The sequence below is a fragment of the Erithacus rubecula genome (assembly GCF_903797595.1).
Source record: "Erithacus rubecula genome assembly, chromosome: 8".
NCBI lineage: Eukaryota > Metazoa > Chordata > Aves > Passeriformes > Muscicapidae > Erithacus > Erithacus rubecula.
In genome coordinates, this window is record NC_136659.1 from 27,965,335 (window position 1) to 28,108,067 (window position 142,733).

At 46.4% G+C, this 142,733-nt stretch overlaps 3 protein-coding genes and 2 long non-coding RNA genes across 8 annotated transcripts in view; all 5 read right to left on the minus strand.

Moving 5' to 3' along the window:
* Positions 1 to 1,059: 1,059 nt before the first annotated feature.
* On the minus strand, positions 1,060 to 56,655 carry ITGB5 (integrin subunit beta 5). The gene is made up of 15 exons (XM_079310825.1): positions 56,394 to 56,655; positions 52,376 to 52,461; positions 46,608 to 46,812; positions 41,603 to 41,852; positions 38,112 to 38,280; positions 32,132 to 32,293; positions 30,647 to 30,742; positions 29,553 to 29,642; positions 27,438 to 27,572; positions 23,148 to 23,577; positions 7,751 to 7,973; positions 6,953 to 7,056; positions 3,442 to 3,561; positions 2,163 to 2,329; positions 1,060 to 1,640 (listed from the first exon to the last, which is right to left on the minus strand). The coding sequence occupies exons 1-15, from the start codon at positions 56,494 to 56,496 to the stop codon at positions 1,545 to 1,547; spliced, it is 2,436 nt and encodes an 811-aa protein (XP_079166951.1). The 5' UTR covers positions 56,497 to 56,655; the 3' UTR covers positions 1,060 to 1,544.
* A 10,661-nt stretch (positions 56,656 to 67,316) lies between these two features.
* On the minus strand, positions 67,317 to 77,842 carry MUC13 (mucin 13, cell surface associated). Its single transcript, XM_079310836.1, has 10 exons — positions 77,686 to 77,842; positions 76,674 to 76,780; positions 75,041 to 75,099; positions 74,190 to 74,341; positions 72,817 to 72,942; positions 71,614 to 71,731; positions 70,549 to 70,586; positions 69,708 to 69,795; positions 69,296 to 69,500; positions 67,317 to 68,407 (listed from the first exon to the last, which is right to left on the minus strand). Exons 2-10 carry the CDS (start codon positions 76,710 to 76,712, stop codon positions 68,357 to 68,359), a joined length of 876 nt encoding a protein of 291 aa, XP_079166962.1. The 5' UTR covers positions 76,713 to 76,780; positions 77,686 to 77,842; the 3' UTR covers positions 67,317 to 68,356.
* Positions 77,843 to 81,483: 3,641 nt separating this feature from the next.
* Positions 81,484 to 84,615, minus strand: LOC306804604. Its single transcript, XR_013774947.1, has 3 exons — positions 84,462 to 84,615; positions 82,202 to 82,240; positions 81,484 to 81,518 (listed from the first exon to the last, which is right to left on the minus strand). It is a non-coding gene; the product is annotated as an uncharacterized lncRNA (long non-coding RNA).
* Positions 84,616 to 85,895: 1,280 nt separating this feature from the next.
* Positions 85,896 to 92,733, minus strand: LOC306804376. Its single transcript, XR_013774872.1, has 3 exons — positions 89,502 to 92,733; positions 88,865 to 89,154; positions 85,896 to 85,985 (listed from the first exon to the last, which is right to left on the minus strand). It is a non-coding gene; the product is annotated as an uncharacterized lncRNA (long non-coding RNA).
* A 6,844-nt stretch (positions 92,734 to 99,577) lies between these two features.
* HEG1 (heart development protein with EGF like domains 1) overlaps positions 99,578 to 142,733 on the minus strand; it is a 44,966-nt gene continuing 1,810 nt past the window's right edge. The window contains exons 2-21 of one of the 4 annotated variants that reach the window (XM_079310822.1): positions 126,870 to 127,127; positions 125,689 to 125,907; positions 125,071 to 125,313; positions 123,643 to 123,951; positions 122,912 to 123,229; positions 122,115 to 122,387; positions 120,930 to 121,238; positions 119,703 to 120,245; positions 119,039 to 119,365; positions 116,715 to 118,061; positions 114,425 to 114,544; positions 112,761 to 112,855; positions 111,913 to 111,971; positions 111,308 to 111,468; positions 109,418 to 109,552; positions 104,797 to 104,839; positions 104,657 to 104,694; positions 104,075 to 104,162; positions 102,021 to 102,195; positions 99,578 to 100,525 (exon numbers count right to left, since the gene is read on the minus strand). In XM_079310822.1, the coding sequence (XP_079166948.1) occupies positions 100,376 to 100,525; positions 102,021 to 102,195; positions 104,075 to 104,162; positions 104,657 to 104,694; positions 104,797 to 104,839; positions 109,418 to 109,552; positions 111,308 to 111,468; positions 111,913 to 111,971; positions 112,761 to 112,855; positions 114,425 to 114,544; positions 116,715 to 118,061; positions 119,039 to 119,365; positions 119,703 to 120,245; positions 120,930 to 121,238; positions 122,115 to 122,387; positions 122,912 to 123,229; positions 123,643 to 123,951; positions 125,071 to 125,313; positions 125,689 to 125,907; positions 126,870 to 127,127 (5,210 nt within the window). In that variant the 3' untranslated portion in view covers positions 99,578 to 100,375. Of the gene's footprint in view, positions 100,526 to 102,020; positions 102,196 to 104,074; positions 104,163 to 104,656; positions 104,695 to 104,796; positions 104,840 to 109,417; positions 109,553 to 111,307; positions 111,469 to 111,912; positions 111,972 to 112,760; positions 112,856 to 114,424; positions 114,545 to 116,714; positions 118,062 to 119,038; positions 119,366 to 119,702; positions 120,249 to 120,929; positions 121,239 to 122,114; positions 122,388 to 122,911; positions 123,230 to 123,642; positions 123,952 to 125,070; positions 125,314 to 125,688; positions 125,908 to 126,869; positions 127,128 to 142,733 lie in introns of all 4 variants that reach the window. The other 3 variants (XM_079310821.1, XM_079310823.1, XM_079310824.1) reach the window with 3 other exon arrangements.

Genomic DNA, 142,733 nt, shown 5'->3' on the forward strand with positions numbered 1-142,733 from the left:
TAAAAATCCCAGTTCCAAGATATTTTTAGTATGGTCTGCTGCATTTCTTCAGTGCTGCTTGTAGGAGGAGGGGGGGGACATAAAGTTCTTGAAGGAGAGCTGTTTTTACTGAACAAATAAGAGCTTCTAGAGGAGAGCTTTATAGAGGCAAAAATATATAAAAAAAAAAAAAATCCGGAAGGATGGGCCCATGGCCCTTTTCCAATGAGAAGAGCAAGTCAAAACAATGAACACCATTTGTTTTTGCTTTTCCCTGGCAAGCTTCCTTCAGCTGACTATTGCATGATCTGTTCAGGCTGAAGAGACAAGAAAAAAAGAAATTAAAAAAAAAAAAAAAAGAAGGAAAAAAAGTTGAGGCGGTAGCAATTGCTCCAGCTTCTCTCTCCTGCGGCGGCTGCAGCCCCATGTGTGGGTTTAATGCTGCAGCTGTCAGCAGGGTAACCCAAACCCCAGCTCCAGAGGAAAACAGACAGGGCTGGGGGGAATTGTTTGGGGGGGAAAAATTTAAAAAGCAAAAAACCAAAGCAAAATATATGTTGTGAAGCAACAACACTGGTCTTTATCCAGCTCCCTTTCCAGCCAAAAGCTCAGGGCTCCCCTGCTTTTCCAGCTGGGCTCCACTGGACCCCACAGCAAGAGTTCTGTGGTAAAAAGTCAGAAGTCTGGATGAGCTGCTGTGTGCTCCCAGCTGCCCTCCTGGAGCCACCTGACCTGGACACCTACTTGCACACATAAGGAATGGGTGTTTATATTAATTTCCTCACACTAAACTCCATTTTCCTTGGGTTTCTACCAGTTTCCAATCTGTTTAACACCACTGGCTCAGAGCAGGAACTCCCTGAGGCACTCCCTGCCCCGGGTCAACACCAGTATATTAAATCATCACAACTTCTGTGGCAGTCCCTACAGCTCCAGCTCCATGTTTTATAGCCATGCTTTGACTGATAAGGCTCTACTAATAAATCCATCAGGCAGCACCACTGCTGCTGGCAGGAAGAGCAAGCCCCAGGTTTGGTGGGGGGCTCAGGAAAGAAACAATCAACTTTACTCACAGCATCATATATGCACAACTGTTTTATTTCGGGGTTTATATAAAAAAAATTCCTAAAGACTGCAGAGTTTTTTATCCTAATTTCTTACACATATGGTTCCAAGACCCTGCTTTCAAACTAATTCCCCCCTAACAACTTGTGATGGAGTGGGTTCCCCTGATTTTTGACCTAGTCACCTTTTCTAACAGGATATGTCTAAAGCTGCAATATGGCACTTGGTTCACTTAGTTGGCAGGTTTAATACATCTGGAAAGCTGGGGTATGGAGATGCACACGGCTCAGAGTCCACCAACACAGGCAGGGACCCTGCCCTCATGTCTGTGCCTCCAGAATGAACCAGACCTTTCTCCTTACTGTGCAAATAACAGGCTTTGGCCATCGACCAGTCCCGTCGTAAGGGATTCTCACCCCTGAAGAGAATCCCATCTTCAAGTGGGGAAGCAGCCCAGCCATTCAACAATTGTCCATGGCAGTGCAGGCACTGAGACCCCTTCAGTCAACTGTACCATTGTAAGACTTGTTGAGCTTGTTGAATGTGAACTCTACGTTATGCGTGGAAATAGGCTTTCGGTAGAGAGGGTTGGATGCCTTTGGAGAAAGGAGACAAAAAGAACAAAGATGAGGAACAAAGTCTGTATCATGGTAAAAACACACCGATTAGTTTGGTGACAGCACTGTGTTTGGCTTTGAGTGAACTGAACATTCAGATCCAAAGCAGTGTTGTTTATGCAGCTGGTCCATCAGACTCACCTTCCATCCTGCCTGTAGGCAGAGGCACTGCCCTCCAGTGCTGAGCACCCCTACCCAAAGCCTCCCAGAAGGGCTCTTTACAGTCCTGACCAACGTGGCTGCCACCACAGTCTCCCCTATCTCCTTTAGCCTCCAGCTCTGCTTGGAAATAGTTGATGAAACCAAAGGCTGGCTATCGTTTTTCAAAGCATTTATAACTTGCCTAGGAGAAGGCAGTGCAAAATGCTAAACCCTGAAGACACTCCAGGGCATGGACACCTGCATCCCTCATGCCTGCCACCCTTTTCCATCACTGCAGAGCTGCCTGCTGCCAGGGCACCCCAAAGCCCCCCACAGAGCAGCAGCCCACCCCAGGCTCACCATCTCGTATCTGGCGCGGGAACGTTCACTCTGGAATCGGTCGAACTCGCGCCTGTCGTGGATGGTGACGAGCAGCTTCCAGAGAGCCAGCAGGATGATGCCAATCAGCACCACGCTGCCAATCACTGCCAGCACGATGGTCACAGCACTGGGGGCTGAGCTGCAGGCTGGCAATGAGGGAGAAAACATAATTAGCTCTTGTGAGTGTATCCCGGATCAGGATACTGGGATGTAATAACCTTGGACTGCAGCCACTGAGCAAGTGACCCCAGGCAGTGCTAGCAGCAGTGGCTGAATTAAAAAAGCAACAGTCCCCTCTGAAATCAAATGGATTTTTTTAAATTAAATAAATTCCTGGCTAGAGGCAGGTCAAAGGGTCGCCTCTCATGGATTTCACCAGAGCTGGGATGTCACTTAGTAGGGGTGCAGTCCCCTGCCAGCAGTGACGCAGGGTTTTAATGCCAGGTGACACACATGGAACACAGAGCATTAAGGTGCCTCTGGCAAAAACCAGCTCAGCTTCTCCCACACAGAGACAGGTGATCACTAAGGACTTTAAATAAGGGCATTAACCGCCAGCTAATCAACTGGTCTTTCAATTAAGTGTAAGCTGCAGGACAAATGAAATAGAACATGAGGAATCTCAGTCTCTCCCATATTGGCCCGTGCCTCAGAGGACCAGAACAGATCACAAGAAGCTACTGCTGGATGCTCATCAGCTTGTCCTGCAACACCATGAGGAGTCATTTTTGAGCAACTGCATTGCATGTGGTTAAAATAATGCTGGAAGCACAGCTCTCTGCACAGCCTGGGGAGGGGAGGAGGGACATCCAGCCCTTACACTGCCTGGATCAGAGATCTTGGGCAATGTGGAAATCCTTAGGTGTTGCAGGGCTTTCCCAACATCCTCACTTAACCAGAAGCCACACCAGGTGTCCCCTTCTGATGTTTTTGCTCCCAGGGGCTTTCTCTCCAAATCAAGCATGCTTTTTGCTGCTTAAATAGGCTCCATTTAATTCAGCCTCCTAAAGCTCTTCAGCTCATTGCTGACAATGCTGATGGCTCAGGTGCAAGGTTTACTCTCACAGTTCTTTTTTAGTAGGTTGGGAGCATTTGGAGCTGGCTTTCATCACTGTAAAACACTTCAGTTTAAATCACCCTGCTTTATCTGCTCACACATGCAGCCAGCCTTTCTGCAACCCACCAGGCTCCCCAGCAGCCCATCACCTCTCCTGAGGCAGCCAGTGCTACCAAAAAAGAAACCCAAGGGAGGGCCAACCTGGCTCCTTGAGGACAGTGAGGTTGGATTTCCCACTGGGAAGCTCCAGGTAGGTGAACTTCATGACACAGTTGTTCACTGGGTAGGCGCAGAGGATCGCGTTGGGGTCATCGGTTTCATCTGGAACCAGATGCAAGAATCACAGGATTTTGTGTAAGATTTATACATTAAAAAAAATCCTAAACACTGCAGAACTTTTGTCCCCTACTTTTTCAAAGAAATGCTTCCAACACCCTCTATTTTTAACATAATTCCCCCCTAACAATTGGCAGTGGTATGGGCTCCCTGATTCTGAGCTAGTCACCCTGTCTAATAGGCTATGTCTAAAGCAGAAATACAGCACTTGGTTGACTTAGTTGGCAGCTTTAATACTAGGAATTAGCACAGCTCTCCCCTGCAAGATAAGCAGAGCTTTCCAGGGATGCCTGGGAACAGAGGAATGGGGAGTAAGCCTGGAAAGCAGCACAGTTTGATCACAACTCAGACAAATTGTAACTGAGCAGTGTCCAGATTTGCTGCTTGAGAAAATGTGGCACTTGGCAAACATCACACAGCAAACAGACTCAACCCCACACACACAGATTCTTCCTTCATGCAAGTCTGCTTTGGCAACAAATGCCATTTTCTTCTTAATTTGCAAAATTTCTTGAAGAGTGGAAGGTGAAGGGAAAACAAGGGGCACTGACTCAGACAGGGCTGGCAGCCCCAGCAGCCCATGGCCAGCTCATGCTCCAGCTCTGGAAACGGCTGAGAAGTTTGTTTTCAAAGAGTGAGATAGAAAAGGAAAATAGGAAGGGGAGGAGGGAGGGAGGGGGAAGGGAGGAGCTGGTTTCAAGGATGATGTGGGAGTTGCAAAAAATGAGAGGGCTTCATTCCCAGGGCCATCCAGACACTGTGTGTTTGTGTCTGACCCTCCAAAGCACCAGGTCACTGTAAGGTGCTGCCTGAAGAAGGCTGCTTCACAGAAGCAACTTAAGATTGAGCAAAGCCATCACCTGAGGTTTGTAGATCTAGCTTAAGGGGTGATTTCAGCAGAGCCACAGCTCATTGGATGCCCCCATTGCAGGGACAGTGACAGGAGGGAGATGGGGAAGCATCTCTGGGTGTGACAGGAGCACAGCTCTGCAAGCCTGCAAAGGCTCAGACTTTCATGGGAGAGGAATTTGGGGACCCAGTGCTTTTGGCTGGCAAAGACATGCATGACCTTGTCTGAGGCACCTGGAAAGAGCTTTCCACAGCTCTTGTATCCATGCCTGTCTGTCTTGCTGAAAAATGACTGCATTAATGACCTCAGCTATGCCAGTCCTTTAGCTCTCTCCTGTCTGTTTGTTTTTCCTTTCAATTCCTTTGACCTGCATCCAGTTAAAAGATTAATACCCTCCATTTCAACAGCTGAGCTGAGATGCAGCTGCCCCTCTGGTGAGTCCTGACACATTCCTGCTGTGGACAAACCTCAGCTGTTCCCACCCTGGGACTGGAAAACCTGCTCTATCTACACAGTGGCAGCAAAGCATGGGCCAGAAAAGTGCTGACTGTTTCAAGGCAAAGTACTAAATTAGATCAATATAGATAATACTTCCACATTTCTTGACTATTGCCCTTTTGAGTTGAGCAGCAAATCTTAGTTCCTGTAGGTCTAACTGCTTTCACTCCCATCCTTCCACCATTATTTTGGTAAAAGGTACAGTGATTAGTCTCAATAGTAAGGAGTTCTGTTGATCTTCACTGGGTTTCAGAGATCACAAATCAACAGAGAGAGGTGTGAGGGCTCCACTGAGTTGTCAGTGCTGCTCCAGGTTCAGCTTGGAGCAGGACCTGTCATGCTGCTCTCACACTGAAAGCTCCTCTCTGGAACTGTCAGGAATGTGAAGAGAATCCTGCAGAACTGAAGGAGATCCTACAGAGTCCAAATCAAATCATACAACCCTCCTGTGAGCATTCTGGCTCGTGAGTTCAATGACAGAGACCTCTGCTCTACAAAGCTTTGAAACCCTGACTGCTCTGCCTGCCAGAATCAAAAGGCAGCTGGGATATTCAAGGCTGTGTTCATTGCAATTTGGTATTTAGAAGGTCCCATCCTCCTCTGCCAGGACAATACAGACCTATGTATTCTGTGACAAATATCAGCATTCTGCCTTTCAGCAGGGACTTGTAATATGTGCTAAACTATACAAAAGCACTTGAAAACCAGGATTTGGCCACGTCTGCCTGTGAAGAAGTCCACAGTCCACAAGAACTTTCTTTAGGAATATTTTGCTTTACTTCTTTCTCTAGCAGCCCTGATCTCCAAGCCACAATGTGCCTTGAGCTCCCAAGATCTCAGCACTATGTGCAATCAACAGAAGCATAAGTGTAATTCCCAAAAATACCTTAAAGCAGAAATCTGGCTGTTTTTTCTCTGAAAGCCATGCAGGGGGCTGATAAACTACAGCCCAGTCTCACCTTCCAGGGAGCAGGCAGAACAAAAGCTGACTTTGGCATAGTACCCTAACCAAGCAGGAGGGATGAGCTTTGATTCCCAATATTTGCTGGTCAGACAGGCAGAAAGGAGCTTTGCATGTTTTAAACCTCCAAACCTCTTGCAGGATGCTGGTGCAGGTGCACTCCCTGCTAAACTGCATAGTGAATGGAGAGAATGAGAACAAGTGTCCCAAAAGGAAGGGTAGGAAACTCCACTGCTCATAATTTAAAAGCTAAATACTGGATGTGAGAGGAGTCAATGGGAAAAACATCCCCTGCAGACAGCTTAGGAGGAAGTGAGTGAAAGGCTGAGCAAGTTGCAGGACTCCCACCTCTGTAAACTATGGAAGAGGAGGAAATGCCAGATGCAGACAGTAACTTATCCCTGCTTGATCTACACCCCCCCTCCAAGAGATATTGCTAAGGCCATGGTCAGAATTATGATTAAATCTGTCACAAGTTTGGGTCCCCTCTACTCCCCTAAATAGTAACCAGGGACTCCCAGAAGACATCTTGAAAAGAGCAGGGAGAAAGTCATCTGCTGAGGGATGCACATGTGGGGTGACCTCTAGACACAAAGGGCAGGAGATTGCCTGGGGCACTTGTAGCAGTTCCACCAAAGCAGAACTCATTTTCAAAGCAGCTTTGTTTTCCCTTGCAAGCTCACTTCTTCCAGGATGAAACCTCAGAAGATTAGAAAATTACTTTTTTTGGGTGATACTTTGTCCTTTTGCACTCTCTCACGACTCATCTCATCTGTCTCATGTGACCTCATCCCACTCTTTGCTCCCTGCACTGGCAGTAGTGGTTAGATATGGTAAGATGTTATTTAAAATCAAAGATATTTTTTTACTTCAGTATGGATTATAGCCTGAAGAGGGCATCACACATACCACACATACACATATACATACTACCTACACATATACATTTCTAAATACCAGGTGTTCCCTGAAGCTTTCTTTACAGACATGTCTTAATCTGGTTAACAGGAGTTCAATGCCACAGTCACCAGCTCCCACCACCTGCAGTCCTGCTGCTGCCAACTTACCAAGAACATCCACAGTGGTGATAATCTCATCCTTGCAGTGCTTTTGGCAGGTTTGGTTATCAGCCAATCTTCCTGAGTTAAACAGCTTGCATTCAATACAATCCCTGCAGGAACACATGGAGAGGGGAAGATTAAGCACAGGTCAGAAACTGCATGAACATAGGAATTCAGCTCTGGGGACTCTCTGGGTGCTGGTCTGGAGGCTGCACATCTACACCACAAAGAAGGAGAAGCTCCAGGGTCAAGCATTTCCATTGCAAGAATGGATTTATTCTAGGATTCAATGAAGGTGCAAAGCAGCTGGCAGGTTTGGAGTCTGTTTGCCCTTTGGATGTCAGGAGCTGCACATCAGCTACTGCAAAATCCATCCTGCCTGAGATCAAGGCAGGCTGTCCTGCTGCTCTGTGCTAGTCTGAGGCTGATGCCTGAGACACCTTCATCACTGTGAGGCAGGGGCAGTAGTTCTGATTCCAGTCCTCCCCTCCTCTGCAGCTCACAGCTCTCTGCAGCTCAGAGTGCAGCAAAACTATGGGTGCAGCCTCTCCTGCAGAGTGAGACAGCACCAGAAATGAACAGGGACATGAATCTCCATGAGCACTAGGACAACAAGGCTTGTTGCTGCTCTACCTGGGATACTGTCAGGTTGCTTAGCAAGGGCTCCTAGCAGCAGTAGGCTTGCCTGGGAGTGACCACACATTTACCAAAACTGCAGTAATTCCTTAGCTAAAAAGTCTCCCAGGAACCAAAGAGCTGCCCTTCCCACCAGCAAGAAATCCCTCTTGAGCTGCCTGTGAGTACCTTTTAATGCTGCAGACACCCGGGCAGGTGGGGCACTTCTCACAGGTCTCTCCAAAGGCCCCCGGCTCGGTGCAGTGGCAGCTCCCGCAGACGCAGGCGCCGCGGCCGCTGCACAGCTGCCCGTCGCTGGACACGCAGCTCTCCGTCTCCGTGGAGCAGTTGCAGTTGTCCCCGATGTAGCCGGCGTGGCACTTGCACTCCCCGCAGTGGCACTCCCCGTGACCTGAAGGGGACAGCAGGGCAGAGGTGTCAGCAGAATTCGGGGCCACAGGTGGGTGTTGAGGTTGGGAGCAGCTCAGCGGGAAGAGCTGCCACAGAGACTTGGCTTGGCAGGGCAGCAAACACCTGATGGGAAACACTTAAATATCAAATTAGCACAAAATACTACTAATAGCTCTTCCAGCTTTACTCTATAGTTGCTCAAGACAAATGAGCACCTCCCCCTTCCCACTTTTGTATGAAATAATCTCTTCTTTCTCTGTCTACATCAAGAGATAATAAGATGAGAATGGAGTAGTGCTTCCTTGCTGGTTTTGAGCCCAGAGTTTAACAACAAAAAGCCTAGAAGGTCGCCCACCTCATAAAGTATTTCCTTCCCTTTCTCCTTAACAATTTTACTTAAGAAGTTCTCTTAAAACCTTGAAAAAAAGTATATCAACAAGCATTATTTCCTGTGTCCAAACAAAACCTGTGTCCCAGCCAGAGCCAGGAAGGTTGTTGAGACCAGCTGAGTCCCCCCAGGGAGTAGCTCAGAGCAGCTCACAGCAGAAATGGATGAAGAAACCTATCTAGTAAGGGCCCTCCTCCACTGAAGCTCCCTTGGAGCTACAGGGTTTAGTGAAGGGCTGAGAAAACCAGCAGGTTCCAAGGCTGCCAGTGACAGTAAGTGGAGTGGCTGGTTTCAGAGAGGCATCCATCTGCTGGAAACTGCTCAAATTTTTCCATGGCCAGTCCCTAGGAGAAGGGATGCCTTTGCAGGCATAGTTTATAGAGCTGAAGGGTTTGTATACAAGGCTCATCAGCAACCTAATTACAGCTCAGCTTTTCCACTGGAAAGAGCCTCGAGCACCCCAGACATGATGAATTATATACACGCTCCTTTCATCGACACAAACCCGCGGATCTCCCTGCCTCTCCCCCCGTGCCAACATTACCAGAGGCTGTGGATTGCCAAGCTACATCCCTTGCCAAAAGTCACAGGAGCACCTTCTGTTTTACTAGGCATCTCATATATCCCAGCACATCACAAGCTGTCCTTCTACAGCCTCCTCTGCACTCACACCGTTTGCTTTGGATCCAGTCTGCATATTCAAACATTACTTGACAAAGGAGATTATGTTTACAAGATCTCTAGAGGTGACCTCCTTCTGTGCCTACATCTGATGGAGATCAAAATCCCTTGCTCTGCTCACCTTCACAATGACAGACTTGGCCTCTCCCCAGACAGAAAGCTCTGGGTTCAAGCCCATGGGCTCAGCTACATCCACAGCTGCTGCTCTTTGGGGGGCAGCTGCAGAGTGGGCACTCACCACTCTGCAGGACCACCACTTCAGAAACAAACCAAATGGGGTATCTGGCTTTTTTTCACAATTAATTCAGGTGATTTGGCTCTCACAGCAGGTTTGGTGCCTCAATGGCAATGCATGTGTCCAAATTAGCTATAAACTATGGTTTTCTTAAATGGTACTGTTTCAAGGAATCCAAAGCAGCTGGCAATTAGTAAATGTGCTCAGGCTGTGAGGGCTTAGAGAACAAGTTGATGGTATTCATATCAGTTTTCCTAGGACACCACAGAATGCAGCTCAAGATGTGGCTCCAGAGGAAATCTGTCTCTGGACCATAAAATGGTTCCATTTTTAAAGGCATCAGAGCTAGGTCATAGGAAACTAGAAAGATTGCACATCCCTTCCAGCCTTTGGCAGGCTGGAGGTGGAGCCTGAAATTACTGTCCTGGGGAAGGGGAATGGCCATTTGCAAATCATGCATCCTATTAAACACTGTGATTGGAAAACTTAAGAAACAGCATCTTAAAGGATGTGGTTTTGTTTATTGACGGGAATGAAGAAAAAGCCATTCTGTCTGAGGGTGACTAATTGTGGGGTGTGAGCTTAAAATGTCAAAACACGTTGACATGTGTTTCCTGCCTTGGCCACACTGGCTTAGTGTGCAAGAAGTCACTGGCTGAAGCTCATCATGGTCAGTGTGCCAAGAGCAGGAATTTCCATCTTGACCTTCAATGGCAAAGATGTCAATCTTCACTGCTTCCATCAGCTTGAAAGAGTGGCCAGTCCTGCAAACACCATGAGCTACACTTCTGGTGCCATCCATCTCCCACACAGCCTGGAGACTGGAGAAACTCGGTGAATGAGAAATATTTGGTTTTCATACAGGCACAGTAAGAGTTGTATCACTTCTCAACATCCACCTCCATCCTCTCCCTGTGCTTGGGACACAAACTGAGAGGAGTCCCAAGGCAAAGTTGCAGTGAGGTTTCTGGTGACCCAGAGCTGTGGTTTGCAGTGTTAGCCAGCACTCACATTTTGCAGCACAGTGTGCTCCCGTTCCCAGCCCCAGCTCTCCCACGGTCACACACAGTGCTGATGTGGCTGAGCAGACTCTGTGCCATCGTGCCTGCAGGAAACCTTCCACCACTGTGCCCATGATGAACCCAGTTTCACTTCCCAGTTTCATTTCCATGGAAATGTGTCCTCAAGGAGGGTGTGTTTCAAGTCACCTCTGCACCAGCAGCAGTCTCGTGGTGCAGGATATCATCCTGAACTTTAACCCTCTTGAACCCTTTGAGTTTGTACATTCTCTGTTAAAGCTGGTTTATGAAGCCAAAATACATTAATTATGTTCTCCAAACATAATAAAAGATGTTTTCTTCTGTTCCCATCTTTGAAATGAGACAAGCTAAGAAGTTTAAAAGATCCAGATCTAACTAGGAAATGAAATGCTTTCTCTGAATTCGATAACATACTTTCCAGCCAGCCCCTGACCTTCAGGGGGGGCTAACACAAAACACATGTCAGGAGGCTGCAAAAACCTGCTGGGAGGGTGTGCAGAGAAAAGCAATGCTTTTGTGGGGGGAGAGCAGTGCCCAGACTGAGCTTGACTAGTCTGGGATCCATCAGGGCAGGAGCTATGGGGTGCACTGCTGCTTAGAGACACTTTCTTCCCAAGGAGGCCACCAGATGGGCAGAGACTCTCAGCCCTGCTGGTGCTTCCATCTCTCTCCTTATCCCAAAACACATCCCAATCCCACTGCTGTGCCCCAGCTGGGCTGCACATCTCACTGTCACTCAGACAGCTTTTGCCAGGACATCCAACCATCCTCATTTCAGCCCAGCTGTCCCCCAGGATGGCCACAGGCCAAATCCTGCCTGCCCTCAGCCTGGCACTGCACAAACCCAGCCTGGCACCCCCACACCACTGCTGTTCTCCTTGTTCCCAAGCAGGGTCATTCCCAAATGGGATAGCAGCTTCTGAGGGAAGCTTGCAGCCTCTGACCCTGATGTCATCCCTTCCTGAGAGCAGGCTGTGACCTGCTGGGCAGGACAGCCCTCTGCCCTCCGTGATAACTGTGTGTCTTTCAGGAGCTCCACAAGGGCTGAAACTCAGTGCACCAAAAACTCTCAATTGGGTCTGTCACTCTGTCACACTAGGTGATTTTCCTAAAGTCTCCTACTTCTGGGTACAAGAATATCGTGCAAAAAATACCAGTTTTCTGTTGAAATAAAAAGCATGGTCCTAGCTTTTATGGAGAGGTAGAAAAGGTTTGAAAACAAGCTTCCTCTAACACTCCTTTTTTCCCCATCTTCTAGAACATTAACCTGATATACAAGAAAATATGTGCCTAATATACAAGAAAAAGAAGTCATGATGTTAAAGCCAGTTTAGTGGTTTCTGAGCACTCAGGAGGAGAAAGATGATACTGTATTTTGTTCTCATTAAATCAAGCCACTTATTTTTGTGCCTCTGTGCTCACAGACTTTGGGTCAGGATCTCCAAAAGGCCATGCTTTTGTCATTTTTGGTTATTTGAACAACTAGTCTGAAATAGGAAAAAAAACCACACAGGAAAAACAACAAAGAGAAATAAGGGAGGAAGAAGGGCACCAGAAAAGGCTTGGAACTCATAGAAGCTTTTAGTTTGGGAAAGGGCTAGGGTAAGACACAGTGCCTGCTGAGGCAAACAAATCATCAGCTTCCCTAGTAATTTCTTTCCATGGCTCAAAGCAGCCAGTGCTGCACATCAAGAGGCCAGGCCAGGCAGGCTGCCCATGGCACCGCCCAGGCTCATGGCACTGCCAGATGGTCAGCACCCACAGCGACCTGGGGACAGCTCCAGGATTCTTAAACAGCAGGGATGGGTTTAGGATCCACCCCCTGGGTCATGCCAGTCCAGCAGGGAAAACAAGGGAGGCAGTTTGGCAGCAGCATCCCCAACCCCTGGAGCCCATGGAGCATAACAACCTCCTCGTGCTGAGGAGGTGGCTGCATAAACACAGACAAATGTCAAGGGGCCAAGGTTTCTGTGTAACCTGAAATTCATCCACCTGCCTCCACTCACACCAGGAGAGAGCTTGCCCACACTCATTTATCCACAATGCAATACTGAACCAGCAAAACAAACACTAAGAAGTTAGTAAGAAGTAAATAGTGCTTTTCTGAATGTTATTTACACCAAACACCATGGATCTGTGCATCCTCCCATTGCAGTGGATATTTATATCCTGAAGATTTCAGTCCCAGCACTGGGCTCATCAATCATCAAAAATAGCATTGGAAATGCAGACTAATGAAACCAAAGGTGAAGGAATAAATGCAGGCTTGAGCTGCTAATTCAGCCATGGGTACCACAAGTCCCATCACCAGCTGGACACTTCTGCCAGCATCCCCCACAGTGCAGCACTGCTATTACAAAAATCCCCCTCAGAGCTCCAGCTTCTCACTCACTTGGGAATTTCTGGGTTCAGTGAGAATTGGGCAAGGAAGACATGGTTTTGGAAACTGCTGTTTCATGAAGGCAGCTGAAAGCTATCCGGGGCAGGAGGATTTCCTGTGGCAGCCCTGGCCAGCCTTTCCTCATTTTCCCTCTCTCTGCTAAAGAAGTGGAGCTGTAATGCAACCATGAGATGCAGCTGATGATCCATCAAAAACCAAAATGGGCAGCGAGAAGTCATTGAAGTAATTTCCTGAAAGAGATCTAAAGCTGCATTTCTTAAAATAAAGCCTTCCTTTTTTTTTTTTTTTTTTTTTTTTTTTTTGTTGTTTTTTTTGTTTTTTTTTTTTTCCAAGTAAGCTCAGCACTCCACAAATACTTGACTTCTACTTACATTAGGTCCTCAGCCAAGCCTGCCACATGTGCTCTTTTGGATGGAGAACCAGAGCTGGGAATTGGAGCTCTCAGGTCCTGCTGCCAACTCTGTTTCTGATGCAGGGAGAGCTATGGGGCAAGGGCTGGTGGCAGATCCTCACAGAGGCACAGACCTTCATCCCAAGTGGGGGCAGGTAGGATGGATGTGCTGGTTTCCTGTGAGCCATGGGCCCAAATACCATCCCACCCTCTGGGCATGAGCTCATCCTTGGCTTTGTCACCCTTCCTCTGCAAAATGCAGTGCCCTAGGAGCCTTGTCCAGTGCTGTGTTTGGATGCAAACACATCATTTAGTGCAAGTTCACCAAAGGTCCATGGTTTTGAAACAGATTTCTCTCTTAACAAAATACCTGGAAAAAGGCAGAATATCACTCAAAATAAGACAAAGAAAAGAAAAAGAAGAAAGAATGAACACACAGCCTGTGCTGCATTTCCCTTTCAGGTCAATTACTTAAGCTAATTCTTTAAATGAAACTGAGCAAAATTCACAGGTTGTCAGTGCATGTCAAGAAATGCACAGACCTAGAATTCCACTCACCTGCTGTCTGAGGCTTTCATCTGCCCTTAAGCTCCAAACCCCATTTCCAAATGTGCATTTCTGTCAATAACTATCACTAAAGAGAACAAATTCAGACACCAGACTCACTGAGATGCTGGCCAGCAGATCATTTAAAGTAAGTTTGTTCTAAGACCATCTAAGCTTTGTTTTCTGAGTTAATCTTGGCAGAGGTGGTTTTTTTGAGTTTTCTATAGGGCTCTTGGCCCTGGGAGGGGGCAGCTGCACAGGACAGGGGTTTGGGTATGTGCATGAATCTTCAGATGACACCTCTGGTTGCAACCCACGTTGTGCCACTTTAAGAGCAGAGCCTCAAGGACAGAGTTCTGGCTCCCATAAAGATGTCAAAGACATCACTCCTGTATTCTTTAATTCTGCCCGGGTATTTAATGCCTCATTAGCATGCATTAACACTTGCTAAAGGTCTGCTCAGGGGCAAGGAGAAACTGCAGTGAAAAGAGGCAGGAACAGCAGCGCTCTGTGCGGGTCGGCCCTCAAGGAGCTGCTGCCAGATTTGGGGAGAGCTGCAGGGCTTGGACAGCAATAAGAGCCTGGACAGGGAGAAAGGAGGGGTAACAAAGAGCAGCTTTGCCCTTTCGTGCCAGGAATAGAGACGCTGGGAGAGCAGTACTTGATACACTGGGGAGAGAAATCTCCAACCTAGCTGCTGTTCCAGTGAAAAGCCAACACAAACCCCTGGTGTGAGCAAGGTGGGGCAGGCAGGGTATGCTTGCTGCCAGGAGCACCAAGAACAAAAGGAATACACACAGCACTGAGCACAAACCAAAATGGAATCATCATTTGTGTTCCTGTGAGAAATCCATGCAAAGATCATTAAGTATCTCAAGCTGGAAGGAACCCATAAGGACCAGAGAGTTCAACTCCACAATAATCAAAAATATTTAACAGGCAACAATGTAATGCTTATGCCTGGTGGTGTAGTAACAAATACAGCACTTAATTGCTGTGAAAGAAAGCTAGAGGAGCATATCCATGGAGCACAGAGCATTCTAGCTAAGAACCATCCAACCAACCTGCACTGACCTGCAGCCACCTCTGACCTGAAGCACAGCACAGGGGTTGTTAGCAGTGCAATTAGAGGGGGCACCAGGCATTTCTATATTGCAGCTACAAGCACTGGCCATGCTTTCACAGGTCACAGCCAGCAGACAAGGGTCACCCCATGCTGTTTGTCCCAGCCCAGAGGCCATTTGAACTCTGGCATCTTTGAACAGACATGGAGCAGGATGGGGAGGCACACGCTCTGGAGGACAGTGGCACATGACTCAGTATTGAACTGAAAAGAGAAGAGAAACCAGGTTAAAGAGGAAAAAATAAATTGGGAGAGGAAGAAGAAGAACAGAGAGATTGGGGAAGCATGGAAAGGATGCCCTGGGAGGAAGCGGTTTCAGGAGCCGCCCAAGGACTGGAGCTGTGAGTAAACACATGCACTGAGTCAGCCCCATGCTCCTCCAAAAGGCCACTGAGGATCTGATCTGTGTGCCAGACTTCATGGAGATAAAATCTGGAATGCAAACACCTCCCACATGGCTCTCAGCCCACCTCTGCATTGGTACTACAAGCCACAGCTCATGGAGATGAGCACACCAGAATATCATGGGACACTGCTGGATTTGGTTCTGGCCAATGCTCAGGAACCCTTTGCCTATAAGGAAAAATCACACACTTTTACAGAGAAATGCTACTGCCAGCCAGCCTCTCACACAACTCCAGGGTGGAACCTCTCTACAGCCTTTCAAATCATCTGGGAGCTCAGGGCTGGGTGTCCCTGCCCACAGAGGAGCCTTCCCTGCACGGCAGGTGCCACCCTGGCACAGCAAGCACAGAGCACCACAGGCTGCCCACAGCATTAGATAAAAGTGTCCCAGACATGTCCCTGTAGTTTCTGCTCCTCTTCACACTGTATGAAGAGCAGACTTTCTCAATGACACTCCACACTAAAGGCTGAGAGGTTTCAAGTGCTGCTCTCAGAGCTCACTGCAGTCTGGCAAAGCATGGCCAGACCCAAGGCACCACGGGAAGCAGCCCAGGATGACCCCAGGGCTCAGACACCAGCTCTAGTTGCCAGAACAAGGCATGAAAGCCAACATCCCACATGTGTCAGCAGCAGCAGGCGCCTCCACAGCTCCTTCCTCACCTGTAGAAATGTTTTCTAAATCACTGCTTGAGCAATCACTTTCTGCTGCTCCAAAATGTTGCAATAGCAGGGCAGCCCCACACTCTGCAGGAGGGCAAGCAGGAATGCAGGAATACCAACAGTTCAACAGGTGACCTCAGAAAATATCTAGTTTATAGAAACACACATTAACCAAAAAACAAAAAAGAAAAGAAAGGCGTTTTTCATGCAGACACTGGACACACAGCCAAACAGCATCTGCAGGGAGCTTGTAAGCAGAGCAAGAGTGGCATCAGTCCCAGCAGGATGAAGTTGGATTCAGCTGACTGCTCTTCCCCACCAGTCCTCATCCTGCTTGCTCCAGCTGACCTGGTCCTTACATTTTTTTAGGCTGACCCACTGGATGGGAATAAATGGAGTTGACCTAAACAAAATTTTCCATTTCTTTACAGCAATCCACGTGATGAGAGTCAGTAGAACAGCTTTGCAGTTCAACCCCAGAAAAGGAAGAGGACAGCAGAGGTGCCCCATTTGATTTGTTTCTTATTAAATGTTTGTAGTCTATCTTTACTGGAACCACACTATTTCACAGGTGGAGGAGGGATGTAAGCTGGAGAGGGGATGCCCCTCCATAGTGACACCAGGTACAGTGCTCTGGCCTCAGTTCCTCACAGCTATGGGACACAGCAAGTCAGAGGTTTATTTTTCCTTCTTTATCTATTTATTCTCTGGCACACAGAGAGTTCAGGACAGGACCTTTGGCTGAGCAGCTCCTGCAGATGATAAAAGCAAAGGCCAAATGGGAATACACCAAGGAGAAAGATCTTTAGGAAGCTCAAAGTTAAGCATGCAGTCTGACTTTTGGCCACACTGTAAAAGAGAGGTGCTACAGCAGTGCCATCTTGTTGCCTGTTGTGGGCATAAGGTCCCCTGGGCTCTGCAGGTTGCACTGTAGGCACAAGGCCTCAAGGTGCCTGAGACCAGGTTTGTGACTGCCAAGGAGCCATGGGCACCCTGTGCTCACACAGTGTGACAACATGCACACACTGCTGTCTTCTAGCCCAGACTCAGCTTGTCTTCAGCTCCCTGCCCCCTACCCTACTCTCTGGAAAAAGAGAAAATGCCCTTTTGGGGAAAGGGGCATTTGCAGTGCTACAACACCCTAATGACACGGGGGTTTGTTTCAGAGGACTTGGTTCTGCTCACCCAAACCACCCTCCCATGCCCTGCACACCAGCAGCACCCGCAGCCACTGACCCCTGAGCCCCCAGCCTGCTGCTGATGACTGGGACTACTCACAAAGCAAGGGGCACTGTGAGGCTACAGCACAGTGACCCCACTGACACTGCATCCTCTGTCACCAAAATAAGCCCCAAGCATGCTGGTAGATGTGTGCTCCCCATTCTCCTCCCACTTGGGAAGCAGAGAGGGATTGACCCCAGGGGCAGCTGCCCCAGAGACAGAGCTGCATCTCCCTGCAGCTGCCTGCTCACAGCTGCACTAGCACTTAGTAACAGCCAAAACATTATTTTTAACTTCCATATTTATATGGTCCTTCTGTCTCTCACCTTCAGGTTCTCTTTTACTAGGCAGTGCTCAGAAAAACCTACAGAAAACAACACTTGACGTGACTTAAAAGGAAACATTGCAGATGTGGTTTAGGCTCTGTTCCCTCTCTTCTTTCTGCCACAGGCCACCCTCTTCCTTCTGGCATGGGTACATTTGTTAATAATACAGCCAAAGCACAGTAGGCACAAAAGAAGCTCTCCTTCCTCCCCAAACCACACTCAAACATCACCTGCACCTCATCACCTGTACCCATTTCTTTCTTAACAGCAGCTTCTGGTAAAAAATTAGGCATTAGGATTTAAGAGAATTAAGACTAAAAATAAAAAGCTGTTGTGTTTCTGAAAGATGTGGATCATCTTCATTCTCACATCTGAGCTTTCACATGCACACCAGCATCCTCCATCCAAGGGGCAGTTGTTATTACCACTCAGGACAGCAGTTTTATTCACCACTGGGTAAGTGAATAGTAACTAATAAAGTACATGTGGTAAAAAGTCTATTTGCAGATGATGGGCACAGTGATTTTTATAGTAACAGATATATCCAAATCTCCAGGGTGGAGATACAGCAGGGGAATCAAATCCAAGTGCTGCTCTCAAAGCATGAAGCTGCAATGCAGGACCAGAAACTGGGGCACTGGCACTGATCCATCATCCCACTGGATGTTAAATGTACAGCAAAAACAAACTGCAAAAGCATGAGTGAGGTTGCTAATTTGAGGCTGTGTTAAAACAAAGCAAAAAAGCCTTATCTCCCTGGGCCTTAGTACAGGCCAAAACCTCCCTGAGCTTCCCCATTTACTAAAACCAAGAGAGGAAGCATTCAGAAGTAAATACTGTGGGCTTGAACAAACTCAGCAGTTTTTGAAGTGGTTTCTGCAGGGCAGCTGGAGTCACATCACACGTCACCTTGGCGATTCTCTGCAAAATAAACCCCGAATTTTCAATGAGTTGTCTCTTCCCAGATCCCATCTCAGAAGTGATGGCACTTGCATGTACTTGTAGATTTGGCACCTGATGCTTTATTGGTGACCTGAGGTTTCTATGTCACTGGAAGCCCTGTGTTGGTCAGGCAGGCCAGAGCAGCTCCTGTGCTCCATGGCATCACCATCATGCTGTGTTTCAGCCAGCCAGGACCTTCAGTCACCTTAACCAGTTCAGATCCTCACAGCTGCTTACAGGCTAGAGAAACATTGAAGAGCTTCATTTGCAGATGCAAAACTGTTTATAAATCTGATTTACTGCCCAATTCTAAAAAAAAAAAAAAAAAAAAAAAAAAAAAAAAAAAAAAAAAAAAAAAAAAAAAAAAAAGAACAAGAAAAACCACAAAGGACCTGATCTCCCAAAGCTGGACCACTATCAGTACTGCCCTGCTGCTCAGGCAGTATGGATTTTTGGGATGAGATCTTTTGTGTTTTAGGGGGAGGAATAGCTGCACTACGAGTGCTCTTCTGCAATTAGTGATGTACAACCAGAGTCCTGGACTGAAGAGCACACAAATGACACTCACACAGGGAGCTGGGGAACAGTGCTTGTGGGTAAGGGGAAATTTCTTTAGAGATCCATATGATGCCATATTACACTGTGTCCCCCCCATCCAAGAAAAAGTAGGTCTGGAGCAACTGAAGCTAATGAAGCTTGGCCTCCAACAAGCCAGTCTTTCTTCATTAGTGGCAAATGTGTGATGCCCTTACTGGGGCCTCTCCTCCCTCCTGCCACCTAGTTTTATGGGACCTTCAGGAATGCAATTAGGGCAGAGATGTTTCCTCCTTTGTCAAACTGCCTGGCAGGCAGCCAAGGAGTTCAAAAGCCTGTGGGTTGTGCAGCCAGCTGCCCCTTCCCCAGCCCAGCTGCAGGCAGAAGGGCTTTCAGCCCCTCTCCCACAGCCACCCACATTTCAGAGTAGAGGGGACAGAGTGATGCAAAAAGGCAACCTCTCCACCCAAAGAAAAACTGGGAGTAAAGCATTTGAGGGTTTGGAAAGCCTCTGCCTATTTTATCAGAGCACAGTGCTGCAAACAACCCAGCTGCGTTTCTTCTGGAAGAACAGAACACTCATGCAACCCATCCCCTATGGCCCCTCCAAAAGCTGGATCAATGGTTTGAAACAGCTACTCTGGAGCTGTTAACAGGATTTGGGGAGCAGCAGGACAAATGCCACTTATTAGTGACTAAGTGACATCGACTAGGAGTTGGATGCAACTTGAATTAACATTTACTCCACATTATAAATTACTCCCTTTTCCCACCTGCCTCACAGATGCAGGAGGCACTTTAAACCTCCCACTAATAGGAATTAAATTATTGCTGCTTCTTTAGATTCTCTCTCACCCAAAATATGTTTCACCATGGCATGATATGGACTACAAAAGGAATGGAGCCATGGGCAGCACTGTCTGCAGGCAGCTCTCCTCTCAAATGCTGACAAAATGAGGCTCCAATATTTATAAATGGACCCATGAATTAAAGTGGTTTTTTCTAGCCAAAGGACCAAATGCCAAGAGACAAGTTCATTTCAGAGTATTTCAACCTCACAGTGGCTTTTGCTGGGAATGCAGGATGCCTGAGCAGAACATGCCACCCATCCCTGTGCAATTGCAGTGACTCAGTGGGAACAGCTTTACTGCAGTTCATAAAAGGAAGAAATGCCCACACTGGTTGGCAGGGGTTTCATGGAGCTCTGAGCTGAGGCATGCCACAAACCAGAGGCACGTAGGTGAAAAGGAGTTTGCCTGAGTGGATTTTTACTTCTCAGCTCAGAAAACTGTGCTCTCCTCCTGGTGCTCCCCAAAACCTCAGCTCAGGTTGGACTGGCTGTTTTCTCACCAGCTCTATCTGGGATGGGCACTCCAAGGTTCAGGGTATCATCCTGTTCAGCAGCTGGGGCAGGTGTAAATGCATTTATGGGGGACACCACAGCCTGTATGCTAAACCTGAGGTTGGGTTTCATTGTCCAAAGCATAGTCAGCCATCAGAAATGCACTGAGAGGCAGTGACTGTCTCCTATGCAACCAGAGGACTCAAATAGAATAAATAACCCCCTTGACAGCAGTGATGAGTTTCCTTCATGGGTCCAAGCCAAGAAACTCCCAAGCAAGGACAGAGACAACAATCTGCAGCAAAATGACACCCCCCTGCATTGCATTTTTGGTTTGTGCATTAGCTAAAACCTGTTGGTCTCCCCCTGCACTCTCCCCAGAGAGTGATGGGCACAGGGATGACAGAGCCTTTCAGGGACAGACTCTGTGCCCAGGAAAAGACAGAGTGAGTGCAGGCTGTCATTTCACCCCCTAGCAGGAACAAAAACAGCAACCAGCCAGCACAGCAACTGCCCCGGGAATCAACCTGCTCCCAAGGCATCACCCACACTCTTCTGGCTGCCAAGTCTACTACATGTGCTGGTGGGCAGATATTCAGTGCTGAGCTAAAAACCTGGTGTTTTCCAAGAAGGCCCCATTTGTAGAGGGGAGAGAGGGTGGTCTGCTGGAAGCCCCCAACAATGTCTGTGAAGCAGAGGGCTGGTTTTTAGGGGCAGCTTTGGGCATAGCCCTACCATGCAAGCTTGGTGGGCTGGTCAATCCCAAGCCTCTTGGCCTGACAAAACCACCTCAAAATTTTATATCACTGGCACAGCACTTGCCACAGTTCAGATTTAGCATCATAACTGCTGGAATTTCTGGAAAAAAGAAAAAGCCAACAAACCACCCCACACAGCCATGCCAGACTCTATCCCATCCCTCAAGCAAAGAGCTTGCTTGGCCTCAGCCTACCCTTTGTTTTCTTTCATAGCTATAAAAAAGACTTTTAAATTACTTCAAAAAACTTCAGTAAATGCCAAACCAGCTATGGTGTGCTTCCCAGCACCAGACATCTCCCACAGGGATAGAAGCAAGCAGGTGCACAGAAGATACATAACTTGCTTTCCTGTGTAGCAGCAGAGCTCTGGCCCTCCTGCTGAAAAAGGAAATTTGAGCAGAGGTGTGTCCCTCTCTTGCAGCAATTGCTACACCAGTAACTTACAACCTCTCTTTATAGCATTGCTCCCCTGCTTGCTTTCAAATGTACTCCTTTTGGGTGGGATGATGCCATCAAAGAAATGTGGTCTTCTGGAGACCTCCCAGGCAGTAGTTCCCCTAATTACTTCTCAGTTGAGTTTAATTTTTTTCCTCCATCGACTTTCAAACACTTTTTTGATGCTCACCCATCTTTCCACTCATGCATGAGCAGGGAGAGCCCCACAGACCCCCAGTCTGGGCAGTCACTGTCAGGGTGGAACTGGCCTTTCCCACTGCTCTGCAGCAGGGATCTCCAGGGCAATTCCAAACCCAGAGTACTGCCTGCCTCATCTTTAGTGACAAAATCACTAATCAGGCTACAGGAAAATTAATACAAACATCTTCTATCCACCTAACAACACAATTGCATCAAACAGCCAGAAACTTGCAACCTAAGCTTACTGCCCAACTCTGAAATATGCAGGGCAAGATAAACAGCAGCAGAAAAAATGCTACCACTTCCCTGGAGAAAACATAAAAAGTAACTATTTTTTCTAAGCTTACACTTGTTTGAAATTTTTGTCCAAGGTTTTCAGCTACAGAAATATTTTTCTTACTTGAAAGCAGGCAAAATTTAAAGAACAACCCTTTGCCCTGATCCAACTGAAGGAATTATGTATGAGGGCTAATCCAAGCAATTATGTTCAAGGTAAATTATTTGACCTTGGACTGGCGAGGTTTTAAAACCATTTTAGCAAACACAGCTAAATAACTCTTCTACATTTGTTTAAGCAAGGCTGACTGGCTACAGCTTTCCCAGTGAATGACTTGTTTTCCCAGTGGGAGAAAACTCCATACATAAAACAGCTTTAGGAATCTCTAATACAACTTTTCTCTAATAAGTAACAGACTGAAACACAATCTTTCCTTTCACCTGTGATGCACCAGGGGATTACACCAAATACCTCATCTTTAAAAGAAGATTGCTTCTGCCTAGGCAGGGGAGGATGGCACACGTAGGAAAAATCCAACCTATGAAAACACCAAAAATGCCTCAGAGGATTTAAGCCACTGAATTCAAGCCAGGGTTTATTCTTTCCTAGTGAAATGCAGGAGATGTGCATAGTTACATCAAAATAACAACACCAAAGCCAAGATTCTGCTCATCTCTGTGGGACCCAGGCAGCAGACAAGCCTGCAGGGAAAGAGCCTTTGATTCCAATGCTGGAGTCAAACCAGCCCCTCTAGAAATCTCAGCCCTCATTCTAGAGAAGCTGCAGACTGTATAGAGGAAGCTTACCAGATTAAATACCAGGAAGGTGGTCTCTTTAACATTCAGTGGAAACTGGATATTATCCAAAAGTGATGTAACAGATTCAAAGGAGAAGAAGGAAAGAAAAGGCTGAAAAGCCTCATCTCCCCTGCTCCTCCTCTAACAAACTGGGTGCATAACCATAATCATGAACCATACAAACCTTGAACAGACTCCAACACCTTTATAAACTTTCTATAAACCATTGTCACCAAGCCTAGCACAATAGCTATCCTAATCCATGCCATTCTACTGTAAAAACTTGTGTTAGGGACAAAACTGGAGCTACTTCTGGATAGGAAAATAAACCAGTAACTGTGGATGTTCCTAAACCTCTCATTTCCTTTTTCCCACAGGGTCTCCTGCAGAAACGGAGCAGATTCCCGGCCCCGTTCTGGGGCAGCTTTCGCTCTGCCCGACCCGGAGGGCAGGAGGGAGGGGAGGCTCCTACCTGAGCAGAGGACGCCCTTGTACCTGGCGCAGGAGAAGTCGTCGCACTCGCAGAAGGGCCCGTAGATGTTGCCGAACTCGCTCTCGTAGCACAGGCACTGGTTGCAGCTGCACTCGCCGCGGCCGCTGCACAGCGGCTTGCCCTCGGCCTCGCGGCACAGCGCGTGGTGCGAGTCGGCGCTGGCGCCCTCCTGGCACTCGCAGCGGGCGCCCAGGGCGCCGGGCTGGCACTGGCACAGCCCGCAGCTGTAGGTGCCGTTGCCGCTGCACTTGGCGCTGGCCGGCGCGGCGCGGGCGGTGCAGCCGCAGCGGCAGCTGTAGGCCACGGCCACCTGCAGCGTGTCGCGGAAGCCGGCCGGCCTGATGGTGAACGTGTGCGGCCTGTCCTCGGCCGGGCAGCCGCGCGCCTCCACCGCCACCTCGAAGGACACCTGCGGGAGAGGCACGGTAACAGGCATGGTAACAGGCATGGAAACAGGCACGGTAACAGGCATGGCAACTGGCACGGTAACCGGCAAGGTAACTGGCACGGTAACAGGCATGGTAACAGGCACGGTAACCGGCAAGGTAACCGGCACGGTAACTGGCACGGTAACAGGTACGGTAACCAGCACGGTAACTGGCATGGTAACCGGCATGGTAACCAGCACAGTAACCGGCAAGGTAACTGGCATGGTAACAGGCACCGTAACTGGCACGGTAACCGGCACCGTAACTGGCACGGTAACTGGCACGGTAACCGGCACGGTAACTGGCACGGTAACCGGCTCTGCTTCCCCAGCAGGGAGTGCTGGAAGCTGTGTTGGGTTGATGTGGCCAGAAATGTGTTTTCTATCACCATCTGTTAAAACCGGGTGGGGTAGTGATTCCTTATCTCCATGGCACATACCATCTGCTAATGGGCCATCTTTAAGATGGGGCAATCATCTTTATGTTTTCCACAACCCATCCTCCCTCCAGGAAAATCTAATCTGCTGCTGGGTGATCTAGTCCCACTGTATGACTGATAAAATTACATCATCCCACTGGGAGATGGTCCAGCCAGGGGGAGGAGCCAAACCTTTCCAACCTAGATAAAAACAGAGCTTTTGGACAGCAAGTTATCTTCTTTCCACTGGATTCCAGAGGAGAAGCCAGAGCTTACTACATCATCCCTGGACTTTTGGAGGAAGGCTGCACCCTTCTACAGGAGCACTGCTTCAACTGAACCACACCTGCCACTGCCAGGGGATTCCAGCCACTATTTAATGGGACTCCTACCAACACCCCAACTGACAGGGTGTCAGGTTATATTCTGACTCTGTCAGGGTTGGGAATGGTTTTTTTTTGTAATACGGTATTTCGATTTTAATTTTCCCAGTAAAGAAGTGTTATTCCCAATTCTCATTTCTTTGCCTGAGAGCCTCTTAATTTCAAGTTTATAATAATTTGGAGGGAGGGAGTTTACATTCTCCATTTCAAAGAGAAGCTTCTGCTTTTATTGGCAGATACATGTCCTTAAAATCAGGACATGAGTAATTGGTTAAATTAAGCCTGGAATATGAATTGTTATAAGTTATGTTTAAATTGTTGATGTCTGTACTGGTATGTAATGTTGACAGTTTGTTGTTCATGTTTTGAGTCCTTGTAAAGTGGCAATATTCCTGGCTTCCTGTCCCTCCCCCTTTTTCCAGTATCTGATCCTACACCTATGCTCACTTCCATCATCCCCTTGAAATTAGCATATGGCAGCAGGATTTATGGGACTGCCATTAAGGGTAAACATCCTTTGAAATAATGAAGTAACATAATATCAAGGACTGAAGGTGGTACTCCAGGTGAGGAAAACAGAGGAATAAAGAAAATCATCATCCAGAGCCATCCTTACCTGGTCACCACAACCTGGACAGCCCCTGGCTTAAATGACATTCCTAGACTAAGAGCCAACAGTGTCTTACTGAGGATTCCCATGAGGATGGAAGACCCAGCTCTGCTGAAGGACAAAGCTTCTCTTCTCCTCTGCACTGTCTGAGAACAAGCAATGGTGTGTGTTGACTCCTCAGGTTCCCCACCTAAATCTGTCCTTAATAAAGGCCTTAAAAAGGGAGACTGGTCTCCTGGCCCGCTTATTTCAGGGAAGAGTAAATGTCCTGGGGAAAATCCATGGAGCAATTCCACGGAACAGGGCCCAGCTCAGCATGGCACAGATTTGTTCCCAGGTGTGCAAAAAAGCCCCAAACAATTGCACATCCAGCAAAGGCACCTGCGGCTCAATGCACCAACATCTGGCAGTCCCACTGGGGATGGGCATCCAAAGCATTTTAAAACTCTGTTGTCAGCCATTCATAGCAACTTTTCCCACTGGTTTCTGTGAGGTGGGAAGGAACCTGCCTATTCCCATGAAATCATGAAACAAGGCAAAACCCTAGCAAATAACCCAGTTTTTGTTAAAAACAGAAAATCCTCTCAAAACAAGTACTATCAAAGATCTAACCAACACAGCAAAGAACCCAAGGTGCCTAAGATCATGGATTTAGAAGGTTTTATGGGACTCCTGATTTGCATGTGGAAATGTGTATCAGCCCCACATTCTCAAGGTTTTGGCATGCTGCTCACAGGCCATTTTTAATGGATGCTTCTATCAAGCCTGGCTTCAGAATGGTTGTATACATCATTAGATGTTATACATCACATCCCTACTCATTTTATATTGCTACAATCCAGTGTTAGGGATTTTCTCCTTGAGAAAACAAAGAGCATGCTTTGGTTGCTTGCTTGGCCCCTGATTTAATCCTGCTCTTTGTTAGGGCTGGCCAGTGCTACCTGGAGCTGCCAGTTAGCAAGGAGGATTAACCTTATTCCAAGGAAATGAGACCCTTTCCTAGGCCTCAGGAAGGAATGCTTTCTCTCTGGGGACATTTGGGGGTCACCTCAGGCTCTCACTGACTTCACTGTCCCACAAGTCAAGGGGTGATGTGCAGATGAAGACACAGCAGGAAAGCTGCACCCCCAGGAAATCTCCCTTCACACCCTCCCATTCCCAAGGCCTGAAGCAATTAGGATAGAAGCTCAAATTACAGAGGAGGAGATCAGAAAGCAAGCTAAGGGGATCAGGGTAATCCTGCTCCCTTTCACCCACTGACACCCACAGCCCCAGGACTGAACCCTGGCAGATCAGGGTCCATTGCCAGCATTATCCTCTTTGGGGAAACTTTCTTAGCAGGAGTCAAATCTTGAGACCCGTGGAAGCAATGGGGCAGAAAGCAGCTGAAAAGAGGGGGTGAGGTACATGACCCACAATCCTGTGGCATCTCTGCCTGTGCAAGCACCTTCACACTCAGGATGCCCCTAAGATGGAGCAGTGCCAGTGCCAGCTCCCTGCTGCACCCACAGCCAGACCCTTTATGGCACAAGCTGCAGCAGCTGGAGCCATCCCCCTGCTCCTGCCAAAGCTGGGAGCCTGGGATCAACCACCAGATTGACTCTGCTTCCTTGGGGGTTCAAGTTTTCCTGTAGGAACAAGGAGCTACAGGGATTCCTTTTACCCACCTATCCAAGACCCAGTAAATTCAGTTTAAAAAGCAAGGCCACCTCCCTGTTTAACACCTCACATGATCCTTATTTGGAGGGGTAAAACTCCAGCTACTGTTGACTCTTTCAAACTATTTTTATATGCCACAGCACTGAGAGCTCTGGTATGTTTGCAGAATTACTCTTCTCAAATAAGGCAATCAGGCTGCTAACAAACCCACACCCATGGCCTCAGAGAGCATAAGTCTGAAGAAAGGGAGGAGGCTCCCCACTAACCTGAGCCCTCCTGCCCTAGGCCTGCAGCCTAGCAACTTATTTATCTGCATCAATACTCAATTCAAACAAGCCAAGCTTAGCTTCACTGCATTTTAAAAAGAACAGGATAAATTATGATATGTTAACATTTATATCAGTCTGTGCTGCCATCCAATAACCTAGGAACTGAACACAGGAGAGGAGGTTTGCTGCCTATGGAATTTCACAGGTGAGAGTGTGATGTGAATATCTGTGATTAAGGGAAAAAAAACCATTTTTGACTACAGCATTCTGCTGCCTGATCAGGACCTTTAGCTCAGTACTGTAGACAAGATGCCTGTATTCCCTCTTTCCTCACAGCTCACCTTGGACTGACCTGCACCACCCAGAACTACATCTAGCAGAGCATCATGAGCAAAGCAGAGGAAAATGAGCAGAACTGTGTTTTATTGCCCAGGACCACTCATCAGCTGAGGGAAGTGGGTGAAACAGCCTCTCCAGGGAGCAGACTGAAAGGCAGACTCACCGTGTCTCCAATTTTGAGATCCCCACACTTCCTGAGGCCAGGATAGGACAGCCCATCCTGGCACGTGGCAGTGAAAGTCAGGCCAATGTCCTCAGGGCTGTCCCAGACTGTGAGCTCCACCTTGGACCGAATACTCTGCAAACACAACGGGAAAGCAAACATCAAGCTCCCAAAGACAGAAGGGTTTCTCCTGCTTTAGTCTCTTCTCCTGCTGTTTCCAGAGGGTGGGTAGGACATCCACCCCTGCACACACATTGACATTTGAGTTTCACTCAACCAGCACAGAAGACTTCTGAAGACCACAACTAGATGTCACAGGGAGCTGCCTGCCACCCCTGCAGGTGGCTTATGCCCTCTAGGATAGGTGTAATGGACACTGCAGCCAATACTGGAAACATATGGGTGCACAAGAAAAAGAAGAAAACTTTCTCAACCACTAACAGAATTCTGACTTCAAGTTCAGAGCTTTCTGTGCACATCTGCACCTTCTCCTCCCCATAAACCAACTGAGTAAAGTGCACAGCCTGAGTCTCCACTGGCAGCTGTCCTGCAATGTCTGTTGTGCAGCACAGGGAAGACATGAAGCTGCACTAACTCTGTCCTGCTTTCTTCATTTACCCAAATGGTCAGAAAAATGTATTCTCCCTCTTAGAAGAAAAAGCTGAACAAAAAGCACCCTTTCATAAGTGTCAGCTGGAAACAACACCATGGGAAAAAAATATTGAAAAATATCTTGCTTTGAAAAAGCTTTTCAAAGTGAAGAGCATTTTCCATCTGTGAGGTTTTGGTGGGCTTCTACCCCTTTCTTCTGCTTCTCAACTCTCTGCCCTGCTGCATACACAGACTTTTTAAGTCACAACAAAATGTAGTTTATAAATATTAATTCAGAATGACATTGTTTTGTTTAATTCGTCCAATGGCTGGAACTGATTTTTATACCAGTGGTGTCCAAAAACGACAAAGTTTTTCAAAATGTAGCTTTTTGTACAAATACACTTATTATCCAAAGCCAGCTTCCAGCTCCATCCCTCTTCTCCCTGCCCTCACAAAAGAGGCCAGATTAAGGAAAAGTGCTAATTCAAACCTCTTGCCAGTACATGTGATGACAAAAGCAAGGTTCACACGCCAGCAAAGAGCCAATGCTTCTAGAAATGGACAGGAAATAGATGAGTTTTGGCTGGGTGAATCTAAACAGTCCTTGAGGAAAGAAAGGAATAATTTCCCATCTCTCTACTCTCTACAGTAACAGAGAAGCTGTTCATGGGGTAGGAACTGGGACCATCCATTGCCTGTGGGCTGAACGCTGTGTGTGCCAATTGCCATTAAATTATGGACACTGCTCCAGCCCAAATCATCCTGTAGAAATTAGCTGCTACTCTGATATACTCCCCTGTTTCTTTCCCAGAGCTGACCTGTTATGGGGTCAGATCTCCATACCCAACACCCAGAAATATCTTGCAGAATCATGACCCATAAGAATTCAGGGAGAAGTCAACACAAATGCTGACACTATGCTCTGAACATGCAATTTAGCTGCTTCTAATTGATCTGCTCCCCTGATCTCCATGAAGATGTAGAACATCAGGTCAGCAGAACAACTCCAGGTCTGTTGCTGTTCTCGTCCCTATGGCAGGGCAGGCTGCACAGGCAATGCCTCACAGGCAGGGCTCCTTTGGGAGCATGGTGGTACCCACAGGCTGTTGAAAACCAATGTGGGCTGCACAGAGAGCAGCTCAAGGATTGGACCTTATCTGCACCTGACCACATCCTTGAGAGGCCTCTGAACATCAGATGACAAAGAAATAATCTATTTTACCTACTGATAGGGTGCTCAGAGACATCTGTTTTAGATGGGGGCTGTGTTTTGTGGGTAATTCTGCACACAAGAGACATGAGGTGAAATTTCTGCTGTCCCACAGGCTCTCTTGGGTATCCATGCTGCTTCTCCTCCTCACACACCTTGTTTCCCTCTCCAGGGTGGACATCCCAGCCCCAGCAGCATGGAGAGGACAGGGAGGGAGGCAGCCCTGCTGGGTGGAGCTCACTGGGGGAGCTGAGCTGGCCAAGCTCTCAGCACTTCTCACTTCAGCAGCTGTGGTATTAAAATGCACTTACGTTGTAGGCTTTGACAATCAGCTCAATGATATTCTTGGAATCTTTGTGCAAAATTTCCACTGTTGTTCCAGGGATCAAAGTGGTAAAGTTCTTAAAAAAAAAAAGAAAAAAAAAATTAGAATGTTGAGGTACAGAGAAGAAAGCTGAGGATGAGGAAGGATTGACCCCATGCCAGGGACACAGGCCACACACACTGCCCCATCACTTAGTGGTATGGTTAGGCTCCCATTAATGTGGAGCATTAAAGTAAAGCATTGCTAAGGAACTTGTCAAATATTAAACAAAGCTCATGGCCATGGGACAGGGACAAACATACCTGGCTCTGCTGCTGGACAGGGCAAGACACAGCTGCTGTGCACTCAGGAAAGCTGGCACTGCAGGGAGGGAAGGGCTGGGTCCTGACTTCCCTCACAACCCCAAGAGCATCCCCAAGAGAGGGGGTGGAGAACAAGCTCGGCCCTCCCACTCCCCTTGGGCTAACAGCAGCATCCTGGCCATAGCAACACAGCTGCTGTTGCTCCTGCTTGAGCCTTGGAAGAGGTTTCCAAAAACAGCCCTGCCTGAAAGCACCCCTGCATCCTCAGGGCAGCAAAACCCACAGGGCAGCTCCAGGCACAGGCTGGTCTTTGTGCCTTGGGGCAATTTCCCTTTTGGAGGGGAGAGCAGGAATGGCAGGAGAGTTCAAATTGTGTGTGGCACGTCAGGGCCCTGGATTGTGGGATGGAAAAACACAGCTGGGCAGAGAGGCTGTGCATGATTAGGTAATGGGATTAAGTCACTGCAAAATGGGCCGAGCAGGTTTCTGCTCTCTGGCACGCTGCACGCTGGAGCCATCCCAACACCCAGATTAACATGGAGTCTATTTTAGCTCTTCACATGCTGGCTAACATATAGAGCTGTTTGCTCTAAGAAGCTTTAGTGCTTTCTGCTGAAAGGAGTAGCAGGGCTGAGCCTTGCCTGCCTGCACTGGGCAGCCTGTGGGCACATGCATGCACCCTCACCACTGCACACACATGCCTGCAGCTGCCTCACTCCCCAGAGCCTCAAGAGGCATTTCAATCTCCCCCCAGCCCAGGCAGCTCGGCAGCACTTACCTTGTACAGCATGTAATGACTTTTTGTAACAGCAAAAATCAGGTGGATGTTGTTTTCAGCAAGTTTCTCCCCAAGAAGTGCCAGGGAAGGATAATCCTAGGGGAAAAAAAATGGGCAGAAAGACTGGTGGGTAACACAGAAACAAATGCTAATTTCATTGCTCTTTTCTTCCCAACAGCAAAATTCATTCCAGACACATGGTGTGTTTTGTTGTGGGATGAAGTCCCTGATGTACCAGTGCAATCCCAACTGAAGTAGTAGAAATCTGTTAACTATTTCTGCTGCACTCCTCACTAGAGTACATGGCTGACAACACCACTAGCCACAGCAATACCCTAACCACTGGGTTTATTTCTTTCCCCTTTCTATTTTGCCATCAGCAGATGCACATGTGCTAAATGGCTGCTACCTCAAGGGATGCAAGGCAGCAAGATCTAGAACTGCAGGAAGTGGAAATGTATCCTTTTTTTTCCCCAGAACATCCATTGCCTGTTCCTTCTGCATACTGGGACCATGAAGAGATTACAGTAAACTTTAATTCTGCAGATTTCTCAGGCAGAGAGGATGGCAAGGAGACACTGCTCTAGCAACAAAATAATGAACCAGGGCTCAGTTTCAGGAGACCAGAGTTTGAAACTCCCACCTGCTTTTGAGGTGCTGTCCTTGGAAAAAACTATCTCATTTACCTGGAGACTGGAAGGCTAATTGAGATTCAAACATGGAAACACAAGGCAGCATCCCCATGCCAGCTCCCCAGAACTAACTGCACATAAAGGAGCTCAGGACTGTTCAGGGACTGTGCTCCCTTACACATACATCCACTTGGTAGGATTGCACAGGGGGTTCCACTGGAGAGTCCAGCTTCTGACCTTAACACAGCCACCCAGATTCCCCTCCCCTCACAGGCAAATCATAATTAATGTATGTGATCTGCTGAATAAAGCACCATTCTGCAGAAGGATGGGATAATGAAGTGGCAGTCAAGTGCTCACTCATCCCAGAAGTTTCCTCCACTGAGTTCAGTTTTTAAAAAGGGCTAGTTTGCCTGTTTATTACTAAGGCTTATGTTAGTGTTGTGCTCAGAGTCTGTGAATAAAAGGAGCATTCTGTTGTACTTGCTAGCATAGCACATCAAGGGAGATACACCCTCCTCAGGAAGAGTCCTCTGGGCAATCCTCAGACATATTTCAGAAAAGGAATGACATATTCTATGTTTCCTCTACATTTTACAGGCAAAATGTAATGCTCTTCAGGACACCAAGTTACTTTTCCATCCATTGCAATGATCTTTGAAGGAACTCAGTAAGTAATTTTTGACCATCACAGAAGCATTCACTATGGGGGAATGCCTTAGGGAAGAGCAAGTTTTATTTGCAAATTGCAGAAGCTGTGTTGAACCAGGCAGTGCATTTGCCAAAAGCTGCTGGAGGGGGTCTGGCTGGTGTGCAGAGGGTCCCTCTGAGGGCTGGCCCCCTCCCCACTCACCAGCTGGCTGGACGCGCTGTACTCGTTGGCATCGTTCAGGTGGCACTGGCCATCGTGGGGCTGCACCAGCCCCCCCAGCTTCCCATCCAGGGCTATGTGGGGCACATCATCCGTGGTGAAGACCAGCAGGTGGGATGCCTCCTTCCTCCAGCCGATCTTCTCCTGGGGAAAGCAAACCCTGTGAGAGCCCTGGCAGCCCCTGCCAAGCCCATGCTTCACCCTCGCCCTGCACATGGCCCCAGCCACGTGTCTGGCCAGCAGCAGACCCATTAGCATTAATTAAGAGAGTACCATGCTCCTGTCCACCTGTCCCTGGTACGAAAACAAAATGTCAGGAGCTCATTCAGCATTTCCCAGCATCTCCTCCCAACACACTTAATTTAAAAAGCATGAGGAGGTATGCGGACTGTCCACCAGACCTTCTCTACCAGATCCAGAAGTAAGAATTTCAGCTGCTTTTACAGCCAAAGGAAACCTGCCAACTTCCTCCACACACATTTAATCTGACCTTGTTTCCTCATCTCTGTGGAGCAGCCAATGCAACAGCAAGAGCTGCAATATCCCCAGTCAGCACTTTCATTACTGCTGCTCATAAAGGCTCTTTCTGAGCTGTGATGGACACAGTGAGGTCCCTGCCTGAGGGGACTGGCTTTGGTGCACCCACACTCATGCCCAGGCACTCTGCCCTGATCCCTTTCTGCACACATCTCCTGGAAGCCATGGTGCCTCTGCTGTAACTCTACACGTGCCCCAGGCAGCTCCATCCCCCTGCACCACAGCCCAGGAGGGCAGGGGCACACACAGCCAGAGCAGAGCATGGACCTTTGGCATTGGTGCTGCCACTAATCCCACACAACCAATCTGCACAGGGCTGCTCTAGGAAACTTCTGCCCATTTCAAAGCATGGTAATGTCAAGACATGCTGTAGCGGTCCCTACAAAAGCACTGAGGTGTCAAGCACAGCACATGAAGTGTCCTCTGACCCCTCCTTGGTCCCTCTCTGCAAGGACCAGACATTAGCACTGTCTTTGCATGAAGATAGACACATGGACAGATATTTTTCAAGTAAAGGGATAAGATCTAGATTACAAACATTCTCCCCCCCCCATGGAGCTTCCCAGGTTTCCAAGTTTCCATCAGCCTGAGAAGCAGATCTGTGCCTTTAACAGCACACTGAAGCACTTTGTTGAAATGGAAGTGGAAGGAAACAGAGGTGCCCAAAGCAAATTTTTGCAAACCACAGCACTGCAGCAAACCCTGTCTGCTCAGTGGCTGCTGCTGCTGCCAGGTCACTGCCAAGCTGGGTGGGGCAGGGGTCCTGCTGCTGACCACAGCAGGAGATCCTGCCATGGCCCAGACTGAACAGAAAGTCCCATTGAGTTTCCCTTGGGGCTGGCCACACTGACCATCTGCCAGCAAAGACACAGCCCCAGTCCCTCCCTGCCCACACACCTCCAGCATCCCCTCCCTGCAGACCCCAGCTCAGAGTACCAGCACACAAATCCTTTGGGAAGGCACAAGAGAAAAGCTAGTAGAAGCTCACTGATGGGAACGTGGTGCAGATGGAGATAGCCAACTCCTCCAGAGTTACTGCCCAGCATATTTAGCAAAACCCAAACCCTGCCCTGTTTACAGGAAGGTGCTGGCCCTTCCTTATGGGAAGCACTGGCGTGGGCAGGGCAGGAGGGCAGAGCAGGCAGAATGGTGCAGAATTGTGTGTGCCAGCACAATTTTCACCTCCAAATGTGAGTCATAGCCCAAAGTCTGCTGATCTCTCCAATAAATATAACTCTTGCTTCAGGGACACTATTCCAGAGTAGATTCCTTTTTCCTCCCAATTACAGAAGGTTTATTTTCTTTATTGGTGTTTTAAAGACCCCCATGATGTATATAAGGCCACAGGAAGAAATTTTTGGCAACACACATCCTTTACCATGCACCAGCACGTTCCAGTCTAGCTCAGGAAGCAATAAGGACTTTTTTGCTCTGGGAAGCAGGATTCATTCCACTGAAGTTACCCCACTGGACAAAAAGCTAAAACTTCACGCCAAAATGCAACTTCTTAAGAACTCAACCCAAAAGTGATTACAGCTCTAATAATGCAAGAGGCAGTTTTCAGTCTACTCAGCCACCAGACAGAAGCCCATCCAATTCACTTTTCTGTGAGTATGCAAAGCTGATTTATTTTTAAATGATTAAGGCCAAGAAACTCCCAAAGAGATTAGAAGGATTAATCTGAGTTTCATTTCCTTAGAAATGTGCTGCACACAAAGAAAAGGAGCTGCATTCAAGCAGCAGTTACAAAGTCACTTCAGGGGTGCTGGTGCTGGTCACCTGCCTGCTAAACCCACCTTTAAATCATGGGTTAAACATTCCTTTGCAGACAAACTCTCCATGACTCTGACACAATTTCCTACATAAACAATACCAAAACTGCTGTGGCAGCTCAGCTCAGGAACTCACTCCCAAAAAACAATGAGCACCCACAGTCTCAGTGCCAATATCCAGGCACTGAAAGTATGTGATGCCTCAGAGCACCAAATCAGGGTGCTTGGATGGGCTAGCTGAGCCAGTGCTGATCCCAAAACAAGCTGTAGATCTACAAAAAAAGCCCCCCAGGAGGCTGGCATGCCAAGGAGCATCTCACACTGGCTCTGCCAGCAGCTTCCAGGCACTGGAAAATACAGCTCTTGAGCATGGAGTTTCCACTGAGAAACCCAGAGCAGCACTCTGCTCTGCTTAAAGCAAATAACCAAGGAGAATTTCATTTATTTTTATTGGACTGGGATTGCTGAACAAAAAACCCTGCACTGATGCCTACCCCCTCATCTGGTTTTTGATCCTTATGGGATAAGGATTTTTGAAGCAGGGGTGGGACTGGACCCAAAGCAGAGTAACATGTTTCCACAGGGCTGGGGGGGCTACAGATCCCACCCCTACTCCTACCACCAGCTGCAGTTGCCTTCTGTATCCCAAAAAACCAGCTTCTCATTCCATACAGCCAACAGTGACTGGCAAAACTGCCACAGCTGCCTCAGCACAGCTCTCCAAGTACTATTGAAAAGGCTGCAAAGCCTGTATTTCCATGCCTGAATAAATAACTATATTTATACTTTGGGCATTGAATAAAAGCCATTTAATTGCCAAGACTGAGTTGCCAGGAGACCCCACTGGATCCATCAATTTGTCTAAAACCTCACCAGATTCTCAGGTGCAGACCTTCTTGGAAGCAAGAAACAGATCAGGTGCAAGGCAAGTGTGCCTTAGGGATCAAAAGCCAAAACCTCCTTCACTTGGTATTGCTCTGAAAGGCACCTCAGTGTCTCCCAGGTGTCTTGGCTATCTCCACATACCAGTGTCTAGCAAGCACCAATCAAAACCATTCCAAAAGATGCTTTATTTTCTAATCTAGCATTATCTCCTCACTGCATCTTAGCATGTAAGATCTGAAATTTACACATACCACCAAGCCATATGAGGCTTGCACTTAGAGAATGGCAAAAAACCAAAATACTGCAAATGGAAAATGTAATTATGGAAGGCTGATTAATATTCCTGGCATAGTATTTTAGCATCAGAATAAAGGCTTATTGTCTCTGGCTATTTCATTGCCTCGAGAATAACATTTACCATATCTTCATCTTTCAGAAAGCCAAACCCTGGGCCTGCTCCTTAGTCTCTATTAGCTGTACAAACTCACCCCATTCCTTGGGTTGAAAACCAGGCCAAAACAATGAGAGTGGTACAGAGCCTTTAGGCAGCTCATGCAGAAGAAATGCTTGCTATGCATTCCAGTGTAAAAACATCTAGTCAACACAGGAGGTATTGTTTCTGACACCTCAGAAGGGGAGGAGAAGATCTTGTTTAGACACCATGGCTTGAGACCAGCTCTCCCCTTGATGCTGAGCACAAAGTGCTTCATGGGCAACATGCTGCATGTCCCCAAGGCAGGGGACTTTCTAAGGTGATAACTACCCTGCAAATAGCTGGAGCATGCCAATGAGATGCCATAGCAGTGCTGAGGAAACCCACCTCAGAAGTCACCAAGGTATCCGTATGCTGCTCTCCTTGCATGGCGGGGGAATAGCTCCTGAGTTAACAGAAATTACTGTCTGTTTCTGGGGTTTTCATCTCCATGATACTCCCTTAGTCACTGCAGGATGAAAAACTCCATGCCAAGAACATCCTTGTCAGCAAGCTGCACTTCACTGCCCCCAGATGTCTGCAGCCCTCACCCCTCTCAGTGATGCTGAGCCTCACCACAACCCAGACCCACTGACCAGACTGGACAGCACTTAGGGACCACAAGGGAAATTAAGCAATAAGTTCCCATTTTGGCTATGGGACCAAACATCCTAATGTCAATCAATCATTTCTGCTGCCCTGAAATTTTGCTTTTTTGAACTCTGGACAGTTTTTTCTGCTCATGGCTGTGATGAGAGGCAGCTGCTCTATCCAGAGCAAGGTGCTGCCAGTGCAGCACGAGTCATGGCACAGCCTGTTCTCCTGCCTTGCACACCAGTCCCATGGACTTCCTTTCCCACACCCAAGCTCCTGTAATTAATTAACTGCTGTGGCTGCAGAAATTTGCTGTCATGACCTGCCACATCATGCCAACAGCCACACATGTGAACATGTTCACCTTTGCTCACCCTTCCTAGAGGGTGCTCATTCCTGAATTTAGATAGTACCAGCATCTAAATTCATCTTCTAAATTTAGAAGGGACCAACCTGGGCGTTCAGAGACAGTTAAAGATCTTGGTCCTTACCAAAGTGTGAGACTGGCACAAATATAGAGGAAATATCTTGCAGGTCTCCTGCCTTCCATCAACACTTCACCAATGAGCCCTTGTGATACACACTGAAGTACTGCTGCATCATAGGGAAATACTTGCCTGTTTTTGCAATAATTTTGTGGAAGGGAATGCAAAAACCCACATGGTGAATGGCACAACTGAGTCACCATCCTGAGCCACCCCCTGCTCTAACCATGGGAGCCACATCTCCAAAACTGAGAGGCACTTTATATCCAGACAATTACTGGGAGCAGCACTGCAGTTGTGCCAACAACAGTATCCGTGGGAAGATGCACCATGGGGCAGGTTCAGTCCTGCCAAGACTATGAAGCACAGTGAAGCCAACCCAGGGAAGGAAAGATCTGGTTTCCCACATGCCTGCAACCCATCACTCCCACAGACCATGCCTATCTCCCAGCTCCCAAAACTCAGACACAGAAGAAAACATGCCCAACCAAAAGGACTACAAAAAGGTGAAGCAAACACAAAGCAAACTGCAGCAACAGGGGAAATAGCAAACAGAGACATTCTGGTGAACAGGGAAGCTCAAACTTGTGTCAGAGTGGAGCAAACACTTTAATCCATGACAAAGGAATATGGAGCAACCTAACTACTTGTTCCAGAAAGATATTCAAGCAATCATCTCCAGAAACCCTAAGGACATGGCTAGCATGGCACTAAGCTAATGAACTCTGCTCCAGTTCTGCTGACAGATGAAGAGCAGGCTATCAGCACCCAGAGGTGAGATCATCCCCACACGCACAGAAAGTATCAGCAGCAGGAACCAGCTCAACCCTCAACATGGGTCAGCAGCTGCAAGATGTGCTTGACACACCCTTGAAAAACACATTGAGCTGATGTGCAGTGCTGCTGCACACGAGTGTATGCGAATCTTAAAGGATTCTGTCCCAGGTGTTCAGCACCAGAGGTCTGACTATGTAATGGAACACCCGCCCTAAATTCGCATTTGCAAAAGCTCCATTTTTATCCCTTTAAACTAGAAAAAGAACTAACATTGTTTCCTTTGCCTGTTTATCCACAAAAACAAAAGCCTCTACTTTTAAAAGCATTTTTCGCTTTTTCCAAGAAAAACTTAGCAGTTACTTCCTAGAAATAGCAAGCTGAAGCTTTGCGTTGGCTCAAGAGCAGAGCAGAGGAAACCTGCAGAATTCAGAGGAGCTCACCTTGCAGACAGCAGCCTGCAGAATGGCATCGAAGCCGCCCTCAGGAGCGTCTCGGTTGCGGGACACTTTCTGCTTCTGGACCTCTTGGTTGAAACGGTCGACTTTATCCGTCAGGGACAGGAGGTGGCGGAAGCCAAAGGATGGGACACAGCTGGGGAACAGCTTATAACTGTGGGAAGAACAGAGGAGTGGTCAGCTGGGAGGAACCACACCCGCAGCCAAGAACGGCTCCCAGCTCTACCAGGTTGGTCTCCAAAATTCTGTTCAGAGGGTTGGAATGTTTTCACAATGCGTCGTGGTTTGGGCACTTCAGTTTCTGGCTATTTATCTACAAAGCCCTACAGTAGAACCCATGTTGCTTGTTTCCCCACAGGGACTTTCAGAAGCTGAAGTTTCCAGAGATCCCACCAGGACTGAAGATCTCTCTCCATGCACGATGTGCATGCAGACACTGAGCACCAGCCCACCCTGGGCCACGCAGCTCTGCAGTTTCAGCACTCATAAAGTGGCTTTCACTGCAGCCACGGATGTGACCCAGTGACAGGCTGCATTTGGGCAGGTCCACCCTCCCCAGTAGCCCTGGAGGGCCATGAGAGCTGTGTCCCACACCTGCAGAACCAGTGGGATGGTGTCAGAGGGCAGGAGTATCACTGCTGAGCTACCTTTCCCCTCTTCTGCAGTACACATTTTCACTGTGTCATCCGGTTTTCTTGCCAGTACAAGTCACCCTACACCTACTGCACATTACCAGGCACCTGGCAATTGTCCAGTATGAGATGGAATAATAACCAACACCAGCTCAAGCCTCCTCCTACTCTCCCTGCAAGCTGGTGAGCAAAAACCATCTCTGTTTCCCAGGGCGCCACTGGAGCAGAAAGGTAGGAGAGGCACCCTAAGGCACAGAAATGTCTTGGCAGACTACCAGGAAACCTTTTTTTTTCCATACAAAGCCATGAGAAGGCAGTTTTGGTGCTCACCTGGAGACCTCAGCAGAGCAGCTCCTGTGGCATGGGAAATCAGTGAGTGTGTGCATGAGAGAGAGATGGGAAGGGTTAAGAAGAAATATGTTTTAAAAGGAGTTGGCCCAGCACTAATTCACTCTTATCTTTAAACACATAACCCAGAGTACAATTAAAAGCCTCTGCTGACACATGACCCACTAATGGGTAAATTACAAGGAGCTTATTACACACAGGAGTATTTAAAATTTACCATCACTGAGAATTTGAATCCCTCACAAGGGAGTCCAGAGCAGGGATTTCCATCCACACAGCCACACACACACCTAACCATGGGGAAGATCTCATTGCCCTGGACTTGGCTGGCAATTAGAGCCACCCCTTCTGATCCATGATCCATGTCCAGACTTGCATTGCACTCCCACCCAGGGCAAGGCAAGGAGTCTGCCATGTGTGAAAGCTCAGCACTGCAGGGTCTCAGCAGGCTGCTCTCAGCCCTCCAGGAGGCTGAGTCAGGAGCAGAGGAGATGAAGGACACAAGGCAAACAGGGCTGCACTCCACCCAGACCTCCAAGTCAGTCACCACCACAAGAAGAGGAGGGGAGAGCCTGGACCAGGAGCAAAAAGCATCCATTGCAGCTCATGTTTACTTGTAGCTTTTCTTAGATGCTGAGTGGTTTGTTTTGACACCAGAAATAGCTGCAAACAAAACCACACCTGACAAGCCTGTCACTGCAGCAGTGACACATGGCAGCAGCCAGAGCCCCCACACTGGGCAGGCTGGGGAAGGAGATTCCAGCAGGGAAGCAGCAGCCCTGGTTTGGATGGAGACACATGGCAACTGCAGGGGAGCACCCACCAGATGAGCTGCTGTGGGCAATTCTTCCTAAATGTTTTCCCAAGACCAGGCTGGCTTAAAGGAACCAGGAAAGAAAAGCAGCACCTGGGTAAAGCCAAAGAAACATGCAGGTAGCCAGATCATGGTGAGAAAAGCTGAGGTGACAGTTCTGGATGTTGTTGATTAAAGGTCATTGGAAGTTTCAGGTACACTTTGTTGCTGAGTCATCCAGTTTTATCCTCTCCTCCTTTTGCACCCATGTCCTCCTGCTTGTCTCACTCAGCAAAAGCCATGTCACTCCAATTAAATCACATAACAGCCAAGCAAAGTTCCCAAGATTTCTCCAGCTGGAGCCTGTCCCCAGCCTGAGAGCAGGTGTCAGAGACTGAGGATGACAGAGTGACTGAGAGGATCCTCAGAGGCTATGCCAAATTTCAGGGAGAAGCACCTGAAGAGTGTGGTGTGCAATGCCATTGTGGCTGAGACAACCTCCTGGCTCAGTGTGGTCACTTTCACCTCATGATTAAAGCAAGAGTTTTCAGTGTTAAAATCCATTTGACTTTCCACTCTGGACAGAACTGGTGAAAAGGGAATACAGATAATTTTTGTCTGGTCAAGCAATGTGCAGTGAGATGCCAGTGCTTGGTCAGTGCCAAGAGCTGGCCTAGAAACTCACAGCTGATGCAAGCTGTCTTTGCCTCTCAGAGCATGCACAGAGCTTGGCATCCATGCATGAGGTGATCTTACAGTGTAAGTATTCACAAATGGCTCGACTGGAAGGGTTATCCTCACTGCCCTTACATGACATGGGAGCACCCACTGATGGATGAGGTGATGATGGGGACTACAGAGGTGCCAGTGGTGACATTCTCCCAGGATGGCACTTGCTGCTGCATCCAACCCTCAATTCCAACACCCAAATCCATCTGAGCAGGGTTCCCTTCCTACATCCAATTTCACTCTGGCATAATCCTCAATTTAATTGACTTAATCTCTGGTGGTTAAAAGGCAAACAAAAGGACTCTTGCAAAGACACAATCAAACAAACAAACAAAAAAAAAAAAAAAAAAAGAAAAAAGAAGGAAATAAAGGGATGAAGGCTCTGCTATCACCACAAAGTAAACCACAGCATTTGTGTCTTTTGTAAGTGCCAGTTTGCTTTTCTTCCACAGCAATAAAGATGGAAAAAACCTGCCTGCCACCTCAAAAACACTCTACAAAAAACTCATTAATCAGCAGTATAGGCCATCACAAATCTCAGTTCCCCCAAACACTTTTGTTGAGAAGGATTTACATTGCCTTGGTCTCCTTATCTGTAAAATGCAGACAAAAGCTTAATTGATTTACTCAACTGCCAAACTATGACTCAGAGCTAGGATCAGGAATCAGGAATTTCTGGCTCTGGCTCCTTTTCCTTAAAGGCTGTAAAAAAGCCTGCTATGTCTGCATCCTTTTCAGGTACTTAAAAGTAGCTTCAGGCTCCCTGGTACAACAGTTTCCCAGATGCAGAGATCTCCCAACAGCAACAGCAAAATTAGAAGCTGTCCTATTTTGAATGGCTGAGGTATCACTGTGACACCCACAGCTAATCATCATTCCCAAAAGCCAGGGCTGAAGGTGGTTCATTATTTAAAGCAAAAAGGCCCATAAAGAGAGCAGCCAGGCTCTGTGCAAACACAGCCCTGCCCACTTACCCAATGCAGGGATTGTTTTGGTATCTCGGTGCTGTGTAGGAGAAAGGAGAAATGTTCTTGTCCACGAAGGAGCCAAAGCCCAGGCGGAAATTGCTGGTGAGCTTTCTCATCTCTTCAGCCAGCTTGGTGCCCAGGTTGCGGATGTTGTCCAGGTCGTCGTTCATGGACAGGGACAGGTCCATCAGGTAGTACAGGTCCACAGGGTAATCCTCCACCTGCCTCACCTGCACTCGGAACGAGGTCTGGTCACCTGCGCACGCACAGAGATTGGGCAGGTGAAAAGGAAACTCCCAGCACACGCAAAAATCCACATAGCACACTTCCACCCCCCTCCCTGCAGAGCAATTGCAAAACTTGCAATGGCAAGCTTGACTTTAATTGACTTTAATTCAGTGCTGCAAAAATGTGTTTAAATCTGGAAAAATGCTTGCCCATGCCCATGTTTTTCACTCCTACATATTTTCCCCACCAGAAAAGGGGATGTGCCCTCTGTATTTTGCAACATGTTCATTTCCAAAACACTGTTTTTCCTGCCAGAAAGGCTATTTGGGATGCTGTGATCAAACATGCTTCTCTTAATAGTTATAAATTTGTTAGTCCCTGAGAAGCACCAAAACCAACAGGATCCTGTGGCTGGTTCTTATTTCATTCCTAACTGCACAAACCAGCTACGTCAGAGAAAATATCACTAATGTATGTAGGTCACTTTTTAAAAGAAGAGGGTGAGGGCAATAAGCTTTTCCAAATATATCTCTTAGGAAATTAACAGGAAAACAGGTATTGACTTTGGGTCCTCTTAAGCTGTGTAGTGCACTGGTTGGCAAGAAAAGGACATGGAGTGCAGGTCTCTATTTCAGCTCTTTGGAGGCATCAGAAAGGGTCTTTCCATCTCAGAGAGAATATCTAAGGGAAGGACACATAAAAAACACTGTTGCCCTGTGTACACTCCAGGGATGTTTTTCTAGAAAACAGGAAAGAAAAGCAGAGTGAACCTTAAATGGATATTTCATGGACTACTGGAACAGTAGTACTGCCCACACTTACTCGAGTACATTCTCAAAGCAAACCAGGAGCAACCCAAGAAGTCCTGCACAAAAGAGAGAAGGAGGTGGAGCAGGAGAAGGAAGAGGATCAGGAGAAAATAGCCAGCATGAGGTGAATGCAAGATGTCCTCTGAGCTGTGCAGGGAAGTGAAGGTGAAGCAGACACAGAGGAAACACCTTTGAAAAGGAGCTACCCCCAAAGATGTGAGAAAAAGATGGAGAAATCAGGGCAAAAGGAAAGTGAATAAGAAAGCTAGGGTCACCTCAGGAAGCACTGAGGCAGAGGTGAAACTTCCTGAAGTGAAGAACACAAGGGAAGGAGCTGACAGGGCTGAGCCACAGGCTGTGCAGATGGGAAGAGAAGCAGAGGAAAGGCTGACCCTGACCTTCTCCTTTGCCACACTGGTGTCACCAGAGATGCTCTCTGGAGGGGGTGCCAGGGAAGGCAAACACCTACACTTCAGAACAGCTGAAATGGCTTCAAAGTGAACTCAACTTCACACCAGATGGACCTTGGTGGAGCCAGACAGCAGATGGCAAGAGTTTGCCTTTCACTTTGCTAATGGAGGGGTCTAAATAGAACTGTAAACCCCAGCCTCAGATGCCAGGCTGGTTTGGAGATCCCATGTTCCCAGCTTCCACCTCAGCCCCTTTTCCAGTTCACTGGGGTCTCAGCTCCAGTGCATTGGATCCTTTCAAAACAAATCTCCCAGTTCTGCCCTCTCCCAGCCCTTCATGGGCAAGGCTGAACTTGGGGCAATGGCAGATCCTGCAAAACACTTGTGGCTTCCCCTCTTCTACCCCAGAAATGGAACTCACATTTTTTAGTATTGTGAAAACATTTCCCTAACCACTTTATTGTTCTCCTCCTTGTGCACAGCAGCACAGCTGCTCCTACTTACTTCCAGCCCAACAGCAGCAGCAGCAGCATCCCAAAACTGCCCTGCTGGCAATGCACAGCACAAGGGGCTCTGCAGCCTGGCACCTGGGGACAGGCTGCACCAAGCTAGAGCTCCTCAAACAAAAAGCACCCTCTTCTCATCCAGCATTTCCCTGCAATCTGCTACAGCCCCCTGGGAAGGGCAGAGCTGCAGGAGGCACCATGTGCAAACCATAGTGCCCCAGCACTATAGGAAGCAAGAAGCTCATGCCATAAATATTCCTCCTTTACTCTCCCCAGCTTTCTCGTCCAGCAAGAGCAGCACATTCCCAACACAGGGCTGGGATGTGGAGCACAGCAGGTGCTCCAGGTGGGCCTCACATTGCATGCATTTTGTGGGGGAACAAAGAAGAACATAACTCATGTAGCACAAGACCTGTTAGCACTGATTGCAGGGTAAAAGACTGCAAGCTTGACTTTAATTCAGTGCTGCAAAAATGTGTTTAAATCTGGAAAAATCCTTACCCATCCCCATGTTTTTCCTACATATTTTCCCCACCAGAAAAGGGGATGTGTCCTCTGTATTTTGCAACATGTTCATTTCCAAAACACTGTTTTTCCTGCCAGAAAGGCTATTTGGGATGCTGTGATCAAAGATACTTCTCTTAATAGTTGTAAATTTATTAGTCCCTGAGAAGCACCAAAACCAACAGGATCCTGTGGCTGGTTCTTCTTTCATTCCTAACTGCACAAACCAAGTATGTTAGAGAAAATATTGCTAATGTATGTAGATGTAAGTGCAAAAGAATTTATTATTCTCTATGGACTGTATTACTCTCATACTTCTAGGGATAATCCAGCCTCCTCCTTCCTCATGTACTATCACCACCATCCACTCCTTAGGGTTTTTACTGAAAAGTTTTAAACTCAGAGCTTAATTCAGAAATTTTTCTTGGATACCATCACACAGAGGCAGTGCAGAAACTGGAAAATTTGATTTTGGTCAATTTAAGAATATAAACTTGACAATCATGCTTATCCAGCTTATTCCTGCTTGGTGAGGCTTATGGTTTGATGGGCAACACAGCTTGCATCTATTCGTTTTTTAAGTCCTTTTACACTATTTCTATTTCATTTAACTAGGACACACTACAGCTGGAATCAAGATTAAAATGCAATATGATAAAAACTAAATGCTCAATCCAAAAGCTACTCTGTAAGGACATCAATTACAGGCCTTTGGAGTTAGCTGAGGACACGGATTTGGGGATGTGACTTTTGCCACAGGATGATGAGATCAAACTGCCTGGGTGGGAACAGCAAACAATTGACAATCCACTCCCTTCTGCTTCTGCTTAGCAGTCTAAGAATAAAAGATCACCATTGCCACAGACTGCTGTGTGAATTCCTCTTTGAAAGAGAACACCCCTCATGCCCAAAATTAAATCAACATTGTCTCCTTTTTGTCTTGGGTTCCCAGGGTGAAACCTGTTTTCCCAAGCTGAAGGATTAATGGATAATTTAAACTGGGCCTGCTAATGCAAGGGTTTAGGAAGTCATCAGCCTGAAGCTGAAGTGCTGCCCAACATCAAAAGCAGAACAAAAATGGGAGACACTACTACAAACATCTAGGTTTGTCCCTCCTCCTGCAATGACTCCAATGCAAGAGGAGCACAGGGACAGGAGTTCACTGGCTCAGTGTGGGAGTTGCTGTGGGGTCCTCAGGGTGATTCAGCCCTGTCCTGGAGGGCTTCTCCATCACAAAGATCTGAGCAGTGGTCCCTGCAAGGGAAGGCAGCAGCAGAACACCAGCACAAGGTTTCCAAGAGCACAGAGCCCAGGAGGACACAGGGGGATGGATTCCCACACCCCAGACTGAGCAGTGGATATGGGATGGGCAAAGCTCTCAGCAACAGGGAAAGCAGAATTTGCTGAGCACCAGCACTGTGTGTGGAGGTGGATGTACAGGAGGTGAGATGTGGAAGCTGAGCCAGCCCTTTCTGTCAGGAATTGCCTCAAGGAACAGCAGTAATAACAACTCCCTTTTGCTCCCTTTTTTAACACAATATTCAGTGGCAGATGTATGTACAGCAGTGTATAGTGGTATCTGATTTTAAGGCTTTGAAGTAAATTTTTTTAGATTTGAGGGTCTGACCAATGACAGCTGAGGAAGTTAATTGAAAAACATAACTTCTAATTTGCACAGCTAAAACAAAAACTCCTGCAGTAGCTGGTTGGCTCTGGGAGAGCACTGATAGCATAAGCACCAGCTCAAACCCCAGTTTTTCTTGGGCAAAGCATCAATATTTCCCTTTTCTGTATGCACATGCTCATGCTCTGTAAGCCTTAGAAACCCACACCAATCGCTTATAATGAATCAAGCTTTTATATTTGCTTCTTATCTTTGCAATAAAGAGCTTTTTTCCCTCTTCAGAAATGTCAGCTGCCAAATTTTTGCAAGAATTCTAAACCCACATTAAAGCCTCCCCCCACCATGCAAAAACTTTTGATAGCAAGCATGCTTGCATAGCTCAGATGAGCCATTCCCTTCTAATTTTTAATTAAAAGGAAGAGATTGAAGAAAGTGATGGCTCAGGAGAATGAAAGAGGGACCTGGCTACAATCCAAGGCCTGAGTCACAAGTTCAAATCTCCATCTTCTGCCTTGATCCCATAGCTCTTTTGCATACTGACAGAAAACAGATATGTGGGTTTGTTTTCAATTTATAGCCGGGGCTGTCTCAGTTCAGAGTCATGCCCTGTCAGCTTAGTGGAGGAACCAGAGTTATTTTAACTCCTTCCACACAGTGATTCCTTTCTGAAGCTGAGCAGGTTCCTCTCAAGCACATGCAAGTGTTAAGAGCATTGCTGGCAGCAGTTATGGGTGGGCTTTCACTGACCTTGCCCAACAGAGGACACGTGCCCCAGCCCAAACCTGTTTGTGGCACACCAAGGTTCAAAGGCACGCAAGGGGCAGCAGTCACCTGCTTCAGTGACCTACAAGCCCACAAGCCACAGCTTGCTCCTGGCATGTCCTGACCCCTCCTCCCTCCCCACTGCCCACAGAACCCCTGGGGACTCACCAGGCCGGAGATTCAAGGCGACCTTCTGAGGTGTGATCTGTGTGACATCCTGGTGGCTCTGGCCAGAGCCCTTGCTGCTCAGAGGGATGTTCTGCAGCACAGTGCTGCTGCTGCTGGGGCTCTCGATGGCTCCGGCACAGCCGCTGGCCAGCAGGTTCTGCAGGAAGTCACACCGGGACGTGATGGACTTGGAGCTGCCAAAATCCTGGGGGGAAGAAGGGACAAAGAGAAATTGGAGGGGAATTCATCAATCCCACAGCAGGGGCTTTGTTTTGACATGCTGGTATCTAACAGCCAGGCGATGACAAGGAGAAGCTGGTGTCCTTTGTGATGACTGTTCTTGGAGCCTGCACTGAGCCTTGAGCCTTTCAAAAGGATCAACCAAAAAAGGAAATTCTGTGAGGATTTGGACACTGAATTTGCTCACAGAGCACTGAAACAGAAAGCTAAGCCTGTGTTTTCAGCCCAGCCACAGCAGCAGCACCTGTTCCCAGCCCTGGCCACAAGAGAGCAAAGCAAAGCACTTGGTTTGCTGCAGGGACAGCCATTGCCATCCCTGTTATTTTATGCACATGCATGTCTCAAAGAAGCTTGGCAAAAGACAGAAGAAAGGACAAGGAGGTGGCACTGAGGGAATCAGGACACACCCACCGACCCAGAGAGGGCCAAGTAAAGATGTGAAGCTGAGCATTGGCTGGGTGGCTCCCTGTTTCCTGGTGAGACACCACACACCCTCAAACAAGCACTGCACAGAGAATAAGGGATGTGGGAGAAACTCCACAGGAGCTGGTGAAAATGCAGCGTGTGCCCACACAGGCAGCAAGGTGCAGGCAGTGTCCCACTCCCAAAGGATGGATGGCCAGGAGTCTCCCAACACCCATCCAGAGCTCCAGCCCTTGCTGCAAGCCCTGTGCACAAAGCAGCCTTGTGCAGGCAGCACTCAGGAACAGCCAGGAACACAATGCACCCTTTTGCAAAGAGCCTGTTTGTTAGAATGCCCTTTTTTTCCCTCCCCAAAAGTGCCAAAGGGAACAAGTCACATGCCCAAAACTTACTGCATTTTCAACAGTCGATTCCTACTTATTTCTGCACTACAACAATAGAGACAACCCTCTTCAGCTCCAGGGCTGAGGGACTAAAATGACATTAAATAATGCAGAGAAGATGCTTGAAGCCATGCCAGCCCCTCCTCCAGCTGTTCACCCAAAACCAGTGTGGGGCTGAATAAACATCACTTATTGCTGAAACTCCAGCATGGCAGAGGACAGGAGAGACATCAAGGAGGGAGAGGCTCCTGAGAGACCCTCATGGGGTGATCTCCAGGGGTCCTGCAAGGACAAGCTTGGATTCAGGGCCCTGGGACACAGACAGAGGCTTCCAGCTGCATTTTTCTCACTACAAGGTCCCAGTGCTATTTGAAAAATGAGAGATTTGCATTCCAGCATCCAGCAGCAGGGACCAGCCAAGAAACCAAGGACGGCACATCAGATGGATACGAACACAAATTTCTTGGAACGCGCTGAGTAAACAGATGAACTTCCAAAAAAAGAGGACTGGGACTATTTAAATCATCTCCATCATGACAAAATAAAAATCAGAATCCCTTACGAAACTGAAAACAACACCCAGCCTTTCAGAGCTGCACATTTCAGGCAGCCTTGGAGAAAAGTTTCTCTCGGATGTGGTTTTACCTGGAATCAGCAAAAAGCTGGTGTGGTCCAGGTGTTCTCTATCCACCCAGCAGCAGGCACCCAGGGGAGATGCTCCCCTACCCTCCCAGCACCCAGACCACAGCTCTGCCAGCTCATTTCTGCTCCCACCTATTTAAAAAGACACCCAAAAAACTGTTGCCAAAAGCAATACAAGCAGCCCAGGAGCACAGCTGGAAACTTGCAGTTACTCTCGAGTAATTAATATTGGAGAGAAGCATCCAAATAGGACAATATTTAGGGCTGCTCACACAACTGCAGCTTCTATCAGGTGTTTCCAAGCCTTCCCAGGGTCTGCTGCAAAGACTCCAAAGGAAGTTCAGGTCAGGGGAAAGCTCCTACACAGCTCTAAGGTCAGCAGTACCTTTGCACTCCTCCAGACCCCAGGTTCCCCTTGCTTGATCCAGCTGTTTTCTCTAAACTTTCTTCTAAAATGAGTCCAGAGGACTTGTAAAAGGGTAGCAATTGCTAACCTGCAATTTTCTTGTTCTGTGAAAAGCCATATTTCCTGGTGTGGAAGAAAATACCCATCCTCAGAGGTGCAAATGCCCAAGGGCAGGGTAGTGCAGCTCAGCACCCAGGGGTGCAGGACTGACCCCTATGTCATCTTAATTTCTTATCTAAGCAGAGTCACAGTGAGCAGGGGGGTGACTTTGGGGAAGTCCCAGTAATCACCATTGCACCTTGCAAGCAAACACCCAAACTGCATCCACAGGTCCACAAAACCCAAAGCTAAAACTGGGGCTACCAGGTACCATACAAGTCTAGGGCAAGGCTTTCTGTGACAGAGAAAATCAAGGTTCATGGAGGTTTAGCAAAGAGAAAAAGGATGAGCAATAAAGGGCAATGCACAGGTCCAGACAGCTCGTGAGAAACCACACCAAAAAGCATCCCCACAGCAGCTCAGACACAGCACACTGGCTCAAACCCCAACTTTCCCCAAGCAGAGAACACCCTGGGGTAAGTTAAGCAATTCAGTGTGCCCACGTATCTGCCAATCCTCTGCCTGCAGACCTGCTTGGGCAAGACATGCAGCAATGCCCCTCACCAGGGGGAACCACCCCAAACCTTGCTTGGTGGCACAGGAGGAGCCCCCAGCCCCTGTCAGTGCCTCTGGCTGCTCCAGCCCCAGGCACATCACGGTCCAGCCTCGGTGCTAACAGGCTCACAAAGGCAAATGCACACAAGCAGACAGAATGAATGGAGACAACAGCGTGACAATTACATGCTCATCAGTTTGACAGTTTTAAGACAAATTGCTTGGTTCATGCTGTAAAATTGGAGAATAGCACTCACTGTATCTAATATCTAATTCCTGACTAGGCATGTCCCTACCATTCAGCCCATCCTGTTCTTTTTTGCTGAAGGTCTCAATCATTTTTTGCTTTAATCAGTTCAATTCTGCATTAAGTCTGAAACATGCCTACTTTCTCCATTAAAAAAAAAAAAAAATCAACCCAAAACCAAAACAAAACAAAAAACCAACCAAACAAAAACCACCCTTGACAGGTTCCCTTTAGGGATTTTCTTTCCTCATTCTATTTCTGAGAAGGGAGAGGATGGGGTAAAAGCACCTGCTGGAAAACAGAGGGTGCCACTGGTAAAATTCTATATATATTATATATATATATATTTAAATTTACTACATATATATATATATAAACCATGTAACAGACATCTCTAAACATACTGCATACATTATATATAGACTTACACTACATGTACTGATAGACTTCTACTATATATATTTCCTGTAAACATTATTAATTGTTGCTTACAAAGTCAATAAAAGCTGGCACAATTTGCTCCCAAACCTGCAAAGTAAGTGCAAAGGGAGCACAATATACACACAAATCAGCTGACTAAGATTCTGCCACAACACAACTTCTATCTGTGGAACACACTCTAGTATTTACTCCTAATATTTAAAGACCAGGAGAGCTATAAAATTTGACTGGCATATAAGCACTCAGGCAACATAGACAGCAAATGGCAGTGACTGGAAAAAGCTAAGGAAAACACATTAAGAGCTGTTTGATAAATTTAATAAACCTGACTTGGCTACAAAAGAGGGAGAGGGAATAAGGTAGTGAAAACACTATGAAAAGAAGGCAGAAATTATAGAATTTATAATATTACTTTAAAATTTTCTGAAGTTGAAAATCTCCAGGTATCTTTTTTAAATCCTATTACCTCACCTGATGATCTCAGCTAAATAGAAGTAATTAGTTTCAAACAGTACATCCTTTAAAAAAAATACAGAATTAGAACAAGAACTTGCTTAGTTTTAGCATGTTGCATGTAATGGGAACAGCAGCTTTTAAACACATAGCTCTTGGCACAAAACACCTTGAACTGGATCTTTTTAAATAGCTGCTGCAGGCTAAAGGTCAGGAAGTATTACAGGACTTCCCTGTAAACACCAGTCCTCCTTGGCCCCTCCATTCCAGTTAGGAATGTTCTTTTTTTTTTTTTTTTGGTAACTATCCTGTTTGCATGATAAGAGTCAGGCTGCCAGTCCCATTAGTACAATTAGTGGTCACAGTGGCCACCAGATAAACATTTCCACTAGCAGCATTCTGCAGAAAGTTGTCTTTAGATGCCAAGTAAGAAAAAAAAAAAAAAAAAAAAAAAAAAAAAAGAGAAGTTATTGGGTACCCATAGCTTAATAGCCAGTGTTCCTGGATCCAATCTTACCACCACAGATTAGCTGGCTGGAAGAGGAGCTCTCACAGCTGTTTACAAGATGTCTCAGAAGCAAGATCTATTGCTTTACCCTTTCCCTCCTGCACACCAATTGCCTTGCTGGACAAAACCAGCCCACAAAAGCCATTCTGCTGTCAGGCAGCTCGGTGCTTGGAGCATTTCAGGGCTTTCCCTGCAGAGCTGCAATTGGGCTTGCCAGGGAAAAACCCAGTGAAACAGATCTGGAGAGCCTGGGCAAAGACAGCCAGGCAAAGCAGAGGGACTGGAAGCCACCTTCACCCCACATCCAGCTCCATCCCCAGCCCATCCTCTGCCCTGGAGCTGGCAGAGCCCCAGGCAGGCCTGGCAGGAGGAGGGGTGGCACAGCAGAGGGGACAGAGCTGCATCCTCAGCTCAGCAACACCAGCTGCAGCTGGAAGGGAACTGAGTGCTCAAAGGGGGACAGGGATGGCCACACAGAGGAACAGGGGTCAGCAGGGAACAGAACAGCATCACCACTGCCCATTGAGGCTCAAGATCATCCACTGCTCTGGGGTTCTCACATCCCAACACTGGTTCCTGACACAGCAGCTGTGCCAGCCTGTTTTTCAGATGTTTTCATCCATCTGAAAGAATCCATACTTCTCTCCTGAACACCCAGGACAGGCACTAAACAGGAAATTGCTTTCTATACATCAAACATTATTAGGTCTTTCACACACCTTGTTCTCTAGAAATTGAAAGTCTACTTGATAAGACATATATTGGATTATATGTATAGATCCAAACTCATGAGCAGCCCCTAGGGAGCAGGGGGAGGTATTTGCAATTCCTCACAAACAAGGAGGCACAATTGAATTCTTCAGCATCAACACAAGAATGTATTTCCCTCTGAAGTGCTCAGTTACCCTGTGCAGCTCATGGCACTGATGCCAGAAGCATAGGTCACCCCCCCAAATGACACAACAGATTCAGAAAGGAGAATTATCTTTGTTACAGACAGAGAGCCTGTGCCAGGCCACACGACAAGGGACACGTAGCAGGACGCCAGGCAGGGGCTTGGGGCTTTTTGGGGAGGGAGCTTTGGAGCAAGGCTCCTGCAATACAGAGCCCATGCAGGACCCAGCATCCACAGAAAACAAGAAGGTAATTGAAGGGACTGAAGGACTGAAGGAACAGTGCCACTCTGTTGAGGGTGTGAGGGGCCAGTGGGGTCAAAGAGCTGAGGAGTCACATACACCCAAAATACAATCAGCAGGGAGCATCCTCTGCCCTCACCCACCCCTGTGGCACGAGTCAGGAGGAGGCAAGGTGAGAGAAGAGCTCTCTCCCAGCAGTACACAAAGCTTGAAAGACAAAGGAGTGCCCACCTACCTCCTTGGAGCACCAGGCACACTTGGGATGGATGAGGAGACACTCTTCACAGGACGTGGCACTTCCACTGGTGCACATATTGAGACCTTCAGCAAGAGAGAACAGGATGGGATGAATGGTTATTCCACTCCAAAACAGTGCTTAGGGGGGTTCTGAGACATTCTTAATGCTAAACACACTCTAAATTCAAACAAGAGCAAATAATCTCCCAGGAGCTTAAAAGGCAGGAGAAGCTGTAAATCTCTCTGCACCTGTAAGGAGGTCTTGTTTTCCTTCCCTAGTGAAAAGGATAGAAACTTGCTTTGGGGTGCTGAGAACCTCTAAAATATGACTGAATCTGGTGATTTTTCTTTATTCTTTTTCAATGGTGTCTGGTTAATCAGAGTCCAGCTACTCATCTGTCAAATCAAATACTCCCATTGCTGGGGACAGAAGGCAATAACTGTTTGACCAGTCTGAAATGTGGAGATGGCTGTCCAAAAGCCCCTGAGATGCCCCTGACTTTTAAAGTCACATCTTTAGGCATACCTTCTCATTTTTTCTAGCTGAAAAATGAAAAAATGAATATTTTTTTCAGCTCCCCATAATTTTCATATTAAAGCGCTCTTGAAACATATTCATCTCCCCTTCCCACACAAGTGATTCTCACAGTGGACTCATGTTGCAGCAAACTACTTTTATTTTATTACAAAGGACATTTCCACAGGATATCCAGGTTAAGTCTTGCAGTGTGTTTGCCCTGGGACACATCCAGCTCAGCAGGGGTGGAAGACACTGAAGGCTCTCCCTGCCCGTGATCCCAGCAGGGCCATCAGCCAGGCTGATGCCCTTTGCTCCTGGCTTGCTGGTCCCGAGCAGGTTTCCCTTAAAAAATCCACAATTTGCACTTTGGGCTTTAAAAATGAGGTGGAAGCACACAAGTAAAGCCAAGGCAGACATCAATGGTATGGGCTTTGAATGCAGCAGCTTGTTCAAGCATGCCTGTGGCTATGAATGTGCCCTTCCATACCACTGATGGCCCAGCTCCCCCGGGTGCAGCTATTAACTTCCACTGTCAATAAATGATTAAAGAAATCTTCAACCCAGCTTCCAGCACAGAGGCTGCACACTCCAAATGAAATGCCTCAGGCTTGAACTCCCAGTCTGCTATTTTTTCCAACCCAAATGTCAATAAAAGCATTGTCAGGCCTCTATTTCCAGCCAGTTGCATCTGCAGACACCAGCACACCACGCTGCTGCTGGGTGTAATCTGCAGACTCTGCAGAGTTGCCAATAGCTGCTGAAGAGTCCCATGAAGTTTTCTCCTGACCCAAGAACTTTCTGCCATGAGAGCTTTGGGAGAAGGATTTTTGCTGTTTCCCCTGTGAATGCTGCACCAAAAAATGGAAAGCAGTGGCTGCCTGGGTCGCTCCCCTAAGGGGCTGAGCTGTGAGCACAGGAAGCAATGAATCAAGCTGGACAGCTGGAGGGAAACCTAGCATGCCCTGGACTCAGAACAAAAAGAGGATAAGTAGGTCCTGTCAGTCATCCTCAGTCATGGCAGAGGCCTGGCTGTGCCAGAGCTCTGCTCTGATGGTCTCTGCTGCCCACAAGGTGGTTAACTCTAACCCCAGAGAGACAAGCCCTGCACTCTCTCCATGGCTCTCATTCAAACAGGCTCCTTGGGCTCATTCATACCAAACAAGAGCCTTCTTAAGAGTGTGGGGTTTTTTTCACTTCTGGCTGTTACCACATCCCCAGGCATTTCATTCCTTGTTCCCATTCAGAAGTTATATTCCAGCTCCTGGACACTACAAGAGCTTAAAACATAAATAAGTAGTATAAAGCAAAATGTAACTTGTTCAGCTGAGTTAAAATTTAGACAGCAATTAACACTTGCATTTGCAAACCCTACAACATGGCCCAAAGACTGTTCTTGAGAGCTGCTGCTCTGGCAGCTGTGCACAGATTAACATAGAAAAAATAATGGGCTTTATATAGCAAATACTTGTATTCAAACCCTGGCTACCCAGGCCTGGCTCTCCCACTGCTTCACTCGCCCATCCACATGGAAATATTTACCTCCATTGCCAGCTGCTGGATTTTTGAGAGTTTACTTAGTCACAGTAATAGCTGAATGAAAACCAAGGTCTCCTCCTTCCCCTGCGTGCCGTGACCAAGGCAGCCCACGCTCCTGTGGCCAGCCATGGGGTGACATTCCTCCCAGTGGCAGCTTTTGAAGTTTCCAAGTATGCTTTTCTTTCCACTCTGTACCAAGACTAAACCATTTCCAGCATTGTTGTGAAAACAGAGCCTTGTGAAGCCCTCCAATTTCAGACTGAAACCTGAGCTTTTTGGGTTGGAGTAGAAACACGCAGGATTTTCCAGATGCAAGTCTTTGCTGTGCTTGATTCAGTGCAGTCTTTCCTCAATTAGGCAGAGCAAGGACCTGATGATGCTCATGCCAGTCCAGATCCTTCCAGATGCTGGGGCAAGTGACCCACTGAGACTGAAAGGAACTCGGTCTGCTCTTTGAATTGTGATACATTTAATAAAACCACTCCTGAAAAATCAACTAGACTTCTTATAATGGGGGAAATTCCATCCAGGATTTAGCAGAGATTACTCTGGAGGTAAATAATCCACTCCTTAGATTGCTGATCTGCACAACCCACATACAGTCCTTCATACTGATGCTGCCCAGCCCTAAGCCCTGCACCCTATTTATTTTGCAGAGTAGTGTCCAGCAAGCACAAAGAACATCCCCAAATCACATCCTTTCCTTGGACTGAGCTGCAGGAGAGCTCCAAAAAGCAGAAGAAAACAGCGTATCCCACTAGACAGGAGAGATTTTAATACATCAAACTACAGATGCAGAGGAAGATAAGAAACTCTGATGAAAGGTACTCAGCAAATTTATTCATAAAGATGCTCCAGGCAATCAGACCTCATTTTAAACCTGTTCTGCAAGAAATCCTAGTTTGGGCAGCTCCTCAAACGGAGATGAATGTACTGGCTTGCTTAGGGAAGACAGAAAGGGAAAAAAAAAAAAAAAAAAAAAAAAAAAAAAAAAAAAAAAAAAAGTGATGCCCTTTATACAGCTAAGCTAAGCATTAAAAAGGAGCATTTCAACTGTTCTCACAATAAGCATTCTAGGAGACCCGAGATAGTCTGTGGCAATACTGAGCCATCGATTTCATGGATCAAGCACAGAAAAAAAAAAAAATTAAGAAAACCTTTTCTGAGCTTTTGCAGTCATATGCCACAGCACTCTTCAAGATGAGCCTCTTCTTAAGATTAGTCATTAAAATATCAAGCACTGAGTACATACTGGAATGTCGGACTTAAACATTTTGTGGGCTTCCTCCTTAAAAAACTTTCCCCAAGTGCTCAGAGAGGAGGGAAGCCCTATTTCCAGTTCTGCTGGAGCAGAGTTACAAACTGCACTGTGGTTCACGTGTGTGTGTGGAAACCGAGAGCATCCCCACGGGGGACAAGGACCTTTCTTTACAAGGACGCCTCTCCTCTGAGTGCCAGCAGACGGGGTGGGGACGGTACAAGGTGCAAGTCAGGAACGATACAAGATGCGAGCCTGGAGTCTGGTCGCGACAGCTTTCCGCTGCTACTCCTCATCCCATCGATTAACACACAGCGCTCCGGGGAAGCGCTTATCCATTAGGAATATATATAGAGCGAGGTGTATATATAGCAGTTCCGTGCTTTTTAAGGCGGAGGTGTAACACCCCGCGGGTGCGGTCCGTGTCCCGCAGCGCTGCCGGAGCGCGGGTCCCGGGATGGGGCCGGCGGGGATGCGCGGAGAGCTCCGGCAGTGTCCACTGCGGGCATGGGGACAGCGGGGACAGAAGGGACAGCGGGGACAGAAGGGACAGCGGGCCCCGGGGGCAGGCTCCGGAGAGCGGGACGGGAGCAGGAGAGAACGCAGCCCGTAACACAGAGCACCGAGGCGGGTCGGGGGGACAAGCCGCCTGGCGGAGCGGCGCTGGCAGGGCCCGGGGCGGCGGAGCGGAGCGGCCCTTACCTCTGCCGGGCTGCAGCGGCGCGGCCAGGAGGAGGAGGCGCAGGAGGAGGAGCGGGGGCGGCCGGCGGGCGGCGGGGGCCGGCAGCCCCCCTCGGCGGGGCATGGTGCGGCGGCCGGGCGGCCGGGCTGCCCTTCCCGGCCGGGCCCTCCCCGCCGCCTTTTGTGCGGCCGCGGCGGCGGCGGGAGGAGGAGGCGGGGGCGGCGCCGCGGAGCTGCCGGGGGCGGCGGGACGGGACGGGAGCGGACGGGGCGGCGAGCGGGTCCCGCTGCCCGTGCGCCTCTCTGGCCGTGTGTCCGGGCGTGTGTCTGTCCCGCTCCCCGGGCTGCGCCGCCTCCCCGCCCCGCGCAGGGAGGCGTAGCCCGGTCCGCGGAGCGGACCCACGGACCCACGGACACACGGACACACGGATAGAGCACACGGACACGGCACAGGGACACGCAGCAGCTGCCGCTGCAGATGCTCGCGTACCGCACGGACACGGACACGGACACGGACACGGACACGGACACGGACAGGAACACGGACTCAGAGGGACACGAGGAATGCGCGCCTCCTCTCCCGCTCGCAGCAGGGCTCGCACTCATTCCCCACGGGTCAATGCCTGCTCTTACGTGGCATTTTCCCTGCTTCAGGGATTTTCTCTGTGCAAACAGGCTGTGTGTATTTGCTGCCGGGCTCTCTGAGCCAGGGCAGCGCTGCGGTCACTGACGGATTTTTGGCACGGTCCACGCCCCCACCGCCGGGGACATCAACACCTCAGATCGAAAGGAAACATCGGATTATGATCTTGTTTGGGTTGCTGGAGAGCTTTCTGAATTTTTCTGCTTTTAAAATAAATCATAGAGCTATTATTGATTTTAAAAGCAGTTTATAGTAACAGGTAACTTACCCATGACCTACAGACCTTCATGACACCCTCATGTCTACTAGGTCTAACCAGCAGATTTTGCTTTACACGTTTACATGTTGTGTTGCTGTTCTCAGACAGAAATGATTAACTAATGCCACCTGCCAAGATTTCCCTTTTCTTGCATTGATTTCCAGCACTGCTTTCACAAACCTTGTTGATTTCTTCAATCTCTTCACACCCCCAGGAGATACCAGGTTTCAGTTTAAAGTGACTATTTGTTGTTTTGGGAAATACACCTACAGAAGTTGCAACATTTTAACTGTCCCAGTGCTACTAAATCAAAACAAGTACTGGCGTGGCTGTAGGAGCACCACAACCATACTGCTGGCAAACTGTGCAAAAATATCACTAAATGCCTCATCAAAACCTCTGCCATGGTAGGAATGTGGTAAGTGGGACAGGCAGTAACCTACAAGCTGCCCTCAAGCTGTTGACTGTGCATGGGGAAAGGGACAGCATCAGCTCTCTCTGTTATCCCAAAAACACAATTAGGTGCTTGCTGTCACCCTTTTTTAATAACAAAATTAATACTGGCTGTGATGGGACTGACCTGGACATGCAAGATGTTGTGTGGGGGGACTTGGAACCAGGTTGTTCCTCTGTGGAATATTTTTAATATTCCTGTGGAAAAAAGTAAATAAAAGAAGAAAATGAAATGCAGATCCTGCTCTTGCAAGACATAAAATATCCAATATGAGCATTACTGCCTAGAGAAGCCTTGTCTAGATCTAGAAATCCCTTCTTGGATCTTCTGGCCATGCCCAAGTACCCCAAGAGACAACTAAAACTACAAAAATCCATGGATAGACTCATGTTTGAGAGTTTTATTCCTGGTTGTAGGAGCAGGGAGACACTCATCCCTTGGGCCATGCTGCCCAGAAAGCAGTGGGTGAAAGAGCAGATGCCCAGGAAAAAGGAAAGCTGGGGAGGGGGGAAGGAAAAACAGCTATGTGGGCTATGGGGTAAAGAAACTACTTGGAGGGAAGGAAACCACCTTCTGAGACTCAGCTGTGGCATCTCAAGGAGCAGAGAAGAGGGCTTGAGGAGGCAGGCAGTGCTTTCAGAAGGAATGCATTGCAGCAGGACCAGGGCCAGGTGAGGTGTAGGAGCTCCCAGTCACTGGTTATATTTAGCTGAGGCTGAGCTCTCTCTTTCTGCAGGAGCCTGTGGCACTGGCACAAGCACCTGGGGCTCACCATGCCCAGGCTGCCCTCATCCCACAGCCCCCACGAGAATCCCCATGGGAAGGGGGAAGGTCAGGAGCTGCTACTGTGCACACTCTGAGCAGTAGGATGTTGTTGATGCTCAACATCTGCTTTCAGTCATTCTGGTTTTCAAGCCAAACTCTTTGAAGGTCCCACAGAGCCACATGCAGTTTATTCTGCCCCAGTATAGCAGCACTGACCAACAGACCACTGTGTGTGCACAGGGAAAGACCCCTGGAGCCACAGGGGAGGAAGTGCTGTGGCTTCCCTGGTGAGAAAAGTGTAAATACCCTTCTCTGAAGCTGGTACTGTTCTCTTGCCCCAGATGCAGCAGCAGAATGCAGCAGGATGTAATTGTACTGATGGCCAAGTGAGCAGCTGTAACACCAAGGGGGGGAATTTGTGGTGAACATGAGGTGGGCAGCTCAGTTCCAGGGAAAGCTGGCAGCCTTGTGTCCCTGAGGTTGGCCACAGATCAAGAAATGAGCAGGAATAATGTGTGCCCTGAACTGAGATGCACAGAGAAGGTGTTGGAATAATACCTTCCTGCTTGCAGGTGGCAATGTGCCCTGGTTGTTTTTCTGAAGTAAAGGATGGGGCAGTAGTTGCTCCAAAAAAAGATGTTTCATGTATGAAACCAAATAACCCCTTGATCTTCCTCCTGGATTTCCCTTTTTCTGAATAAGAGATTGAGAAAAAATGCCATTCTTGAGGATCATATAGTCCATGATTGAGACCCCTCAGGCTCCTTCAAGTATTTACAAGCCACAGAGGCCTTGGACTTGGGTTTTCAGTATCATTGCACAGTTTTGCTGTAAAAGAGAGAGGAAAATCCTCACTTGGAAAGATCTGATCTTTATGTTCACTTTCTTATCACTTTAACTTGTGGTTAAAGCAGGACATAAACCCAGGGTATCTGACCTGGGCACAGATTTGAAAGTGATGTAATTATAAGTTGATTCTTTGGCTCTTTTATCATCAATTAAAGCAAATAAAATCCTTTATCTGAGATACTCCAGGTGTTCTACAGATAGGTTTTCATTGTCATATCTTCCTTGGGACAGAAAGGGTGGATAAAAGCATCTGAGTCACATCTAGATGTCTGCCACGGCACTAAAGAGATTCTGGAACTTCAGTGGTGATTCCTTCCCCTCTCTGCACCAGTCTGAGCCACTCCCAGGCCCTTGCAGAAAGCCTCAGTCTGTTTCAGGGTGAAGCTTCACCTCTGCCTTAGTGTTTCACAAAATATAGCCACTCTCCAGCAGCAAAATCCTGGGATATCTCTGACTTTCTCCCATTTCTAGACTCTGTGGCATAAGTTTAGGTTTGCTACATCCTAGCAGCTCCAGCTGGAAGAACATCATCTGTCTGCATGTAACTCATTACAGCCACATTATTGGGTATAACTCATTCAACCACCATATTTGCAGTAAGTTCAGGATCCCAGGCAGCTCTCTAGTGTGCAAGAAAGACCAGCTAAGACATCTGAGATTGTCTATTTCCAGAAGTCAGGTGGCTGGATGGGGAATCCAGGTGCAGCCTGGTTTGGGGTTTGCTGGTGCACAGCAGGTCCTGAACATCCCTCACTCCTTTGGTCCAAGCAAGTCTCCACACAACAAAGGATGGCCAAACTGGAATTCAGATGGTGAAAAAACTGGACTGATTTATGGTTCTAATAAAAAGAAGTTTTAGGAGAGCTAGGATAAAACTGGGGTGTAGGATCAGGGATGTGAAAAAGACAAACTCATTTGAACCATGGAAACCTCCACCGTGTTACAAGCAGTTCTTGTATTAGGAGAATATTTCATTTTCCTTTCCAGGTCCTCACCATGCTGTTTGCTGGTTCTTCCTGGCTGTGCCATGATGAGAAATAGGGGAGAAGAGACAAAGTGTGGGCACTGTGCAGCTTTGCTATCCCCATGCTGCCTCCTCCCACAAGCGAGCCCACAGACCAGGCTGATGGGGTTCTCACTACCGTGGAAAAAGTTTGTGTCCTTCTTTTTCCAAGGAAGCTGTAAAAAATACAATTCACACAACTACCACATACCAAAAATTACAACCATAAATTTAATCCTATTTGTATTCTCTGGCAGCACATGTTGCTGCTGCCTGCTACAAAAATAGATATTTTTACCATCTAAGGACCAGCCTCTGTTATCAGATACTTAAGAGCAGCACTACCTCCAAACAACTCCTGACCTGCTGAATAGCAGCATTGCAACATTTCTGGGAAGCAGAGAGCAGCACCTAAAGTGGTTTTGCCAAGTTTTGACCCTCTAATAGATGAAAAAAAGGCAGAGTTCAGGAAAAATCTCTGAGCTAGTCCATGCCTGAAGCTGCTGGACTGGAAAGTGAGGGAGGTACAATGGGCAGACTTTCCTCATGCCTCTGTGGTAGGTAAAGTTGAGACAAGGGATGATGAAGCCAGATCAAACCTGGCCAAGTTTTGTTGTGCCTACAGCCCCTGGAGCAAGGGGCTGCCTGAGAGGCTGTTCACAGCAGGAGCTCACTGATCCATCACTGAAATATCTCCAGCCATGAAACATCCCAAAAAATACACCCCAATCCCCAGAGCTAGATCAATGCACCATCAGAGGGACGGGCACGGGATGTGCAAGGCTGGGACACAGGAGAGGGTTAAAAATTAGCAGCTCCATGGAAACATGTCTGTGTGTCTGTTAATGGTTAGCTCCAAGGAAAGGGAGCTCATTAAAAGGTTTTGCTTTATCCTGCAAAGGGCCAGCTCCATCTTGTGGAGGAGAGGAACAAGAGGGAGCAGGGTTTGACAGGGTTTGTCCTCACTGCCCTGCACGGTAAGTTGGAAATTGTTCTGTCTTCCTGCACATCTTGCCTCACATAAACTGGTCCCACTTTGGTTTGCACTCTAGGAGAGCTGCAAAAACCAGGAGTAAATGCTGGATGCATCTGGCAGGGAGTTTCTTATAAAAGGAGAGCCCAAAGAGATTCCCTGTGTATGCTGCATGTAGGAGAAGCATCTTTAAATATGGTTTTAGATGCCAGCAGGTAGAGCCAAGTAGGCTTGTCTACACTGAGATCTCTGGCAAAATTCCCACTGAATGGACCAAAAGCTCCAGTCCCAACACCTTGGTGAGCACAGTGCTCTGGAGGTACAGACAGGTTTCCAAGGAATTCACCTGGATCTGTATACTTTGGACCTCACAAGGGTCCTACAGCTTTTTCAAATCACAGCTGACACCTGGATATTTAATCACTGTCTGAAATAAATCACTGGACTCTGGTTTTTTGCTTATTTTTTCTGGCAAGTGGGTTTTGCCCAGCATGATCTTGCTGCAGAATTTGTTCACACCAGTCTTGGAAGGACAAAACAGTTGGGAAATGCTAAAGAGTCTACAAGGAAAGACCTTACTTTGAAAGAATAATAATGTACACATGTGCAACACAAGCCCTGTTTCATTTATAGGAATGATATACAGGTCCAGATCCACAATTCCTCCCCAGAGACCCCTATCCCCATTAATGTCAGTACAAGTTAGGCACTGAAATACCTGCCTGGACTTGACCCCTGTTTCTCACCAATTTAAACATTCCTCTGCTTGAGAGGGGATTAGGAACTTTAGCACTATAATGACCTCTTGAATTCATTGACTGTTCCAGATATGAAACATTTCTTCTTTTAACTTTTGGCTGATTTACCCCATAAAAGATCTCTATGTATAAAAAAAAATAAATATCTTGAGAGAAACCCTTTTCCCCCCCTCAAAGTCTCATTTATGCAGCAGACTTTCTTTATCCAGCTACATCCAGACATCTATGACAAAGGAGAGGCAGAGATCCCCTAATGCTTAACCAGGCTCATGTCTTTTAGAGGCAGCAGTGCCACAAGTGAGGGTCAAGGGGAGCTCTCCCAGGAGGGCTGGGGGCCTTCCTTGCCCTCCCACCCACCCAGATGTGATGGATGCTACTGTGGGAAGATGTTAACATCACCTTTGAAAATTGCCTGCCAAACAATGACCAAACAGGGAAACCAGCTGGGACAAATGGCCCTTAGTGTGCTACCAGTGGTGTTAAAGTTTCAGAACAGCCAAAAAGAAAACCCCCAAAAAAACAAGCAAACAAACAAAAACTTGGTTGCCATAAATACCCACCAAAAGCAATGTTGGATCCTGAGCAACATTTTTTATTCTTCTCAGTACCCTATTTTCCTTTTCTCACTTTATCTGACCCTGCAAGTCTCCCAGTTCCCGTGGGGAAATCCCTACCATGTTTGGACAGATGTTTTCTCTCTGCTCCCCTTGATGTCACCCACTGTAGTGGGTGCTCTGGGGGACACTGCCTGGGGCTTGGAGACAGTGTCCAGGGCATTGGGCATGGTGAGAAGCAGGAGAGGCACAGCTCCTTTTTACCATGTTTTGCTTCCACCAGGAGAGGGAGAGTGGGAGCTGTTGGTCTCATTTGCTTGTCCTGGAGAGGAACAGACTTTGCTCTCCAGAGGTTGCTGTTTGGAGCCAGTGTGTGAAAGGCAGCATCTTCCAAACTTAAAAGCAAAAATCATTTTGTATTTTTTCAGTTATCTACTTGTGAAATTTTCCATTTGTTTCTTTTATGAGGCTGTTTTTACACAAAAACAATTAAGCCTGGGCATAATTAGGGCATATAAGATCCACTATGTACATATGCCACAGGCATCACCTTTCAGCCCATGCTGCTCTTGAATAAAGCAGGTTCAATGCACTCAGAAGCTGAGAAATGTCCCTCTGGTCCAGGATGTCCATCCAGTCCCAGACTGCTCCAGCAAATACAACAGGACAGACAGTTTTGGGACCCCAGCTTGTTTTACAGTCCTTCCTCCAGCCCCCCCACTTTCTCATCCTTTGGTTAGGGGGGTACATCTCTCAAGTCATTTGTAGTCTTGAATTTCCCTAATCTCTTTTTGAACCTGCAGATACAGCATCCACACCATCCTGTGACACCAAGGTCACTAACTGTGCCTGTAGGGTTTTTTTCTGTCTGCTTTATGCTGACTTTCCCTAGCATTGTGTATTCCCAGATTCTGGTGGGTGTTTGGCTGCCCCTCTGAGTCAAAGGCTTTGGAAACCCATCAGTGATGGCTCAGTGCATTCAGTGAGTCTGCAGGGTGACTGTGCCTGGGAACACACCTGGGTGCCACAGCCCCCCACACCTGCAGCACCAGGCTGTGCTGCCCCTTTGGCTCCCCAGGATCAGTGTCTGGTCCCAGTTGCCTTAACAACTTCTATTTCTATCTATTTCTATTTCTATTTCTATTCTCATCCCTCCTCTTACCTCAATCAAAGTGACTTCACTTACTTTTCCTTTACTCCTGTTAGCTCTTTACTCTGTGTTGTCCTTCCAAGTGCTCCAGCTCCTCCAGCTCATCCACTGCAGACTGGCAGACATGGGGAGATCCCCAACAGCTCCAGCTGTAAAAGCAGCCACAAAGTTTTCACTGACTCTCTGCTACATCATCATCCCCATCTGCCACTTCTATACCCTTGTTGTCAGCATTCCCACTGATTTCCTAGCTGCCTTTGTGGCTTTGGTATATTTAAAGAGCCTTTTATCAGAGCTAGAGCATCCTTGGCAAGGCAATTTATAGATCTTATTTTTAGCCCTGTTTCTTTCCTGTTTATTTGTAACCTGGCATGTTTTATGGGTTTCTTTGTTCTTAGATCACTTTGGGCTTTTAGCATTGGGTTTGGGGATATTTTTTTTTTTTTTTTTTGACAAGTTGCTATAAAAATCAGTATTTTCATCTCACACCCCAAAACCTTGGAGAGGTCTATTTAACTCTGCTGGGAACCCTTAGTAAGCAAAGCTACTCTATCTCCCCACCAACACCAGACATACAGCATTGAAAAAGAGAGCATTACTGAGCTAAAACTAAAAGGCTGGAGGATGGGAAATTTGGATGAAATAGCAACTGATGATTTGGCAGTTGACAAATGACAGTCCTCCTCTCACAGGAGTGACAGATGAGGCAGTGCTAGGCTAGCCTTGCTGTAGATTGTGGGTTATTGAACCACAAATTACCAGCAGGATCCTCTCTCTGGGTTGTTCCAAGGTCTAGTCACCTTCCTGAGCCAGGGGTGAAGTTGAGGAGGTCTTCCTAAAACCAGCAGGGATCAGTGATGTTCACCAGGATACCTGCCTGAACCCCTTCAACCCTCACTTGAGTTTCCCCACTCTCCATACCAGGAGTTTCTGTTGGGAAGCTATTCCTGCTGAGGAGGTGAAAACCTCTTGCTAGAGGAGAGGCTCCTTTTCGCTTACCCCTGTCCCTCCTGCTGGAAGGAGTGCTGTCATTCACCTTGAAACAGCCCCTTGAAAATAGCCCAACTCAAGGTACACAAGAAGAGATAGGTCAAGCCCCTTGGTCTGCAGTGGTGTCTGACCTTCATTGTTCACTTTTACTTGTTTATGCCTCCAGCTTGGCACATCACATGCAGGACCTGCATAAAAAAAAAAAAAAAAAAAAAAAAAGGAAACAAGGGGTAGCTGCCTCCAACAGGCAGCCAGAAAAAAAATCAAAGTGCTGCCTTCTTTCAGGCCTGGAGGGTGCTGCTTTCAAGTAAGATGCAACAGATGCTGGGGTTAGCTCTCAGTTTTGGGAAGGTTTCAGGTGTAAGCAGTGCTAACAGCAGCAGGCCTGATCACCCCACCCATTCTTCCCCTGCCATCCTGCAATCCTGAGGTGCAGCTCCTCTAAGGCACTGTCCAGACCCAGGTTCTCACCCCACTGCCATCCACAGCACCTGCCATGTCCCTCCCCTCCACCCCACGTTATGCTTGGCTATATCTAAATAAATGTAGAATATCATAAGCCTGAAGCTATCCCAATATTCCCAAGCAAATAGGTGCTATAACCAGGCAAACCTCTGTCCCAGCTCCTTTATCACAGTTTAGCCCACCCTGTGCAGACATGCCAACCAATTACACTCTCCAGAGTGGCTTTTGGTCTAGGATGAAAGTTGGTGGCAGACTTGAGTGGCAGCCTCTTCCCATCTCCTCTGTGGGTTGTGTGCCAGCAGGACACTCTGCTTCCCAAGGACACACTGCACCTCAAGGGAGAAGATGGATGGGAGAACCCAGGGTGCAAAATGGTTTGTGGCAGGTCCCTGGAGCCTCTCAGCCTGCCTGCAGGCATGTGCACACTCACACTGGCAGTGAGGACACAACTCAGCTCCTTTCCTATGCCTACTTGGATTTTGAAGGATGGCAGCTGAAAGAAAGCATGAGTCAAGAGGCAACAGTCATAAAACTCAACAGAGAGCATTTTCCATGATCAAATTCCCCTGAATAGTCACACATCACTAATAGACAAACAGAAGTGAAATATCTGGGAGTTTGCCCTTTCGGTACAGAATTCCAGTCCAGATAAAAGAACTGCAGCAGCTTTTGATGTGCTAAAAAGGAGCAGGCTCACAGTGGTATCTGATAGCCCCTCCCCAGCAAGGGCTAAATGACAACTGGCCACAGTTGCAGAAATTAGCTTTGATTAAGAGCAATTAAAATTCCTCTGCAGTTAAATGATGCAAACACCTGATCATTTTTGCTGCTTTTATTACCAGTGATAACACATGCCGGGACATCACACCCTCAATAAAGTTTGACTGCAATAAAGTTTCTCGTTCAGCATTCAGCTGCATTTCCAACCACTCTTGCTTTGCAAAAGAATGGGAGATAACGCTTAAAAGCCTTTCCACGTAGTAGGTTACTGTTACATGCATTTTATGCATGGAGCCAGGCAATTTACCCCAGTGAAAGAGACCATGATGATTATTTCAGTGGGCTGTGGCTGTTGATATTGAAAAACCTTTTTATTCAGCTCCATGTAAGCCCAAATTTCAGTCTGGCCTATGAAGATTGGGAGGAGGAGGTATCCAAGCAAAAGCAGCCAGCTGAATGAAGCTGAGCTTCATTACTTTTGGCCAGTTTCTGCCTTGATCCCATCCATTTTCCTGTGCCTCACCACATGCAAACTTCCCCAGAGTGGAGTCTGCATGGGATTAACAAAAGGCAATAAAATAAGACCAAATCCCCCCCCACCCTTTGAAGAATGTCTCATGAGCAGTTCAGCCCAGCTCCCCTGGAGCCACGCTGAGTGTGCAGAGATGCACACAGATGGTGGGGCTGGCTGAGGCCACCAGAACCTGGTCCCCTACAGCCCCTGCCAATGGCAGATGCTGTGCAGTCAGGTGAGAGCAGCAAACAGGACAGGAGTGAGCTGGAGGAAAGAAACAGTGAGACCTCAGAAAAACCTGCTGCTTCTGAGAAAGCAGGGTCTACCTTCTACAGAAGCCACATGAGAAAGATTGGGACTATTTAGGACCCAGCTTTCAATCCCTTAACTGGCAAGTGGGAGCTGGCTTTGATCATGGAGAGACTGGAAACAAGCATCTGCATGGACATCCTGGAAATCTCTGCAGCCACATACAGTGTTCTCTACCACAGACCCCCAGATTTGTGATTTAAGCTGAAATACACTTCTTTTCATCTCTGCCATCAGACAGAGCAACTTGTCCAGCATTTTCAAGGGAGATCCACCTGCACTAACTACCCAGTTCCCACCAAAAGTAATCACTGAATATTGGTGCCAGTCTCACAACAACAAAAATTTTAACTTCATTAATACTTAACAATATTTCTGAACTTCCGAGTGAAAACTGGGTGTTGATTTAACTAGTTTGTGCACACTGGTATCTAAACATTGCACAAATTTTAACATAAAATAGTCTCTGGAGTTTAGGAAAAACACTTAAACCACGAGGAGGAACATAAGAAAGCCTTGATTCAGAGAAAAAAAATGTTTAATAGGAAAAGTTAATCTGCATATATAAAAATCAAAACACAAAATACAATAGAATTAAGTGATGCTTTAAATGATTGTAACCTATAAATATATGTACATATGGGTGCATATAAGTATTTTATGCAATTATAATATTAATGCCAGTTGACAGATAATGCACACTCAGTAAAATTCTTTAACATATAAATTATTTTACAGACAGATTTATTGATGGTATGAAGAAATTTTAAGAAAACCCAAACACCAAGCTTATTATCATTCAAACATAAAGACTTCAAAAGAAAAAATTATGCTAACACTTTCCACAGGAGCTAAAAATATGAAACCAATGCAGTTTTGCAAGATGAAAAGAATAGCGTTTGTTTGAAGATATTGTATCTTGCCATTGTATTGGGAAGGAAGTTGTGGACAAGGTCAGAAAAGTGCCATTGTCTCACAAAACCCATGTCAGCAGAGAACTGACCAGAATGCTTTCAGATGGGAAATACTGAATATGGGAAATACTGGGGGGTTGAGGATGGTGAAAAACTTGTATCTAATACAGTCAAGTGAAACAGGTCAGGTTCTCATGAAAAACATTTTCATCTGCCCAAAGCCATAGTTCAAATTAGGTGAGCACAAATCCAAGTAAAGCTATGGGTACTGATGTTTTTCAGCATCACACATATTGCCTGGACCATCCTCCAGAAAAACTGAAAACCAACAGGGTTAAAATCCTGGTATCTTGTATCTTGTGTACATTCACTCTCTTGCCAATGTACTGGCTTCATCAGAGAAGTCTAATGTTTATTGGAGCACATTAGCTCTTTTAAATTAAGTCTTCTTCTTCTGCCTACTCTCTAACATATTTCCCTTATTTCAAAGTTGTCCATGATCTCTTTCAAGCAGGAGTCTTCCTCTAGAAAATCTTGAGAGGATCTGGCATTAAGGATGTTGTTGTCTCTTCTGCTGAAGTAACTGCATTGGTGAGAGGCTGTAAAACTCTTTGCTCTGACCCAGAGTTGTGGTGGTCATCCATCCTTCTGCTGCTCTGGTCACTCAATATCTGCTCTGTGTCCTGAAGCCCCTGGGCTCCCGTGGTGTTTCATACTACAGGGGAATTTTAGACAAGAAAAGAAGAGAAATGAGGACTCACAAATATCATTAAGCCCAACACTTGCATGAATGGCTCACACAGGGTTTGGTCCCACAACCTTGATGTTATTAACTCAAACTGAGCTAATCTCAAGCCTCTGCTTCCTCTGTGGCTCCATTGCAGAATTCAAGGATAAAACAGGCTGTTGTTTGTTCGGGGGGTTTTTTTGTTGCTTTTTTTGTTTTTAGAACATGCCTTCCACATAATGACACATCTCTGCTTACCAAGCTCCCCTGTGCCACAGCAGTGCAAAAACTTCTATATTATTCTTCTATATTATTCATGGCATTTCACACCCTTCCCTCTTCAATGCTGCAGCAGCTGCAGATGCTCTTGCTGGGAAGGAGGCAGCAGCAAGCAGTGGGAGGACACAGTCACTTGGGCATCAGTCCCACCTTAAACTGGCTGTGAATCTTGCACGAGGCTGCAGCAACTGTTGACTCTACAGCAGGCTAAAAGCAGCTCAGGTGGGAGCAGACTGTGCTGCTTGCAGACACACCTGTGCTGAGGGGTGAGTTTGGCCAGGGCAGACAAATATCCTGCCACTGGGCAGCCAAGGTCTTGCTTTGACCCTTGCTTTTCACATATCCCTCCTGTGGCTCAAGGATGACTACTAGAGCTTTAGAAAGGTCTTTGTGAGTGCTGATCTCTTAATTGAGGAAAATTTCTGTATCAAGAATTTTTTTTTAGATGCAGCTATAGTTGTTTGGGTGTCTTTATATCACTTTGGCCTTCCAGACCAAGTTGATGTACAGAGGGCAGCTAAGGTTCCCATAATGTCTCTAGCCCACAGTGCTACTGTTCAGGAATTCCACTCCCACAGTACTATGTGAAACACTTACCATATCATCATAATCCCTCTCTGGAAAACGATCTCTATTTTTGGAACTCATCTCATAGGGGTTGTGTGGCTGATATCCTGGGTTTGCATGGCCAGAGGTGGTCTGGACCCTGGGGAACATGCTTGGTCTGTCATCAGAGGTATTCCTGTCAGAATGCCCTGACTTTATCAGGCTCCTCGTCTCTGGATTTCGTTTGTCTTTTGCTCTTCAGAGGAGATGAAAAGAACAAAGGAGATTTTAGAAGACTATTTAGTCTTATTTATTAAATCAAACTTACAGATTTGTCCCACCTTATTTTGGATGTTCAGTCATTCTGAAGCATGCAACAGATTTTTATAGCATGTCTACTGCAAAACCCTTATTATGAATACCCAGCAATGCAGCTTCTATTCACTGTAAGAAATATTCTTACCTGACTGAAATAATAGAGACTGCTATCACTAAACTCAGGATAATGGCTCCAAACACTGTGCCCACTATTATAAGGATGAGTTCAGTATCTGGGGGGAAAAACAGCAAACAAGAAGTGTGTAAATTAATAACTGTCAGTGAATATTGAAAAATAGGGAAGGGAAGGGAAGGGAAGGGAAGGGAAGGGAAGGGAAGGGAAGGGAAGGGAAGGGAAGGGAAGGGAAGGGAAGGGAAGGGAAGGGAAGGGAAGGGAAGGGAAGGGAAGGGAAGGGAAGGGAAGGGAAGGGAAGGGAAGGGAAGGGAAGGGAAGGGAAGGGAAGGGAAGGGAAGGGAAGGGAAGGGAAGGGAAGGGAAGGGAAGGGAAGGGAAGGGAAGGGAAGGGAAGGGAAGGGAAGGGAAGGGAAGGGAAGGATTTATTTCCAGGCTCCTGGTGTTTACAGCATTTTGTGGACACAGAAGGATGTAAATTAAGAAGATCTGCATTAAAGACCATCTCTTATGGATGGCTGTTTTGACCCCAGCTCTAGTTTCTACTGCCATGCACTGAATGGTTTTACACATTCAGTTATAGGTGAGGAACAGGAACAACTGGGAGGATGTAGAGGTTTTATAAGCTAGTATTGAAGCTAAATTGTGTAGTTAGGTGTCAAATAGGCTCTTCCCATGCCTTAGACACATAAGGCAACAGATAAATTTCACTTTTTTTTTCCCTTAACATTTTACTTCTATAAATGCAGAATGGTGGCATCTCTAAAGTCTACTACATTTTTTGTTATCCCAGACAGATTAAGCATTAGTTATTTTTCAAGGCCATAATTAAAAATCAGAATTCTTATACTTACTGTCAGAGCATTCCACCCCAGAGTAGCCCACTGCACAACTACAGGAGAGAAAAAAGAGAAAGGGAAAGGAAGAAAAGATGATCTTTAGGGTCTCTTTTAATCCAAACCATTCTATTATCACAAAACAATAGTATATTTCCCCCTTTTGTCAGAAATTTCTCCACAAGGTCTGTTCATTACAGGTTTCCTCTAACCCTATCTTAATGTTAAATTATTTACTTTCATTAGGCTGAAACAATCTGAGATTTTCAGAGTGATTGGTGACCTCAGCACTCAAAGTTTCAGGTTCTTAGTCTGCAAAATGTTAAAGGGACTTAATTTTTCTAAAGAACTAAGCTCTGCACCTCTGAGCCACTTGGAATTGCCATGCAATGTCTTTAACAAAAGCCTCAGTATAACATCTATGAGGACTGGCAACTCCATCTTCCTTCCATAGCAGTTTATTATACTTAAAATATATCAACTTTATGGTAAGAAATGTTCAATTTGCAGCAGTAATAACTAGAAAAAGAGCTGAATTAATGGACTTGGGGAGTGAGTCTCTCTGTTTATCCACCAGAGCAGACCACAGCCAGTCACTCACTCGGCCTCACCTGCAAACACCATTGTTCTGCTCTGATCCTGAGCTGACAGGAATAGTTCCAGAAAAAAAACCAAGCAGGAATAACACAGGTCTGAAAGTTATGATACCAGTGCAAACATTGCAGGGATTGGAGGCACATCTTGCTCTAATGCCTGTTTCTTACTAAACACTTCAGCACAGCAGCTCCCATGCTGCTGGGGTAGTTTGTGTTTATGTGATGATGCACTTTGTCCTCTCCCCTCACTCACAGCTGACCTTGGCTCTCCCTGCCTTTCCCCTGGGGTGCTATGAGTGCACAAAAAGAGCAATGCCAAGGAGAAAAAACACCACAACTTGTGACACCACGGGAGTTTGTCCATCTGCCACCCCCCTTGGGCACCTCTGTGATCCACTGCTCTGGGCTGCAGCTGCCCCTCTGACAGAGGTTCTCCTCCCCTGCCTTCACCTACAACACAGGAGTGCAGCAAGGAGAGAATACTCACGGCACACAGTCTCCAGACTCAGGCTCAGATTTATAGTTAGCCATACATTTGCATTTTGGAACCTCTTCTTCTTTTACACAGTACTTGTTCTTTGCTGCAGAACAGTTTTTACTGCAAGCTGTATATTCAGGGAGGAAAACATGAGTGAATTGCAGATAGAAGATTATTTTATTGCTCTAGAAACACACACCCACCCCTCTCCTAAGCTTTAGAGCATCAGAATGGCATTTTTAGGACTGCACCAATGTAAAAAAAAAATAAAAATAAAATCACAAAATTAGAATTTAAAATCATCCAGCTTCATCAAAAAGGAAATCTGGCTAGGCTGCATCTTCCATAGGCAAGCAGTGGCCTGAAGTTTGATCTCACAGCAGATGATTTGTATGGAAAACTGTGTCAGTTTTAGTCAGGCATGGTCCACAAAGGCCTACACTGGGTCACATCTCACTGGGATTATTGTAGCCAGCTTTCATAACTTTATAATGGATTTTTGAATTGTTTGTTGTTTTTCAAAAAAATCATACATCTTAGACTTTTTTATTTTTGCTTCTGTAGTGTGAAAATTTTAGTTTCTATGAGAAGAAAATGAGGTATTTTAAAGAAAATTAGGTACATCACAGGACTTTGGAGGGTAGCTAAATATAAACAGAGCACTTATTAACAGACTCAAAACAAGAAAGTAAATAAAACCCCAGCAACTAACAGGGTTTTAAAAATGACAAAAATTACAGAAATCATTGAAAAAACCTGTCTAAATCCAGGTAATGCAAACCTAGAATTATGAACAAGGGACAGAGCCTTAACATGTCATTGTAGTGCACCATGAGACTTCCAGTTCTGTTTGCTGCCTTCAAGCAATATGTAGAATTTATTCCCAAAATATGCCCTAGCAGAGAAAGCAGTGAGTACAGAATTCAATTTTGTTCCATCCTTTACCTGTTTAGGTTTCAGTTCTTACCAGGACCCTAACAATGCAGTAAAGGATTTGCCTACTCACTCTTTTCAGTCATGATTTTATCAAGTTTAATAATTTGTTCTACTGGAACAAAATTACATATTTGCTGAAAGTGAAATGTGAGTATGTGTTTCCATGGTTTTCTTCACAGGATGCACATTCCCTGATGTTTAGATGTCAGCACCCTTCTCAAAAAGGGACCAAGCAGGTCAGCCTTTCAGAGATAGATAAAGAAGTGAGATTCTTACCTGAACAAGAAAGATCATCCCATTCTGTCTTTTCTAAATCAGATTTGCATTTGCATTCTGGAGATGTGCTCTCTTCACACACTGTGGTTTTAGTATCACACCGATAAACATCACAATGTTTTACCTCTTTAAAAGAGAAACAGGGAGCAAACCTCAATTTCCTTTCAAAGAAAGCAGTACACTTGCCCAATAAATCACAAACCAATTTATTTAGTAATTCTAAATAGAAAAACATTTAAGTCCTTTTCTTGGGACATCAATCTTGCAGGCTTTTGGACCAGCCATTTTTTCCTCCTTGATCTTTACCAGTTAAGGTCCAGTTTCCATCACATCTTCTGACCTTCTGTTTTTCAGCCTTCTACAACTACCTCCAAACCTTCCTGGCTCCAGTCATAACTATAACTATTCTCCCAAATTAAAAAACCATAACTGTTCTCCTGAACTGAACTGTGAGACCCAGATCCCACACAGTTCTAGAGAGATATAAACATTTATGGGCATGCAGCTTATTTCATGAGCAGCATTTGTATCCTATTTGCCCAGTGTGTTGCTCTTTAGATCCATGTCCTTGTGGTGGGAATGGTTTAAAGACCTCAGTCCATGGCATGCTGTAGAGGGATGTGACTGCACTGGTGCCTTGGGGGCTCCCACTGATTTTCTATTTCTTTCTCACAGCTGAGGTGGATACAGTCACCTTCAGAGACTAAACTCAGGCTTTAAGCCATGAAATGGACTCTTAATTATTAGCTATGTCTTTTAAGAAAGTTGATTTCAAAACAGGAAGTTATATTTTAAAATAAATAAATAAATAAATAAATAAATAAATTATATATATATATATATATATATATATATATATAATATTTATTTTAATTAGAAACTCTTTCTCCCGCTATTACACCTTTAACAGTGCAATACTTCACTGGTTTAGATCAACAAATCCTTTAGCTCAGTGTCTAATCTGTGAGGCCTCATTTCAATTACCATTTCTTATTATGGGAGAAGTCTAAAGAGAATGTCATAGTAAAATACTAGTCTTAGAAGTACAATATATATATATATGTATATATTTTATCCTGATTTTCCCCACTTTTTTAACGTGTAGCAGGTTAAAATCACTACACCATTGCTTACCAGGGAATAAATATTTTCCTTTTCTTCTTTACACAGAAAGAAGGAAGCCTTAATAAAACAAAAGAGCCTAGCACTGAATAGTAGAATCTTCAAAATTACCTAAGATTGAACATTCAGCTCCTTAAAATCAACAAGACTTATGATTTGATGGGCTCCTATGCCCACAGAAAACTTCCAACCAGGTTTTAGGAACCTCTGTTTCTGCTGATTAATGACTTCCCTGGCAAGGAGTTACATACCGTGATAAGTCTTGACATAGAACTGGTTTTCCTTTTCTATTGCACTTTGTACTGCAGAATTAACTGTGCTGTTATTTGCAGGTGAGTCCCACGTGAACAGGCTTGTCACTTTCACACTCAGGGGAACAGAATTTCTGCTTTTGCTTGGACGTCTGAAAAGGACAGATAGTACCATTTTAAAGTCTCACATAATCCATATGGATAGCAAGCTAGATGCAGAAATGAGAGAAAATCTCTGCCAAATCTCCCTCTCTCCCTCAGTTTCTTTCTTCCTATAATGTAGGTAGTTGCCAAGAGCTCTGGGAACAGTAACCTGCAACAGATGGGGATGGGAAAAGAGAAACCTCTCTCATCTCTACCTAGACCATCAAGGCATTTATGCCCACAGCTACAGTCACCACAACCCATCAGCAGCATCTTTGCTCAACCTGCCACCAGGAGACAATAGCAAATGCACAATAAAATGTATTTTCTATGCCTCCTGTAATAAGGGTGTGTTTTAAATTAAACTGGGACTCCAAGCTGGGTAGCACTCCCTGTGGTCATAGGAACTTGGAGTTAACTGTGAGAATTTCAGACATGTCAGGTATGACAGGGACTGCTAGTTACAGCACAGTGCTGCATCCTACATGGTGCTAGAAGCACAGGACATCCAGTGTGGAGCTGCCTCAGCCAGCCCATTTCACTGATGTTTTGGGGTAAAAATGGGGCCAGCATCCCTCCTTTATGGGGAAGCATTCTGAGCTGAACTCACCCCATATCTTTTATTGAACTGAGAACTTCATGGGAAACAGATTAAAATGAAGTATGTGGGAAGTGTGTATATGGCAAAAGCAAACCAGCAAACTTACTGAATTTCCATGATGACAGTTTCTACATAGCCTTCTAGATTTCCAAGGGCCTCCTTGAACTGTAAAAGAGAAAGAAATTGGAGTTCAAGGCAAGCATCAGGAAAAGCATCACACAAACCACTGAGACTTCTGCAGTGAAGTTTTAATACAAAATATGCTACTATAGACACAAATAAAGTAAGGTGATGTGTTAAATCCACCAGGCAAGGTATTGCAAAAGAGGAACAGTGGGGTGGTGCTGTAGAATATGGAAGAACTGGGAATCTGGGAGGGCAGTGGAGGGATGGAGAATGAATGTCAGGCCAGGTTAACTGGCTGATAGTTACAGATACCCCTTTGAAAACCCATTGCTCAGGAGGGTGTCTCCACAGCACCAGTCTATGGACAAGTAGGAGGAAGGGGAGAAGTCAACCTCCTCACAGATGGCACTGAGAGGCAGTGAAGTGGGATCATCAGGGGCTGATCTAGTGGGAAGAAGCACTGATGAAAGCACTGGGAGCTAAACAGGATCAGAAGGAAAGTCAGTGCTCTCCCTCTTCCCATGTGAAGCAGGGACCAACCAGTGGAGGCAGCTGCCACACAAGCAGGAGCCACCATGAGAAGAGGAGAAGATATCTAATTCAACTGAAATTAAACTATCCATCTTTCTTTGTAATAAAATTCAAATTATTTTCTATGCTATTTTCAGTTTTGCATTCTATTATCTACCTATTTTAGATCTACATATGATGCTCTTCTGTAGCCATATCATGAAAAAATGCTGGACAAAATAATTGAGAAAATATTTTTTAACATTCTGGAGAAACAACTTTTGGTCATTTTCTGATACAACATTCATAGTAAGCAATATAATAATACATTGATAAACATTTTTGATCATTCCTGATTAAAATCTGGTGAATATATTTTAAACAGACATCTGGTAGACTTGCATATTTATTCTTCCTTACTGCTAGAAAGATAAATAAGCAAATTCACTTGTTTCAACATGGCAGCATAAATTAAACTGATCATCTTATTTCTCTGGGAAATTTATGACCAGATTTTATGTATAATCATAGAATTATAAAAAGTGTGCAGCACCCATTTCACTACTAACATGAAAATACTAATACTGGCAGACTTATGCAAGAGGCTTATTATTCAGTATTTAGACACAGCAGGACAGACATTCAGAAAAGTCTGTGCTGCATATAACCAATAATTTTCTTTAAAAAAAATTAAAGTTGTTCATTTTTACTCATACCACTGAGTATTATTGAGCCTTCAGAAACAGCAGAGATGAGAAACTCAATAGGCTGGAAAACTTCACTCAGCTGCATTGTTTCTGCAGAGGGAATGGTGAAAGATGCAGAGCAATTTATGTGAGAACTCCCCAGAACAGAAGTGGTACTAAAAATGCAAGTATTACTTCAGGGATTCCTTTCCCTTCAGCAAGAGCCATCTGAGAGCAAAGTTCAAGTCTTTTATAAATAGGTTTAAACTAATGTGAAGCCTTCTTTGAAAGAAGTAGATCTCTTGTAGAGTGTAACTTTTCTATGCCCCACATTAAAGAGTGTGTGTGTCCTCTCTGTCTGCATTATATCCATTATAGCATTAAATATATGAGGGTAAAAAATCTATTGCCACTCACAAATTCTGACACATTGTTGAATACATTTTCATACTCCATGGAATTTACATTTTGAAGACTATCAGTGTAATTTGCATTCACTGCAATGGTTGCTGGGAATACTTTCCCTGAAATGAGAACAGAGAATGTAAATTAGAAAACATTCAAGACAGTCCAGTTTCACCTTAGAGTTCTCCAGCCTTCAGGGATGGGGAAATACAATGCAGAAAGCAAATCAGTGCTGTTTTTTCATGTACAGGAGAGATCAGCAGAGGATAAATCATTTCAGTCACAATGGGGGATGCACTTTGGCTGTTGGGGAAGAAGGCAGGATCCTGGGCCCAACCAATCTGTCCTGATTATGAAACTGAGCAACATTAAACTGCCAGCATGGCCTGAAGCTAAAAGACTTTGTGAGTTGTTGCAGAATTTTGTGAGTAAACAATGTCTATTAAGGACTCCAAATTTGCAGCTATTAAGCAGCTAGTGTGCTTCACTGTGGTTTACAGAGAAAGTAGTTCAGAATCTACCTGCTTCTTAATCCTCACAAGCAAATGTGAGAATCCTGCTTCCTGATCCCTAAATAAGAAGCCCTATTTTCTCACATGCTTGGCCCCAAGAAGCATTTCAGAGATGCATTTCAACAGGACTCTGGTGAATGTTTAACAACGGGAAAAAAATCAATCTGGCTGTTCACAGGTCTTCATAAGTTTGATCTTTTTTAAATCATCACCATTAATATTGATGTCAGGTTTACACTTGCATTTTTTTTTTCCTGCTTTTCACTAATTTTAATCCCCTGCACTCCTGACAGAGAATTCCCCTTCTTTTTCTAGAACATTAACCTCTTTGGCTGTCACTGTTTTGTGAGATAGCAATCTAGGTCACTGTAGGAGTGGCTGCCTGCAAAGCAAGTAATCACTCAGCAGTCACTTTCCCAGACTGATTGTGTTTTCAATTATAACAAGCAATATGGGAAGTAAAAGTCACCTGGGCAGGTAACTGAAAGCACTTATGCCCTTCTGCAACTCACCACTGTAACAATTCTCATTGCTGTAGTAGAATCCATATCGGCACACACAGGTATAATTGCTGTTTAAAGAAATACATGTAGCCAAATTCTTTCCACAGGGATCTCCTTCGCAGAAGCCCACTAATACCAAGATGAAAGATAATCACATTAGTGTTTCTGTGAATTTCTGCAATAGCCAGTTCATACATAAAGTAATTAATGTGTAGAATAGTTCATATGTACTTCTGCTAAAGGAATCTACCAGGTATGTTTTAGTGATTTTTAGATGCAATTGCAGAGCATACAGCTGGATCTTGCTTGTTACATGTATAGTAACTCTTTTCCCTACACAATCCAGCAGGATATCACAGTGAGGAGTATGGGTGAAATTCATTATCTGTCATAGAGAGCATTCACAGTTCAATTCTACTGAATACAACTAAAACCAAATCAAAGAAAGAAAGTATATCAAGGTTTGCCAGAACCAGTGACTGTTAGAAAAAGACTACAATAGCCTGTGTGTCCTTAATACTGCACTGGTAAATATTTGCTTTATTATGACAATATAATGGCACAGGTCTTTACTGCAGACACATTGATAAAATGAGGACTCCAAAGTGAATGATAATAGCATATTTTCTCTGATAATTACATATATTCTGTAAGGCTATAGAGTATGCATTTTATTACTATATACAATTTAAGTGGTTAATAAGCAATTAAAAGTTATATTTCTATACATCGTATATATAGGATGGTAATTACAGTTCTCTTCCAAGACATCAAATTCTGTTTTTCACTCTGCCTGGTTTTTTACACTTCAGAAGTACATTCTCATAGATGAGACATTTTCTGGGAAATGGGGAAAAAATAGGAATTCTCATTCATATCCCAAGAAAAAAAAAAAGGTAAAACACTTAATGAATTTTCATTTCCTGAAAGATTAATCTCCAAATATTTTTTTTCCAGAGAAACTAGTGAAGCCTTTTTTTCACCCTGATGAAAAAGACGCAAGCAGAAAGCAACAACAATATGAACTCCTCCAAGCACATTCCACTCGCAGTAAGGGCAGGCAGGGAAGAGTGGCAGGGAGATACAGCATGAAATGGGGACACTTCACCTACACTGGAAAGCCATACTGGGATGGAACGCAGTGGGGTATGGAGAGGTTGTGGGATGAACACACAAACATCTCCACAGACAAGGTTCCTGGCCCCAGTCCCATGCAGAGATGCGCCCCAGCTCCCTCCCTGATGGAGCTCCAAGAGCCTCAGGTACAAACCCCTGTGGGCCAGGTCAAGGGCTGGACAGAGCAGCCACACCCTGTCGACCCCAACACATTCTCCTTGCAGCAAGAACCAGCAGGGAAAGTCTGAATGAAAGATATTCATGGCAAACATCTGGGCATCTTGGACTTTTCTGAAAGAGGAACTGTGGAAACCCAGGCAGGGCAACTCCTTCCTGTCTGAGGGGGCTTCAGAGCTCCTTAGGACCTTCTTTCTCCAAGCTGTCACCACAAAAAGCTGCCTGAGCAGTTTTCCTCCTTACCTGAAGGATCTGTGATTGGTGGCACTGATGGTTCAGGATCTGTTCCATTTGAAGTACTGTTATCTAATGAAGGGAAGAGAAGAGACATGTCATCACAGCCTAGCAGTGTCTGTTCAGAAAGCCTTGGGAAATTCTGTGTTTATAGGACTAGTCCAGAGCAGGTAAGTACATTGGATCATTGTGGGGCTGAGCAGTCAAAGCCCTGAGCACCCTTGCCCAGCCTCTTGGCTCTCAGGGCTCAGATGCCTGTGACATCTGATGTGTCCATGACTCCCTGGACCCCAATGGCAGCAAGTGAACACAAGGACCTCACACACACTGTGGTGTCCCCAGCTTATCTGTGCTGTATGGTCACAGCTGTGCTGGCCAAAGCTGTCACACCCTGCAACAACCAGCCTCAGGCACAGCTCCCTGCAGGATCTGGTCACAGGATTCCTCCCCTGGGCATCTCTACAGGGATCCCTTCTATCCAGGTCTGATGCAGGAGGTGAAGGCATAAAGCACAAAAAGAGCAACCTCCTCCAATCTACCCCAACACATTCTCATTGCAGCATAAACCAGCAGGAACAGTCTGAAGAGTGGAAGGTATTCATGGCCATCATCCAGCCAGCTGTGTCTTTTCTGAAAGAAAAGCTGAGGAAACCCAGGCAGGGCAACTCCTTCCTATCTGAGGAAGCTTCAGAGATCCTTAGGACCTTCTTTCTCCAAGCTGTCACCACAAAAAGCTGCCTGAGCAGTTTTGCTCCTTACCTGAAGGATCTGTGATTGGTGGCACTGATGGCTCAGGATCTGTTCCATTTGAAGTACTGTTATCTGATGAAGGGAAGAGAAGAGACATGTCAGCACAGCCTAGCAGTGTCTGTTCAGAAAGCCTTGGGGAATTCTGTGTTTATGGGACTAGTCCAGAGCAGGTAAGTGCATTGGATCCTTGTGGGGCTGAGCAGTCAAAGCCCTGAGCACCCTTGCCCAGCCTCTTGGCTCTCAGGGCTCAGATGCCTGTGACATCTGATGTGTCCATGACTCCCTGGACCCCAAATAGCACCAGCTGAACACAAGGACCTCACACACACTGTGGTGTCCCCAGCTTATCTGTGCTGTATGGTCACAGCTGTGCTGGCCAAAGCTGTCACACCCTGCAGCAACCAGCCTCAGGCACAGCTCCCTGCAGGATCTGGTCACAGGATTCCTCCCCTGGGCATCTCTACAGGGATCCTCCTCTATCCAGGCCTGATGCAGGAGGCAAAGGTGCCAAAAAGAAAATTGCCACCTCTCCTAATCTTCCCCAACACATTCTCATTGCAGCATAAACCAGCAGGAAAATATCAAAGTGTGGAAGGTATTCATGGCAAACATCTGGGCATCTTGGACTTTTCTGAAACAGGAGACGTGGAAACTCAGGCAGGGCAACTCTTTCCTGTCTGAGGGGGCTTCAGAGCTCCTTAGGACCTGCTTTCTCCAAGCTGTCACCACAAAAAGCTGCCTGAGCAGTTTTCCTCCTTACCTGAAGGATCTGTGATTGGTGGCACTGATGGCTCAGGATCTGTTCCATTTGAAGTACTGTTATCTAATAAAGGGAAGAGAAGAGACATGTCAGCACAGCCTAGCAGTGTCTGTTCAGAAAGCCTTGGGGAATTCTGTGTTTATAGGACTAGTCCAGAGCAGGTAAGTGCATTGGATCCTTGTGGGGCTGAGCAGTCAAAGCCCTGAGCACCCTTGCCCAGCCTCTTGGCTCTCAGGGGCTCAGATGCCTGTGACATCTGATGTGTCCATGACTCCCTGGACCCCAATGGCAGCAAGTGAACACAAGGACCTCACACACACTGTGGTGTCCCCAGCTTATCTGTGCTGTATGGTCACAGCTGTGCTGGCCAAAGGTGTCACACCCTGCAGCAACCAGCCTCAGGCACAGCTCCCTGAAGGATCTGGTCACAGGATTCCTCCCCTGGGCATCTCTATAGGGACCCCTTCTATCCAGGTCTGATGCAGGAGGTGAAGGCATCAAGCACAGAAAGAGCAACCTCCTCCAATCTACCCCAACACATTCTCATTGCAGCATAAACCAGCAGGAACAGTCTGAAGAGTGGAAGGTATTCATGGCCATCATCCAGCCAGCTGTGTCTTTTCTGAAAGAAAAGCTGAGGAAACCCAGGCAGGGCAACTCCTTCCTATCTGAGGAAGCTTCAGAGATCCTTAGGACCATCTTTCTCCAAGCTGTCACCACAAACAGCTGCATGAGCAGTTTTGCTCCTTACCTGAAGGATCTGTGATTGGTGGCTCAGGATCTGTTCCATTTGAAGTACTGTTATCTGATGAAGGGAAGAGAAGAGACATGTCAGCACAGCCTAGCAGTGTCTGTTCAGAAAGTCTTGGAGAGTTCTGTGTTTATGGGACTAGTCCAGAGCAGGTAAGTGCATTGGATCCTTGTGGGGCTGAGCAGCCAAAGCCCTGAGCACCCTTGCCCAGCCTCTTGGCTCTCAGGGCTCAGATGCCTGTGACATCTGATGTGTCTATGACTCCCTGGACCCCAAATAGCACCAGTGGAAAACAAGGACCTCACACACACTATGGTGTCCCCAGCTTATCTGTGCTTTATGGCCAAGGCAGTGCTGGCCAAAGCTGTCACACAGCAGCAACCAGCCTCAGGCACAGCTCCCTGCAGGATCAGGTCACAGGATTCTCCTGGGCATCTCTACAGGGATCGTCCTCTATCCAGGCCTGATGCAGGAGGCAAAGGTGCCAAAAAGAAAATTGCCACCTCATCCAATCTTCCCCAACACATTCTCATTGCAGCATAAACCAGCAGGAAAATATCAAAGTGTGGAAGGTATTCATGGCAAACATCTGGGCATCTTGGACTTTTCTGAAACAGGAGACGTGGAAACTCAGGCAGGGCAACTCTTTCCTGTCTGAGGGGGCTTCAGAGCTCCTTAGGACCTTCTTTCTCCAAGCTGTCACCACAAAAAGCTGCCTGAGCAGTTTTGCTCCTTACCTGAAGGACTTATACTTGGTGTCACTGATGGCTCAGGATCTGTTCCATTTGAAGTACTGTTATCTGATGAAGGGAAGAGAAGAGACATGTCAATCACAGCCTAGCAGTGTCTGTTCAGAAAGCCTTGGGGAATTCTGTGTTTATAGGACTAGTCCAGAGCAGGTAAGTGCATTGGATCCTTGTAGGGCTGAGGAGTCAAAGCCCTGAGCACCCTTGCCCAGCCTCTTGGCTCTCAGGGCTCAGATGCCTGTGACATCTGATGTGTCCTTGTCTCCCTGGACCCCAATGTCAGCAACTGAGCACAAGGACCTCACACACACTGTGGTGTCCCCAGCTTATCTGTGCTGTATGGTCACAGCTGTGCTGGCCAAAGGTGTCACACCCTGCAGCAACCAGCCTCAGGCACAGCTCCCTGAAGGATCTGGTCACAGGATTCCTCCCCTGGACATCTCTACAGGGATCCTCCTCTATCCAGGTCTGATGCAGGAGGTGAAGGCATCAAGCACAAAAAGAGCAACCTCCTTCAATCTACCCCAACACATTCTCAATAAATCAGCATAAATCAGCAGGAACAGTCTGAAGAGTGGAAGGTATTCATGGCCATCATCCAGCCAGCTGTGTCTTTTCTGAAAGAAAAGCTGAGGAAACCCAGGCAGGGCAACTCCTTCCTATCTGAGGAAGCTTCAGAGCTCCTTAGGACCTGCTTTCTCCAAGCTGTCACCACAAAAAGCTGCATGAGCAGTTTTGCTCCTTACCTGAAGGATCTGTGATTGGTGGCACTGATGGCTCAGGATCTGTTCCATTTGAAGTACTGTTATCTAATGAAGGGAAGAGAAGAGACATGTCATCACAGCCTAGAAGTGTCTGTTCAGAAAGCCTTGGGGAATTCTGTGTTTATAGGACTAGTCCAGAGCAGGTAAGTGCATTGGATCCTTGTGGGGCTGAGCAGCCAAAGCCCTGAGCACCCTTGCCCAGCCTCTTGGCTCTCAGGGCTCAGATGCCTGTAACATCTGATGTGTCCATGACTCCCTGGACCCCAAATAGCACCAGTTGAACACAAGGACCTCACACACACTGTGATGTCCCCAGCTTATCTGTGCTGTATGGTCACAGCTGTGCTGGCCAAAGCTGTCACACCCTGCAGCAACCAGCCTCAGGCACAGCTCCCTGCAGGATCAGGTCACAGGATTCCTCCCCTGGGCATCTCTACAGGGATCCCTTCTATCCAGGCTTGATGCAGGAGGCAAAGGCATCAAGCACAGAAAGAGCAACCTCCTCCAATATACCCCAACACATTCTCAATAAATCAGCATAAATCAGCAGGAACAGTCTGAAGAGTGGAAGGTATTCATGGCCATCATCCAGCCAGCTGTGTCTTTTCTGAAAGAAAAGCTGAGGAAACCCAGGCAGGGCAACTCCTTCCTATCTGAGGAAGCTTCAGAGATCCTTAGGACCTTCTTTCTCCAAGCTGTCACCACAAAAAGCTGCGTGAGCAGTTTTGCTCCTTACCTGAAGGATCTGTGATTGCTGGCACTGATGGCTCAGGATCTGTTCCATTTGAAGTACTGTTATCTAATGAAGGGAAGAGAAGAGACATGTCATCACAGCCTAGAAGAGTCTGTTCAGAAAGCCTTGGGGAATTCTGTGTTTATAGGACTAGTCCAGAGCAGGTAAGTGTATTGGATCCTTGTGGGGCTGAGCAGTCAAAGCCCTGAGCACCCTTGCCCAGCCTCTTGGCTCTCAGGGCTCAGATGCCTGTGACATCTGATGTGTCTATGACTCCCTGGACCCCAAATAGCACCAGTTGAACACAAGGACCTCACACACACTGTGGTGTCCCCAGCTTATCTGTGCTGTATGGTCACAGCTGTGCTGGCCAAAGGTGTCACACCCTGCAGCAACCAGCCTCAGGCACAGCTCCCTGCAGGATCAGATCACAGGATTCCTCCCCTGGGCATCTCTACAGGGATCGTCCTCTATCCAGGTCTGATGCAGGAGGTGAAGACGGCCTACAGAAAATTGCCACCTCTCCTAATCTTCCCCAACACATTCTCATTGCAGTAAAAACCAGCAGGAAAATATCAAAGTGTGGAAGGTATTCATGGCAAACATCTGGGCATCTTGGACTTTTCTGAAACAGGAGATGTGGAAACTCAGGCAGGGCAACTCTTTCCTGTCTGAGGGGGCCTCAGAGCTCCTTAGGACCTTCTTTCTCCAAGCTGTCAGCACAAAAAGCTGCCTGAGCAGTTTTGCTCCTTACCTGAAGGACTTGTACTTGGTGTCACTGATGGCTCAGGACCTGTTCCATTTGAAGTACTGTTATCTGATGAAGGGAAGAGAAGAGACATGTCATCACAGCCTAGCAGTGTCTGTTCAGAAAGCCTTGGGGAATTCTGTGTTTATAGGACTAGTCCAGAGCAGGTAAGTGCATTGGATCCTTGTGGGGCTGAGGAGTCAAAGCCCTGAGCACCCTTGCCCAGCCTCTTGGCTCTCAGGGCTCAGATGCCTGTGACATCTGATGTGTCCATGACTCCCTGGACCCCAAATAGCACCAGTTGGACACATGGACCTCACACACACTGTGATGTCCCCAGCTTATCTGTGCTGTATGGCCAAGGCAGTGCTGGCCAAAGCTGTCACACCCTGCAGCAACCAGCCTCAGGCACAGCTCCCTGCAGGATCAGGTCACAGGATTCCTCCCCTGGGCATCTCTAAAGGGACGCCTTCTATCCAGGCAAGATGTAGGAGGCAAAGGCATAAAGCACAAAAAGAGCAACCTCCTCCAATCTACCCCAACATATTCTCATTGCAGCATAAACCAGCAGGAAAATATCAAAGTGTGGAAGGTATTCATGGCCAACATCTGGGCATCTTGGACTTTTCTGAAAGAGGAGATGTGGAAACTCAGGCAGGGCAATTCCTTCCTATCTGAGGGGGCTTCAGAGTTGCCTGGGACCTCCTTATTCCAAGCTGTCACCACAAAAAGCTGCCTGAGCACTTTTGCTCCTCACCTGAAGGATCTGTGATTGGTGGCACTGGTGGGTCAGGATCTGTTCCATTTGAAGTACTGTTATCTGATGAAGGGAAGAGAAGAGACATGTCATCACAGCCTAGCAGTGTCTGTTCAGAAAGCCTTGGGGAATTCTGTGTTTATAGGACTAGTCCAGAGCAGGTAAGTGCATTGGATCCTTGTGGGGCTGAGCAGTCAAAGCCCTGAGCACCCTTGCCCAGCCTCTTGGCTCTCAGGGGCTCAGATGCCTGTGACATCTGATGTGTCCTTGTCTCCCTGGACCCCAATGGCAGCAAGTGAACACAAGGACCTCACACACACTGTGGTGTCCCCAGCTTATCTGTGCTTTATGGCCAAGGCACTGCTGGCCAAAGGTGTCACACCCTGCAGCAACCAGCCTCAGGCACAGCTTCCTGCAGGATCTGGTCACAGGATTCCTCCCCTGGGCATCTCTACAGGGATCCTCCTCTATCCAGGCCTGATGCAGGAGGCAAAGGTGCCAAACACAAAATTGCCACCTCTTCTAATCTTCCCCAATCCTTCCCCCTCACTGCAGAGACCAGCAGGGAAACAGGGATTTGCAGAGGATACTCACAACCTTGATCTCCACCCCTTTCTCTCCCCTGTCAGTGGAACTTGGGGTAGACTCTGTGAGGCTTCAGATCTCCCTGGGTCTCTTCCCAGAAGGGGCTGCCTGTGGGCTTTGCTCCTTACCTGTAGCTATTGAGGTTGGTGGCAATGTTCTTTTGCCAATGGTCTCTTGAGAAGCACTTTCTGGTAAAGGGAAAAGAAGACAGAGGGCAGCACTCTTTGCATTCCAGACAATTTATGAGCAGGTAAGCTGGTTGGGGGGGGGGCAATCGACACACACCTGTGTGTGGCTGAGCAGCCACACCTCTGGGTACCCTTACATTATCCTTTTTTCTGCCCCCACGACTTGTGTGCCATTGGTGTTATTATTCTCTCACACCCTGCACTTGGACTCTTCCTTACCAGTAGCAGGTTTGTACTCTGCCTGCCTTTCTCCTCCAGGCAACTAATGCTGAGTTGTAGGCTCAACATACATTTCTCCTTACAGCACTGGCTGTCAGAGCAGGATCTGAGGCATCCCATCCATGGGCACACAGCCTCTGCACCAGATGGGATGAGGGTCTCCTCCCATCCATGAGACCCTCTGAGCTCCAGGCTCAGCATTACTGGAGCATCCATTGAAGTTCCATCTATCCTCTTCTGGAGCAGTGGAATAATGAGGGTCTTTGCTAACTCCTGTGCTGTGACAGATTCATGTGGGCATTGACAGCATGCTGTTTCTGTTCCAGGAATGCTTCTGCTAGATCATCAGCAGCAGTATCTAGACTCTTTTTCCCTGGACTACACGTCTATGCATTTCTGCCAGTATATATTATTTCTTTTTCTATTCCTTCCCTGCCATCATTATTTCTCAATAAAGGAAACCTGGCTGATACCAGCTAATTGGTGAAAGTAATTCCTCATACTTTGTTTTCAGCCTTTGTTATTGCTTTTACTCCTACAAAATATGTCAGTTATTTAAAGTTGTTTGGTTTTGCTTCGATTAACCTGTGTTATTCTCAGTTCTTGATATAAAGAATGAGTTCAGGTTTTGAGGGGTTTGTTGTTTGTTTGTTTTGTTTTTCCTAGTTGTAAGGACAAATTATAAAGCAGCCTCGCTGATAAATGTCTGATACTGACAAATGACCAGTTTGGATCATGTAATCTAACTTTAATCTTGATTAGTTTAGTATAATTATTAATTAATCATTTATATATATAGAATATAAACTTATTTATTGTCAGTGAATGCTGCTGCAATCATAATTTTATCTAAAGCATTAAAAGCATGCAGCTGAAAGACTAATGTATTTGTGGCTAAGATCCATGTCACCATAACACTGTGCACATCTCAGCAGACATTTGAAAATAGACCCCACTTTTCTAGAGTTTTATAGGGCTTTGAAAATCAAAAGTGAGGAAAATCTTTTATGTTTTTTTCTGATGGTCAATATATCTCACATAGAAAAGGCACATGCAAAAGACAAGTCATCCATTAGCCTCCTCTAGGTGAAGGGGAAATATGAGCAATTGTGCCAGTTCCCTGCCAAGTCTGCTTTCACTGGTCACTAAGTTCCATAAATGGCATTATTTGTTCCCCAGTTAGTGTAAATAGATATTTTCTTATAACTGTGAAAATATGAATGTCTGGTGGTCACAGGCAATGGATGTCAGAACAACAACCTGTTACAGAGCTAGTGCTTTTTAAACAAATGTTAGAGCTGGGAGGCTCTGTCTTACCATTGTCCAGGAGGGAATACCCTTTGGACCCAGGAAGAACAGCATCCATGGTGCCAGCAGAGTGCATGAGCTGCAATTGAGCCTTGTGGGAGGGCTTGACAGAGGTGACTTGAGCAAAGGTGGCTAATTTATGGCTCTGTGTGCCTAGACCTAACCTTGTATGTATGGAAACAGGCTGTGTTAATGGGTTTGGGCATTACCACCGTGATAAAGAAATGGATGTTACAATCAAGGCTGTACAATAACAAAGACATCTGGCTGCTGAGCAGGGCAGGGCCTTTGCCAGTACTATTCAATTGGATACATCCTGCAAAGCTTTTACAATATTTGCTTAGAATGAAATGGTTTCTGGGCAGATCTATCTTGATGCAAAGTCTGATCAAGTGAAATACAGGTATTGCTTTCAGTAAGTCTTGGCATAAGATTTTTCACATCTTGCTGTTACCTACAAGCCTCCAATCAGAAAACCAACCAACTGACAATCTTGAAGACTTCTATGCTTATGATTTACAGCTGAAAATGGGTCTGTAGCACACTGTGGATGTTGCTGGAAATACATCTGTTCATTCACAGTAGTCAACAGAGACCCACAACTATCTGCCACCAGTTGCAAGCTTAACAGGTCTTAATTCGGCTGATATCTCTGCAATTTTATCTTTGTATTAGCTAGGAGTTCCTGTCCTCTCACAGCTTCAAGTTGCTAGAAAACTCTTCATATAGATGCTTTACTTCTTCTAATGTCTTCACCTCCTCATATCTCTCACTGAGTATCAGGAAAAGGCAAGTTTGGCTGAAGGCTCCAGCCCACAATTTCCAACCGGCACAATGCCAGAAAAATGTATGAAGTGGCTTAAGAATGACACCTGTAGTTTGAACAGACTACAGTGCAACCCTCTTGAAAGCTGGTGGTTATGTTTCCATTAATTTATTTCAACAGGAAGGAACAAAAGCTCTGTGAGCCAGCTCAGGGCAAGCTGCTTTCCAGACTGGTTGGTTAAGGAGCCTCTGGCCAAAAAAGTACTGGGCTGGAACAGTTGCACCTTTTGTTATGACTGTAACAGGGCTTGAATTACCTGGGTATAGTATAAAAGTCCTGAAAACTGCTCTTGGAATAGGCTTAATTAGGTTAATCATAAGCACCAGTGATTTTCCATTGTTCTGTTAACAAGGAAAGCCATTGGCTTGCAGTGACATCTTTCATCATTAATTAATCAAAATCTAGACATGCCGAATTGTGTATCACAACTGGCTTCTCAACAGCTGCTGAAAGCACTAGAAAATCCATTCACTGCCACACAATAGCTGCCTTGATAAATCACAAAACAGAAGATAGTGGCTCTTACCTTTCAAAAGGCTCAACACCAGGCCGAGCCACACAGTGAGGAGCACAGAGCGTCTCATTGCCATTCCTGCTGCTGCTGCCACTTGCTGCTAAACCTAAGAGAAAGTGCCTTTCTCTTCTGGTGTCAGCTCATTTAAGGTCCCAGCCACAGGTAGAGAGCTCAGCCCTGAGCTGACGTCATGGTGGCAAGTGGCAAATGATAAATTCAAGCGGTGTTTTCCTTCCTCCTCAGGCTGGGAGGAGATTTCTGGACCTGCCGCGTTCTTTCTCTAAGTCATAAATATCTGAGATCTGTTGACACAAGGGATTTACTGCTAAAAAAGCTGACATGGGAACTGACAGTGCACCAGCTATCCCCTGCCAGCTTTCCATACCAACACCTTCCGTGCAAATCAAATGAAGAGTGCAGTATAATCTGTTCTAAAAGTGGAAGAAGTGACCCCATCCCCAGACAAGCTAATTATGCACTTGGAAAAAGAGTACCTGGGATCCACATACTCACTTCCCTTCCAATAAATTACCAGTACAAACAAGCTTCATTCCTCAAACTCCAATTATTTTTTTCTTATAAACAAAATCTTATGCTAACACACTTCTTACTGTTTAACAGATTAAAAAGAAACAGAAAACACCTGCACCTTTGACATCAAAGAAACAGGACTGATGGCCCTTCTGGCAGTGATCATGGGTGTTTTGTTTGCTGCCCTCATGTGTGTTGCAGGCTCACAAAAGTGATGGGGAAGAGGAGGAGGAGGCAGGACAGCCAGCAGGTGGTTTTGTCTGTATCTGAGTAGCAGCCTCCCTTTCTTGAGAGGAAGAGTATTCCTGCCAGGGAGACATTTGTAACCAGGGATGGTCAGGCTAGAGCACAAGTCCTGCAATGGATCAAGGAATAAAAAGCCTAGAAAGCCGTGAAGCAGGTAACACTGCTGTGATGTGAGGAAAACAGGTTGGAGACTGAGACTTTTTAACATTGAATTCCAGGAAGCTTCTGAAATGGCCAGTGAGAGACCAAGATGAGAAAAAAGGTCTCTGTGGGCAGGATTTGGTTATCCCAAAGTCTCTTACTTTTAGCTGCCTCCCTTCCCCAAGTTCTCCAAGTGTTTATTCTGCTTTGTGCCCCAGTGAAATGCACTGCTTCAGATCAGCTAGGCCAGGTCAGTGATGTCCAGTTCCTTCTTTTCAGGCAAAGGTGTAATTTCTCTCATTTTGAAGGTCTGAGTGACTGTATCCTGCCACAACTGCCAGTAAAGCCTTTCTCTGAAGCAAACACAGGTTATGCCATCATTATCAGAAAAAAGAAGGATAAACAACCCATCAGTGTATCCCCTGCAATGCCACTTCTAATGGTTATGGAGCTGGTCTCCTCTGCCAGCCCCACTGCCAGCAACACAGCAGGTCACGAACACACTTCTGAATGCCAAGTAACAGCTCAGTGTGGTAAATGCCTCTCCCTTCATCTGCTTTTGTTTAATCTTCTGTTTTAAGAACAAGAAATGCAGTCTTGGGTAATCTCCTATATTGAGAGGGTGTATCTCCTTGAGTGAAGGAGGGCGAGAGAGAGCAGAGTATTACTCAAGTCATTCCTGAGCTTAGAGCTGTCTTAAACTTTTAACTTGCACTGAACCAGGAAACTCTGCTGGCTTACAGACAGCAAAAATGGTTGTGTGCCTCTCTGCTGGCACAAGGAATGAGTGGCCTTGTCTCTCTGCAAACCTGCTCAGGATGCTGAGCCTGAAATGGGGATGGGGGGTTTGCCTGTGCCTTTGTATCTCTGTCCCTGAAGTCCCTCCAGTGCAACCTGCTCCCCACACCTGCCCCCAGTCCCCACAGTGACCCCCTGGGACCCCCCCTCTCCCCCTGTCTGCTCCTTCAGACCATGCTGGATTCAGCTTCTGCCCTGCTGCTGCTCCCTCCCATGCACACTGCCCATCACAGACCCCTCAATTCCTCCAGGCCCCTCCTTAAAACTGCTCTGCCAGGAAGTTGATAGAATAAGAGAAGGAAATGCCTGGGAAACGTTTGTCCCCAGTGTGCCTCCCTGCTTGGCCAGTGTCCAGCCTCCACCTCAGTCACCAACCTCCCAGCTTCAGGGGATGTCCAAAACTAATCCCAAAGTCTTGTTAGAATAACATGTTTCAGTGCTGTGAGCCCAAGACCCCAGCAGGTTCTTCAGGCAGGAATGGGTGTGCAGAGGAGGACAAACCTGGCTCTTGGAGAGTGGCAGAGCTGTATGTCACCCACCCTCTGGCAATGTCCATCTCCCAGACTTACACTCTTCAGTCTTCATGATAGTCTGATTTTCCAGTGCTGCCTCAAGGTGCAGCTAGATTAATCCAGCTCTAAAATCTCCCTGTTGGCTGTGAAGCAAGTGTGTGGGACCAAAAGGGTTTCTCAGGGCACTATTGAAAATGAGAGCCAGGTCTTCACCAGGGGTAAATGGTGCAGCTTTTCTGCCTACACTGGAGACCCCTGGTCAAGTGTGCAGTCCTCCACATTAGAGCAGTTCTGTACAGTGTATGCACATCAGGAGCTGCTGTATTAGCTGTATTTTTGAACTTTACTACCATTCCTACCTGTTTATGTTTATTACAATCACATTGGCAGTGTGAGTAATTTGCAAAGCAAAAGGCCCCAGGTCCTCCTGGAAATAATGCACTGAACAGATAGACATTTCACAGACTAGAAGTTTTCATCTCTGCCTTCCCTTCCCTGTCCATTTTGTGACACATCAGTGGTCACACTCCAGGAAGGAGGGTGACAGGCTATATGTGCCCCATTGCTTAGTGATTTGTAGGGAAATTAGTTACAGAGGTAGGGTGGTTTAGGAGAACAGACAGAGAATTAACAAAATAGAAGAACTGATACCAGTGAAATAGCAGCTGTGCTGCACCCACTAATTAAGTCATTAAATGCACGTCTAGACAATAAAAAGTTGACTTAGTCCAGACAGACTCACACAGCCACAGCAGTTGTGTTATCCTGTAAGGAACTACAGAGAAACTCTGCCAAAATAACTCAATAACTTTCCAGAGGCTGTAAAATCAAACTATTGTGTGTCAAAACTCAGATATGACAATCAAGAACACTGAACAATTATTATGGAATAAAAAATACGCCATGTTTAGTAACAGTAGCTGCTCTATTGTCAATACTTTTTTATGGCAGGAAAATAAAATACTAAAGGTAAAGGGCCTTATCTATCTATCTATTAGAAAGGATATGTAATCAAGATGCAAACATGCTGTCAGAAGACATACAGTAGGAAAAATTCTCTTTTACAGTTCTTTATGTGCATTAGCTCAATATTTTTTTCATGCACATTTTTAATCCTTTTCCTTACTACATTTCTATGCATTTTGTTATTTCATGTAAATTTGGTTCGTTCACTATATATGACATATATAAGTAGAAATGCATGTTTTAATTAGCTAAAAATTAAAAAAAAAAAAAAAAACAAACCTTCAGAAATCTAAATCAAAGATTAAGATAGGGATACAGATTCACATATAATCAGGGGAAGCAGATGCTCTTTAACTTATTTTCAGGTGGTTCCCAAGAGTCTGAGGGCACACACTATGGATGCATCCAGTGCTCTCAGAGACACTGGCATGAAAATCTGAAGTGGGCAGGGCTGTTAAATCATGTGCTTGTCCATAATCTCAAAGATCTTTTACACAGTCCCACAGAAATGTTGTGACCTGTGGTTTTACACTGTCAATTTCTAAAAAGATACCAGTATCACACAGAAAGTAGATTAACATGAAATGAGCAATCTCTTACCATGGGGTGAGCTGCTCTGTGTGGATGTGTCTCTCTTTTCATGGCTACTGGGGGAGCCAGGTGGTGTGTTCAAACTGGCCACCCAACTTTTCATAGAACAGATGAATCCCACCTTAGTCCCATCAGGTTGCTGTCACAGTTGTACAGCTCTGGAGCAACACAGGAAAAAATTGCCCCAGATGAACCTACCTGCCATTGCTGCAGATGCCCTTCCACATCATGCCTCTTGTCAGCAGCCTGAGCTGGACCTGCTGTCTGTCTGGATTCAGGTGCCCTCCTTCCTCTGAGAGACATTCAGCTGGGTATTCTTCACTGTCCCTGGTGGTTTTTACTGGGACAGGACTGATCTCATGGTGGCCAGGTCCAGTCCTTTGCCCTTGCAAACAGCCCTGCTGCACCTGCCTCTCCTGAGGTTTTCCTCCCCTCCAGCACTCACACATGTAAACACACAACGTCACCAGTTTCAGCAAAAATTAAACTGAGGAAAAATTAAAATTAAACTGAGTTGCTTGGTGGCACCAAGATAAATGTATCAGAACACCATTTGTATTTCAGCTGAGCAGAATTTTGTTTGGCACAACTAACAGAACATACCCATTTCCTCTTTGCTTTTCAATTAATTATTCGATCAGGAAGAACCATCAGAAGAACAAAAGCAAATTATTTTCTGTGCAATTTCTTATTTTCTGGATTAGATGTATAATAATAATAAAAACCACCTAAAAATTACATAGGTTTCCCTTTACAGGCAAAGCTAAAGACAATAAAAAAGCAGGGACATAGTAATATTCATTGTTTTATTGTATCCTTTTATGATACTGACTATAACGCCAGAATTAATAATATTGGATGCAGGTATAAAAATAATCCAATCCTTAAAAATTATATTTTGCTACTACAGTTCTGCATAATTAGTGGAGACTGAAAATATAATACAACTTTAAATAATACTGGTTTGGAAAATGTCCTCAGAACCCCAGAGACTTGGAAGCAAACATTCAGAGACAGAGGGAAGGAAACAGAACAATGTCAAAAATGTAAAGCAGGTTTACATTCAGGTTATAAAGAAGCAAAACCAAATGCTCAAAATTTATCTTTTGAAAGAGAGGTCACAAAAGTTGAGCTTTACTACTGCAATTTTAAAAGCTGCTCAAATAAATCATTATGATTTTACATACCAAGTTTCACCTTCCACTAGGAGAAAGTCCTGTAGAATATAATGGGTTTAAAGTAAATGACTGAGTTTAACAGAATTTCCTTTAAAGAAGGAAGGTAGTAAGTATTTATCCTGTAGAGCTTTTTTTTTTTTCTTTAAAGTAAACCCATCCTAGAAGATTTTATTGAAGATATTTTTATGTCCAGCAAATTCTACGGCCATATTCAAGATAAGTGATCAGTGTTTACTTTATTCCACAGGACTTTTCCATACAGGGTTTTGCAGACCTGGGGTCTGCCTGCTGCTGTCATTAACCCGAGTAAGACTCCCATCCCTTCTAACATTTCATTGAAACAGAGACTGGGTGATTTAGCATTTAAATATCACTTGGGAGGAACATAGGTTCCCTCTCTAGGTGTTTCCACAACAAGGATATTATGCAACACAGACTAGACACAGAAGAGGTGTCATCCCACACATCACCTCACAGTACTGAAGCCACATTTCTGCAAAATAAGTAAGCATATTATTTTTTGCTTTTTTTTTTTTTTAATTTTGGTACTTCTTACTCCTTCATTGATTTCTCTCCTGATGTTCAATTTCAGCAGTTCAAGGGAATGAAGAATTAAATGTACATTGAAAAGGTCCCAAACTCTTGCAAGCATATAGGACATACCCCTTCTGAAACTGGGAGATCTTGCTTAATTTCTGAATGGACAGGTAAGAGAGTTCTCCAGAGCACTTGATATGTGTGACAGCAGGAAGCATCTCTACACCCCTAAAAATTACAGGATAGGAAACAGGCTGGCTGACCAGTAAAACAGCTACACAAAATTCACATTCATTCCCTTCACAGGAAGCTGTTTTGTTAATTCTCACATAACACAGGTCCTGCTACAATAATAAGTATGCTTAAAAAATATATATAGATATGAAACAGAAAGGCAGGAATACAGAAATAGGCACACAGAGCCATGGGAAAGCATGTACTACAAGCAGTTGACCTTGGTGGTGAAGTAATTCAGGCCTCAAAAAAAATGTCTTTACAGTCCATGGGAGAGTTACCCCAGTCACTGTAATGGATGCTGGATTACATCCTTTGTGTGTACAGAGGAAAAAACATTAGTCAGCATAGGAAGAGCATTTAACTAAAATGCATCCTGTAATGTTAATTTAAGGAAGAAAGCTAAAGATTACTGTTAGGGAATGAAACTTCCAGCGGGGTTTGGAATGGGTATGGCCATTGACCAGCATCAGAGAGAAGTCCCAGGAAAGCATCTTGGAGTGTCTGCAGCAGTGTGCAAACCCACTCTGTGCTCACTCAGGTCCCAGCAAACACCCTGTACAAGTATTGCCACAAACAATTTCACAATGGTAAATATCTCTCTCTAACTGCAATTTATTGCTATTTTTAAAGCCTTTTACTACCCAGCAGTGTGGAGGCAGATAACTTTCATGAGTGGTAACTCAGCACACGACTGTGCCAGTGGGTCTTACGGGAAATGTCACAAGAGCAATGAGATTCATTGCTGCTATAAAACCTAACGCTTCCAGTGTGGGGGAAAAGGGCACCAACGTGGCCTGCTCTAGCCACCTCTAGCCCAATTCAGTGCTGGGAGGTTTCAACTGTGTGAGAAAATGACCCTGATTTTCCCACTGCAACTGGAAGGGCTGGCCAGGGAAAGCAACAGCACACAGGAAGATTTTATGTTCAAGATGCCTTTTCAAAGGTTCCTCTAATCTGTGTTTTGCTGATCAGTTTACTGGAACTGCCTCTTGTCAGGGGTATTTTTGTGGGTAAGGCATTTTATCAGTATAATTGGCAGAGCACCATAGCAGCAAATACATGCCTCTCACTACTTTTCCCCTCAAGCAACAGAATTAGCATTATTTTTCCAAATTTAAATAAAAATACACCCAAATTTAAATAAAAATACACAACTGCCCATATGTGCTTGCTAACTGCTCCCCTCGCTTTCCACAACAACTAGGAGCAATAGCAGGTTTATGAGCAGTGCTGGTGTAGCTTTTCTTCCTTACCCTACATCTGGCTGAACCACTTGCATTCTCCATACCAAAAACATGCCACTTCCCTCTTATTCTCTCAGATAGTAGAGAGTGATTCTCCTTGCATAAACATCCAGTGTGCTCAAAATTTTCATTTTGGGGCAGCCAGAAATAATCTAAGAGAGAGATGAGAAATAAGCTGCATGTGTTTAGACATCCTCCAGGGAGTTAGGTTGTAAACTGAAAAGCATCTGATTTTGAAAGTGGCTTGAGGGCAGATAGAGACCCTTCTTATACCCAAGAGGAGGAACAAGCCCCACTCCCCTGCCAAAGGGTGTTGTTTTATGGCAGGCACAGAGAGGATCCTGGTGGCAGCTTTACACAGAGACAGCCTGCAGTGAAGCAGCCTGCATCCCTGCTGTGGCTGGGCGAGTCCCTGCTGCTGGGGTGAGGCACTGAGCACTGGCAGTAAAACAGACACCATAAATTGTGACACAGCCCAGTGCACTGCACCCACCCCTTCTGTGCCCGTGGAGCTGGCACTGGGTGGTGCCTGGCTGAAGATAGAAGCACTGCACCAGCTGGGCTGATGAAGATCCAGGGGCTGAATCACCCTAGGCTGCCTCTGTCACATTCACAAAAACATCCTGGAACACTGCAGGGGGAAAATACCTGCACTCATCTGGTTGCTGACTGCTCCTGCCTAAATCCCTCTCTTGCCTGCTGGGCAGTGCTTCCCAAGACACCCAGAGAAGGTGTGGCAGGTCAGGAGAGACCCTTTTCCTCCTCCTCCAGTGGACTGTGCACTGGCTCTGGGACTCCTTTCTTACACAAGCTAAATAGAAGGTCAAGTTGCAATGGACAAATCCTCATAATAAATGCCCCAATGTTTATCTCCATTGGCAGAGAGAAAATTTTAGTGCAATAACACTCTGTTTCAGAAAATTCCAAGTTTTGCAGTCCTCACTCAGAAAATCCTGCTGGATTTACTGAGGCTCTTTCTCTCCAGATACAATTTAGGAAGAATTTGAAGACCATTAAGATACTAAAATCAATTACTTGCAAACTTTCATGCTCTTAATTAGAAATAGTCCTATCTCAATTCCCCTCAAATCCCTTGCAATTTGCAACGATGGGAGATAAAGACCAGAAGTTTTGGTCATATACCCTTCGTGCAGAAGGATGATCTGCAATTGTGAGTTGGCATGTCATATTTTGACCTTTGTGCTTGACATGCAGAAATTAATCTCCTAGTCTTTGAACTAACCAAACAGTTAAACATCTTTTCCTGTAAGCATGGGCCTAAATGCTTCCCTACCTGAGGAAATGCTGGCACATGGTTAAATCATGGGATTCTCATCATTGCTGGGACACCTCCTTATCACAAGCTGCTTTACTAAAAAGGGACTAAGTCCAGTGCTTCTCTAGAGGCTTTGGATATAGATTTATGATTAACTGAATCTTCCTCTTTTCTTATGTAACAAAGACATAACTCTGTTCATACCAGGGGAAAGGCAGTCCTTTCTGTCCTGGATGAAATCTCTGATCAGTGTGGCAGCCAATTCTTGTGCTTTATCTGTTATAATATTTTAGACACTGTAAGTAGAACTTTCCTTAAATACAACTCCTTAGGCGTCTGTACTTCCCATAAGCATCCATTCTTTTCCCCCTAGAGCTGAGATCAGCTGAGTACTACCAGCTGCAAGGCTGATTGTGGATCAGGCAGGCATGAAGCTGCATGCATTGTCACCAAAAGTTCGAGTAAGTGAAAAGGACACTGCCCCAGGCACCCATAAAATTCTGTTTTGCTACAAGCTCACACTGCTGCTTCTACAGAGAAGACAAGAGCTGAGGTGTAAAAAATACACTGTGTTTGTGTGCTAAGGCTGTGCATAGAACTGTGCCTTCTCAAGCATATCCATGGCACCCTTCCTGTCTTGAAGTTTTGAGGAAACAGAAACAACTGTGAATAGGGACCAGAAACCTCTAAGCCAACAGAGCTAATAATTGCCTGTTGCTGTCTGGCTTTCCCCTGGGCATCAGTTACTGACCTTTGATAGAGAACACAACAGGCTTTAAAGTGCTGGGATGGATCTGGGAACTCACACCATCTGTAGGATGCAAGTACCTGCCCTCTGATGGAGAGCTCCTCATCAGCCCAGGTTTGCTCTAGTGATCAGCCACACAACACTTTAGCATCTGAGCTGAGGTTAGGCACTTTGGGGGATGAACCCCATGATCCTCAGTGCTTCAGTGAACTGAGCAACCTGATGAACTTACTTGTAGGCACTGTGTCTTTTAAAGCGTGCTGGGGGAGAAGGGAATATCAGCTTATGTACACACTGCAGATATGATGGGTGAGTGACTAAGGAACTGTGCTATTTGCTATCCTCATACAAGCAGCCACCTTGAATTAAAAGCACAGTCACATTCAGAAGGAGAAACTGCATCTGGACCTGGTATCTGGACAGGGTTTGGATGACGCAGGTTAACAGTGCAGTAAAGATAAGTGCTAAATGTACTTCATTATATTTAATTGCATTTCCCGCATGTGAGTCGGGGCAATCCCAAGCTCAAATGCAAGCTGTTGGAGAATAGAAAGTAGCCCTGAGGACTTGGGGTGTTGGTTGAGGAGAAGCTCAACATGAACCAGCAATGTGTTGTCACAGGCCAGAAAGCCAATTGTGTCCTGGTGGCACCAGAACAACAGCGTGGGGAGGGGATTCTGTCACTCTACTCTGCTCTCCCAAGTCCCCATCTGCAGGGCTGTGTGTGTTCAGGGGTCCCATAAGAAGAAAGGAGGCCAGAGATGAGAAATGAGACCACAAAGATGGTCAGAGGCTCGAGCACCTCTCCTATGAAGAGTCTGAGAAAGCTGGGGCTGTTCAGCCTGGAAAAGAGTAGGCTCCAGGGATACCTTAGAGCTCCTTCCAGTAACTAAAGGAGTCTACAAGAAAGCTGGAGAGGGACTTTTCACAAGAGCATGGAGAGACAGGATAAGGAGAAATTATTTTAAAGCAAAGAAGGTAGATTTCAATTAGTTATAAGAAATAAAATCTTCATTATGAATGTGGTGAGGCACTGAAACAGGTTGCCCAGAGAAGTTACCCAATCCCTGCAAGTGTTCAAAGCCAGGTTGGATGTGGCTTTGAGCAGCCTGGTCTAGTGGAAGGTGTCCCTGCTTATGGCAGAGGAGTTGGAAAAAAATGATCTGCAAGATCCCTTCCAACCCAACCCATTCCAGGGTTCTGTGATTAATAAGATCTCTTTCAACACTCACTTTTAGGTCAGAATACAGTCCATGAGTTTCAAACTGATCTTTGGTGAGAAATGCAATAATTTACATTCTTCAGCTTCTCTGCTAATATGAACGAACACACCTGGGTGAGGAAACTTGCCTAGTCTGAATCACTCGAAACTAGAATGGAAGAAAGAAAAACACTTCAACATAAGTGACCTTTGCTATGCTAGGATTGCAAGCATCATGTTTTTCTCTTCCTTAAAAGCAACTGGCTGCAGTAAGCCCTCTTTTCCAATGCACTAAAAGCCTCCACAGCTCCTGCAAATTCAAGGTGGACTGTGGAGGTTTGAAAACATATCCCACCTTCAGTGCCCAGAATTCAGATTCCTCTGCTCAGCCAAGCTATAGCATTATCATTCCTTCACCAATTCCTCATAAAAAGCCTTCTGAATTCACAGATCATCTACTTCCTTGTGAGCAATGATTTAACATTGTATTGCTGTGTCTACAGGCATTGAAATCATATGGAAGCACCATGATGGTGTGTAGTGGCATCACTTCTGAACAGCATTGATAGACAAAACAACAACATTCCCATTTTCAGAAGGTTTTCAAAGCAGCACAGAGGAACAACTGTGCCTTTTTTTCCATTAAAATTGCAGTGGTGTGACTAACTTTCCTGCACCCCTTGGAGACAATCAACCATGAATTCAGCCAATATTGCCAGACACTGGGCTTTAGCAAGGACCCAGAAAATCTGGAGAACTTTTGCCAGTAAGAAGGTGAGGGTCAGAAGACAAGCCAGCTTTCCTGACATGAATGAAGCCAACAGCAAGGCAGTGATCTAAGAGGGAGTGGACAAACTTGCCTGACCAAAAGCAGCTGCACAGTGAATCTTTGCATGAAGGCTGGCTAGGAAGACAAGCAGAGTCAACAGTGAAGGAGATCTGTAAACAAGACACTCCCTAGTGGTATTCAATGCAGAGTGCTGGGCACAGTTCTTCTGCCTGTGCTGATCCATGCTTGCCCATGTAGTGAAGAATGAACAAGGAGTACGTGTTAGCTTCCCTCTGGGTCTTTCAGTGATGTGCTTCTTGAGCCATTCCCTCCTCTTCCTCCTCCTCTCTGCTGCTCAACAACTGTGACTGTCCCTCAGGGCAGCAATGCTCAGCATGAAGTTCAAAGTCCTTCCTATTAAATGGGAAGAGTAAGATTGATGTGGCCTGAACTACCCAGGAGACAGATTGAAGCTGAGGATTAAGGGCCACACAACTGTGTCAATCTTCCACTCCTGTGTCAATCTTCCACTCCCTCTCCACTCTCTGTTAAAAATAGTCTCTTCTTCTGGTTTCGTCACTGATGAAGGATGGATTGTATTGTCCAGGGTAGATGCACGAGTGTCGAGATCCAGGCAAACCAGTGTAGGGAGGATAAAGTCCATTTCTTTCCAGTTCAGGATTTCTCAGTCCAGTTGGCTGTTTTAGAAAAAACATTAAATAAAAAGAGTCTTATTGTCACACTCAAATCCTCCTTCAGGCACAGCTTTACCACAATTCTTTGCTGTTGGTTCAGTAGCTAGAGGGAACAATGTGATCTCTAATGATCTCTGTAATCTAGAATGATTTTTCTATATTGCCTAAAGGGATTATTATGATGAAATCTAATTTTGACATCTGGTAAATGAGCAGACTTGAAGTTTACCTGACTCTGCCAAGTGTGGTCTAAGTACACAGTTAATTTTTAATTAAAAAAACATCTACAGCTGAGCTCAGGTATTGAAACAACCCTCATTAAAAGGACTTGTTATCCTTAAAGGAGACAATTCTAGAAAATCAAAGTTAGTCTCCTGATTTGAGTATTACCTGGGCACTTCTCTCCCCATTTACCATAGGTACCTCCTCTCCCAACACAGGCCCTTGAATTATATATCAAATACAAAACCATCTGACCTTCCTTTCTCTTCCCTTCTTGTAACTAAATAAATATCCTGGGGACATTTGATGGAGGAACACTGATGTCTTCGATCAAAACTGTACAATCCTTTCACCCAGTGAATATCACCAAGCCTCTTGGTTTAATCTGTTACAGAGCAGATTCAGTCAAAGCCCTCATCACCTACTGCTTGCTAAAAAGTTTCCCTTTCTAGTTCCCAGCACAATGAGTCTTAAAAAAAATAAATTAGGAAATGTATTTTCATTTTCAAATATCTCATTCTGAGTGGAAGCATGAAGAAGGATTATTTTACTCCCTGCTGTGCAACCCAGTAAATTTACTTACTAAAAAACTTAAAATATAAGCCAGGAAAATAGTAATGCTCTCTGTTCTCTGCTCTGGAAAGCAAGGAGACCAGAATGTGTGATTTGGGTGAAATCCTGTGACCTTCACTCCCATGAGTAACCTACACACACTTAAGTACATGTTGCTGAAAATGAGTGCAGATGATACAGCAGCACCACAGCTCTGGATGCAGCCATTAGCAGATGGCACCAACAATGACAAACATCTTGTGCTTGTGTCTCTCTGTGCCCTACTCAGCCTATTACTCCTTATTCCCTCAGAGCTGAAGGGATGCTCCTTATGTACCCTGCAGAGGGAAGGAATGGTGGAAAAGATGGGTCCTCACTGACCAGCATCTTCTTATTTTGGGGCAAAGCTCCCCAGACAGAGGTTTCAACCTTCCACCTCCTCAGTGAGGGTGGACAGGAGAAAACTGCTAACAAGTAACTGTCTTTCTCTACTCTAGGATTGAGATTTTTTACCAAGATATCCCTAGACATTTCCTAATCTCTGTGTAATATTCACCACAGGTAATAGCTGGAGCCCATAGGACTCCTGTGCCTTGCTCTCTATGCAAGACATTTGCTTTGGCCTTTTATCTTGCAGGAAAGGGATCTGCACTTCCAAAAGCAAAGGAGCATCTCTTTCCTGTATGGGGCACAAAGGGTTAAAAGTTAAGCTGTGTATAGATACCGAATAATACACATCTGTCATCTGCAACAGGTTCTTGGTGCTTCCATTCTCCTGCATCTCGATGGTCTCTCTGCCCCACTCCTGTGCCCGGGGATTCTTCGGGTACTCAGCATAGGGTGACATCTGGAAATCCCCACTCTTGAAAATCAGTTTACTTATGTCATTTTTATTCTTCCTGTTTATAAAAGAATGAGGGAAAGTGAAAACTTACAACTTGTCCTGCTATCTTGTATACATTTCTGATATGATCTCAGGAGAGATCGTTACTTGATGTTATGAATTTTGTCTGGGATCAAAGATCACCTCAGAAGGACTAGAGTCCAATAATCTGCTCTGAAGCCAAGTCAGATATGAAATCAGACCATGCATCTCAGGGCATTATGTGTTGGGACTTTAAATCTCCAAAGTTACACAGTCTTAGCAACCTGTTCCACTGCCTTACTGTTCCCTTGGTGAAAAAATTCTTCCCTACATTCAGTTTGAGCCTCTCCTGTTCCAGCTTTTTCCAGCTCTGCTCCTTGTCTCTTAAAAACATGTGTCTTCATCTAAGTCAATGGAAAAACCATGGGAATTGAGGGAGAAAAACATATAGAAGCCCCCATGCTAATAACTCTAGCACTTGTAGGCACTATGTTAATTCCTAAGAAGGAAGACCTGCAAGGATCTGGCCTGAGTGACACCAAATGTCCCTCTAGGACTATAATGGTTTATTAGTGGACTTTTTAGTGACATTTCCAGTTCAAGGTAGAGTATTCTTCAGGAAGTCATATAAGCTGCCCAAGGCCAGGACTCATGAGAACATCAGTACATCCCTGGAGTTCTGCACTCCGGGGCCCCTCATCTCCTGGCTGGGGTTTGCTGGCATCTCCCTGGATCAAAATATGGAGCACAACCAAACCACTGCCACATCTATATTACTGACAAATCCAATTGCCAACTTCATCAGTGAGCTTTGAAATCCTAGATTTGGGGACTGGAATGGTGGGGAGAGGGTGTTACTGCAGGGCATCCCTTTTCAGATAACATAAATCACAAAACAGATCTTCCTAGGTAAGCACATCTTGTCCAAAGCCATCTGCTGGCATGGGAATGAGGTGTGTATATGTGTGTGTGTGTGTGAGGGAGAGGCACACAGAGAGAACATGCAGGACTTGCCCATAAAGGGAAATGAAAATAGCCTTAAATACACTCAAAACAGCACTTGAGCTATGGCAAGTAACCTCTCCTGTTGCCTGAACTGCTCCTTTCTACTTAGCTTGTACTTTTGGAGTCTGCTTTGTGGCTTCAGAGCCTTACAGCTCTGTGTGGGAAAGGCTCCCCTGCCTCTCCATCCTTAGAGGACATGATTTCCAGGTGTGCCTTTAAGAGGCACCCAGTCCATAGTTTAGCCTCACTGCTGGGGAAAAAAAAAAATAAAAATTCTCCAAATGAAAGCTTTAGTGTGGTACTTCAGTATCTCTGATTAACCACTTGCTTAGCTTATGTTTTCACCTATGTTTTCCTCCTTAGGTATCCTATGTTTTAGTTCTCCAGAGTTCACAGGTGGAGCTCTGAGTGTGGTGCAATCCACAGGGAGGGTATCCTGGCTGACCAGACCTGGCAGTGGTGATGCCTTAAGCTCTAAATTTTTCTGTTCTGCTTGGGTGTGCAGCTTTTAGTTTTATATTAAGGGTTACTAGGACCTTTTCACAGGATGAAGACAAAACAGTCCTATTCCAGCTGGGGACTCAAGGACAACATCCTCAAACATCCCTAGACACAAACAACTTGAAAAGAAGAGGGCAGGCAAGCAAGCAAGCAAGAAGGATGAAACTTCATGATTTGAGGCTATTAATTGGACAGTTGACTTCTGTATGCAAATGGACTGAAACCTATAAAAATGTGAGATTTAATGACCAAACCCTATTTTGCTTCCATCCTGAAGCCATCCAGGCAGGGCCACAACTGTACTGCCAGGGTGTGAGCTTTGAGGGACCCTCAATAAATATCCCCTTTCCTCCCCTTGGCCCTGTCCAGCCTCTGTTGCAGCTGCTCCAGGAGCAGTGGTACCTTACCGGCAGCAGGTGACAATCAGTGCTATGCCCATGATGAGCAGCAGTCCCCCTCCTGCAGCTGCAATCACCACCGTGATGAGCTGGTATGCTGCAGACAGGAGACACAGAGGCTGAGAAACAGCAGGGGGGGTTTAAACCCCACTGGAACATATCCACAGTCCCCATGCCAAGGGATTGGTTGTTTATTTCCCACCTTCCACCCTCCCCGAAAGCAATACAGCCTTAAGTTTTCAAGTGAAAGAAAAACAAGTTCTTATTTCCCTAAAGAACAGTTTCCCTTCACTAATAGAGTAACTCAAATGGATTCAGCTTCAAATATCTTGCTTCAAGAGTGCCCACTATATGTTATCCTGGCAAATTATATAGGGAAAGGAGTTCTCCTTTCCTTAGGAGACAGCATCAAGTCAATTTTGTCAAAGAAGGTCCCCAAAATGACTTTCAATAGAAAATTAAGAAACAAAAAGCACTGAAAAAAGTAGTGTGTGCCTACTGAATTTTAGACACAGTCACTTGAAATTACTTGTTTCAAATTTCCTACTTCTGACACTGTAGAAAATAAAAGAAATGAAATTTGGTACTCACGGTTTCCGCAGTTGAATCCACCCAAGCCAAAAGGGCAGCTGGGAACAGAGAACAACAGGGAGATTCAGCAGCTCAGTTGTGCCAACAGGTCACCAGAGCAAGGCTGGTGGGGTGGGAGGAGGGCAGAACAGTCACCATACCTCACACAGGTCTCGTTTTCCAGCTTAAATCCATCTTCACAGGCTGAAAGCAGAGAGAAGGGCTGTGAGCACCCCACAGTGGAGCTGGGAGGGATTTCCAGGGCAGCATCACCTGCAGCACCCAGGCACGGGATGGATGCACCTTGATGGGGTGCTGAGTGTCCTCTGCTCTGGGGAGAACACCTTGCACCTCAATTCACCTCTCCTGGCTTTGATGGAACCATTTCAGGGCTCCCAAGCACAGCCAGTTTGGAGCCTGGCACGGGGGGGCTGCTGGCAGTGTAATTCCCAGCAGAGCTGCTTCTTGCCCAGATGAAAATTCACTCCACACTTGTACTGCTTCACACAAAATAGCAATGTAAAAAATCTGCAAGTGCCTCCAGTTTTCGTCTTGAAAGCCCATTAAATATGCTGCTTTAGCATTGGTGCATGTAATTAATTACTTTTAAATGTTAGTACTGCAAGAAGACAGCTATGCAAACACAGGGCAACACAAAGTGGGATGCTAATTTTTTTTTCTCATGTCACTTTCTTTTCTGATTTTTCAAATTTGCAGCTAAATCAAATTTTGAGGTATCATATTACTATACAATAGAAATTGAAATTATTAGGTCTAAATAATCCAGAATACTGCTGTGTGCAAAATGTTGGTGAAAAACTGGAAACATCACTTCAAAACAAAGTAATTTCCATGCTCATGACAGCTATTCTAAATTATCTGAGGAAACTGCACTACCCTTCTGATGAGTAGCAAAGGAGATGGACACACAACTATAAGGTTCAAATTACTGATAAGATCACTTCTTCTCTCAGCAATAGTCCCACCTGAGCTCTGGCAGATCTGCTGCCTTCCACAGAGGCAGTGAGGGTGGTCAGTCAAAGGTCTGGCCAGGAGTGACACAGCCACAGCCACTGTGGGCAGAGGAACAAGCCAGGGCCAGCACAGGCAGCAGCCCTTGGGGGTCTGCAGGACATCACCCAAGGGTCTGGAAAACCCCTGTAGCACATTCCACAGAGGATTGTTCCATGAAAGCAAAAATATTCATGGATTTTCCCCCTCTCAAATGCGATTGGCTTAAAACTGTCACAGAATTTCCCTGAATTTAATTCCAGCTTCAAATCAAATATTTGGACTGGAGCTGCATTTCAGAGAAACACCCAAGGCTGATTTTAATATTTTCAGTGATAGACAATCAACCACAGCACTGGGTCAGAAGCTCACAAAGTTAATTTTCCTCAGCCACTAAAAACATTCAACTTCTTTCTGGTCTGAATTACCCCAGTGTCAAATTCCAGAATTTGGATATTTACTTATTAGATTGGAAAAGGTCGTATGATCAGATTTCTCCTTCTCACCACCAAATCACTCCTTTATCTTTAATAAAGCCAAGGCCACTGAGAGTCTCCCTAATGTAGCTTTTCTCTGAACACTCACAGGTTCTCTTTGACCCTTTTGATTTCTAGTACCCAGAAATAGATGTTGCAAGCTCAGAGATAGCAAAATTTCCCATCTTCTGTCTGCCTCACATCCCTAGGATGTGTGGACACAGGAGACTGCTGCACTCACATCACTTTTCTGTCTGTAGACCCAGACTTGCTGTAGCAACTGGCACCAGTGATGGTGGGGTGCTGATGTCCTTAATACCTGGTCTTGCACACCTTTCCTTGCCCTATATACCCTCACCATTCCTTCATCACCTCCCTCATTCCATTTATTTTTCCAGAGCTGGGGATGGGGAAGGTGGAGCTCATTACACAGCTCCCCTGCTGCATTGCACTGTGATGCATTTTGGACTAGATACATTTTTCTGCCTCTAAGATGATTTTTTTGAAGTAAAGGAAAAGACCAGTGGTAACTGTGAAAGAGTTAAGACCCTCAGTCAACAAACAGCCAGGGCAGGGATAGTAAATCCCAAAGGAACCTTGCCTGGCTCATTCATCTCACTGGGGCATTAGCAAAAGGAGACTGGATGGGCTGCTCCTTTCCCTTGCTAACAAAAGCAGATTGAAAACATTATGGAAAATAAATGTGCAAAATGTGCAGTGGAAGGGAGGGAGGCATCAGCTCACAGCTCACTGGAGCTGCTTTCTCTAAGGAGCACAGCAGCCTCTGCATCCCAGCCCCAGCCCACCTCCTGCATCTTGGGAAGGAGCAGGAGCAGGAGCAGGGGCAGGAGAAGGCAGACAGGTGCTGGAGCCCACCCTAAGCTCAGCCTAGCCCAGAAAGGTGTGTGAGGCACATACACCTCAAAGCTGGAGCTGTGCCATGGGCAGGAGCAGCCCTGGGACCTCACTGGCACAGAGCTCTCAGGTCAGGAGGATATAGGAGCAGAAAAGAGGAAAAGCAAGATCCTGAATATGCATTTCTCTGTCTCACTTAACAACTTGGTGTTTATGTATTTTCCTCTCCTCCCTGTGTCTTTTCCTGCCACTTTGCTTTCTCCTTTGGCATCTTTCCTGCTCCTTTGAAGAGGTTCCCAGGAGAGTTCTCACTGTCACACTCGCTTGGAAAGGTTCCAAACACAAGCAGGGAACAGAGGAAAGGCCTCAGTGCCAGGGGCCAAGCAAAGCTATGGAGTTGTGCTCTTCAACCTAGGACTCCTTTGCCTTCCCAAAAGACACTCAGGGTCTCTTTGGAAACCTGCTGTGCTGCTCATTTCTTCACCCCAGAAACACTGTGCTAGTAAAAATAGCATGTCCTTGAAGAGCTGGCACACTGTTACTGAAATAGCCCTGAAGATACTGAGAAGGTTGAAAATCAGCAGTGACCCAGAGACACTGAGCAGCACAGCAGTGGTCCCTGTTGGACCTGCAGTGCCCTTCCCTGGCCCTTGGCACGCCTTCCCAAGCATGTCCCAGAGGAGAGAACAAATCCTGTGGGCCAGGGCAGCCCATTTTCCCAGCCTTCCCACGGGGGAGACCGGACAGGGCAGCACAATAGGCATTTCCCTCTTTGCAAATACTATAATTGGAGCCAGTGCATCCCCTTTTCACAGCCCACAATGAGGGTCAGGTGCTCACGAGACCTCGGTTCCTGTTCAGGCACTAAAAGGGCAGAGGTTTTCAAAGAGGCTGGTATATTGTGTGCTATATTTATCAGCAAAATAGCCCTAAATATCAAAAGGGGGGCATAGATTGGCTTTTGGAAAAGCCTTTAAAAAATCTCAGCCAGCTGGCTTGCCCAGATGGGCACAAGTGATAATGAAAATCTGGCACCTTGTCAGAGTGGCACCAATCTTGTGTCACCATGCAGGCTGAGCTGCCCTCATTCCCCTGCACTGCAGCCTAAACCCAACACCAGCCCTGTCCCTCTGACACCCTCAGGCTGATCAATAAGATGTTTTCTACTGACAGCAGTGAGATGAAGGTGAAATTGAGGCCTCACTGTTTACAGATAAGGATTTTATATTTTCCACAGCAAACAAGTTCCATAAGTATGGAGTAATCACATGTGCAAGGTCTTGGATCTCTTAGCCCTCTGCAACCATCACACCCAAGTGCCTCACAGCCTTTCAGGTGTTTATCTTCACTGCTTGGCAAGAGACATGAACAAAACAAATGGAATAACCTTCCCTGGGTCCCCACTGTCCATGATGGAACAAGAATTGAGTAAAAGCCTCCCAGGTTTCAGCTCAGCTCCTCACTCACTACAAAAGTCCCTCTCTGACTCTCTGGGTTGATGGAGATGCTCAATATTTCCCAAAATAAATGCTTTCTCCAACATACAAGATGAGGGGAAAGAGGGAAGACACGAAGGGAAAGGAGCCACAGAGGGAAGGAGAGGCAGGGCCATGACCTGGCATGCAGAGATGCCCATCTCTGAGCTCCCTCCCAGAGTCTGTAGCACATGAGTTATTCCCAGGAACATTTTTCTCACTCTCAGATTTGGAACCAACTAAACTTCTCTGCCTATTTCAAGAGCAACCCAGCAGGCAGTGCCAGAAGCAATGTATTACCACAGCTGCAATTGTTATTGATATGTCACCAGAAAACTGCACTTCATAAGAAGCCTTACAGCAACCACAAACTAGGGAATGGACATCCTCATCCTCCAGAAGTCATTTTGAACACTGGCATGTAAAGACTTTGTTTAAAATGCAGCAAAACCAGATTTTTTGTTCTTTGGAGTAGTTACAAAATAATACAATTTTTAAGCTTAAAATTTTTACTTGGAACCCAGCTGAAAAATAAATTCATAATCATTTTCAGATACAATTTTTTAAAATACTCATGATACATTAATATAAGCTTTTTGAGTTTAAAGCACTTCCCCTAAGTTCACTGAGAGTTCAGACAAAATCAAAACAGGCAGAGACACACGTCATCCCTGCTCTGTGCCACTGAACTGGAGCCCAAAGCAGTCAGGCCCCTTTCTGCCTCTCCTCAATCACTGTGATTCACAGCATGCTCCAGAAAGAGATAATATTATTCCTAGAGAGAGACTGTGTCTTCAGTGTCTGCTGAAAAGCCCCCTAACTAAATAAAAGAAACCTGAGCTGCTAATATTTATTCATAATATTGAGGGTTTTGCATGCACAGCACTGCAGGCACACACTCATTTCCACTGGAACAAAAACTTTGAGGAAAATTCAGGAGAAATACACCACACAAAGAGCAATACCTCTGCAGGAGTGGTCCATCTTGTTGTACTTGAAGTACCCACTTTTGCACTGGCAGAGTGCAACTCCATCAAAGTCGGTGCATTCTGAAGTTTCCTTGTCACATTCAGGGTCTTTCTGTCTGCACAAGCTGCCAGCTGTTGGGAAGAGATGGCCAAAATCAGCATGGTTCTCTCTGAACCCACAGTGATGCACATTTGCTTTACTTGGGCATTCCATTCAGTTGATGTGCTGCTTTTATATATATATATATATATATGTAATTTTTTTGTTTGTTTGTTTGTTTTTAAAGTGGTCCATTAGGAGGGAGTCAACATTACCCTGTGTCACCATTTCTTGTGTATCTACCATCATTTGTACAGGCTAATAGAGGGGGTGAATAATAAATGTTTCAGTTCGGAAGCAGAAGGGGAAATGAAAAAGAGAGCTCTGGTTTGGCTCAAGCTCAAACACATTCATCCCCTGACACAGTTCAACAAATCAATTTTTAAGTTTATATCAAGCAAAACGTTTTGCTTAGACCAAACCAATTCTTTTCCATTTCAGCATTAAGCACTGGATTTTTTCATTTTTCAAAAAAAAACACGTACTTTCATTTGCATTACTTTGAAGCAGTGTTTTAATTTAGAAAGTCAGACTTATTACAATGAGTATTCAGCAAAACTGTGGATAAATGATGGAAATTGTGACATCAAATTTACGGTTTTTACTGGGAGGTCAGACTAAATGGAATGAATAAATATTCATGAGAAATAGGATTTTATGGAAAATATGTCACGCATTTGGCATTCTCCTTTTATAAACCTCTCCTTGCTAGATCAATTTTTCTTTTAACTGACATATTTTATTTTAGGTACTTGCACAAGAATATAATTTTTTCTTATTCTGCTTATTTCAATTTAGAAGTTGACTTTGCAGAAGCAGTGTATCAGAGGTAATGGGTAAGTATAAACTGAGCAGCTTTATCCAAAGAATTTAAAGCAATCCATAGGAAGAGTACAGCTTTAAAATACAGCACATTGCAATAAAAGCACACACTAAATTTCTCATCTACACTTACACTTTGCCAAAATGATACCAGGGGTTTCCCACTAAATCCAGGCTAAGTTTTGCCATCCTTCATCCTCCTCGAGGCCAAACATTAAAGCCTTGAACCCAAAAGTCACAAAACACCACGTGCAGCAGTTTCCTTGCAGGAAACTCTTTCAGGGATCCTGAGGTACCTCTCACAGATAAATCTCCTCTATCACTCCCTCAGGAAGTGAGAACTGGGAGATGCCAGGGCACAGTGTTGGAATTCACCTGGAGAAGGTCACACACAACACTGGTGTCCTTCCCCACATCCTTCTGTGCTGTATCCACATTCCCCTTGGGCAGATAGAGGATTCAGAAAATCAAAATTCAGAAATCAAAAGGTCTTGATTGTGAGCCATTTTACAGCCTGCAACACTGAAACTGGGCAGGCAGGGGAGCAAAGCTCACCATGCAGCCTCCAGCAGCTCTAATTGAGTTCACTGGCAAGTTTTGTCTCTTGGCTTTCACACCATTGCCCTGGCTCCCAGCCGTGTGTGTGAAATTAAGATTTAGGGGTTTTTGATCTGGCTGGGGCCAGTGTCACATCCCAGAGATGAAAGGCTGCCCTACAAGGTCTCTAATCCTGTGCTGCACAATATTTTCACAGAGAGGCAGATTTCTCACACATGTGGCAAAGATAAGGCTTGGTATCTGGATCCCTTTTGTGCTGGGAGGTTCTTAAGATGACTCCCATTTAAGTAAGATAAAAAGATTCAGGGGGATTTTTTCAAATGACAAAACATTTTTCCCCTTTTATAAAAGGAGCCAAATAAAACATCCTTTTCCCTCCTGCCATAGTCCTTCCAGATGCTATTTACCTCTGTGGAGTGATTTCAGGCTGGAGATGAATTGGCAGGCTTCAGTGGGGGATTTGCAAGCTCGGATGTAGCTTTTCACACTGCTGATAACATCGAAGAAAGTCACATTGGATGCTAAAGAGAACGTGGATTGCACTGAAACATGCACAAAATTTGCCTCCCTAACAAAAAAAACACAAAACAAAAGAGCCCTGAGTATCACAGGTCAGGCTGATGTCATCATTAGCACCTTACACGCAGGGCTGCTATCAACACAAGAGATGCTTATCACAGACACAGCACTACATGCACACTGAAACAGCTGCACACTGTAACAGGCCTTAAATGCACAGAGAGGAGAATATGGAGCTGGAAGGGATGCTGGCAGCTCACTTTGGAACCAGCCATAAACCCCTCCTGGGCAGCCCATCCCCAAAGCACTCAGGACAGGAGGAGGGTACCAGGTGAGCCTGGCAAATGCTCAGGCTCATTCCTCATGCCCTGTACCACTGCCAGGCTGGGTTGTGTCAAGCCCAGCATTGACTCAAAATGGAGAGTCTGGATCTCAAGTTGAAGATCCCAAATGCTCAAATTTCTCTTTCTTCCCCTGGTAGCCTTAGCCTTACCTGCTTGCCTGAACTGTGGAGTGGTGGTATCCTGGCAAGCCTGACAGCGATGCATTGAGCTGCAAGGGGGGAGAGAGCAGCTGTTAGTGCCCAGGGGATGCTGGAAGGAGGCAGCCCCATGAGATGTAGCATGGACAGTCCTCCTGGGTCACTGACACCATCCCCTGTGTTTCCCAGAGGTGCCTGCTGAGACCAAGGGAGCTCTGAGCACCCCAGAGGTTCATCTGCTCCATAAGAGAGATGCAATGCCCTGTTGCCAGTAAGGGGTGGACAAAGGCACCATTGCACAGCCTAGGACAAGGACAAAGCCCCAGGGATTTTGACATGGCCATCTGCCTGTGTAATGACCACAAAGGTCAGGGGATGAGCCAGGTGTCAGCAGGGCATCAGCCCTGTGCAAGGCTGACCTCAAACAGCACCCTTGGAGACTGCAGATCTTCCCTGTCCCTGGAACAGTGCAGTTGTTTGTATTTACTCCCCAGCACAAGCTGTGCAGGCAGCATCCAGTGACTCCACCCAGCACCCCCTTCCTTTGGCAGCATCTCCAAATCACCTGCTCCAAGGAGCTGGAATGAGGAGCACCCAGCCCAGGAACCACTAACAGGATGAACCTGTGCATGCAGTGGTCTGGGGAAGGACTGCACAGATGTACCCACCCCAGCCCTTGGGTCTTTTTGCAGCTATTGATGGCACAGCCTGTGGGGAAGCCAACAGCCTGTCCAGCCCTGGCTCTCAACTGCCCAAGAGCCACATGGCTACAACTGAATGGCTGGGAAATGTGATATCATAAGAGGAGTGAAGGGAACCTGCCCCATCAGCATTGCCAAAGTCCCAGCAAGGACACTCACCATCTCCAGGATCTCCCTCTCAATGTGGAAGAGCTCTGTGTACTTCCCATGGGTGATATTAAGTTTCAGGGGAACCTGGCCAATAAATATTCTCACTAAAAGTAGAATCAGACAAGTTAGTTGGAACACTTCTCTGTGCCTCGTGTAGATGTGCTTTCACCTGCCTTACATGAGAGGCTGTTTACATGAAAAATCCCTTCACAAGGCATACAGAAAACTCAGATCTGAGAGTCACTGCCCAAACAAAGCAGACTCACAGCCTTGGGTTTTTTTTCCAAGGGTTGCTGCAATGTTCTCACAGTCCCAGTCAAATTCCAGAGCTCAGCGGTGCTGAACAGACAGCATTTCACTTTAGTGTTCATACATTTCATGCAGAAACACAGATTAACTTAAATAGATCCCTGAACACAGAGAGAGATGGATAAATTTAATAAGAAGGCAGTGTCAGGTACCAAAGGTATTTATGATAACTTGAGGTCAAATTATGTCAAATCTCTTACTCCTCCCTGCAGTGGAAGGAAATCAAATCAGCAAGTCAAAATAAAGCACTGTAGAAAGAACATTTTCATTTTTCAAACTGCTGGAGAGTATGAGCAATGACATTTGAAAAGAGATCCAAAAGATGCATTTTTCTGTGCTTAGATTCATATTTGATTCACAGCAGCAGAATGCAATAATCTGAGTTGTCCAGACTTGCAGAGATAATACCCCTAAATCTTGTATTAAGTGTCATGAGATACTCAGTGGAAATGAGAACTCAGAGCTCCAGCTTTATGTTCCACCAGAAAAACAAACACAGTTGCAGATAACATTAAAAAGTCTCCAATTCCTTCCCATTTTTTTCCCATCCACTGAACCTATCTTCACCACAAACTGTGTATCAGACATCTCTGATGTAACAATATAATCTGCCCATGCCTCAGTTCAAGGCATAATCAAAACAAGTCTCTAAATTAGAAGTTGACATATTGCAACTTGAAGAAATGTTTCAAAACACTCTTCAGGGACACTTCACCCTTGTCTCCTTACCAAAATTTCCATTCCCCTAATCCTCGTTGATTAAGGGTCAGAAGAAAATCTATGAAAACAAATTCCTCTTTACAATGGAATATTGTAAGTCCTTGAGACTGAGAATCCATTAAAAGAAAGGAAAGGGTCAGAACCTGAGTTCCAGCTAATAACTGTGCTTCTCAAAAAATGCTAAAGGTATGAAACAAGACCTTGATCTTACAAAGACTTTCACAGCTGCTTAACTTTGCACACATGGCTGCTCCCACTGAAGCCAGGTCACACAATGGCCCCACTCACCTCTCCCAAGCCAAGTGCCTTCACAGGACTCTGCAGGGCTGACAGGCTGCTGAATGCTTTTGGGGAGTTTTGAAACACGTCAGGAACAGAGGGGCACATCTGTCCTTACTGAAGCCTGAGCCCACCTTTCCATTGCTGTGTTTTTAAGAAGCACTCAGATATCTCTCCCTGCTCCCCAGGCACCCCTACACAACAGGGATTAGACACCACACTTGTATAAACACTAAAAGGCTCTGATAGAAGTGGTGGGTGGGAGGAACATTAGGCTCCTGAAGTAGTTTGAGCCTAAGTTAATTTATTTTAGAAGATTAAAGATAATTATTTCCATCCCTGGTTTTTCACTTTTGTTTTCTTACCTAAATTGCACTTTCCTTTTTCCAGCTCATATCCAAGAGGACACTGACAGATATAGGAGCCATGGGTGCTGTTGCAGGTGGCCAGTGCAGGACAAGGGTTGGAAAGACATTTATCCACCTCTATAAAAGAAAAAAAAAAAAAAACCAAAAAACAAAACAGATTATACTTATAGAATCATAAAAATCATCAACTGTTGGGCTAAAAGAGATGAACTTGGCTTCCCATCTGTGACTTCTTAAGCATTATCAGATGCTTCATTTCATCATTTGCACTTACTATTTATGCTGTTCCTAATTATTCTACTGGAGATGAAAGAATAAATATAAACCACTTGAATATTCATTCAAAAGCCCTTGGGGTCCAGCATGAATCCATGTTAATATGAACTGATCTACAGCATTGCTCATCAGAAGATCTCAGAGTTCTTTCCAGAGACAAACATTCCAGCAGTTTATGTATGAAAAGACCAAAGAAGGAACCTCAACAGCCCAAGTTAGACACGTGAGCATGGGCTGCTTCACCAAAGTCTTGCCCTTTTCATCCCAGCCCTGCTTCTCTGCTCCCAAGGTAGTGCTTGAGAACTCATCAGTCTCTAGGAATGGTGGAGGCAGCCCTGGCTGCAACCACCTCCTTTTGCAGAGCTCCTCCATGGCAGCCTGGGAATGGTCCCAGCAGTGATTCCTGCCTGTGCCACCACCCAGTGTCCTTCCTGCAGTGAGCACGAGCTTGGGGAGCAGACACCACTGTGATAACGTGCTGTCTCAGGGCATTAAGGACTGTTACCTCAGATACTTTATATATTACACAGCTCAAACTGCAGATTCTGAAGAATATATCCAATATTTCCTCTTGGAAAAGAAAAAGTCCTGGTCAAAAAAGCTCCTCTTGCTGCATCTATGACTCACATGAGCACAAGCACACATCACACACACTCAGGATGGCAGACCATAGGCAGGGCTGTGGACTTGTGACAAGGCTCTACCACACCAGCAAGACATCTTACACAGCTCTGGTACCTGTGGCTGCTGCTGGGTGCTGCAGCAGAGGCAGGAAGGACAGGCTCTGTGGCTAAAACATGAAGCACAAACCCAAGAGAGCATTCTGGTGGCACTGCAGTAACCAATGGCACACAGAGCTGGCAGCCCCAGGCAGCCTCTGCCCTGGGACACTCACTCCACCTGGGGCAATCTCAGGTCTGGACCAGCCTGGCACAGCTGCCTCAGCATCAGTGAGAAGCAGATTTGGTGACTCTAATCCAAGCAGGCAGAAATGAATGGGTGTGATTTAAAGCCATGGCTTTCACTTTGCCATCCTTCAGTTCATGCTTCATCCAGCAGAGACCAGGACAGCTTCTTACCATGTCCAAGACAGCAGAAGGATGTTTTGCATCCTAGTAAATGGCAAATCTCAGTTTTCAAAGGAAAGAATAATTTGACAAAAGTGTGAATCAGTTGCTGAAAAGGATGCATTATCTTAATTTTTCAATTTAAAAAAATCATTACAGTAAAGTGATTTTTTTTATGAAGCCATAGCTGTAATTAAAATCAATCAGTCTGAGAAGTAATCTTTAAATATTTAATTATTGGATAGAGCATATATTATTGCCAATATTTCACTGAGATTAATGTCTTTAGCACACACAATATCCTACAGCAACATGATGGCTGGGCTCTGAACTTCAAACAAAAAGTCAATTTCCTTTTATATAAGACTTCAGCAAATGTATTTACTTGAGATGATAAGGAAACTGGCAGTGGTCATAAATTACTGTAACAACAGCTCAGTAAGACTGCACAGCCTACCAGAAGAACCATCAGAACCCTAAGTAGAAGATTAATATTTAGTGAGATGGGGAGAAAACAACCATAACTTGTAATATGAGAAGCAGTTTCAACACAAATACCAAGTGCTGGCCAAGTGTTCTTTCTCATTAATAAGATAGGCATCAATCATTATTGATTGCTATATTTGTTGATAGGTCAGCAATAAAGTGCAACCTGTGTTTTGCTGTAATGCAAATCAGTCTTATTTGCTTGAAACTGTCAAATTTCAGCTTAATCTTTCTATCAGAAATGTTCACTGAAGTGTTCACCCTTATTTCAGACCTTCAACTTGATTGCTAAACCCTTGGCTTAAAAAAAACCAACACAGAGACGAGTTATTGCCCTCAAACCCAGACTTGTCATACATACAAGCACACACAACTCTGAAAACTCCTAAAATGGGACACAGGTGTTCCTCCCCTGCTGTTCTGACCCCACCACAGGTGAAAGCCACTGTACACATCACCTGTTGCTGGGGGTGATGTCCTCAGCCCAGCTGTGCTGCTCAGTGGAGGAACAGTGGTTGGTTTGGTAGCAGCCAAAGTCGTGGTGATGCTCACAGTGGTCTTGGTGGTTGGAGGGGCTTCAGTAGGGCTCGTGACAGGGATGTTTTCCTCAGTGGCTTTGCCAGGCTTTGCAGTGGTGAGCTCCATGGCTTGTGTGCTTCCACCAGTGGTGTAGCTGTGCTTAGTGGCAGGGGGTGTCTGGCTCCTGTGGTCTTTGGTGGTGCTGGCCTCACCTGGGGTGGGCGGGCGGGTGGGCAGCACTGTCGGCACCGCAGGTGTCACCGTGGTCACTGCAGGGACAGTGCTGCTGGGGCTTGTGGCACTTGCTGAGGGACTAAGGGGTGCATCTGTTGGCCCAGCCTGTGGGGCAGTGCTGGCTGTGGTGGGCAGCAGGGTGGCCTTCCCAAAGCTGTGCCCCTGGGTGGTGGCATCTGCAGGAGAGGCAGCCTCTGTCACTGTCACAGGAGCAGACACGGACACCACCCGTCCACCGAGCAGCTCCATGGGTGACGTAGGGAGAGGGGACCTGCTGGGTGTGGAGGTGCTGCTCTTTTGGGGCTGGTGTGTGACATTGGGCTTGCTGCTCTCTCTGGGTGAGCTCCTGGCTGTGGCAGCTGTGGAGGGCACCTGCCTGACCACACTTGTACCCACAGTGGTGCTTGCCTGGTCACTCTCGCTGGACTGCGAGGTGGGTGAGAGTGATGAAAACACAGACAATAAAGGTGCTAATGAGTAAGATGGGGAGGGCAAGGAGGAAGTGGGCAAGGAGGATGGCAGAGGAGGTGAAGATGCAATCACAGAGGGCGAGCGTGGCTCAGGTGACTCTGACAGTGCAAACAGTTGGGTTGGTGGGGGCGTTGATGACAGCGAGTGCTGCAGTGATGGCAGTGAGGAAGAGGCTGGAAATGCTGATGAAGACAGAGATGATCTGTCAGTGGTCAACAGCTCAGAGTCAGTGTTGGATAGAGTTGTATTTTCTATGCCTGCAGAAGCAGATGTTGACAGTTTGGAAGGGTGCACCAGCAACGGCTCCGTAGACGGTTCAATAAAACTGCTACTGTTTGATGCATTGGTCTGCCTGTCATGAGCCACAGATGATTGTGAGGCATCAAAACGGCTGGAAATTTCAGAAAAAAAGGTGGAACTTTCTGAGGAGTCAGCAGAGGTGCTGCTGTTGGAGATAGACAGGAGGGTCCTTTCTCCTCCTCGGGTGTAAGTGGTTGAAATGTATGTGCCATCTGTGTGAGAAACTGAGGTCCTCTTCTCAGCATCAATGCTGCTGGCTGGCTGATGGCTCCCTGAAAAGTCTGGAGTAAAAGGATAAAAAAATATTAGAAAAAAAAGAGTAATATGAAAGCATTTTGATGTCATATTAAAACTGCTTGCAAAATAAGATGTTCTTGTCTGTAAACCTGTCCATGGTTTTCTAAAAATTTTAAGTACCATTCAAGCATGGTTACGGGATTAAGAGTTTTATGCACTCCTTTATTAATTCTACAATGGTGAACCCTGACAGACAGAAGACTCCCATGAAATGTGTAGGTTTCCAAATCGCTGTTCTTCACATACTGCTTTTCTAAAGTGATCAAGCTCTTAACATTTTGTGATATTTGTGGTGAGCAAAGCAGAAAAATCCAACTCTTATCTTTATCATTCATAATTTACAAAACTCATATCCACTCCCTGTTATCCTCCATTCCCATCTACAGAATATCCATCTTGTTCAGTCAATTGTTTTTAGATACGGTGAACTTCATGCCTCTGCAGGACAAAATTATTACATTATGGTAATTTGCAGCTTATCATGAACCCAGTGATTCTAAACTTTGAAGCCAAGAAAATACAAATGGACAGCACATCAGCCTGCAAAAAAACCATATTATTTAGCATAGAAGGTGCAATCAATCTTATAATATCAATTTCAGGATGCACAGCTAAGTTCAGCCAACTTTAAAAAAATTTAAAATGGTATCAAATATTTGTTTTAATTTTACAACTTACTTAGGTCATCACAAAACCCTTCTGAAAGCATCACCCAACAGAAACTAGTTAGGATGCAAAAAATAGCAATGCAGCCATCAAAGCAGGAGGATTTATGGCTTCACTTCTGGAATAGTTCCCCATCTGTGTGGGGTCTGGTTTTGAGACCTTTGGTGGAAACCCCCCTGAGTAAACCCACAGGTGGTATTGAACGTAATAATGAACAAGAACTTTATATACAACGTACTGAAAAGCAGGACAATGTGAATTACCCCCAGATGCACACCAGGAGACACCAACTCACTTGTGAGATGGTTTTGGAAGGAAGAGGAGGTGGGAATCTTGGCAGAACCCACGGACACCGTCTCCGTCGCAAAGCCTGTGGAAGCCCCGCTGCTGGAGGAGGCACTGCCTGCCCTGCCCTGCTCCAGCAGGGCTGGCTCTGACAGCCCTGCAGAGCTGGAAGCTTCAGCATGGAGAGAAAAGCTCTCCTTGCCACTGGCCAATGTGCCATCTGTCACTGGGTGCAGCATCCCCTCCTCAGCACCCACAGGAGTGGATGATCCGTACACGGGATGGGTGATGGGGCTGGACATGCTCTTCTCAGCACCTGAGCTGCTGCTGCCAATAGCTGGAAAAGGATTGAAAAGCAGGCATCTGATTTTGTCATCTCAGAGCAGACAGGGCTGTCCAAACCAAAGAATCAGTACCATTAGAATCATAATTGTATGTTTATGTTATTCATAATTATCACCCCAACCCAGACAGGCAGTCAATGGGTCCTACAGCAACAAGCCACATGTTTCAAGAATGAGACCCTTGTTAAGCATCAGCAGCTGCAGATATGCAACACCACTGAGCAGAACCACAACCACTTATAAACACTGCCCATAGCCCCTGCAACCTGTGTCACATCAATCCTACAGAGGAGGGGAAGGGAGAGGCAGTCAAAGTTCAGAAATACTCACTGGAGGGTTCAGCAGCAGCTGAGAAGGAGGTGAAGACCCTGGATGAGAGGGTGGCCTTGGGCTCTGGGGACCCTGCTCGGCCAGATGGGACACGTGTCCCTCGAGGCCATGCTGTGGAGGATGGGACAGGGCCAGGGTGGGTGTCCCCATCTGTGCCCAGATGAGATGTGAGGATTTCTGCTTTCATGCTCCACGTGCTGTGGCTGCCTGGGGCTTGGGATGTCCCTTCCTTGTGGATGAAGAGCGTGGCTGAAGGTGAAGGCACTGAAACACTTGGAGAAAATGCAGGCAGCAGCTTTGTTGGGAGCTCACTAAGTCCAGCACCACTCTGTGAAACGTGACTCTGCTTCTCAGGCTCTGCTGCTGATGAGGACAGCAGGACCATGTCCAGGGTGCTGGTGTGGGAAGAGGAGCTCCCTGTGGCACTGGAAGCTCCATGGGTGTCCAACACAGGCACTGTGCTGCTTTCCTCACTGGCAGTACTTGTCACCACCCTGGGTGTGCTGGTGAGAGGCAGGTGTCCTCCCATTGCTGAGGGCATGTCTGCTGAGAAAGAGCAAAGCAAAATGATTTATGCACCACACACTATAAAAAAACAGGTGTTCTCTCTTCCATCACCAACCTCAGGCTGAGGGCACAGAGAGAAGGTGGCAGAAAATCCAATCTTGCAGAAAATGCTGTCTGTGAAGGCACAGCTCCTTCCTGTGCTAGGAGATGCTGCTCACAGCAGGGAACCCTGAGAGGCCACTAGGAACAAGTCATGGGAGCACTTTGGGGTTTGCTTCCCTTTGGCACTGCTCCCAGTGCCACAGGGCTGACCTGGGCACCAGACACCCTCACTGTCCCCTCTGCACCCACAGTGAGGGAGGGGAAGGTTACACAGCACCCAAATCCCTGGAACTGGAAAGAAAGCATGGCATGTATGGGATCAGTAAATACTGCCTTTGCACCCCAGGGTGGGAGTCAGGAATGACTGCTGCTGCTTCTGCTGGCATAAACACAGCCAATGGGCAATCTTGAAATTGTGAAAACACAGCAAATCTCGAGGCCAGACTGCTCTGGCAGCAGGGCTGGCTTTTCCTGGTGGCTAAATGTAAGAAACACATAATGCATTTTTCTCTGGAAGTTGAAGTTTCCATCCACAATCTCCAGTGGCATCATCCAGCACCTTCTAGCAGGCCCTCAGTCCCCAGGCAGGTGGGTGTCTGATGTGTGCTCTCAGCTCACCTGGGGAAGTGCTTTCTGAAGCAGATGTTGAGCCTGTGAGCAGTGGGTTCAAGTGGGACAGGGTGGCACCTCTGCCACCACCATCCTGGGTTCCCAAAGAAGACTGGGAATGCCCTGGAGAGCTGATGTTTTCAGCACCAGTGATGGAAATCTCTGTTGTTTGGGCCAGGGTGGTGCTGGCTGGCAGAGACCTCAACGTCCTCCCTCCACCCTTGGTGCCTGTTGTGGAAACAGAGGTGCTGGTGGTGGGGAAATTGGTTCTTCTCTCTGTTGACAGGGTGCTGAATGACACATGGCTGCTTCCAGTAGCTAAAATGTGATAAAGAAACAATTTACATTTTTACACATATGAAACTATAAATAAAAATGGACTTTCTTCCAATAGCAGAGGCAGCAAGTACACAAACACAAGTAGAAAATATGAGATGTCAATTTCCAAAGATGTAAACCCTTCCTACAAAAATTTGTCTTCTAAAAAGCAGTGTGATGCTGACAAAAGTGCCATTATATAAAAGCTGTTGTAATACTAATGCTGTGCCCTTGATTTCACCATTATGTGCCTGAGTGCACTCCATGCTGCTAGAACAAATATCGTGGCGACCCAGAAAAGCCTGGGAATCAGTTCAGGCAAGGCACTGCCCTCAGCTCTGTGAAGCTCTTAGAGAAGTCTGAAGAAATAGGATCAGACCTCTTCAGAACCACAGTGGGGACCATGACCAAACAGCAGCATGAAGGACCTCAGAGATCCCATTCAAAGTTGCCTTAAATTTGTTAAGCTGGTTCAAATTCTGGGAAGCAGCATGATCCAAGAAGTAGGGCAGAAGGTAGGAACTGAAGTCTGATCCCTGGGACCACAGGGACATATGATCTAATCCTCACTTGCTTAGTTCTCTTGTCTATAACATGCAGATAGCAACTGGAGATAGTAAAAAAAGGACTGTGATTTGAAAGTTAATTATTTTTCTTGGCATAATGAGGTTTCCACACATGTGCCCTTTCTGTAAAAACTCTAAAGCACATTTTTTTGGTCAAGAAAGAACTGAATAATTTCAGACACAAAATCACTCTGCATCCTTCCAAACAGTATATTCTACTTTGCAGGAAAGAGTCAGGCAATTGCAAGCTGCAGGAAGTCTTCCTTTGGCTTGTAAGAAAAATGATATTTCAATTCTAACATGAGCTCACCTGGGGAAGGACCTTCTGAAGGAGAGTGAGAGTGTGCTAGGGAGGAGTCTGCCACCTTGGTGAAATATGTCATTCCTGTGGAGCCCTGAGCTCTGGAGGTGTCTCTCACAGAAGGTGTGGGCAAGGACTGGGCTGTGCCTGAGCTCCTGGGCATGGAGCCCTTGGCAGCCCAGGGCAGCCCCCCACTGCTGGGCATGGCTGAAATGGGAGTGCTGCTGGCAGAGGAACTGAGGGAGGTTTTCTCTGCCACTGCTCTGTGGCTGCTTCTGACACCTAGGAGACAAAAAAATAGGTTTGATTTATGCATACAAAACTATACATACCACTGTTTTCTCAGCACCCATTTCTGTGCTGCCCATGGAGAAACTGAAGGTGTTTCTCTGGGAGGAGGTGAACCTCTTAAGCAAAGACACATGTGCCTTACAAAAAGCCATGAGAAATCTCAGACCCATGTCCTACAGACCAGCCTGCATGGCAGACACAGCACCAGGTGACAGCTGCAAAACCCAGCAAGTGTCTCTGGCAGGGAAAGTGTGTGCACACATTTCCTACCAATGTTCTTCCCAGGACAGAAGTTTCATTAGTAACAAGGCCATTGATGTTTTCCACTTTTTCACCCAAAGGCTGAAATCCACTCTCCCCTTTCCCACCCACCCCACTGCCAGCTCAGTGCAGCCAGAAATAAAAACATGCATGTATCCAACAATGACTGATGGCCATATCTGAAGAAACACAGTGCAGGGATGTGAAATCTCATCCAGCCCCAAGGCAGACAGCTTTCAGAATAACAAATTTACCCTGGGCAGGACCTCCAGAGGCAGACAGGGAGCTTGTGAGCAAAGGGCCCCCAGGAGGGTCTGGGAGATCAGTGGCTTCCTGGGAGCTGTTGGGATGATGTGTCCCAGTCCTCAAGGAAGAGGAGACCTCTCCCAAAGAGCTTGTGGTGTTGGGGCTGGTGGCAGAGTCCCTTGTCACCCCAGCTGTGTGGCCATTCTCTGGGGACATCAGTGTCCCCACTGCCATGCTGGATGTGTCAGCAGCCTGGATGTCCAAGTGCAGCATTGCCTCTTCTACACCTGGGATGCTCTTGGGGGGTTCATAACTGCTGCTGAAAGCTGAAAGAGAAGAAGAGAAAGACAAAACTGCATAAACATAAATAAAAACTGTTGGGTGGGTTTCATCCCACTATGTAGATGTAGACAATGTATGTGTGAATATTCAGTACAGAAATATTTAATACTGGGAAATCATTAAGACAGGAGGAGAAGCAGGATTCTCTAAATAGGAACTGCTGAAGAAGTTATTGTTTGCAAAATTCAACTGGAAGTTTTCAAGGAAAATCTATCCTCCCCTTCCAACAAGAATAATATTTATCCATACTTTCATTTTTGTGAAATGTTTTTAAATGTACAGAATGTGCCAAATACAATATTATTCCTCCTTTCTTTAAAATATAAAGGATGTATTTTGTTAATAAAGACTCTTTAAATAAGAATTCTGAGGTATACAGCTATCTATCAAAACTCACCTGTGGAAGCACTTTCTGAAGGGGACAGCAAGCCTGTGAGCAATGGGTCTGTGACACCTCTGCCTCCATCACCCTGGGCACCCACAGACATCCCAGGGCTCTGGCTCTGGGCTGAAGAGCTGGTGATTCCAGTCCCAGAGGTGGAAATCCCTGCCATGGTGACCAGCCTGGTGCTGGCTGGCAGGAACCTTAATGTCCTCCCTCCACCCTTGGTGGCTGTTGAGGAAGAGGAGATGCTGGTGGTGGGGAAATCCAAACTGAACCTCTCTGTAGCTGAGCTGTTGGATGGCTGGTGGCTGCTTCCAATGGCTACAGCACAATAAAAAAAAATGGATTTATACATATGAAATTATAAACAGATGGATCTATTTTCTTCCCAGATGCTTACAGTGCACATACAGATATTGAGCATAGGAAGTTTTCAATCTGGACAAAGTGCTCTTTTGGAGAGGCACAGCTCCCCTCACTGCAGGAAGACCTCTCACAAAACCCAGGGCTTGCTGCCAGGCTTTGTGAGAGTGGTGTGGCCCAGACAGCAGGAAACCCCACAGGACAAGGACTGTGGGGAAATTCCTTTAAATCCTACCTTAGCTCTGATATTGCTGGAAATGGGCTCAGGCACTTTTTTTTTTTTTTTTATGGCTTGAGCACAGCATCACACAGCAAAGGGAGGAGACCTAAGCAGAGCCACATTCCCATAGGAGCCTGCAGCTCATGACACATCCCAGGGCTTAGCAGAGCATCCTTTGGATACTGGATCTCAGGATTCCTGCAGCCCCAGTGGTGCTCCCCACAGCTGTGACACAGGGAAGGCATGTGCCACTGTGAGAACCCTGGAGATGTGTTTGCTCCTGAAGAGCCCTGGACACAGGATAAGGATTTGGCAACACTGAGGTGTTCAGTTCAGGCTCTGTTTTTGGGAACTCCAGAAATTGGCTGCTGCAGAGCAGGCAAGGGGAAGCCATGGAGCAAGCCAGGGATCCCAGGTTTGCTGCCCTGAGCAAGTTGTTAAGCACAGGGCTTGTATCTCACCCTGTCTAGCTGAGGACACTCCCCACCCAGTGTGGGTTCCCAACCTCCCACCCCACTCTGTCACCACATGGGCCCAGCTGGAGCTCAGAGCTGCCCTTGCTCTGCAGCTGGCACTGGCACACTGAAGATATTTCACAGCTGCAGACATCCACCCTGCAGAAAACACTGTGATAACGTCCAAAGAACTTCATTTTTTTAAAGTGGAAAATGCTGGGGGGGTTGGATCAAATTATCTTTTTCCATTGCTTTTTCCTGCTTTCAGCAGGGAATTTCAGCTAACCATCCAAATAATAAAAAACAGAGCACATGCAAAACAGAGCATCTCCTCTGCTTCAAGAAAGCAAATACTATAAAATAGCTTTTTAAAGCTGTGAAACAAAGGCCAGCAAAGCTCACCTCTGGAAGAACTGTCCATGAGAGGTGATGCTGTGGAGGTCCCTGTGACATCCCTGGGGTGCAGCATGCTGTGCTCTGCTCCAGGCTGGGTACTTGAAGCTTGGGAGGAGGCCAGGGGCTGTCCCAGGGGGCCAGGGAGGGCAGTGCTGGGGCTGGGTGAATCAGCTGCAGGGCCCATGGCAGGGCTGCTGCCCAGCTCTGTGCCCACCCAGCTGCTCACAGGCTGAGAGAGGCTGCCAGTGCCTGCAAGACAGTGGGGAAAGCAGATAAGAGCCCAGAGATGGGCTCAGCTGCCTGCAGGCCATTGCACTCTGCCACCCTTCCCTGCCCCTCAGCCCCCCTGTCTGCACTGTGCCTACAGCAACCTTGTGTCTGGAAGCTGCACCAAGTTCATAAATTCATAATTTTGAATACCAGGAGAAGCCACATGGATTCTTCTCTCCACCCTTGTGCATAAAGCAAGCCAGAAAACTCTGAATGCATGGTGAGGATGGAGAGCTGGATCTACAAAGCTCTACAACACAGGAGAACCAGGCTTAACCAGTGCTGGCTGCTCTGGGGAGCTGCATTCCCCTTGTTCCCAGGTGTTGGAACAATTTCCAGTGTTCCTAGGCTCACCTGTCTGATGAGATTCTGAAGATGAAGGTGGCAGTGCTGTCCTCACAGTGTGGTTAAACCCTGACACATTCCAGATCCCCTCTGTCCCCTCAGCCAGATTGGTGCCAACAGCCTCTGAGCCTGGTGCTGTGCCCTCAGCAGCTGCAGGGGTGTTGGGAGAAGACAGAGCCCTCTTGCTTTTCCCCTGCCTGCCTGCAGCATGGTGATGGCTTCCAGGGTCTGGAAAGAAACAGGGAGAGGGTCATGTTCACCTGGAAAAGTTCTTTTCTCCCAGCTGGGTGGCAGCAGCATCACCTGCAGTGGTACCCAGCCCTACCACATGCTGCACAGCTGCATCCCCCATGTCTCTGTTTAACAGAGCATGGTTTAACTGCAGGAGGGATTGGTGGGAACAGAGGGTTTCTGTCGCCAAGAAATAATGGCATTTTAAACATTGTCTTCATTTGTGCATGGCAAAAGAAACAGATTTTTTTTAGAGACATTAAAAATGCAGAAGGCAGTAAGGAGCTGGTGCCAGAACAGCCTACAGCTGGCAGCCTGGGCATGCCAGTTTCATATTCTAGTCCCTAAGCAGAAAAAAACCCAAGGAATCAAAAAAAATTAAAGAAAACCTCTATGCTTCTATCTTATTTCAGCTGGGGATATTAAGGAAGAAACTGAGGCAGAGACAGGGCAATCAGCACAGCTTTGTCTTGCTGCTATGAGAAACAAGCCTAAAGTTCATGCTTAAAAGAATACACTGGTTTACTTATGATTGAAAATGATGAACAAGACCAAAAGTAAGTGTTCACTTGAAGGATTTCCATGTAAGAACCTCAGCCATCATCACAGCTGGTCAGTATCCTTAAGCTGAGTTCTTATAACCTAGGCTGGGCTTGCCAAGGGGTTCAGTTCCTGATGGGAGAAGTTGTGGGGACATCTGGGGGTCTCTGCCCTTTGCACAGAGCTCAGTGGATGGGCAGGACTCCCTGGGTACTGCTGGTGGAGACAAACAGGGGCAGCTCCTGAGAATCATCTTCATTGTAATGTTGAAAGAACAAAGCCCAGCTTTCCTGAGATTGGATTTCTCTCAAAAATCTGCATTTCTAGCAGTGGGGCAGGAATATTTCCTAACCCACAGGTTATGCTCAGTCCATGGGCTGGGAACACCTACCAGGGACTCTCACATCCATGACACTCACCAGGAGGATGGCTGTGGGTGGGCAGGTGGGTCACTGTCCCTGCAGATGTGCTCTCTGGGGATCCTGCTCCTGGAGGGGTGACATCCCCATCACTGGCAGTGTGCCCTGTGACCCTGCTTGCTGCTGGCACTGCCCTGTGCCTGGCAGGCAGTGATTCCCACTCCCAGCTCCCAGCCAGCACAGTCACCAGCTCCACAGCAGCACCTGGAGTCCTCATCTCTGTGCTTGCACTCCTCTCCTGATGGCTGCTTTCAATGGCTGAAAGGAAAGACAAAAAAAACCACTTAGAACCTATCAGCACTGATTGCAGGCTCAGCTCACTGCAATAACACCAAGGCCAAGCTCTGAGCTCATTTACTTACACTAGAGAAAAATTTTGCACAATCAAAACACAGACGTGAAATTTATTTTTGGATTTGCACCAGTGGAAACTAGATTGGTCTGTGGGATCAAATACCAAAACTCACCTCTGTGCAAAAGGCCAATTCAGCACCCTCAGGATTTTTTTGTGCTAGGAGAAACAAATTTTGAAAGGAGCAAAAAGAAAGTCTTACACAAATAACTGATGGGAATACTCCCAGTGTAGAGTCCATGGGAGGAATGTGAAGGTGTCCAGAGCTGACAGCCCAGCACAGCCCACAAATGTGAGATGGGAGGGGAGAGGGCCCCACAGCTCTTCCCCTCTCTCCACTTGCTGGACAGCTGACCTCAAATTCCTTCACCTCCAGAGAGCTGGCATGAGGCTGGCTGAGGGCTGCAGGGCAATCAGGAGGATCAGTTTAACCCATCCAGCCACCACGAGGCACTGGGGACAGAGATCAGTGTATGGTGTGGGTTATAAGGCCCACCCAGGTGCCAAACCACTCCAAGGTGATGAAATATTTTGGCATTTTTAACATTAATGTATATCAGAATATGAGAAAAAAGATGAAGAAGAAAAAGATTTTAAAAGAAAAATGTTTTTAAAAAGATGGAAAAGATGAACAAGATGAAGATTATGCATGAGTGGTGGTCCAGGGAATCAGGGTTTTCAGCTTATGGTACCACCCAGGGCTGTGAGGATTTCCCTGCATATCAGTTCACAAAAACCAGCAGTCACCACCTATGTTACAGTCCCAAGGCTTGGCTGGCTCTGCAGTCTAGATGACCCTCAAAGCCCACAAATAGTCAAATTTGAAAATTTGTCCATCTTCCTTACAACCAAAATGCAGTCTCCATTATGTGCATGGCATCCACAGACAGTAAGTCTCTGCCCAAAAACTCTGATTTTGAAGGTTAAACCTGTTCTGAGCCTCCAAACATTTTCTGTAACAAAACTGTGTTCAAGAGACACACCTATGGGACATCCTCCTTGTCTTGTACCTGCCACAACAGAGGCAGCAATTTCAGAAGTGTCCTCTATCCATCTGCAATACCTTCAGTGGGAACTCACCAAAAACAGGGGTAGGTAGGACAGTCTGTATTTCATCCTGGGAGTCTAAGCCCCATGTGGGCCAAGGAGACAAGAGCTGGTGGAGCAGAGCCCCCAAATTACCTTTACTGGCAGCCCTCAGAGTGTCTGCAATGCTGAGCAGCCACTGCCACCCAGAGCCCACTGTGAGCCACCTCCTGCCTGATGGGACAAGCTTCTGGTCTCACCAGCTGGATAAAGGGATGGGAAATGGCAGGGGATGCTTGCTGTGCTCATTTGCAAGCCAATATCCAGCCTGTAATTGCAGCCCACAAGTCCATTTATAGCAGCCCCCAAAAATGTGGCTGTGCTGGAGGGCAGTGCACTCGATTTCTCTCCATCCCCTCTCACTAAAAGCTTTCAGCTGTGCAGCCCATGCTGACTGGAAAGCCTGTGGCCAGCTTTGCTGCATGGAGAGAAGGCAAGGCAGCAGATGCTTAAAGAAGCCCTTGGGGTATGAGGATAGACAGAGGGAAATCTGCTTTCTCAGGTTGCCAACTCATTTGTCAACAAGGGCTCTGGACTGCTCAGGCAGGCTAAAATACACAGCATGACACTGCAGCAGGCACTTCATTGCCACTTCTTAAAAAGTAATCCTGGAAATGCCAGCATGCAGTGCCTTCAGATATGTTCCTTGATTGAGACCAGCTCAAAAGTAAAACACTGCTGTTTGTTTATCTGGTGATTGTTTGCCCTGCAAATCCACCTCAGAATTTTCTCTATCCTCTTTTGGCTCTGCAGAGCTGCTGGGAATAAACTGAAGCAAAACTCTTCCCCTTATTGTGGGCGCCAGCAAACCTGGCTTTGAGTGCAGCCAGGCAGTGGAGGGGCTGAATAAGAAGGTATTATTTACACAGGCTTTTTAGAGTCATCTGGCATTTTTAACTCTGCTCTGCAAGGCATGCCAGGTCCTGGTGCAGGGAGGAAAACCTCATGCTCAGCTCCCCAGTTCAGTGGGTGCAGAGCATAAGCCACACTCCAACCCACAGCATGTAGTAAGGAAACCCAAAAAAAATCGTGTTGTTCAACAAAACAGACGTGAAATCTCACATCCATCAAGCCTGCCAGAAGTGCAAGATAACCACAATATCCTCTTCAATTTGCCTGCAGAAATTAAGACTTCAAAAACAACCCCCCTCTGGAACGGATGGACCAGATCAAACTTCTTCCAAAAAAAATCCCCAAGGGACCATCTGGCCTCCCCTGATGCATTAAAGGCTTAAAACAGAGTGGCCCCTTAGCTGAGGTACCGATCTGTCACTAACAATTCTGTCACATCCTAAGCTGCCAACAGCTTTACATGGTTTAACTCCACATAACCACAGCCATTGAGAAATATTTGACTTCCAGCACAAAACTCTGCCACCCACTGGATTGGTGTTTTCCTTCCCAGTTAAATCTAGCAGTGATGCTCACCAGACAGGTCGAGGCTCGGAGTTACTTTTTCTTTGCAAGCATAACAAGTCCATGGCTTGCTGTGAGCTGAGTTATATAGCTCAGCCAGGACAAACAGATCAAGTTCCAGCTGATTTCTCAAGGCTTTGGGCTTGCCCCTGGCAGCCCAGTTGGATATCTACCTTGTGAGACTCCTGAAAAATCTCTCAATTTTCTGTCTCCATCCCTGACACAGCACAGTGCTGCTACCAAGTTAGCGTTTAGGTGATGCTCACAACTCAACCACGGGTCAGCACAACACCAAAAAGCACAATAATGAAAGTTTTCTGCAGTGGCTGTGATCACACACAGACATCTTTGGGCAGGGAACAGACAGCATTTGTCAGGAGATTGCAGCCAGCCAAGACACGCCAGAACCTCTCCCAGCCCCACTGCCTCCCTGCAGATGGGATTCTTTTTCCCCTTGAGGGACAGAAAAATACTTTCTACTGGGGAGCACAAATTTGATGCGATTTGGCACAGAGGAAAGCCAAGAGCAGTGCACTGGCTGTCGAGAGGGTGGGCATTCCCTGGGGAGCATCCCTGCTGGGATGGGGATGGATTGTTCTGCCAGGAGCATCCCCCGGCGAGCTGCAGCGGGCTCCTCCCGAGGACGGGCAGCTACAACTACAAACCCCACATCTGTATTGCAAACCCCACATCTGTTCACGTTGCATAATCCTAACTTCACCCGGGGCTCGTGGAGGGGAGAAAACTCATCCCTGCTCGAAAGCCCGTGTGTGGCTGTAGGAACAGGATAGGAGGAAAGGCAGGCTGCTCGGGGCTCGCAGAGGGAAGAGAAAATTCATCCCTGCTCGAAAGCCCGTGTGTGGCTGTAGGAACAGGATAGGAGGAAAGGCAGGCTGCTCGGGGCTCGCTGTGTTTTGCTCGGCGGCTGCGGATGTCGGGATCATGGGTGGAGACCGCTCCGGAGCCAAGTGAGTTTGTGCGAACAAAAGCTGCAGCCCTAAATCTGGACCGTCCAGGGCTCTCTGGGATTTTCAATTTCCTTCCTTGTTCTTGCTCTGAAAGAAGAAGTTCAAGGGGGCGGGGGAGTGGGGGGGGGCTGAAATGGAGTTTAAAAAAATTCATACTTGAGATGGGTTGAATGTAAACACGCGGGTAATACAGCTTGGGGAAGGTCCCTCGTGTGCACTGAGTGCCGGGAAAATGCAAGAGGTTTTTAACCACGTGCAGTCAACCCTGTTCTGCTAATTTTTTTTATATCAATACAAGGAATTATTCCATCTGGTGGTAAAAGAGGGTGTATGGGGAAGGAAGGCTTGCCAGAGCCTCTCACCCTTTTGTGGGGAGTGGTTTGGGGCAGTATCCCATAGACACATTCCCTGGCAGGATCCTGCTGCTCCTCATCCTCTCTGCACTGGGCCCCAGGCAGAGCAGGACAGCAACTCACAGAACCTTCAGTCATTTTAACCATAACAGGAAGGATTTATGCAGGCAACAAAGGTGCCTGGAGCTTTAATATGTCAGCTCAAGGAAAGTGATGGGGGTTTGATGCCAGCAGCAGCCCCTGCAAGCTCTGAATGCCAAGGTCCATGTGGTTAAATCCCACCTGGCCCCAGACACTGCAGTGGCACACCAGAGCTCTTTGCTTGAAGTTCTGTTTTATGACACAAAAACACTGCACTTCCACACCACCTCCCCTCTAGGACCTGTAAACCTCACAGGGTGGTAAAGGCCACTTTGCTTCCTACACTTTTTTTTACCATCCCAGAGCCTCATGCTGGGAGATGCCATCATTAGGGAAAAAAAAAAAAAGGATCCAATTACTGCTCTTAAAAGCAGTACCCTAAAGTGAAGAAACAGGTTCTCCAAAATAAAAAGTACACAGAAGTCTGTGATCCTTTCCAAAAGGACAGGATATATGCATATGGAGTGCCCACAACTGGGATAAAACCTGCACAGTGCAGAGACAGGATTTTGTTCTGCTTATCAAGAGGTTTACAGCCTCTTAGTTTTGGTGTCCTAAACACTTCCCTGGGAAGGTGCAGGCTCCCAGACTGCCATCTCAAGCCCATGAAATCCTAAGCCTCTTACTCATCTTTCTTGGGCAGTTTGGTTCAATCCACAGATGCCTGAGACCACATGGATCCATGGGAGCACCTGTGCTGCCTAAAAACCACCAGCCCAGGGCTCAGGGAACCTCTTTGAACCTGTTTTCATAAACTTTGTTTTTAAACAGCTTTTAGCAACTGAATTAAAAAAAAAAAAATTAAAAAAACGGGTTTATCATCAAGTCTTTGCAAAACACATTTATATAAAATTCCACTTCCAGCAGGGATAAGCCATGACTTACCACAGTGCTAAAAAAACCCATAATTATGCTAAGCCTCCAGTAAAATCTCAATTCATCACTCCGTCCAGTGGAGATTGAACCTCCAGTGCCCCAGGCCCCATGTCCTGATGGCTTTTCTTGAGCAGAAATCCAAACTCAGCCACATTTTCTTCCTTGAGCTCATTTACATTCTGCCCTAGAAGCTTCCCTCCAGCATTAAGGTGGGAAAAGCCCCCACAGGCCCAGGGCACAGTGAAGGCAGCACCAGCTGACAGGTCCTAGAAGCACTTACCAAAGGGATTTTTTCCTTACTGTTTTTTAGTAAGCATCAATAAAACTAAGCCAAAATAAATCTCCCTAACTGCACAGCTCTCTGAGCACTTACACCTCCTCTCCATCCCCTCTCCTGCAACCCTGAAATGCTGAAATGTCCCCAGCCACCCTGTCTGCACCATAGATCCCAAATGCTAAATCCCAGCATCAGCAAATTCTCTTCTAAAACCCCCCAGGCTTTTCTATAATGCACTGCAGAAATACTACAGAAAATATCACCCCTACATTGCTTCTCCTTCCTTTTTCTGGAGTTTTTAAAGTCCCCTGGAAACTTTCCTAGTTGGGAAGGCAATGTTGCCCTCACCAGCACTCATGAGACCAGAGCAAAAGCCACATGGGGACCCAGCCTGGTGTCACTTTAACTTCTGCTCCCATCTGAGAGCAGTGCTGCTGGAGACTATCAGACGGCTTGGGGAGGAAGTCTCCTGGCAAGACTCCACCAAAGTGGAGTTGCTAGGTCACTGGAACAATAAAAAGGCAAGAAAAAACATCCTGGCTGCAAAAAAAAAAAAAGATGGAGGGGAAAAAAAAGAAAAAAAAAAAAAAAAAGAAAAAATCCGTGGTGGTGTGTACAGTGCTGGTGAGCCTGGAGAGAGCAGGAACATGCTGCTGTCAGCTTCTGCAAGCACACAGCTTCATTTCTAACATGGCTCTTTCTCCAGACCTCTCACACAAATAGTTCCAGAAACATGGAATTTGTCTGCAAGGTTTGCAGCTTGTGGAAATCTCACAGGGGTCAGCATTTCCAGGGCAGCAAGTTCACTGCTGTTATGGAGAGATTCACTGCACTTTGCCTGTCAGCCAGCCATCACAACCCACTGGATCCTTCCACTCCCAGCAGCTGCCCAGGCCCATTTAAACTGGAAATACAAGAACCCTGCCCACAGCAGGACTGTTTTGTGTTTTGGTGATAAGGTGAGTATCTGTACAAGGGCTGAGCAAAGCACAGACCTGGGGCTTGGGCTCCCCTGTAAGGAAAGGTGCTAGAGGCTTAGAACCAGCAGGATGGAATTTTGCTGTCTGTAAAGTCTAATTTCCGGGCCAGAAGGGAGCATTAGCTCATTCTGTGTGACCTCATGACAACCAATGCCATTCCATGTAGCTTATTTACTCCCAGTATAAGCTAAGTGACTTGTATTTGACTTAAACAGATCTTGCAGGGGGAAAAGAACACCTAAACTATTGGTATTTGTGATTACCTGGGTTTTTACTCAAACCACGAAGGTTGTGGGCTGAAGCACTGATTTTTCTTCACAAAACCTCAATGCCTATCAGAAAGTGATGCCAGGCAGTACGAAGCAGATGTGTGGCAAAAGACATCTGCCCCAGAGACTGAGGACTCAGCCCTTTTCAGGCCCAAGTGAAAACAAGATTGCATTTTCACATCCCACTCTGGAAACAAAACCACAAGTCTTTGCCCCAAAGTGGTCTGAGCCCAGGAACTGTTTCCCACACCCAAGGGACAATAAACACTGGGAAGATGGAGGACAGAGCAGGAGAAGGGTGCTGCAATGCTGAGAGGTGGTCCCTGGGGGCCAAGCCATACTGCTCCCTGGTGCAGGTGGGCTTTGCTCCAGGTGTCTTGGCCAGAGCCTCACTCCACAATGCACTTTAGAGAGCTCACCAGGGAACTATTCCCTGTGCTTGACATTGAGCACATGCCAAAGAGCTTTGCTGGCTGGCAGTCACACCAGGGATGATGACCAGCCTGGGAACTGAGCAACTTCTCAAGACCTTGTGGGGATGAGAAGGATAAGGAGCCCTCTAGGATGCAGGCAAATCATCAGACTGCCCACTGGTAGATGCCATTTGGTGACATGCATTACAAGGCTCAGTGGATCCTTCCCTCCATGAAGACCAGCAAAATGCAATCCCATCCCAGGGGAAAGCTGAAGGCAGCCCAAGGCTGGCACCCAGCTGAAGGTAGGATGCAATTCATGATGTCATGGCAGCAGGAACCACGGATGCACCCATGGCTCCTACCCTTCAGCAAGGGGAGTGAGACTTGTGAAGGGATGGAGAAAAAGGCAGACAAGCAAAAAAATAAAGCAGCTTAAAGAGAAATGCATGCCCAGAAGAGACAGGGGCCCCAGGTCCCTTCCCCCAGCTGCTGCAGAGGATGATGATGATGTAAGTGGCGTTTCCTCGATGGCAGCGCCCGTCTGCCGCAGGAAGCGGCGCTGGCAGGACGGCGCCCGCCCTCCTCCTGCAGGGCAGGGCCAGCCCTTCCCCTGGCACTGCAGGGCCAGCACAGCAGCACAGGCCAGCAGAGCAGCAGCACAGGCCAGCACAGCAGCAGCACAGGCCAGCACAGCAGCACAGACCAGCAGAGCAGCAGCACAGGCCAGCACAGCAGCACAGACCAGCAGAGCAGCAGCCATGCCCAGGGCAGAGGGAACAGAGATCCCACCCGACAGCCAGCACCGCTTTGCCTCTGCCTCTGCAGCCACCTGTTTCTTTTCTGAGAACAGGGGAAGGGATCCACCACTTCCAGGGCCTTTCAGCAGGTTTTGGGGAGGCTGAAAACACAGACACCTTCTTTCAGATGTGGGCCAGCAGCAGGACTGGGTGCTGTCACCCTCTGAGCATCACTGAGGTCACTGGGGGCTCAGAGGGAGTCGTGGTCAGGTCACATCCAACCTCGATGCATCTGGTGGAGTGAGCAAGGCAGCACAGGGGGCTGAGAGCACAGGAATCTGTGCCCAAAACCCACCTGTCCACACACAGACAGATTACCCAGCATAGAGCCACCACACATCAACTACCTTGGCACATCCGCTCCATCAAGTGACCACCAGCTTCAGCCTTAACCCAGCAAATGACAGTATATCCAAAACTCTACCATCTCCAGGTGTACCAGCACTTTGCAGGACAGGGTTGAGGATCTCTGACTGTGTGCTGGGGACTGTCTTCAGAGCACACAAAATTGCTGTTACTCCCATTCCCCAATTTAAAACTTCCTGGTTCATTTCATTTTCTTCATGCATTATATTTGCTACCTGTTCCTAAGAAGAGACCATCTTCATGATTTCCTGCATTCTCTGATTATGTTTCCCTCCTAAGAAACATCCTTTCAAAGGGCCTTTATCTGCAGGGTTGGCTGATGGTCTAATACTGCATCCCCATTCTGCCTTTGCTGAAAGAGCAGATAATGTCCTAAAAAGAATTAACATTTAGATGTTAGTCCTGTAACCAAATCTGAATCAAACAATGATGACTGTTCAAATGTCTAAAACTACTCAGGGGTATTTTCATTTAAGCCCTACCAGGCTTGTACCAGGGGTGAGGAGGTTTCTAAAGATGCCTTTGTGAGCACCAGCCACTGAAACCCTTCTCCTTGTCCCTCCAGACACAGATACAATTATACCCAGCTCCAGCACAAAGATAAAGGCTGAATTACAAGAGCAGCATTATGCTCCACAATCAGGGTCCTTGATTCCAATTGACAAGGAACTCAAATCATGCGCAGTTGGTCTGTGGATGCTTCCACTGCTGAAATCATTCCCATCACAGGACAGAAACCAGCTCAATAGACAGGCTTACCTTTCGTGTTTCCTCCCCACATTGCTAAATTACCTTGTCAGTTTGTGAGATCTTACAAGTAATGCAGGGTCAAACCTGGCCAACACTTGTCTGGTATATTTCTTTGCAGAAGGTTTAATTACCAGCTGCTACAGTTTCCCTGATAAGAAAGTGTTTTCTTACCTATAGTAGCATGGATGTAGCAGGACAGTTATTCAGAGTCACACTGAAACCTTTCTCATTTTTAAAAAACTAGTATTTTTATCTGCCATTCTGGGTGAGATATATCAAGATCCCTTGGGAAATGGCTTGAGATCCCTTACAGACCTGCCTTTTGCTTTTACAGAGCACTCAAAACCAAAGCCAAATGAAAAACCCCTCAAATACCCAAACTCTTACACCAACTCCCCCCAATTTATATGTACTCCAGAAAATGCTGTCCTCCTCCCAAAACAGCTCCTGACACTCTGGGTGGGTGGGCAGCAGCAGCCTCCTGCTAGGCTATCACAGAAGGTATCTTTTGGATAATATATTGAAGCCAAACTTCGTGTGATTCATCCCTGCTTCAGCAAAGTTCACCAGAGCACAACGTTTCACATCAGTCCTCAGGGTTTAAGAGATTTTCCACAAGAGGAAGGGTGTTAACACCAGCATCCTAACAAGCAGTGACGTGAATAATTGTGCTCCATAGATCTAAATTCCTCTTGTCACTCCAGATGCAGAAATGCCTTTTAGCATGATCTTCAAGGAAAAAGAGAGCCCTCCTTTGCTACCAGTAACCAAAGAAGTCCAAAATGCCTGTACAGGGGTTTTTTCCACTCTCTGGAGATCTTACAGGAATCTAAGGGTGGTTCTGGTAGCAGAAATTACCACAGAGTCTGCCTGGTTATAGAGGCGAGAGGTCAGACTGATCCTGGAGCAGCCTTCAAAACCTCTGCCATCACAGCATGCTGAGAAAACGCCCTAAATGTGTGTGTGCAACTCGATGTCTTCTGGGAAATGCAGCCTGGGCTGCACCCCTGGGACAGCAGCTAACCCTGCCGACTTAACCCTTTGTGCACAGTTTGCACGCTTTTCTGTCAAACCACTTAAAATTCCTCTTCACTCCTTTCCCACTGACTTCATCTCAGAGTTAAAAAGAAAAGGTTATTTTCTCCCAAACTTCAGTGCAAGAGCCTTGTTGCCATCAAAGCTCTGTGTAAAAAGTCCCTCAAACATCTCCATGTTTGCCTTGGCAAAAGAACTGCAAAGGTCATGGCACTTCCAGAGGATTTTTTCCAAGCACCAAATTGGAAGCCCAAGAGACTTGGGCTGCAAGGCAAAGGGACTGCAGCATTTGGTCACAGTGCAAGTGACATGAGCACCCTCAGCCTGACCACAGCCAGAATGCTGCAGAAGCTGTTTTAAAAGTCCTCCCAGCTTCATGGCCATGCAAAGAATGAAAAGGCAGATGGAGCTTGTTTTTCCCAGTTCAGATCAATCCAGCAAGGTCAAGGTGCTTGCACAAGGTATTCAGACAGCTGGACAGAGAGCAACTGGGTTTGCCCTCAGCATTCCTGCTGTGTTACCCTGCACATCTCCATGTTTCCTCTCTTTCTAGCAAAGCAGGACATGCAGAGGGTTGCACTTCTCCTGCAGATGCAGTGGCAGAGCCCTGCCAAGCAGGGCTGCCTGATACAACCTTTCTGTCAGGACACAAAAGCTTCAGGAGACCAGCTTTGAGCTGGTGTGCTTTTAAATACACCCAAATTGGGCTTCTTCTGTGACTCCTAGCTTTTCAGCTAATGTTTTCCAGGCTTCTTTTTCTACCACCTCAACAGCCAGAGGCTCTTTTTCTACCCCTCTAAGTGATTCTCCTGTAATGACAACTCCAGGAGTTGGGGTTTTAAGGAAAGACAGCCAAATCTTAGGAGGCTCTTGACACAGATCCTGACTTTTGGCAGCAGTGCTCCCTCGCCCACAGCTGAGATGCTGACTGCAGCTTGGGAGATGCTTAAGTAACCAACTGCAAACCTATTTATCAAATGACTCCAAGTCAAGGGCATAGCAGATGCAAAAGCAGATATAACCCCTCTCAACTGCCCTGCCTGCAAAGAGGACAGGCTACTAGAAACAGCTCCATCCAAAGCCACAGACAGAGGGATGGGGGCAGCAGCATGTGAGCAGCAACAGTTTGTAGATTATTACACCCTGGTTTTGCATTTCAGGCACTTTAAAATAATATTTTATATCTCACGCATTTCATACTGGTTTCTGAAGGGATGAAGCTCCTGAGACAGCTTTGTTTGTTCTCATACATTTAAGGAAATTAGCCTGGAAGGTAGAGACCTCAAGACAGCAGGATTCTACAGGTTTTGTGAAGACCAGCACTTTAGTAGAGAAGGCTCCAGTGAGTGTCCAGCCTGGGGAGCTGCTGCACCCAGACCAAGCATAAAGGATGCAACCCAAGGTCCTAAAACCTGTATTATACACCTGACAGTATTCAGAGCCTACAACAGGTCCTCATTTTATACATGAACTGGTTCCTATCCCCTTTTTCCCCTTTTCTCTCCAGAGCACTTCAGCAAACCAGGTCTGACAGCAGCATTACTACAGCACAGGCAACAGCTACACTAACAGCTTGGAGGAGCTGAAGTTTACAGAGCTTCCTTTACTCAAGGGAACTGCATTTTTCTAAGATTATATTATTACTTGGGCTGGTCGCTCAGTAATGCAACATCATTTCCCTTTTGGGTGGGAAAATTCTCTCCTTGTCCTCAGATGTGAATGATTTCAGCCTGAAAGGATGAACATGGACTCTGCATGAACTGTGCCCCTTGCTGAAGCAGCAGGATGTTATATACATAACATCTGGGCATTAAAAAGTATATGGTGATGGGTGCACACACATCAGCTGCATGTATGCAGAAAATGGTGAGATAGAAGAGCTGCCAGATGTGACAAAACCATTTTCTCCTGAGAGGCACCCACAGATTTCATTCTTGTAGCCCCCTTGCATCTTCTCTGGATGAATATCCCAGCAAATGAACCTCTCATATTTACAGAAGCAGCAAATTACAATGCAAATGTTGCAAAAACTGCTCAAAGAAATAAAAATTTAAATTTGTAATCAGGTCTGCTGCCACTGAAAATTGGATTCTGCCTTCTGTGTTCAGCCATTCAGGAAAGAGAAAAAACCTATTGTATGACCTACATCTTCAATTGAATGTAAATAACAGGGCCTGTGGTTGGGGCACAAGGCTCACAAGCTACAGACTATGGATTTTATACCGAGCATTTTCAAGGGAATATTCCAACTACCAGCCTTTGATTTGCTTGGAGCACCTTCTGACACTCAATGGCCCCAGTGCTGCTTTGCACCATTCCAACAGCAGAAAGATGCCAGAGCAGGTGCCAGGATCTGGCCCTGCCTCTTTCCAGAGGAGCTCTGTGCTCATCCAAGAGGATCAGCCCATCTTTCAGCAGTGCTGTTTGTCTGCCTAGAAACATCCTGACACCCCCAGAGATCCCTCACCCCTCCATACCAGAGAAACTCTTTTGAAACTATGTGAGGAAGGAAAGCCAGAACCCAGAGGGCTTGCACTGTCTACCTACAATCTATCCAGCTCCAGACCTTTTCTCTGGGGTATTCCAGGGGTTGCAGCCCTGCTTGGAGCTGTTGGAATGGCACAGACAGAAGCATAAAGACAGCATTTCTGTGCTGCAAAAAGGCAGCAGGCTCAGCCACAGCTGAACCTTGCTGCTCTGTAGCTACCCTTATTTTGGAAATGGCACACAGCTCCCATGGATGTGGAGCCCAAAGCACCAGCCAGGATGTCCCTCCAGCAGCAGTTCCAGGAGAGCTGTGGGCGTTGGTGGTGCCTTAATCTCCACACCACAGCACTGAAACACTATCACTGCACTGACAGGTTTTATTGGCTTGATTAGCTTGTTAATGGAAACAGTTCTGTATTCTGCTGGGGTTATTCTATTAGCATGGATGAATGCTTCATTGAAACCAACACGACCAGACTGATGCTACAAAGTTTCATGTTTTACATTTTGGGTGAACAGCTACGGTCAGCAGCATCCATTCATCATCACTGTGACCACCAAGACTAACAGCCTGTCTAACCTACCATCATAACCCCTCTGCTAAATTAGCAAAACCCTCTGCCACCTCCAAGAGATGTGATGGGGATGGAGAATGGAGGGAGGATGGAGCACACACAACAGCTTGAGAGTTCAGCCATGGAGAGTTTCTGACTGGCGGCCCAAAAATTGATATCTGTAAGAGCAGGTGAAGAAAATAAGTTGTCCCAGGAACCCCCCACTCCTTTAAACAGATCAGTATCTGCAACTTCTGATACTAAAAAGAATATTTGCTGAGGATCCCACCCATTCACCAGCAAGGCTGGCACCAGCCCCTGCAAAGATGACAGCAACAGCTCATGTCCCTCATACCCCCAGCCATGACAAAAACATCAAGCAAGTTAAATTATCCCTCTGAAAAGGTGATGGCTGCTGGAGACATCATGCTGCTGACACTGGTGGTTTGGTCCTGGGAAATGAGACTTTGTGGAGAGCCCAGTCATGGGCTTCAGCTAGGGCAGCTCTCCCCTTACCCAGTGCCCTGCTCACATCTCAGCAGTGTCAATCAATACATCACTGTCTGCTCCCTGCCAGCCAGGTCACACAATTATCTCTCAGACTGTACTCATTTAGCACTTAAATATCGCATAAAGTGCTTCCACAGATTGATGAACCCAGCTGCACAGTGGATAACCCCTGCTACCTTCCAGGGCTTAAGACAGAGAACAGGCAGGAAAGCTGATCTCCAATCTTCCTCCTTTTTCTGAAATGCCTTTTCTTCCTTCTCTTTTCTTTTTTGCTTTAAATTATGTACCCCAAAGGAGCAGAGCTAAATCCATACAACCCCAGGGAGTTCACATTCACAACACACCAAACAAATCCACTTAGAGCTCACAGAGGAGCAGAAAGATGCCCAAGACTGGGAAACTCTGCAGCCTTTTGATAGTGATGCAGACACACAGGAGTCAATCTTTCCTTGTCTCTGCACCACAGGGGGAGGAAGCATCCTTCCTGTACCACCCACAGTCACCTGAAATTGCATCAAAGCTGGAGAGCAGCACCTTACACCTCACTGCATCAGTGTGGCTGCAGGGAGAGCTGGGCTTCTGCCCCCAGGAGTCACAGACTGCAAAATGAGAGGCAGGTTTGGAATCAACACCATACCTTTGTCCAAACAAACACCCTCATCTTCTTCTCTCTTTCCTAACTTTGCTTCCTCCTCACACAGAAAGTTTCAGACAGAAAGTTAAAAATATACATAAATAAATACAGATTGTTTACCCCTTCTAAGAGTTTTGGAAAGTTTCTCCCAGCAGCCAGCCTAAATCTCTGCTGTGACTAAAGCTGGTTCTTTTCACAGCTCATTGCCAGGGCTCCCACCAGGAAGCTGCATAGAAAGGTGGCACCTGCCATGGGAGAGAGGGAGCAGGGACAAGAGGGCAGATACAGATGGCAGAAAAGCAAATCAGCTTCTCAGGGAAAGCCCATTGCCAGCGGCTCCGTGGAGTGCTGGGCACCTGTGTGGGCAGAAGCAGCAGGAAAAGGGACGTGGCAAGAACAGGGAGACCCCAGCCACAGTCACTTTGTCAGGCTCAGTGTTACCTCTGCTGTCCCTGTGGTGTCACTGGAATTATTCCCATTTCACAGATGGGAAACCTGAAATACAGAGACCTGCAGGAGGACAGAGCTTGTAACCAAACCCTGAGCTGATGCAGGCTGGTGGCACACAGTGCCCTTCAGCTCACCCAGTGCCCATGTGCAGCAGCTGCCAGAAGAGATTTCATGGGGGGATTTGATAATGCTTCAACTTTACTGTCACCAGCTTTCTTGCTTCCTACTTCACCTGGTTTTTTTTCCTGTGTTACTCTCCTTGGTTTCAGACAGTATTTTAAACACAGGCTAAAGCCATCTGTCCTCATCCCTGCAGCAGACAATCCCACGGAGGGTGGCAGGTGCAGGCTGAGGCACAAGCCAGCCAGGAAGGCAGTGAGGGCAGCCCTGCTGCTTTGCCCCACGATTTCTGAGGCTCAAAAGCCCCATTTCTCCACCACCACCTCACCATCTGCTCACTAAGCCCTGCCTGAGAAAGGGCTTTTGCCGCCCAGCCCCAGACTGCTGTGCAAGGAGATGTAATCTCCATTTCCTGGTGATGGGTTCACAAGAAATGCTCCCTCCGCTTCAAGAAAGTGTTTTCAAAGGTGGGAAATGCCCCCGAGGGGCAGGAGCAGTGGTGACACAAACAGGGATTTCTCAGGAGTCTACAACTCAACCTGAGAGTGGCTCAGGAGATCCCCCAGCCTGCTCCCACCACAGCAGACAATTCCCTTGACTGATGGGCATAGAGCTGGAGCTAACAGCGAGTGAATGCAGCTGCCAGGACCCAGTGTGATTCATGATGCTGGGGAATGAGCTGCTGCTGGGCTGTTTATCACTCCTTCACGATGCATCCCCTGTCCCTTCTGGCTGAGGCTGACATAATTCACAAGCACCTGTAGCTGCTGAGCACTGCCTGTACAGAGCAAAGCCTCCACTGCTGAGCTGGGCTGCCAGGCACTGCTGGCCTGACAAATGGCTTTTCCAGCATGTGGACAGATAGTTCGAGCTTTTCAGACTCCTAACAAAGGAAATGCATTCCTCTACTGACTCTCAGGAGTCATCAAGGTCACAGGAAAAGATGCCAGACCGAAAGCTGAGATGAAATTAAATATTTTTTTCTGTCCACTGAGGAATTTGCACAGCTTTCATCAAATAATAGATG

Excerpts from the sequence above, each read along its gene's own strand:
- MUC13 (XM_079310836.1), bottom strand. The coding sequence starts at position 76,712 with ATGGAGTATGAAAATGTATTCAACAATGTGTCAGAATTT. Across the intron at positions 69,796-70,548 it reads TGGGGTGGAATGCTCTGACA|ATACTGAACTCATCCTTATA; the intron begins GTAAGTATAAGA and ends TTTTCCCCCCAG. Across the intron at positions 68,408-69,295 it reads AGAGGGATTATGATGATATG|TATGAAACACCACGGGAGCC; the intron begins GTAAGTGTTTCA and ends ATTCCCCTGTAG.
- ITGB5 (XM_079310825.1), bottom strand. The coding sequence starts at position 56,496 with ATGCCCCGCCGAGGGGGGCTGCCGGCCCCCGCCGCCCGCCGGCCGCCC. Across the intron at positions 46,813-52,375 it reads GTGCCTGGTGCTCCAAGGAG|GATTTTGGCAGCTCCAAGTC; the intron begins GTAGGTGGGCAC and ends TCTTCCCCCCAG. Across the intron at positions 27,573-29,552 it reads TGATTGTCAAAGCCTACAAC|AGTATTCGGTCCAAGGTGGA; the intron begins GTAAGTGCATTT and ends TTGTGTTTGCAG.